Source organism: Balearica regulorum, chromosome 3, assembly GCF_011004875.1.
Source record: "Balearica regulorum gibbericeps isolate bBalReg1 chromosome 3, bBalReg1.pri, whole genome shotgun sequence".
Classification (NCBI taxonomy): domain Eukaryota; kingdom Metazoa; phylum Chordata; class Aves; order Gruiformes; family Gruidae; genus Balearica; species Balearica regulorum.
Window position 1 is genome coordinate 57,522,341 of NC_046186.1, and position 144,179 is coordinate 57,666,519.

The following is a 144,179-nucleotide window of genomic DNA, read 5'->3' on the forward strand; positions in this document are numbered from 1 at the left end:
CTACTGTTACTGATCCAATACTGCTTTATGTAGTTCTTCTAAGAAAACGGTTGCTGGCATGATCATTCAGTTATATTGCCAATTAAGTTCCAGCAGTAATGTTTAAAGGAAATATAGATAGGCATACTGTGAAAAAAGGGTAACTATGCAAAGATAATCCACTGACTTTGATAAAACTGAAATCAAACTGCAGCATTTAGTTAATACATTTCTTTGATTTTTTGCCATTCTGAGCGCTTCTTGTTTTAAAACAGAGACTCTCCACTTCAGAAACGGAGAGCTGACATTCTGCATCTGTATCCACTCAGTTCGATGTTCCTATCATGGTTACTTGCCTTCACTGCCATTTGCCACGAATGCTGATGTGGATATGTCAGCTGTCTACGCAGATATGTCATAGAGACAAAACAAGTGAAATTATGGTAGATGCAAATAAACAAACTGATGATAAATATTCACTTTTTAATGTGAGCATTGTGTTAAACTAGCTGATATTATTTCTGCTTACACATCATCAGTATCTGGATCTTGCATGGGAAGGAGTTGTAGTATGAAGTATGATGATGTTCCACAGGTTTGAAAGGTCAAGTTTAATTTTCCAAACATCTGTAAGTTTATTTTCAACACTTCAACAGCAAGTAAAATTCACTTGAACAAACCTGTCATATAAATAACTTGCAGTACTGAAAATGTGAATTCAGAGTAAAATTGGGGAAAACATAGTCCCTACTGGGTAAAAAGAGCTAACAGACCCTGGCAGTCAGAAGCAGTTGGTTGGAGTGGCCACAGAATTCTTAAATGGGAGCTTTTCTAAGTAACCGATAGCAAGCGCATATTTTCAGTGGGAATAATCCGATGTACCTAATGTTATTAAATATTTTAATATTTAATATTATGTAATATTTAGTAGTTTATGCCTTCTCAGGGAACTGCACAAAGGAGGAAAGAGTGCAGTGAGTCAGATTCCCTGCAAAAGTCTTGGCAGTGGCTCTCACGCAGTAGCTGGTCACTTTGGAAAGGAGAGATTTGGAATATTGGCTTTTGTGCACTCTGAATGCAAATGGCACAACCCACTCAGGCTGATGCTCTGGGACTCTGGAGACAGGACACTTGCTTGCGGCCGCTGTCTCCTGTTTCCTTTAGGTGAGTTCCTCGCAGCTGCTGACTTCAGTATAGTTATCACAGTCACGGTAATTGTCATAAGCTGGCAGTGCTCTTGCATGGTGCAGTGGGCTTGGTGTGGGATACGCTGCCAAGAAGGGAATGGGGCCAGTAGCCCAGCCAGCTGCCAGCAAAAGCCAGGTCTTCCCCCTTTTCCTAATCCAGCACTTACTGCCCTTTGCAGTTGATAGTTACGATACTTATTACAGTGACACACAGAGCAGAGAAACCAGAGTTAAATAACCTCAGAAAAACACTGCTGACCAAGCTTTTCAGAAGAATGGGCATTTTTTAAAAAATATCTTTTTTTCCCTAACTTAACTTACACAATAATATTGTCTCATGCATTAGCTTTTTCTTTCTTTTCCATTTTCCTTTTCTCATTCTTTTCATTTTCCTTCTTTTCCTGTGCCAGCTGCCAGTCTAACTGGCAAAAAAAAAAAAAAAAAAAAGGAGGGGGGTGGGGAGGAATGAATGGGGTGAGAGACAGAGACACAGAAAAGAAAGAAGTATGGAATAAAAATATGGAAAAAATAAAAGGAGATATTAAACAAGAAAGCAGCACATTTCAAAATCAACCCTCTTTGATAAACAGCACAGAAGAAACTATTACAAAGAAATAGAAAATTTGTCAATTTTAAAATCAGCAGAATGCAAATAACAAAAAAAATAACTGTTTCTTTTTCAAGTTCCTTGTCTCCATCTTTAGTACAAGCTTACTGGAGAATAGACACTGCTTTTTGACCAGGAATTTTGTTTAGATATCCAAAATTTAACAAAAGGATCTGCTCTTTTAGAACAAGAATGCTAGTGGATAGAATAAGATTTTTTTCCACTTGTGCTTTGTCTGGGAAATGAAGGAATAATTTTCAGCACTGTCCACCATTTATTATCTTAGACCTCCAGCTAATGCAGCTCATTTTTCCTTGTGTCAGTTTTCAACATGACATGTGCTGGATTGTCTTTAATCTGTATTTATTCCCAAACAGAATATACAGGGTTTTCTTACATTCAGTTTGAAATAGCCCCGTGAAATAGATGGGGCAAATATCTAACTTAAAGAAGAAATCTTTGCCTTGATTCTTGTCTCTTACTACTATAAATCAGGGATAATTCTAAGGTTAGTGGAATTACATGAATGTAAATCCAGATAACGGAAGGAGGTGCTTGCTCCTGTTAAGCATTTGTGACTTCTTCTAAGCAAGGCTTTGGTAATATAATCAGGAGCAGTGATAAATCCTTAACAGATACCTATTGTTCACAGTCAAATGGCCTTTTAGGTCAGCTGTCAAATTACCATGACTTACTAAGCAGTGGTATCTCTTCCATTCAGTGCCTGGTGTTGAGTGGTATGTTCCTGACAAGCAGAAGAAAATCCGATTATTTACTTTTCGTTCTTGTTTCTTCAGGAAATGTTTCAATTTTTAATATGGCATCTGGCCATACAATACAGAAGTTGGTAGGGTGTCTTTAAGAGAATTATATTTTTTAACTTTTTCATAACAGTTGTGAAAGACAGAACCAATTTGTTGCTGCAGCTATCTGAAGAAAACAGCATTAAATCTGTGCCTGGACAGACTCTGTAGGATAATGTTGTGAAAAAATCATAGAAAATATGCCATTGCATTTCTCGTTCCAGTCCTTTTGGACCAGCCAGCTCATCTTAGGAGGGTTGCTGTGAATTGAATGACACCAAATGGGAACTACCTGTCACAAAATAATTGTTTCTCTGAAGAGTAAACTATTACATGACTTTCACAATTCTTCTGAACTCAATTTTCAAAAATCCTTCAAAACCAGATAAATGGCCATAGAGTTTCAAGTTATGGGAGACATTCAGCTCCTGAGAGGACGGAGACTTGTGTGTCACCCTTTTCTCTACAGCAGTGTATTTCAGACTGGTTTTGAGGATAAACCAATGTTTTCGATAAAAACACACCCCAAAATCTCAAACCCATTTAGGTGGTGTCCACGTATTCTTTTTATTTTTTGCTTATATGTATGTAACAGCATTGGGATGTGCAAGAGTTTCTTAGCTTTATGTGTTGTTTTTGCCATTGCTTCACGGTAGAAACAAACTAGGCAGGTAGGAACTTGTTCAAAAACACACGTGTATCTCACCCAAACTTGGAAGCTTAAAAATACTTCTAAATCAGTCGTTTTTGATACAGTCTCAGTTTGCTTTTGTGGTTATTTCCAGGGTAAAGTGCAGGAGAATCTGGCTGGATTCTTGCTAATTTAACAGCCAGTGTAGTTTTTCTTTTTGTAGTTCTTTATAAATCATAATAAATGTAACTGGGAGGACTTTTGAGTCTTAACAACTAGATTTTCTGTGGCAGAATAAATAGTGCCCCGAGAATATATTTAATTGTCTTCAAATGCCATGGGAACTCTCTGACCTTTAAATATAAACTTTCAAATTTGTGGGAAGAGGTTTAGCCAAAAGTTTCTCATTAACATTTGTGGTAGTCAGAATCCTTTTCTGCTGAACTAAAATGTGCCTCCATGCCACAGACTATGAAGCCATATGATGAAAGTCAGAGGAACTGCTAACACTAAATGTGCTTTCAGAACTCATTTTGCAAAGTTCTCTTACAACAGGCTTGGGCATATCCTGGACTCAATTCATGTGTTCTTGATGGCTTAAAACCTGATGGTATTCTGACTTGAAATGATCAAAGATTTACTTAATGCTTCTATGGTGCTGGAATATCAAATACCTTTTGTCCAATAAGCAGAGTGCCTTTTTGCAAGATACAACGCTGTCCTGGTTTCAGCTGAGAGGATTGATTTTCTTCATAGTAGCTAGTGTGGGGCTATGTTTTGGATTTGTGCTGGAGACAGCATTGATAATATAGAGATGTTTTTGTTCTATGAACCTATTGTTGAGCAGTGTTTACACGGGGCCAAGGCCTTTTCTGCTTCTTGCGCTGCCCTGCCAGCGGGATGGCTGGGGGTGCACAAGAAGTTGGGAGGAGACACAGACAGGACAGGTGACCCAAACTGACCAAAGGGGTATTCCACACCATATGACGTCATGCTCAGTTTATAAGGAGCTTGGGGGAAGAGTGAGAGGGGGGGCGGTGGCATTCGGAGTGATGGCGTTTGTCTTCCCAAGTAACCATTATGCGTGCTGGAGCCCTGTTTTCCCGGAGATGGCTGAACACCTGCCTGCCCATGGGAAGTGGGGAATGAATTCCTTGCTTTGTTTTGTTTGTGCATGCGGCTTTTGCTTTACCTATTAAACTGTCTTTATCTCTACCCACGAGTTTTCTCACTTTAACTTTTCCAATTCTCTCCCCCATCCCGATGGGGAGGGAGTGAATGAGCGGCTGCGTGGTGCTCAGCTGCCGGCTGGGGTAAAACCACGACAAATGCTCATTCTTAAGCATTTCTCTTGAAAGGCAGAGAACCTGTGGAAGTATGCCTGGTGCTTCATTGGTAGCATTTTCTATACATTCAGCTGCATTTTCTATGAACTTCTGACAAAATTTTCAGACTTCGGGAACACATTCATTTAATCTGACGATTCAGGTTCTGCCTTTCTCTGGTTTTTACCAATTCATTGGCAGTAGGTTTCTTAGTCAGCACTGTGGTATATCATTAATTCTTTTTATTTCACTATTAACAGTGAGGCAGTTAACCTTTTCATGAACATTATGCTTTATAGATCCATATATTTTTAAGGCCAGAGGGACTGCTGTGTTAGTCTAAGCTGACCTCCTGTGCTGCAAGAGGTATTCTTCCTTACAGAAGTTTGAGAACTGAGTGAATTCCCTTACTTCTCAAGGGCATTATGAAAACTCCCCCTCACTTTGTGGATCCAGACTTCATGTCTGCATGACATTTTCCTTGAACTGATGTGTAAAAAACCAAGCAAATTGATTCCAGGTTTGGTGCTATCACCTCAGTAAGATAATTCACTGAAACAAGCTGAGAGGTAAAGATCAGAAGAGAACGTCTGTGTTCAGAGGAACTTACAGAGGTGGAAAATAGTTTTGGGGCACTTTTTGGCTATACAAGAGACTGGTCAAACACAGATCATATTTTATTTTTATTTACAAGACCTCCTGGGTGAGGATTCAGGTGCTTTCTAGGCTCTGTTGGTAAACTTGGAGACACTGAAAGAGAAGTTATCAAGGTGCCTCCCCAGTATGAGGACTCACCATGAAGCACCTGCATCCTCCACTATTGCCAGTGTAAAAAGGCTTGGTGAGAGCAAACCCTGCTCAGCCCTGGCCACACCAGGGTGCTGCCTCTTGATTCCATTTTTTTCCTACACTTCCAACTTGATGACAGGGAAATTAACTCACGATTTCTTCTCTTCAGCCCAGAATATGCTCAGTCCTCTGATATTCTCAGATGTTTGAAAGCACGTCTCTTCTGCCCAGTGGGCTCTGTGTCACCAAGAACAACCATAGCAGGTGCTGGGGTTTCTTCTTGAATTGGCTAGGTTCAACAAGCAGGGTTCCCTTTGTTGCTGCAAGCATTTCTGTGTGTCCCAACGCGTGCCTCACCTCTTCTCTTTTGCTCCCTTCTTCTGTGCAATGTCATTGCCGAGGAAGAACTGTGCAACATGCATGGTTTTTAGATACGCAACCTGTGATTCTTTAGTGGTTGGTTAGCATCTAGTGTGAATCAAACTGTGCCTGGAAAGATCTCAGGAAAGTTTATGAAAAGCGTTCAACAACTGTCTTAGTTTGCACTTTTCCTGCTTTGAATTTCTCAGTGATAAAGGGATCTAAGACTCAGTCAAAACTAAAAGCAGTTTCTTGCCTCTATAATTAACAGATCAAGTGTAGGTATCCTTTTACCTCCTCCTATATCATAGCTCCACAAACAGTGCAACAGCCAAAAGACAGCTAAATGTTTAACCTTGACTGAAAGTAGACATGTAATACTACACTGTTGCCATTTAATAGGGCTTAATTTGTTTTTCAGAAGGCGAGTGTCTGGCACTGCATGAGATTATACCAAGAGCACCTGCACAGGGTTGGCAGGTGGAACACAAGAGCTACAGGCGACCCATGCCTTCCAGAGCAGTAGCTGAAGACTGGGTATGATTACCGAAAGCATCTCAAAAGACTCTAAATGCTTGTGCTTTGGCAACTGAATTGAATCCTAAGTGACTGAGTGAAGTTTAAACTTATCATTTTTAAGGTGCTAAAATCAAATCACCTGCAGCAGTGGCAGAATTAACTTCATTTTCAAACCCAAATGTGTCTACATTTGTTATCGTTGAGGTGCTTCCATCATTGCTTTCAAAGAAAACTGAATTTCTGTTGCCTGCTACCATTACTGTCTGTAAAACACTGTGACAAGAAGTTCTCCATGTGTGTAAGTTTAGAAAATAAGGCTACCTTTCTGTCTGTTCTGGTTTAATGACTTTCAATGGCTCCATTTATTTTGAAACAAGTTACAGCATAAGGCAATTTTGCTACTCGATAGCTTTTGGGTGCAATCTGTTTTTGACTTAGTAAATAGATGAAGCTCTCCAACAGCCTGAATCCTTTAACTGAAAGGAAAAAAAAAATGGAAAAAAAAAGAAAAAAGAAAAAAAGGAAAAAAAAGGCTAGAGACAAACTTAACAGGCAGCAATCTTCTTCATGCTTCCTGATATTGTCCAAAAAGAAAATCACAAAATATACGGATGATGTGCCAAGTTTTCCAAAAATGGAGAAAACTGGAAAACACTAATGAAATTATATCACCAAACATAGCCCATGTTAGTTACATTATCTTGTCACATAAGTATTCCTGCTGTGATGGAGGAGAAGTACATTTTGCTGAACAAGCTGAAAATGCTGCCTTAGGAGCACAGGCTGACTTCAGCTTTATTCAATTGCTTTGCTTTCAGGCGATTTCTGATATTTCAAAGTGACTGACAGAATCAAGCCAAATTCACAAATGCAGTCATTCAAAATGATATAAATTATGACCTTTAAGATACGGATGGATATTTCTGAGAAAATTTCAGGAAAGTACTATATAGTTATGACGGATGAAAATAACCGACTTTTACAGAGAGCAGGTGGTTTTATGGCTGCCACGTATGGAAGGTGACATGAATGTTCATGAAGAGTTCTCCTGTAGGTTGTACCAAGTAATCTGCTGATCAGTGGCTGTAACCAAGTCAATGATGAAAGACTTGTTATTTTGTCTAGATGTGGGGATCAAACACTGTCAGAAACGATGTGGTGATGTTGTAGGATTAATATCAGACATTGCATCCAGCTTGTAACTGGCAGAGTTACATATATCATTATTGCTGTGGGCATGATTTGAATTATGCTTGCCCAGAGAACACTGAGAATAACATTGTACTAAAAACTACCTTTGGAACTGCTTATGAAACCACATATCATGGGAAAAGTATCCTAAAGGAGATGCAACGTTAAAGAGAAAAAAATTCCTATGTGTCTTATCAAGAAATATGATATGGTACAAAGTGCCACATGTAGAGATAAAATGCGTGATGCTGTGTGTGCCAGGCCAGCGAGTAAAAGAGACTTCCAGTGAAGAAGTATAGAGTTACCTGACCGTGAGGACAAAGTAGGAGTTTAAAAATATTGTAAAGAAATATCAGGAAATGAGAGCTTGAAGACAGGATATAATAGTTCAAATAGGAAATGTTTACTTGGTTGGTACAAAATGAGCTCTAAACATGATAAATAGTTAGAAAGGCACACAGACTGACAGAAAGATAAGTCAAGGAGAGTAATAAGCCACAGAAAACTTTGCAAAGGCTGGATTTTCAGCAACAGAAGACCATTCTTTATGAAACAAAGCACTGCAGTCTGTCTAGTCAGATGAAAGCTGCAGTTTATTCTAAAAGCAAATCCACCAAGAGATTTTAAAGCTGGAGATACTGATGTTCCCAAAATCACTATTAAAAAGATGAAAACGTGCCCAGATTTGGCAAAGGAGTTTCAGAAGAACCTTCACAGCAGGGAACCATTCTGCACCATCTCTCCCATAAGGATTTGAAGAAAATAGCTGATACTGCCTTGGACGGTGCCTAGGTTCCTGAGTTATAAACTGAATGAGGCTTACCAAATTCATAGGGACCTTTACTTTGTGCAGCCAAACCAAACACTACCTGGTTTCCAATGCCTGAATTTAGCAGTTATTATGGCATTGGTAATGCTGATACCATAAACCAGCTGAGATTCATCCTTCTACATTGCATCCAAATGCTGCTTTCAACCATCTGCTGCATGTGCTTGCAGGTGTTCAAGGAGAAAACTGATCACCTTCTACTTAGGTATGCAAGTTTGGATACTGACTTCAAGAAAACCAAGGCACAGATCATCACTGGGAGCTTTTCAGACTTACATGTCTTTCTTATACTTGCATTAAAAATGATTTAATGAATAATTTTGTTCCATGACTGCATTCATCCATTTTTAATAAAATGAGCATTTATTCCAAACTTAGCATTCTTCAGCATTCTGTATTAATTCTGTACTGAAATTTTGGAATGTTTAATGTCCTAACTCATCATTTAACTAAGCTTACTGAAACTATTGGCTCAGTTATGAATTCATTATCTTTTATTTCCTACATATCTCTTATATGCAAATTTTTATAGCAGTGAAATATGTCTGACTGCTTTGCTCCCAGTTAATGCAGTATTAATATAACAATGAACTTCATTACATTTCCAGATACCTTTTTACTTACAGTGAATTAATGTTTGAACTTGCTTGATAGAGCCCTGCAGTTGCCTAAGTTTGCTTTTGGGGTTGGCTTTACTTTTTTCCAAATTAGTACAGCTGTTAAGATATTTTTTAGTGGCACTAATACCGGGTCAAAGTTTTAATTTTGTGTATAATCTGTTTGTGAGATGCTGACTTTTCTTAATCACAGGTTAATTATTTGAACCTAGAATTTCACCTCTGGAAGACTTTCTATTCCAACAGTAAAAATGGCATGTAAAGACCTCCTGTAGATAGAAGAGGAAAGCCCACCAAAATACTGTCCCCACGATGCTAATGTCCAGCTCACACCCATCCCTTCATACAGTACATTTGAAGTGTTTTAAATGCCAGAGATTGAAAGAACAGAGGTTGTGCAGCCAAAAAAAGAAGAGAGATTTCACCTGAGACTTCATATCAGTCTCCAAATAAATAACTTATTCTGTCAGTCTACAGTAGATAAGATAAGATAAGATAAGATAAGATAAGATAAGATAAGATAAGATAAGATAAGATAAGATAAGATAAGATAAGATAAAAAACCCCAATGGGTTAAATTGCAGCAATTGATAGCTAGGCCAAACATTGGGAAAAACATACTGCATGGATACTGAAGCTCTGGGACAGACTGTCTAGAGTAGCTGTGGAGTATCTGCTGCTGGAGGTTTTTAAATATCACTCAGACAAACATCCATCAGCATGGGTGATAGAGAAACTACGCAAACTCTTAAAAATCCCTTCCAGTTTTATTTTTTATGATTCTGTGAGTAGGTTTGTCATACTGAAAAATTTCTCTGATTAGGGTTTGATGCTATCCCTTGTCTACTGTAAGGCTATTTATCCTTATGTTGTTACAGACCTATGATGATGAATAAAAGACAGATGTCTAGTTTGCCTTCAGAAGCCAATTTTTCAGCTGGTCAGCATCTGAAGTTGCAGACAGATTTCCAACAGACCTCAGTTCTAGAAGTTCCCTTGTTTCAGTTATAACAGGACTTTCTAGGTCAAGCATCCTGAGATTTTCTACAAACATGCTTAAGTAAACATCACCATCATGCTCAGACATATGACTGCATTCCCATAACTCACCTAGTTACAGAATGACATCTGAGGTGAATCCTCAACCTCGTGTGACTTCCACTGACGTTTAAACCGAGAAGTTTTACCAGCCACTTGCAGTGAGACAAGATCACGCATGAGATCAGTTGCTAAGTCCCAGCTGTTGTACGGGAACTTGTTAAGTCACAGCACTGGGGTCAATGAATGACTTCAAAGATCAACTCACGTTGAAGAAAATATTTCAGGAGACCAGGACCGTGACACTAAATGATACTGTACCTTAGGCATCCATGTTACGCCACTGCAGAGGCACACTATGAAGCTATAAAGATGCTTGTTCTGATGACCTACAGTTGTTCTTATGCTTTTACAATGTTTGAATGAAGTTTCTAAATTGATTGTGAAAATGAGGCCTAGACTTTGAATTTAGCTGCTTTTGATTTAGGTGTCATTTAGGTGATTTTGACAAAGTTATATTTAGCCCTTTTCAAAATCTTCAAGGACACGCTTAACTGCATGCACCTACATAAACACTGCTGAAGAGGAATGGATGAGAGCATATATTGCTCATTATATGTATTTTCAAATGTATTTCTCACGTCTTTAGCTATATCACAGCTAAATAAGACAAACTCTCTTGGAAATTTGATTCTATATGCACAGATGTCCTGAAGGAATTGCCTCTCTGGGAGAGCAGGATGCTGAGGACAATGTAACTGAAGTCGAAGACGAGAGCAAGAGCCATCTACAGTATTAAACCATTCCCCAGAAAGTGCGGTACCAACATTGGTCTTAATACAGTTATTTCCTTGTCCAGCGTCTAGTATTTATTTTGTTTAGTTTTATTCCTGTGTTGCATTTTTGTCCCTGAATGCCCTGATCCATTGCTGATTTTAAACAGTTTCATTCTGAATGTGAATTAGCATCTCTGATATCAAACATCTACAAACACCTTTGTGTCTTATTTGTGTTTTCTTTTTATTTGAAATCAGGTGCCTAACTGTAGTGCTTGTAGGATTGCAGGGCACTTGGATTTTAATTGTATGAAGTTCAGGCAAAAGTGACTATAAAAGGATCAAAGAAAAAATGATAGTTTGTAAGTCCAAGTGAAAAGATGCTGAGATTTACATAATGGATTTAGTCAGACACCCCTACTGTTTTACAGAGGGAAAAGTGCATGTGCACAATAAATAAATTACACTGTGCCATCAGTATGTTGCATCTAACTGCATTAGTGGCTCCATTTTTCCCCTCATGACTTAGGTAAGATGACATATCGGAAAACACATATTTCTTCATTATACTGTTTAAATGGTTTGATAAATCTGCTTATAGATGACAGAAACATTTTTTATTGCTCCTACCAAGTTATTTATATTTAAAACACGTATTTCATGTGTTTACATGCAAGAACTCAAAATATTGAAAAAATGGTATTCTCATAATAAGCCCCATCTGTGGCTCGGGTAGAACATGACCAAAATCTTGTTCTTTGACCTACTCTACCTTCAGGCTGCCTTGCCTTGTGGACTTTTCATAATGCCCACCTTCTAAATTTACGCAGTTCAGGAACAGAGTAAACCATCTCCTTCACGATGAGAGCATTTTGATCTATGTTTCTACAATTCATTGCAAAATGATTTTCTTGAATGCTATTAATATTCAGTGAATTTCATTTTAATGTGGCAAAGTACCAGTTAGAATTTGTTAAATTATTAAATCCATTTTTATGGACACTGAACCTTGCTTTGAAAAGGAAGTGTACAGAAATTGCATTGTTTTTGATAAAACTAATTCATATATTTGGTTTCCAGATTTTTTTAATCCTCTTCCTCCACATTTTTTCCCTGTGTTTTTCTGTGCTTTTTTATTTTAAAAAGAGTAAAAAAAAAGGAATGGATTAAATATGGTCAAAATGGGGAAAACAAAAAAAAAAGGAACAATACTGAAAGTTTTCAGATAAAAGTCCATGTATTTTTTTTTTTAATTAAGAATCTTTAGAATTAACCTTTTCTGTAGTTTCAAAATTGTCACTGTTCTAATTTTGGCCAGCCCGCTTCTTTTCTCTGTTCAGTGCATCTATGTGCTGAAATACACGAGAAGATCTAACATATGTCTGTGTTTCCATTTGCAAAAGAAAAATAAAGCAGATTAAGGAATGTGTTACTGGAGGTCACAGACAGGATATATTATGGACTTGATTTTGCAAGACACTGAATGCCTGCAGCTCGCCTTGCACTGAGTGAATTTAAGGCACTTGTCACATGACCTACTCTTTTATTAGCTTAGTTGCAGTGGAAAAGGCAGAGCAGTAGCATCAGAAATGGAAAACGATGGCAGGAAAAGTCTGGTGGTTGGTTCCTTAAGGGTGATGGAAACAGCTATTCTCCAAGGGGAGAGGAATATAGAAGTAATATAGAGGAACATAGCAAGAGCAAAGGAAAACAAAGATTTAAGAATAATAGAAAATAATCGTTAAAAAAAAAAGGCACAAACTATTTCTGGAGAAATAACTGCTCTAAGAAAAAGTTATTGACCCAGATGAATCACATCTACATAAGGGGGCTAATTTAGAGGCATTTTATCAAAGAGAAATAGGCATTTCTAGGGAGTGATTCAGTCCTTAAGTAGACTGCGTATCTTTCTCCCTTGTGAGGCATCTCAAAGCACATAGTGAAATTCAGACGGAATAAAGCTGGGCCACGACGACTGGGCACTAACGGACCGGTCCTTCCAACAGGTTCTGCCTTTAGCTAGGCCACTGGAGATCCAGCACCCAGCTCAGTAAGGACTGGTGTTTCTGCCTGCCCTTCCAGCCACCCTTACTGCAGGTATTTTGAGATCAGGCAGCTATGAAGAAATGGGTAAAACTTGACCGTTACTTAGCACAAAGAAGGGATCTGGTGAAGAACTGCAAAACCCTATAAAGCCCTAAAAAACCAAACCCTACCTTTAGCCCCCAGAATGACGATTTTGCCACCTAACTACCACTCGCTGCATAGACTCGTGCTCAGAACATGCTCATTGCTGAGGGCTCCCGCCTGCTGCTGAGCTCATCTGTTTCATCTGATGATGGTCTGCAGAAAATGCAGTGTATCATTTAAATGTTTTTATGGGTATCTTCATCTGCCTGAGAATGCATACTATACTTCCTGCTGGTGTATTCCCCCTATATCCTCTCTGTACGGATCAGTGATCTCAGTGCCTTTTCAATGATTCAGCTTGTGCGCTCTGGCTATGTCGCCTTAGGAAAGAAGCCCAATGCAAAGAAATGCTCTTCCTATAGGAAGGAGGAGGAGGCACATGCTATGGGTTTTCCCGTGTTTGCAATATCTTTCACGTAAACTTGATTTAAAGGCATATTTTCATCGGAAAGGTCAAGTCCCTCAGGCAAAGGTCAAATGTTCTTCAGTGGGAACTTTTCTTGAAAGCAGACTGCAGAATCAAACTTTCCTGCATGAAAAATGGCATCTTTCCTCACTGAAATATTCAACGTACAGAAGCAGGATATTTTTGCCCTTTGCAATATAATGCAACTTAAGACACGCTGCCTCCTACACGAGGCCAAAAATGAGGGTTGCTTTATTTTATTCCCAGGTTTTTAAGCTCGCAATGTTTCACGTTGAGAACTCCAGTTGAAAGAGAGGATGGCAAGTAAAGACAACGCTTGATGACCAGGTCTCGCCACTGACCTGACTCCGTGGGATGCTCTGCGGGGTCTTACGTGCGGCCCAGCTGATCGAGGGCCCCCGTAGCCCCCCGGCCACCGCCTCCCTCCGCTCCCCGCCCCCGCCTCCACAGGGCAACCACCATCTTGTTCCGCGCAGCCCCGGCGCAAGCGTCCGCGGCGCGGCTCTGCGCAGCGCCCCTCCACCGCGGAGATCCGCGGTGCGGCCGCAGTCCCCCCACCCCCGGGGCGGGCCGGGCCCGGCACTGCGCGGGGGGGGCGGGGAGCGGAGCACGGCCGCCTGTGCGCTGCCTCCGCGCCCGCCTCTCCCCGATCTTCCGCGGGGGCGGCTCCCGCGGGGCGTGTTCGGCGGCCGGTGCGCGGCGGCGGAGGGCAGGTGCTGCTGCGCGCGTGTGCGTGTGTGTGCGTGTGCGTGTGTGTGCGTGTGTGTGTGTGTGCGTGTGTGTGTGTGTGCAAGGCGGGGCGGCGCGGCAGGCAGCCCCGCGCCGGCTGGTGCCATCTGGGAGCCGGGGCGTGGAGCGGAGGAGGGCGCAGGAGGGGGACGAGCATCCTCAAGGCCGAGGCTCCGTTTGTCTTTCCGAGCTCCGCGCCGGCGAGCGGGAGGCTCTTCGGTACTGTTACCGGCCAAGTACCTGCGGATCGGCTTGCTTCCTCCTCGCTGGTTATATTTTTTTGTTTCGTGGTGTTGTGGTGGTTTTTTTTTTTTTTTTTAATTAACCCTCCCTCAAATCCAGGGAGACGCTTCTGAAGCGGGGCGAGCGCTGATCTTACGTAAATGGTGCTGCTCCAGGGAGGGCAGCCCCCCTGCCAGCCCCGGGCCGGGGGAGCGCCCCCGGGCGCCGCTCGCCCTGCCTAGCGGCCGGGTTCCTCGCTGCCGCTGCAGCCCGGCCTGAGATCCGCACCAGCACCGGCGGGGGCGAGCGGCAGCCGGGAGCCCCCAGCCCCGTCCTCGGCGGGTTTCGGCGCCTCCGCGGACCGGCTGCGGGGATGATGCGGCGCGTCGGACCCCGCGGCGGGGAGGGCGCTATGTCAGAGAGATAACGCGCCTCCGCCAGCAGCCCGGGGGCAGTCTCGGTGCCAGCCCCCCCGGGACCTGGCTGCCTGGGAGCCGCTCGCTTCTCGGCGGCCGGACTGGCAGCGGCGGCGGGGCCGGGGAGCGGCGGGGCGAGGCCCGGCGGGGCGGGGGAGCGGCGGCCGGCCGTGCCGGGGCACCCCGCCTCCGGGGGGCAAGAGCCCAGGAGGCTGAGGAGCGCAGGCAGCAGAGGCGGGGAGGAGGAGGAGGGCAGCGCCATGACTCATTTGCAAGCAGGTCTCTCCCCGGAGACTCTGGAGAAAGCCCGGCTGGAGCTGAACGAGAACCCCGACACCTTGCACCAGGACATCCAGGAGGTGCGGGACATGGTGATCACCCGGCCGGACATCGGCTTCCTCCGCACCGACGATGCCTTCATCCTGCGGTTCCTACGGGCCAGGAAGTTTCAGCACTTCGAGGCGTTTCGCCTCCTGGCCCAGTACTTTGAGTATCGCCAGCAGAACCTGGACATGTTCAAGAGCTTCAAGGCCACAGACCCGGGCATCAAGCAGGCGCTGAAGGATGGCTTCCCTGGCGGGCTGGCCAACCTGGACCACTACGGCAGGAAGATCCTCGTCCTTTTTGCTGCCAACTGGGACCAGAGCAGGTAAATGCAGAGACACCCACCCGCCTTAACCCCTTCTTTCCTCGGGCAATGCGTGGGAAAAGCTGTGACATATCAGGGCGAGGAGGGGTGGGCAGCAGGGACACACCCGGCTCTGCCCACGGGGGGCTGGGCAGCAGCCTGGGAAGCAGAGGGAGAAGAGAAAGAAGAAATGTATTTTGTAGCTTAGGGCCTTTTCAACCCTCTCATCCTTTAGGCTCTGAATTTTGGGACGGAAGTGGGAACTGCTCGGGTGCTCTTCTCACCTGGCTAGTATGAGGTTTACACCCTTCTGCCTCCCCTTAGCCAAAGTGAGCTGGCACAGTAGATCATGCACTTATCCCCCTGACAAAGGCTGGTTGCACTCTCTGTGCTGGTCTTTCTGCTTCAGCACACACAGAGCTGCTCAGGTGCCATAGGAGAAAGTGGGAGATGCTGTGTGTAGGACAGGAGTATCCATCATGGCTTTTGAGCTGAAAAGTTTGCCTGTGCAGGAAACTGAGACTCCAAATCCTTTCCCTCAGCTAACGAAAGTGCTTCCTGAGCCACCTGGAAATGCCAGGATGGAAGTTACAGTAACCACTTCTTTTCCCCACTCCTGCTGCTCCAAGTGTGAATAATAAGATGCAAGCACACAAAGCTTTGGTAGCAAATTGAAGGAGGCTAGTGCAGTCCCTAGAACAATTTCTGATCCCTTTTGGATCTGCTCTAGCCTGAAGATGACTTAGCACACTGACCCAAAAGCTGTCTCCCATCAAGGCCCTTTCTTTTAGCAATTGGCTTGATACTGTGTGACACTATTTGGTTATTCTAAGTATCTCATTGGGTGTCATGCCCAGTTTCTCCTGCAGTCTAAAATTACATCCACAAAAATTGCTTGCTTTTCAGTACATGCAAATGAATGAATCCATTAAGAATGAACTCTAAAGCCTACTCCTGTGAGCACTGCATGGCTTCCCTAGGCTCCCAACCTGAGGGCAGGGTTAGGATCTGAAGCACTTCTTAGTGAGAAAACTTAAAATCTTGCTAGTTGCCTTCACATGAACCCAAACCGTCTTTTGTGCAGTCAGCATGGGCCGGGCACAGGCAGTGCGGCGTGTTCAGTGCAGATATCCCAAGCTCAGCTATTTTGAAACATGAGGAGGGCACAAACAGGTAGCAGTGTGGATAGAAATGACAAAATTTGGGGGATTGTCATACTCAAGCCTGCCCTTTAAGTATGTGTAGCTGTTCTCTTGCAAGCTGTGTCAATAGCCATCGCAGGGAGTGATCCCACAGCTCCCTGCAGCAATCGGTGTTGCAGCTAGGGATGGGTCTCTGCCTGAAGGGCTGCTGGCCCATCGTGGCTTTCCTCCTCTCCAGACAGGGTGGCCACATCCACACTGCCTACGTGCTGAGTTTCCTGGCCCTTGCTAACCCATGAATCATGCCCAGGCACTGGGAGAAAGCTGTCTGGCACAAATCAAAACTGCCCACGACCAGGCTAACAACTAGAAAGGATGGATGAACATACGCAGAGCTGGGGCCAGCATCCTTTTCCTGCTTCAGTTTTCTGGCAGATGGAGCCAAAGAAGCCGAGTGAGGAAGCAGTGGTGATGAGGCTAAGGACTCTCTGAGTGGGCTTCATTTCCCACATAAGGACCAGGTCAACTTTTTATTTTAAAAACAGCTCCACAAAATCTTAAAAATCCCCAAATGATGAATTATCCAAGACATGGATATTTAGGCCATTTATTAAGTCATACGTCTGCCATGAAGAAGTTCCCTTGTTAAAGGTAGTGTGACCTACTCTGTACTCTTACTTCTCATTAACGAAAAAACCCCAAAGCTTTATGTGACGCTTTTCACATCATTACTTCCTAGTTAAAAGAATACCAAGAATTAGAATTCAGAGATAAAGCAGCTTTTAAAAAATAATTGCCATGTGAAAAAAAAGGTTTATTTTCTTCTTAATTTTGGATATGCTGATATTTAAATTACATGAGATCAGCTGACACAACAGTCAATTTATTATGATCTTTTTCATGAAGTCCTATTGGTAAAATTATTATTTATGATATAATATGGAAGTGACTGGGGTACACAGGGGTACCTAATGGCCATGTTTGTACTTGGATTCCTATTGCTCTTCAGCATTGCCCACCCACGGTATGCCTCTCCTCCAGAGCGAGGGATTTGTTTTCAGATAGACCACTCAGACAAAGGGGAGAGAGCTGAAGCCCAGCTGCGGGGAGTGGCTTGCTCCAAGGCACATGACAAGCCAGTGACAGATCTGGGAATGGAGCTAGGTCACTCTTTTCTAATTAATTTAGTGTCTACCATTATCCGATGTTCAGCAACTGAACCTGGGGAGCATTGTGTATGGAACGTATATTAGAGCTGCTACGCAATATGTCTCAAGCTTATGCCTTAACTGACTTGAGATCTTATAGTACGTAAACCTGTGCTCCTCTTACAGCAACACTGGGAGGATTACTTTGTGAAGTCTCTCTTGTTAGGGCCTCTTCGTATGCTTCATAAACTAAGTTAATAGAACACAGCAAGCCTCCAAATTTATCGTGTGTACGACTTATTATGGCCAGTATGTAACAATTAGGAATAAAAAGTTCCAATTTGTTATTTAAATGAATAGAAGACATACTATAGATGATTTATATAGCACCGGCAGCCTATGATTTACATAGTTCCAATTAGAAAGAAAAGCGTGGGAGGCAGAAATTTCCTATGGTAAAACAAGCCTGTGTACTAGATGTTAAATCATTAAATCAAAGCAGGGCCTGAAAACTGTACCAGATGTCCTACCATCTGAACAACTAAATCAGACAAGTATTTAAAACAAACAAACAAATAAAGGAAAGGTGAAGGATAATGCATCGAGTAGCCTGGTAGCTTTTCAATGGGACCCTGCCTAACTCTCCATCCTGTCTCTCCTGTGGGGAAAGTGAGGATGGGTGGCATTCCTGCCAGGGGGCTGGGTAGCACTCGGGAGGCATCAGCCTTCCCTATTAGCTTCCAGATTGTTGATTCTTAACTACATTTGGCTTGTAGGTGTGTACGTGCATCTGAAGACTCCCTTTTTCTTAATGTGTCCAGCTGGTGAAGTTTTTTTTTTTTCAGTTAATTGTACTATTAACTTTAACTCTCAGCAGCGAAGGATCTGTTGTCATGCATGTTCTTCTGTATGCTTCGTGGCACCTGTACACAAATTCCCTAGGAAAATCAGTCCATTTTGATGCTGTTTCTTTGAAATATTTCCCAATATTAATTATCTCAGATTTTTTTCCTAGAAAAAAGCACAGCAGAAGAGAGCAGTGATAGCTAGTTCCTATCTGTGTCACAGTGACCCAGTCAGCTCCCACCATCCTCAGTGAATATGGTAATCCACTGTGCTCATTACCATTAGCTCTGCTGTTGCATCAGATGATTTACAGCAGGGCAAAGACCAAGTCCACTGGTTTGCTTTCAAAACTATGCTTTCATGTACAGAAGTGCTATAAACTTTTTTTTTTCTGCCCATTAAATGAAAATTTAAATTCTGTAGCTATTAGGAGGCTGGTCTGCTCTTCATCTCACTATTAACCACAGGCGAGTTGGCAGGGTATTTTTCAAGCTCTGATGATGGAGACAATGCTAACAATGATAACATATTAACAATAACAAAATACCTGGTTAATAGAGTCAATTTTTGTTTGGAAGTAATATATTTCAAATAATAATTATTAACTACTGCAAACACTCATTTTTTCTACAGTTTCTCCTGCAGACTGATGCTGTCTTATTGTTTCCTAGCTTTTCCCCAGGTATCCGTATCTGCCTATTATCACTTGTATTTAGACTGTGAGTGTTTTGGCTAGGGATCTTTTTGATCAATGCTAATGTAAAATTTAGGTCAGCTGAATCTTCATCCCTGGCTGTGTCTGTTAGACACTGGGCTAACATAAGGAGTAATGAATGGTATTAAATCTGAATCTAAAAGCTAATCTGGTAAAATATTTGAAGCAGTTTCTATTTTTCTATGCATTTTTGTGATACTGGTGATGCTTTTTGTTTTTAGAATAAGGGCCCTGAGGGCATACTGCCACTATTGAAGCAGAATAGCTATAAGAGAAGTTTTGATCCTCCATCTTTTCAGCATTCAAATCTGTACCCAGATTGACAAACCAAGGAGATCTGAGACATCATTTCTAGGTACTCCTTTGTGCATCTTGAGGGCTCTTGTTTCGCTGAAATTCTAAAAATATTGAGCCAGAGCAGTAGGTTAGAAATGGGATGATGGCTCAGGGACTTGACCAGCTTTCTCTTGTAAACCACAACGGCACAAGAGCTCATTTGACAGAAACGTTTACTTGTCAAAATGGTGATGAGCTTAAAATACAGACTGTGCATTCCTTACATATTTGGGGCCTTCAGGAGACATGTGGCTTAAATTCAAGCAAAGAAGACTTACCATTTGTCTCTTCTAGTTAACAGTTTCTATCCTGAGAGGCAAACTCATGCCACTCAGTTTTAATTCTCAGAATAACTTGGAATTTCTTGATATTGGGGGGGGGGGGGGAAGATGACAAATAGCAATAGAGATAGTAGGGCAACTCTGCCAAATATGAATTGACTGGAACCAGAATCTGGTTAAACAGATGATAGGGTGGATGCCACCCATCGTCAAGAACATAAAATATTGAAAATGGCTGACACAGCTGGATTTGACATGAGGCACCTGTATCCTGCATTCTCCCTGTCTCTTCTCTTTCTGTTGGCCTGGTGGAAATCACAGTGGCCTCTGGGGGTGAAGAGAATGCTTAGACCACAAAACCAAGAGGTGAAGCTGAAAGATCATAGTGAAGTACTACCAAGAGTTGGTAGCAGTATCTGCCAGACTGTTTTTCCCAGAAATCCTTGGAAAGCCTTGGAATCTTTTCATGTCCCATAAAAAATTCTCAAAGAACTTTTCATTTCTTTAAAGGGGAAATTGCTGCCACTGTTAAATTATGAGACAGCGAGGTACCTACCTAGTTAATTGTTTGAGCTGTTCTGTTCTTGACAAATCGAGACCTCAGTGAGGCATTATCCTAGAAAGCTCTGTTGCTGTCGTGGTAGTAATGGTAGCCATCCCAAAGCATTTGAAAGAATCACTGTCAGTGTGGCTATTAACTTGTCAAGCCTTCCCAGGCTCATTGCTTTAAAGTCAACCTGAATGAAAAATTTGAAGAGGTAGCAGAGTGTGTCCCTGCTCATTTGAACTCAAGCTGGGACTCACATAGACAAGGAACAGTAAGAGTGCATTATATATGTTTTAACATATTTCCAGCATTTGTTATTCACATTAACAACTGGGCTAAAAATGTTGCCTAAGCTCTCCATTGAATTAAGCATGCCTCTATAAATAGAGGGCATTAAATACATTTAAATTAACCGTGAGTTCTTGATTATCGTAGCAATTAGTAATACCTTGCTAGTTACAATATGTCCCATAAGAGTCTATTTAAACAAGTGAATGCAACTGAATTTAGCCATAAGTAAATAAGAATTTATTTCTGCACAGCCTAACTCCAGGCTACAACAGAATGTGCACTGCAGCAAATCTGGCCCAGCACACCCTACGTACCTGACAGCACTGGAGCAGTCATTGTAAAACTGGGGCCAGGGCAAAATGAGGGGCTTGCTGTCCCCTAAATACACGCTGTTACTTAACACAGATGATTGGTAAGAATAAAACAATACCATCTTCCCCCTCAGACTGAACACCACGGTCTCTTAAAATTAAAGGCTAATATGTTGATTTTTTTTTTTTTAAAATTTTTTTTTCTCTTTAAAGTAGAAAGGCAGTCAAAGCCATCTTGGACCAAATTTATTTCACACTTACTAGCTTATCCCATTTTTGTCACTTTTGATTTGTTATATTTCTGTATCTCTATGAAAAGTAATTAATTCAGTGTGGAAGAAAACTTTCAGCAACACAATCTAGAGTAATTTTTCCCACCTTCTTTTTATGTAGTATTTTAATTTCCCATAAGTCCAGCCAAAGATGGAGTGTATTTTATGGCAGAGCCATAAAATCCTGGTGCTGACATGAGCAGTAGTAGCAGTGAGGTGTAATGTTGGACAACATGAGGCTAGAGTGGATTAAAGATGAGTCTTTATGCAAATAATTCTATGGTGTGTGAAAGCTTCAGTATAATTTATTTAATAATGTTTCATTTGCTTGTGCTGTTCAGCTGATACTTTCAATACTCAGCTTGCCATTTGCACCACCTAAGATTTCATCCATCACACTGGGTTTACATTTCTGGCTTGCCTCGGCATGTGTCGAGAGTAAAAGCTGCTTTAAATATCCAGTAATGGATTTGTCTTTCTTGTCTGGTTTTCTGTACTGTACTTAAGTAAGGTATCAAAACCAAGAGAAGAGGTCCATTACAGAATGAAGGATGGCTCCTATCTTCAACTAATTGCCCTGAAGGGGATTTGAGGTGGGAGGCTTAGTTGTGAGGGACGTGTCCCAGTATACTCCTGATGTGGCTTTTTAGACTTAAATAGCACTTTGGATACCTTCCTCTGGCAGAAGATACTCTTGCTTGCTTTTGGCTAGCCCTGTGTTCTTCAGGGCTTGTTTCCACGGAGAGAACAACCTTTTGTCTTTTTCAGTGGGTAAACATACAATATCATCACAGTCCAGCCCTGTGACCGTTGGTTACTTGCTGTGGTGGCTGAAATCCTGGTCTCATTGGTGCCTGACAGTTTTCCTGTTGACTTGACTGAATTCAGGACATGATCAGGTGTATTTGTGTTTACATGTATACATCTATATATTTATCACTTAGGAATATATAAAAGCATTTTATGGCCAGTCTTAGAGACCTGACTGGCCTCATAAACAAAGAATCTTTATGTCTAATGCACCAGGTTTCTAGCAGCCTGGTGCCACTAGGGAGCTGTTAGTCCGAGGCCTGTGACGTCTTTCGGAACTCCCTAGGGAGGATGTTAGAGACCTACATCGGGAACTTGGGACCCATCTTCTTGGGCTGGATATAGGGTGCTTGCAGCAGGCTTCTGCTTTGTGGAGCTCTTCTGGAGCATGAGATCCTCTGAATGAGGAAGCATAAATGTCAAGTGGGGTTGAGGCTAATTTTAGGATTTGAGTATTTCTAATGTTTGTTTCTTGTATGAGCTCTGATAGATGATCTTCCTCAGACTGAGGCATTAGCTATTCTCCCAATGTCTCACCTGATGTAATTTCCTTCCCAGTGCACTGTTTCCCCTGGGAAGACCTTTTACAGGGTGTATCTCCATCTAATTTCATGAAGCGATATGAAAAAATAGTATTTCAGAGACCTCTGCCACCTTGTGGAGGTAACCAGGGGTTTGAAGGCAGTTGGCCGCACTCTGATCCCAGCCCCAACCCTGAACACGACTTTGTAAGCCTTCTTCTCTCAGGCTAAGTGCATGTTTTAATCCTGATGCTGGCAGTTGTACAAAATGCATGTCGTACAGGGGATTTTTAGTTCCCATGTTGATTAGGTCCACTGTCGGTGCACCAGTGTTGTATTGGTTAGGTAGACTGGTGTGCAGATACACCAGGCAAACTCAGACCTTTTTAGTGCCAGTAAAACCGTCTGTAATCTTCATGCTGCCAAAAACTCCCTACAGATCCCATTTTACATGCACAACCTCATTTGGGAAAGAGCCGATGAACGATTTCATTTTTCCTCAGGTTGCTCTTTGCACTGCGGCGCTGGGGGTGTTTGTTTGTTTGTTTGCTTATTCAGAGGCCTCGGCTGCAGCGGTGGCATTTTCCCCGCGTGTCCAGCGGTTGGGCTTGGGGGAGCTGCTCTGCTTTGGGGGGAGGGGGAGCATCAGCTGCCCCACGCCCGAGGCGTTGGGTCTGCCACAGCAGCCCCTGTGCCCCCAGGCAGGTTTGCTTGGGGCAAGCAGGGTGCTCCGGGTTTGCTTCACTGTGCCTACTGCAAAAACGGGGACCTGGCCTAACAGTTCTTTAATGATCAAATCACGCTAGCAATTTCAAGGATCCAGGTTTTGAACGTTTTCCTTCAAAATAGGTTTTAAGGCATGTCCTTTTTTCCCCAATGGACAAAATTCCATTTACAGAAATGGTCTTTTTTTTTTTTTTTTTTTTCTCCATGCCAAAAAGAAATACAGAATTTTAGTGTTCTGAGGATTTCCATAGGGAAATTACAGAGAAGAATTTTTCTTGCGCCGTTTCCTCTCCCAGTTGAAGAAAACTGAACAAAAAAGACTGAGCATGCCAAACTTCCTGTAAACCTCAGATCTCAGAAAAGTAAAGCCTTAGAAAAAAGTTAAATCTCAGAAAAGTGACGAGGAGAGGAGTGAATATGAAAACTTTTACCTCAGTCAACAAAACCCAATTGAAAAGAAAATAAGGGTTTCCAAAATGAAGAGAAGAATAATGTAAAACAATGCTTCCCCTAATGTTTTCTGGGGAAAACACACTTTCTCTTGTTCACTTGTGTTAGGCTGACATTAAGATAGTCCTTTGCTAGTCCCTTTCCTAGGAATGCATAGTTGGGAAGTTCACTGAGGTTTAGCTGGCTAAAAAAAAAAAAAAAAAAAAGAAAGATGGGAGGAGTCAGCTAGAGCAGATTAATTTCATTTGTGTTATTTCCTTGTGCAGATACTTTCAAAATATAGTTATGTACTCAATGGAACAGTGTGTATTGTATTAAAGCAAGTAGAATTCAGTATAATTTAATGTAATTTCTAAATAGGCACACAAGCTCTTTGCTACATATGCAGTATGGTGAAGATTTCCCTGGGGACTCATAATTTTGAGAACTTCTATGTTTGATGCCATCAGGGACACTTTTATTCTGGAATATTCTGGTTTAGCTGTCTAATGCAGCATCTGATACTGTGGTGCAGACTGGCAAATTTACATCGTTTCAGTAACTATTTATCTTACCTTCAAAAAAAAAAAAGTTACGTATGAAACATAGTTAGCCTGGAAAAAATCAAAAGTTAAACTACTACTTTCATATCTCTTAAAAAAAGCCCAGATAATTCAGGTGTTTTGCCTTTTTTAAAAAAACCCAATAAGCTAAACTGCAAGTTGATTAATAACTCTTTTATATGGCAGTCTAAAGATGACATTGGTGTATATATTTAAGCTATTCAGCTGCTGTATTAGGTGCTTTAGCTTCAAAAAAGACAGATTATACTCAACAGGCTTTGGCAATATGGAATTATGTCTTCTTTTACAAGGTCATCGATCTAAGAAAAGATTATGTACATGTATGTAAACCACATAATTAGATATTGTAGGTGGCATCTTTGTAACCCCAAATTTAATGTAGAAAATTCTAGGACTGATGAATACCACGTTCCAGACTTACTCCTGAAACCACATGATTTGGTTATACAAAGTACTGAGTATTCAGAAGGCACTGAAGTAACTCTTAAAAGGTTGCTATTGCTCTTAACCAGGAACACCTCAAAGCCCTAGTGTGTGTTACTTTCTGCTTTCAAGATCCTTGAGTAATCAGCCTTCTGTAAAACCCTTTGTAGATTTAAGAGAAAACATTACCTGGAGAGAGGGACAAGGGAAACATGCGGAAACGCCTATTTTAGCTGGTAATTTAGCTGTTATTTCAATCCCTTGGAAAAATATAGGTGGAAAGTTTGGGTCTAGGCTTCAGGTGTTAGACTCAGGTTTTGTTTTCATTACAATTTTAGAAAAATGCAATTTGCATAGATACGTTAGTACAGACATTTAATAAAATGCATAGATATTAAAGCAGCTTGGGAGTCTACAGAAAAGTTCAAATTTGCTTTTGGTGTGTTATATTCTTGTAGTTTGTTTGGGCTGGCTGATGGTTTAGATGTACATAATCCTGCTTCAGAGGATTTTAACTAATTGAACTTTTGAGACTTTCCCAGATTTACATACCCACGACTCCTGAGGGTACGTTTGTACTCCTTTGATTTAAAGTTTTGACAAGCAGTACAAAGGAAGAATGCTCAGAGCTTCTCCACGTCCGCAGTCATTGCTCCTTTCCTAACCAAATCTCCCCTTAACGTTCACAGGTACACACTGGTGGATATTTTGCGCGCCATACTTCTTTCTTTAGAAGCCATGATAGAAGACCCTGAGCTTCAAGTGAATGGATTTGTTTTGATTATAGACTGGAGCAACTTCACTTTCAAGCAGGCCTCCAAGCTCACACCAAGCATGCTTAGATTAGCCATAGAGGGCCTTCAGGTAACCTTCTTTTCTTTCTTTTCCCAATTCTACATCATTTTGCAGTTAATTACAAATCCAGGTGGCTAAAAAAACCCAAACAAAACAAAAATCCAAGAACTTCTGAACAACAAGGCTATTAACGCCTTAAGGTAGGGGCACAAGCTAACGCATGAGCTCAGTCACTAACTGCAGTAACTCCCGGTGGGTAGGCTCCTTCTTTGCCATAAATAAGAGGTAACTTTTCTGTCTTTATTCCAAAGTGGCTGGCTTCCTGTAAATTCAGACCGTAGCTTCTGCAGCATCAAGTTAGAAGTAATCAGTTTATCTTGTCATTTTGCAGAGGGCTAATGAAATATGGGTTGCTGCTGCCACACCAGCAGCAGTTGGTTTTTTTCGTTGATTCCATTGGAGACAGGCTCTACATCATTTGTCCTGAAAAGTGTGGAGCACTGTGATTAAACAGTTAGCCGGGACTATTTACTGACTCAAAGTTCTGCATGTGCTTGGCTCTTTTGCTGGGTCAGGATTAATTTGAGCAGCAGCTTCTGGGACTGAGTATACAGTGATTTAAATTTCTTTCTGCTCATTGTAAATGCACTTTACATGGCACAGGCACATTGGTGGAAAGGATACTACATAACTCTTGGCTGTCTCCTATGATCTTTAATGCTTATTAAAATGAAAAACTAGAATCTGTAAAGTAGTTGTTTTCTGTGCAAACTTGAGTTGCTGTGTTAAAAATACCAGTAATTCACTCCTGTGGGGGTGTGCCTTGGTTTTACAAGGACATATATTCCTTTTCTGTGATGTTTTTGTCATTTATACATTTTTATTACTCATAAAACAAAATAACAGCCTTATCTTTGAACTTTCTTCCCTTTGATATTACTATTTTTGAAGAAATTTGGGTTGCAGGAGTATGGAGTTTTGATCTAAATCTTGAAATGCCTTAACCAGTATTCAGCCTGCTGTTGCACACAGAAGGGTAGTGACGGTCATGAGACAAAGATCTCAATTTTCATTTCATTGTGTGGTTCCATGGTCTTGAGAACTACATTAGAAGGCAGCGGTGAGATCTGTGCTCTAATAGCGCTGCATTTCCTTTTATTGCTTTCAAAGTTGTTTTATTTTTTGTGCTGTTTTTCAAAACTAGCCATTATTTTCTTGTTTAGAACATGAATAAATACTTTAGTAGTCTTTGTTTTTGAATGGTGATGTTTCTTCTTGGACATTAATCAGAGATGGTTATTTTGAGGAGAGCTGCAGTGGATAATTGCATCTGCAAATATGATGGATGACCTACCAAACTTCAGGTGGGCTCTGAGGCTCTGTCTTCTCCTGACATCAGTTGGTTCATTACTGAGTTGAGGTGAAGTCCGTTGGCTTAACTTACCCATGCGCCCAGCTTTGTATGTTCCAGTATCTCAAGTCTGATAGTGGCCGGCACCCAGGGCATCATTTTGTGCCCACTGTCTTCAGTCAACAGGGCATCCAGAGATGTAAAACTGGGCATGAAATGCTGCAGAAGAGGGAATGAGAAGGCACTGAAATGGCAAATGTGAGATAAAACTCTTCCAAAGCTTGAGGAATCTGTCCTAATCTTGACAGGTATTGTTATCTGTAAGCAGCAACATTTACAAGGCCTTTTACCTCAAGTCTTTTGAAGAAATAAATTAGTTGAGCTCTCATAATACGTTGTTTAATTTTCTGTGGAGAACCACTGAGGGAATGAGGGCTAATGTTCTTATACTAGCAAAATTGACTGACTCTGTAGTGATATTTTCCCAGTAGTTATACTACTTGGGGGTTTGTTTGTATTTGATTTCTTTTTTTGTCTTCTTTTTTTTATTTTACTTAGACATTTTTCTGTGTAAAGATATGTTAGAATCAATGGAAGGGACTAAAGACAACTGAGCACCTTGGAGGGACAACCTCACTTCAAAAACAATTGCGACCAGGAAGGAAATCAGAGGAAAGCATGGTGGGAAAGGTGTTACAGAGAGACCCTGGGCAAGGCACAGGTTTATTTGCACCTTCTTGCAAGATTTCATGCCTGAAATGTTACATTCCCTTACCCTCAACATGGACTGCATTTTCTTTTATTTTGGACAAAAAGGTGCATTCTGAATGATGTCAAAGTAAAAAGTGCTTAGTCAGGTAGTGTGAAAAAGAACAACTCACACACACTGTTTATTTATAATCTTTGTAAATACTCTCTGTTTAATCAGAAAAATGGAATTTACTTTGGCTTATAAGATTTAACAGGGCTCAAGATGTTGAACTTTACCATTTGGGGAATTTAAATATTTGTGTTACTTGGGTGGAAAGGGACAGGGAAAGTGGGATTAGTGACCGCTGAATTTGATGTTAACCAAATCCCTTTGCCTTCTGAATGAAATCTAGTAAATTTGCATTATATTTGCTTAGCTTCCATGGTGAGCAGAATATTCAATATGGTATGTACCAATGAGAGTTGATTACAAGCTATGGCATTTCTGGGCTCTTCACAACTGCTTGTTTATTAGGCAATTGCTTTTGAAATAAGTAAATATATACAGTTTTCTACATGAGGCCAGTTCTGCTATACAGTTTGTCTGCATATCTGTGTTAAATGGGAGTATGAAAAGAATCATACCCCTAACTGACTTGTATACATTAGAAAAACCTCCTAGCTATTTGTTTGCAGGAAAACAGCCTTTTGGCCATGGAATTTTTAATGTTAAAGAACAGTGATTATCTGTAAACATGATCTATCTGGATCAGGTGCCTCGGAGTACCTAAGAGCTCAGAGCTGTGAAACCTGAGCAGGAAAACATTAGTTGAGATGTGAGACCAAAACCCATGCCCTGACTTCAGCACCTTGTGTTGGTTCTCCCTAGCATATTCAATGTGCAGGTGTTTGTGAATCCCAGTCTTCAGGTGACCACTTTTCCCCATTCATTGATTTCTGTAGCCAAACACTGATTTTGGGCTTGTGAAGGAGCTCATGTTGCTCAGCAGCTGGGCTCCTGAAAGCAGGGAGTGTTACAACATTGTGCGTTGCAACACCCGAGTGCCTTGAATAAGTACATTTCAATTTTGAAAAACTTTACAAAATTTTGCCTCTTTTCACCAGCAAGAGGTTACAGTGTGTGTAGTTCAGCTAAGTTTCCCATAGAAAGGAGAACTCTTGAGAGCTCAGGAAAAAACCATCCCTAACTTTCCATAGACAGTGATGAACTCTAAGCACTTACCACACAAGAATGACACTGATAAATATCTCTATGAAAATATCATCTTAATACATAATGTTGGTCAAAAAAGCAGATCAAATGTTAGGAATTTTGGGGAAAGGAATGGACAGCAGGGAACACGGTGAAGCCGCCATGTTGTGGATGCTTCTGTTTTTCTGTCTCAGAAAGACTACTGTAGGACTGAAGGGCAAAAAAACCTGAAAGGTATGGGCTGGTTTCTGTATAAGGAACAACTAAGTTGTCTGGGATTCTTCTGAATGGAAGAAGAAAAACTACGGGGAGAAACTACAGATATCTGTAAAACCATAGGATCACAGGATAATTGAGGTTGGAAGAGACCTCAGGATATCAGCAAGTCCAACCTTCTTCTTAAAGTAGGGTCCCTTATGAAGTCAGACCAGGATACAAACAAGGTCATAGATGACTGGAGTGAGCGGACAAGCTGCAGATGTTATTTGTTACCTCCATTTTAAGAAATGTGCACGATCAGATGATACTAGCAAGAGGCCTGGCTCTTTAGATGACATGGTCACTCTTTGTATCGGGGTAATCCGTGGAACTCCTTGCCATGGGAAATTCTAGGTGCTAAAAGTTTAGTTGTGTTCAGGGAAAAAGGATAGGTTTGTGCAAGAGAAATGAACTGAGGATTAGTAAATAAGTAAAAAACACATTAAAGATCAGAATTCCTCAGGCTGCACATAGTTGAAGATGAGGTGAATATTGACTGGAAATATCACGTATGTTGTCCACACTGTATCTGCTCTAGGGTCTCATTTTTGGCTTCTGTTAAGGACAGGATATGGGGTTAGATGGACTTTTGGTGGGACAAAGTGTATATTCCATGCCCCTTTCCCCCCCTTTTAATAACCTTTCTTTCATTTTACTGCTCCTGGCGCTCCCATGGACCCTCATGCCTGAACACTGAGCTGGGAACACTTGGGCAGAAGGAGGGAGGAGGTTCTGGTTATGATTCTTTTCTTTGTGATAGTCCTTTTGTAGCTACCTGTATGGGCTTTTTATTAAGTATCAAGAGAGCATTGTTTTCACAAAGCAGGTAAAAACAGTGTCAAAGACCAAAAATTCAATTTGAAAATTATATTGAAAGTTGGGGCTTATTATTAACTCTGACAGACAGATTTGGGAGTAATTATAAGTGAGCTTTGCAAAATGGATTTGTGGGTATGCATAAGACACTTTAACTGATTAACTGATATTTAGGATTCTAAAACCTGGAACACTAAATCCTTCTTAAATACTTGATTTCTATTTAGCTCATAATAGTAGTTGCATACATGACAGATTTGTTTTGCATGTTGTCACTCAGGCAGGCTGTACCTCCAAATGCTTTGCAAAACTGTGTAGTTTTGGTGGCTGAATATTAATGCTTTTCCTATAGGTAAAAAGCTGGGGGAAAAGAGCTGATACACATTTAAACTGGGAGCTGAACATACGTGTACAGTCAGCATTGTTGCAGAAGACAGAAGACTCTTGCTTTTGGGTTGAGTATGCTTACAGGAGGAGAGAGCGGTACTGTTGTGGGGGACAAGGCAGGTCTTTCAACTGATGGTGACTTTTTTTTTTGTAACAAAGGAAGGCTTCATGAGCTAAAACAAACTCGTTACTGTGAACATGAAAGCAAAACAGAAAGAACATGAAGACAGCATGCTTGCAGCTACTATCGCTATTTAAAGCATCTTTCAAACAGCTGTTCTTGAGAGTTGTAAGGACAATATCACCAATCAGATTTGCTGCAGCAGTGTAAAGTGGAAATAAGAGAGACCAGAGCATGTACAGTCTGGTGATGAAAGGGACAGAACTTCCTACTCCTCTTTTTCTTTAAGCATGAGCTTCATCAGTACCTTACAGGGAATCTTATCTGAACATCATGGCTGGCTCACATTTCTATTTAGATATCCACAGATAGTGCTCAAATTTCGCCACCTAGTTCTGGACTACATCTATACAACTAGCAGGTTGCAGAGTCACGAATTCGTAAGTCGAGAACTTCCAGAACTAAGGATGCCTCTGAAAACAGTATTTTGACTTCATATAATTACATGGTCATATGCTCTGTGCAGTGCATAAGATTGCTAATAATGAGCTTAAGGAACAGTTACTCAGTACTAGCAATGAGTATCAGTGAGCAGCAAACCACAAAAAAAAGACCTTTAAATGTCTTTGCATCCAAACGTAAAACCATAAAAACCACTCTTGCAGTGCTGGAGTTTTCTGCCAGTTTTTGAGAATAGGGTCCTGACACTTCACATAGTGCTTGGGAGGATATTAAAAAGTAGCAGGCTCAGGCTTTTAATGGGAACATCTTCTGCTTTCAGGAAGGTTAGTAAAGCATGTAGCTGCTTTCATTCATTTTTAAATCAAAGAATTAAGCTGTTTGTAAATGCTACAGTCCCCTGAGCCCAGGACCAGCCCAGAGAATGGAGGAATGTGCTTGTAAACAGCACAATTTTGTACCAGTTCAACTCTTTCTCTAGCAGCAGCAGAATTGGATATTTTTCCTAAGAGCTTGCTGTTTTATGAGAGCTTGCATATATTTGATCTTCTCCACTTGTAAAAAGGCCATCAAAAAGGCTTGCCAGCAATTTACTGTGAAACAGGGTGGACTGGAAGTGATTGCTGTAGCTCCTCACCTGCTGTCTGGATGGTCTTAACCTGCCAGATGAGAAAGGACTTGATGGCTGGAGCTCGAGTTCAGTTGCTTACAGGCATTTCTGTGTAGACATAGCCATTATTCAGTGTGGTCCCAGCTGTTAACCTGTTATCTGCAGACAGAATAATTAATTTCCTTGCCAAATTCTTTTATGGTGCTCATCAGTAAAAAAATTGTTGAATGCCTTTCAAATGGTAATTTATTTATTCTCACAAACACACTTTTAAGATGAGGGGATACTATTATCTCTTCTTTTTTTTTGTTTTTCCAGACAAGAGCTATTCCACTGAAAGATTACTATTAAAAGTGTTTGCTAATTTGGGGTGCCCACTGTGGCAGGCCATGGTCTGATATTCACTCACCTTCTATATGTTTAGAGTTCCGCTGCCATTTTTTTTTTTTTTTTTTTTGATCAGGAGGATTCAAGAATTGTAAAGTCTTGAACCTGAACCCCCAAGCCAGGACCCTGAATTTAGAAATCCTCATTAGCTGCTCTTTGAAAGCATGTAAAGCTGTGTGGGCTGCCACCTCTTTGACCCCCAGAAACTGCCATGTGCCACCTTACTGAAAACCACAAGGCTGCTTAATGGAGTTAAATATCCAGCACCCAGACACTGCCACTGGAGCTGGCGGAGTAACTGCCTGCAGTAGGTTGTCATCCTCCATGTGAACCCGCACGAAAAAGGGAGCGGGCACTTTGCCAGCGTTTTGCAGATATTTGCTGTAAGCAAGGCCTGGCTTTCGTTCAGGCACTTTGATCTAACTGGCACAGACTCTTCTGCCCGTTCCTCCTGCCCGTTTCCCACTGAGCAGCCTTTGCCCCAGTCCTGTTGCTTCCCCAGTTCCTCATCCCACTCCTGTTAACATTGCTTTACTTTGTACTAGTCTTCACTGGTGTGTTTTTTTGGTCTCAGTGTCCTGATGTCATGCTTCAAAACCTCAATCACCATGGGTGACTGCATGGAATATTAAGTTCATCTTATACTCCTTAGGAGATCTCAGTCTTTTGTGGTCTCACTGTCCAAATGCTCTCCCCGTCTGGCATCTAATCAGCTTCAAATCTCCCAACTTCAAATCTCCTCTTAACCAGTGTTCCCACTGCTCTTCATCCTGCTCTGGAAAGCAGCAGTAGAGGGTGAGCCCTGATCTGTTCACATATTAAGTGAGTCCTCTAGCCACCAGGCTGTTGAGGAAACAGTCCTTGTGGTTCCTCAGACTGGAGCTGGACTCAGTGTTAATGAGGCTGGGCAGGAGATGTTGGGAGCTTCTGGGGATGTAGTGGAATGACATGGCATGATCTGGGAAAAGAAGACTTTTTGTATCTGAAGTTTTCTTCTACTTCAACAAAGTAGCCATGGTTAGTATAGAAGCCAATCAAAATGCTCATATGTAACATTTTTCCATCAGTTCTGTCAACAGAGAAAAACATCCAATTAAAATTATTGCACCTTGAGAGGAAGAAAATAGAAGATATTCTTCTTGTACATGCAGACTGCCTCTTTCATGAACTTCTACTAAATGCTAACCACTTTTCTGTATTTCTTTTTATCAGGAAACTGAATCTATCTGTATTAAATATAGTGACTAAATTGCTCTGATTAAGCTGAAAAACTGTTATGCTAAGGTGAGTGGCACCAGCATGAGAAAAGAAGGGCTTATACCACAAGCTCGTTGTAGGAAATTAACTCTTGGCACTGTGACTGACTTTCTGTTGTCTCTGGTAGGCCACAGTTCAACAACTAGATGGTTATGACCATTCCTCAGCTTCAAAATGTATAATTATTTCTGGAAGTGATTTTTCTCAGTCAAGGTCTAAATATTTCTCTTTGCTTCAGTATCTTAAGGCCATGAAGGGAATAAATAGTATTCTTCCTTGTAAGGTCATTGTTCTAAATGGTAACGTCAGAGACAGAAGACATGTTTTAAGATCATAGTTCACCTTCCTGCTAAGGCAAGATTATCTCGTGCATTATATTTTCTAGTACTTCACACAGTTTAATTTAAAGTCTCAAAGGCAGGTCTGGCACATTCTTTGGAAACCTTTCTATGACTGCTTGCTCTTCAGATTTCCTCTCAGCATCAATCCTAATTTTTCTATTTCAAAATGTCACCTCCTATACCCTTTGCTATTTCATCACATGCTGTTAGGTCCAAAGCAGGAGTTTGTGTGATACTCCCAGTAACCCAAAGAAAGGAATTGTTTGATGGAGTATCTATCTGCAACAGCAATGAGCTGGAATCAGGACCTGGAGACGTTTTTCCTGTCTTGTTTGCCGCTGGAGATGGCGAGATGTGAAAATCAGTGGGATCCTCTTTAGTTGGGGAGCTTAAATTTACCTTTTTTGATATTGTCCAAATTGCCTGTCCAAATTATCAATCCATTTTATATACACATCTTTCAGGATTACCTCATAAGGATATACTGGATCATTTTTGGAATTATTTTCTGAAATCAGTCTTACCTTTGTTTTCTGTGGTGCTCATAAACCCTCTGTGATCTTACTAGTGCACACAGTTGGCTTTATCTTATTCTCTTCAGTACATACTGCCTTTGCACAGACCCTGTGATACCAGCTAAGCCTTCGGTGCCCGTTCTGCAAAACAATACACTGTAATGTTTTGTGGTTTTTGTTTATGTTCCTTAGCAAGTGTTCAGCTCCTATGACAATTATTTTTATGAATCCGATTTGACTTTGGTTATGAGCAAAATTTTGACTTTGGTTATAAGTGATTGCCATGCAGGAAAAATACTGTTGTGATATTTCACTAATGTTGAAAAACAAACGTGGGAAATTTCTCTAGGGGGAAGTGCCATAAAAATGTGAAATTATATGGCTAGTGATGGTTTCTCTCATCTCATGTTTCATAAAAAAATTCAGACAATTCAATTCTCATATGTTTTAATAGGCATAACTATGTTTACATAAGTGCTACTCTGGTAATTTAAAGTAGTTCAGGAATTGAAAGTTTAGATTTATAACATATAAAGAAAATTATGTTTCTTAAGGAAAAATTAAATACAAACACTTTCTATAACATCATACTTCAACTTGGATAATACTTCCCCCCCCCCCCCCCCCCCCCGCAAAAAAACCCACCTCAAAACCCCAGGAAAAATGCATTTTTTTCCAGTCATTTCCTGCATATTTTGCAAAGATCAGAACAAGTTCTTAAAGAACATTTCTAACTTCTTATTATGTGGAAAATAGTGCTTATCATCTTTTCCAGTGTCTTCTGTAATAAAAAGGATCAAGCACTAATGTTTTATCTATATGTAATGAATATCCAAACATGGATATGGGCTGAAATATCCTATTGGTGGAAATTTGGGTGTACATTCAAACCAAAAAATTGAATATAACTCCAGCACCTGACTCTGAGAAAGTCTCATGTCAGCATCTTGCCCAGAACAGTTCTGGCTATGTCAGGGTGCTTGCTGGTTCTCATGGGTTACATTTTATGTTGTGCCTCACAGTATGGACTTGAGCTCTGACTCTAAAATGTGTGTTCAGCCCCCTTATTTTATGGGACTGACTCCAATACCACACAGTGGCACAGGAAAATGCAATCTTTAATCAGTGATTGAAGATTGTATTTTCAAGTATATTTGTTAATTTCTTGGTCTTTTATGTTGGTTCTTAGGCATCTGTTGTATCTGTTAGAATAATTTGGGGGAGGGCTGTCCATCTGAGAAGGACTGGATTTGAACCCTTTGCACATCCCCCATTGAAAACATTTTCTGGAAGGACAGAGTGGTTCTGCTGTGATTCAGGAGAGGGCCTCCCTAAAGGTATGTTTAAACTGCAGTTGCCATTAATTCTTACCTGATATTGCACTGAATGTGCCTTATTACCCACAAAATCTTCTGAGCTTGTTGGGAGGTGCCTTCATCCTGCACGAAGCTATTTGACTGAAAGTATCATTCAGAGCACTGCATCTTCTGGCTGAAAGCCACTATGCTAAGTATGGAGGATACAGGATAAATCATCAAGTACTGGTAGTTCTCCAGCGTTCTTGCAAATTCTTTGCAAGGTACAGCCAGTCCTCTGAAGTCTCCAATGAGTCCTTCAGACCTGCATACAAAAAACCCACAGGGTACTCTAGACACCAGTGAATGCATGTAGAAACAGTGGATGCATTCAGTAATTCAACTGCAGCAATTAAAAGTCCAGCCTTTGCAGGAGGGATTTTCAGCTTGCAGGGGAGTCTGTGGTGAAAATGTAGCTTTATTTTGAGAAGAAGATGGAGAAGATTTTGAAGGCTAGTTCTTAGCAGAGGAGAAAAGAGTACAGAAAGTTTGGTAGGAGAAGTTGGGATAGTTGTGAAGGGATAGGGCAGGGTGTAGCGCAGAGTGGATACCTAAAAGCTGCCTTTCAGATTAGATTTTGAAATGTTTCAAAGTAGAAAATTCCATTTCCTATTTTATGGCTGTTTCCAATCTCATTGAATAAAATATCATTTCTAAAACAAATTTTTAAAAGCTGTACTGCCATACTATTACAAAACAAAGATTAACGTTTTTGAAGTCATAGCTGATATGCACCTGGACTAATTAGCCTATGTCATACCACCAAATATTAGAAGTCTCCTCTAGCTTTAGTCAGTAAGCTTACCATCATTATGTGGTGACTTTGACAGTCCAAATGTGCCTTGCAACTGTGTTCCTCCTTGAATCCTTACTCTTCTTTCCAGAAGAATTATATGGGTTAACTGCATACCTCCAGCAACATATTTTCATTATGAGGGGATGCAGTTAAATAGTTACGATTGGTGAGGGTTTATGTATCAGTGTGGAACTGTCTGAGCCCCTTAACCACTTATTTTCCCATCCTTTATCATTGGGGGTTTTAGAGATGCAGAATTGCAAGCAAGGTTTGACATATGTTTTGGGCATTAGCTGAGCTCCATTGGATCATGCTTTTCAAAGCTCTTTGTTAGGAATATTGAGCAATTGATTTTCACTGGAAAACCTGAGGGCATCTTCATACTATTGCTATCAGTGTGATTGAATTCTGTTCTCCACAGAAATTCAGCAGGGGTGCAATTTAATGAGACCGCTGAAAGGAATCTGACCACTCTATTTATAGCACACTAATTGATCAGGGTAGCCATGATAGGAGGAAACTTCAGAGAAAATCAATGCAGTATCAAATGAAAGTACCACTCAAGCCTTTAAAGAGAGCTGCCTGGAAAGCCAATTAAGAATGAATCCATTTGACGATCCATGGGAACAGCTTGGACCATGTGTGTTCTTACTTTAAGTAGTAGGAATGAAATCAAACTGAGCAGCATCTGAACTGGCAAGGTGAGCTTTACTGTATATTTTCTTCTCCATCCTGTTGGTATTCTGTCCCATTAAATTTTCTTGATGAATTGTTTTACTTTAATTTACATGACTGTAAATGTCTTCTTTCAAAGGCTTCCCTTCGACAACCTTATGTTTTTTTGTAATGAGCGCTGATGTTCCTCCCTGAGGATGGCAGCCATGCTGTGTAGCAGAACTGCTCAGCCTCTTGGCTGTGCATTCAGGACTCAGGCACAGTCCTGCTTCCTCCTCTAATTGCATTTTTTCCTCATGATATCTGCTAAAGTCCTGAACAACCCCCCATGCTCCATCCCCGAGAATTTTGGTTTCGTGGCAGGTATTCTCCATTACTGTGTGTATCTCCATGCCATAGGGCTGACTGCCTTTCAGTACCCTGCTTTTGGGTTGCTGTGGGAGGATGGAGCAAAAACAAGCTCCCACAAAGGCATTTTAGCAGTAACTTGCCTCAGAAAGAGCCAAAAGAGGAGCACACATACACTTTGGTGACTTTAAATGTGCTTTTTGTTCTTGTGTTTGTACATACGCAAGACTTCTACCTCTTCTGAAAAAGATGGCAAACACAGCTAGTGGGAGAATCACTACTTGTGCCGTACATGCAAAGCTGTCCAAGCTAGTAATGTGTGTCTCCTTTCCTTCAATGCTTAAATGTGCTTAGAATTAAATGGATAAAAACCTTGCTTCATTTTATGGCATGTGGGATACAGTGCTTAGGTTCATTTTCTGAGGAAGAATGCACATTTTTTTTTTCAGTAGGATAATCAAAGGCATTGCATCATTAAGTAGCTGCATGAATAATTCTGTTTTCCTACTGCTGAATGGGAAAGGAGTAAATAATCTGTACTTTCCATGAAGAGTTAATTTCTGTATATAATTTATATAACACCAATAGTTAAGCTTATTAATGGTGCTACATTTTCTGTTCATTCAGTTTTGGGCGTATGTAGTGGCATGGAGTTGTGGCTTAATTAGCTAGATGAGTAATGTCAGAAATATTGTCAATTATCAATATGGTCTTCATCTTTCATTAAGCCCCAATTGGGAATCCAGTTCCCAATGACAACAGCAGTTGCCGTGGTGAACTTTCATAAGCTAGTCTTTAATCTTTCATTAAATCACAGGCTAGGAGAGCAGACATGAGGACTGAGATGAAAAAAACCCATACATTTGCAGCATCAATGTCTTCTCTGAAAAAAAATAAAAGAAAAAAGTCATGCTTCTGTGTTTTTGGAAAAAAAGAATTTCCTGTATTGGTGAGCACACTCTCTCAGCCACATACATCATCTAAGCAACACCATGAAAAAAGAATTTACAGGTTGTAAACAGAGGTGAGATGTGTGGGGCTTGAGTGAGGTCAAAATATAGCAGCCTTATAGCAGCTTACCAGTACCTGAAGGGGCCTACAGGAAAGCTGGAGAGGGACTGTTTAGCAGGGAGGGTAGTGATAGAACAAGGGGTAATGGGTTTAAGCTGAAGGAGGGTCGATTTAGATTAGATGTTAGAAAGAAATTCTTCCCTGTGAGAGTGGTGAGGCACTGGAACAGGTTGCCCAGAGAAGCTGTGGCTGCCCCCTCCCTGGAAGTGTTCAAGGCCAGGTTGGATGGGGCTTTGGGCAACATGGTCTAGTGGAGGGTGTCCCTGCCCATGGCAGGGGGGATGGAACTAGATGGGCTTTGAGGCCCCTTCCAACCCAAACCATTCTGTGATTCTATGAAAAACAAATATGAAACTAGGGCCTGAATATGATGAATGGCTCGGCTTTGTTATGCACAGTGTTTGAGAATGGAGGTAAGAGTGCCAAGTTTAGCAGCTCGTTTTCTAGCTACATTTGGCTTAAGTTTCTGTGACTATAAACCCTTTGGGCCTTTAGTGCACTGAACTGAGATTGGAAGAGTGGAAGTATCATCTGTGTCACTATTGAGGGCATAATGTGCCATCTAAAGCTTTCATCTTGGAACAATTCCCCAAAATAGCAGTTTGGGTCAATATGTAACTGTCTCATTCTGTGCTATTTGGTCTACTTAGAGAAAACTCTTTTTCCCCATGAACCTTAACATGCTTATGTCATTACAGCATTATGGCTCTAAGAATACCATCACTGTAGCTGTTACTGGCCCGGGTCTTCTCAACAGTTTGTTTCCGCCCAGGTCTTGGTCTACCAACCCAAAGCTTTGTTCCCTGTTTCCTTGTCCTCAATCAGTTCTGGCCCCTGGCTGGAACTAGGTGTTGAGCCAGTGCTTCTCTGTGTTTGCTCACTCTGTGGTGTGGCTACTTTTTGGGAAAAGAAGTACAATTCCTATTTCATATTTGTTTTCCTACACTAGAAATGGGAAAGCCATCATTTTACACTTTGGAAGTAGAAAAGATTTTAAAGAGGCAGTAAGGGAACAGAGCTACAACTGCTTTGTTTTATTTTGCAAAAATACATTAATTAAAAAAACCCCCAGAAGATAGAAAAGCAGAATCTGGAAGGGGTTTTTTTTGTGTGCGCTGTTCTGGGTTTGTTTTTGGTTGGGTTTTTTTTTTGGTTTTTTTTTTTTTTTTACAGATTTTAAAGTTGGGATTGATTTCCTTTAAAGTCGTGAAGACTTGCTCACAAAGCTTTTCTGCTTTCCCTGAGGCTTTTCCTTCCTGGAAAGATTTTTGACAATTTTAACTTAGTCAAAAATAGTACACTAAGCTGTAATTTATGTTGCCAAGCATTGTTTCCCAAGGCCCTGCCTTCTCATGCATAGGAGCACGCTGGTGAAACTGCAGAATAGAATTATCTGTGCCCAGGTCGCAAAACAAGAAGCTGTCTGTGAGAGCACTCTGTCGTGTTTTCCTACCAGCATCAAGTTCACGCTTGTGTCCTTGAAAAATACCATTTGCATGGATGACAGACTGTCACAGGGCTGGGACATAGGTTATTGCTGTGAGATGGGAGCCTTTTGGAGTTCTTCTGAGTCACTGGCACCATCTGTCCCTCTTCCTGAGGTAAGGCCGGATGGAGCGAGTGGAGCCCTGGCATGCCGTTCAGCTTTTTATTTGGCAGTCGCGGGCTGATGGGGATGTTGCTTTAGGAAAACTTGCTTTGTTCCATGTTCCGCAGCAAACCCCAGGCATAATCTTCTTTGATTCAGGTATTATATTGCAGGAGACATGTCTTGTGGCAAAGCAGACAGTTTCAAAATGATTGCTTTTGCTATTAGTGTATCACATTGGGCGAGGTGTTGCTTGCTTCTCACCCCTCCTTGTTCAGAAGTTTGGGGTTTTTTTGACCAACCAATAAAAACTAAAAAGTGGATTCAGTCAGATTCAGTCTGGATTCACATAGACTGCAATTCTGGTCACCCAAATAGTGTCAGCCTCGTTTCCTTCTCTGCTTTTACCGGTGGAAGACACATTCTTGTGCTTTCTCTGTTGGGTTTGATCCTTTCAACATGGAGTGAAATTCACAGCCCTGGCCTCATCAAAACCAAATTGATCAAAAAACCCCCAACCCTTAAACTGAACAATTTTTAGGCAACAAAAAGTGTGGCAGTAGACTAGTAAAGATAAAGGGGTCGGGTTCCCCATAGCACTATGTGTGGGAAGACATGGTAAGTGTTGATCTTGCAGTGGGAGCCATGGTGTTAGAGGAGAACAGGACTTTACAGGACTTTACATTCCCAAGGATGTGAGTTTACTAGCTGAGTGCTTTTTGGGCCTCGCTGTAACACTACAGAAAATAAAAACTGGGAGAATTTGAGCTCAGTGCTGTTAGTGAGCTTTCAGCCAAGTAATGTGATGAGTGAGGCTTGGCTGTGGCAGGCAGAACAAGTGGAGGGATGTGCGTTTCGGCATGGGGATGACAGTGAAATGCACGTAAGTGAAGGGAGCTCTCCAGGGATGATGTTCAGTGGGAAGAGAACAGGGGAAATAAGGGCTGAAGTCTTTGGGGTGGTGAAAGGTGACCTACAGCATTTGAGAGCTGGGGAAGACAGTTTGCATGGAACGGGGAGACGGGAGGAGGCAGAGAAAATGGGTAATTGTCCTGGTTTTGGCTGGGATAGAGTTAATTTTCTTTCTAGTAGCTTGTACAGTGATGTGTTTTGGATTTAGTGTATGTTTTGGATTTAGTAATGTTGATAACACACTGGTGTTTTTAGTTGTTGCTCGGTAGTTGTAGTGTCTGCACCAAGTCAGGGACTTTTCAGGTTTCCACGCCCTGCCAGGTGCACAAGGAGCTGGGAGAGCACAGCCAGGACAGCTGACCCAGCCTGGCCAAAGGGATATTCCCTGCCATAGAACGTCATGCTCCGGATAGAACTGGGGAGGCTGGCCGGGAGGTGGGATTACAGCTCAGAAACAGACTGGGCATCGGGTTTTTTTTTTCTTCCACATGTGGTGAGCAATTGCATTTGTGCATCACGATGATGATGATGATGATTATCTTCCTTTGTTAGCCTATTAAACTGTCTTTATCTCAACTCATGAGGGGTTTTTTTTCCATTCTCCTCCCCATCCCACTGTGGGGGGTGGAGGGGGGGAAGGGTGGGCAAGAGGCTGCATGGTGCTATTACTGCATGGCGTTAAACCATGACAGTAATGCAACAACTGAGAGCGTCCTATTTCTTGAGTATTAACAATAAAATAGAATGGGATGAACAGTGAGTTATTTCACAGTGAAAGATACTGTAATGTATTTATGTGCTAAAGAAAAGGAGAAGGAGGGGTGAAAATAGGAGCCATCACTGCCAGAAAATGTCATCGGGAGTACAATTAGGGGAGTTGGTACTGAAAAGTCAAATCTCTGGTTTGTTTCCCAGGTAATAGGTGATCGTATCGGGGATAGGTGAGGCCCAGGCTGTGGAGTGTGAGTCGGGGGTAGAGGGTCATGTCTGTGTGTGCCATTTGTTTTGCCCTCATTTTCAGAGCCCTAAAATAGATCTTGCTTCCCTTAGTATTACATAACAGCGAGTCAAACCCATCTTTTAAACATCTCTAATTAGTTTTAACAATCACATTTCTAGTTAACACATTTAATGTAATGAACGCCGTTGTCCATCCTTGTTGAAAAGGCTCAAAGGTTACCTGCAGTGAGTGTGCAGGTGCCTTTCACCAAAACTGATCCAAACATCTGCCACCCTTTTCATCCTCTTAAGCCAGACAAGACGCTCCAGTGCAGGGGGTCCGAACTTTCCCGTCTGTAATGCTGGTGTCTTTCTGTGTCTTTATGCTTTCTCTTCCCCTACGCCCATCTGCAGGCTCCTGCGAGCTCTGGTGCAACCTCCTGTGTCCCTGAAGCTCTGCAGCTTTGGAGAGCTGGCGGCAGTCGCCTGTCCATGGAGATCACCAGAGCTGGTGTCAATCTGATGCGGATTTAAACAAAGCTAGGCATGCCAGGTTGGACAGAGAGTTACTTGCTTGAATTTCAAAATTCTGGCTTTTGGTTTGATTCTTGCTTCGGGCATTATTTCAGATCCCACATCTGAAGAAAAAATATCTGCTCTACCTGGCTGGGAGCCATGTCCTGGGCAACGCAGTATGATCTTCACCGTGAATACTTTTCATCTGCAGCAATGGTAGATGATGCACTTGTCAGCGCGCTTTGATAGTAAATAGCATCTGTAATTTTTACTGCTTTATGTAGTACTGAAAACCACACCCCAGTATGATAGATACAGATCAGGGAAGAATCATATTTTATGTGGACTATATAAAACTGTATACAGCCTGCTAATCATGCCACATCACTTTTAGTTTATAAACATGGTGCTCTAGTGGAATGTACATTGCAAGCTTTTTGCATTGATGCTGGGCTATATTAATATTATTATATTGTTTAACAATAGCACTTTAGAAAAGATAATTTAATTTTTTGTGAGCGCATCTACATCTGTATTTACTTTTGTGTCAAAAACCACAATGAGGGAGAGCTTTATTCCAAAAAATAAAATACTTGTAAATTGATTTTCCTTCTGTGAAATACAAAACCATGAAAAGATCTTGATCACATTATTTATTTACTACGAGTTCAGCTTCTCTGTGAGCCTAGCTCCTATTCCCATTGGGCCATGCTGTTCACCCTGCTAATGATAGAGGATAAATTGGTTTTATTATTATGCTTATGAAGCCTCTTATACAGAAAAAGCATTCAGTAGATACTCAGTAGTGGAGAACTGTTTCCAGACAGGTACATTGCTTTGAAAAAGGAGAATCTTACAGCCCAGATGAATTACTCTTTAAGACTATCAGAAATAACTATTGGTGTCAACATTTACAACCCTACGTGTGGATTATTATTTACTTTGTATTTGTTAATTGGGTAATCAGACTGGGCCTGATTCTCATCTGATGCAGAGTCTAGCTCCTCGGAAGCAGTTAGTTATGTTGCTGTAGCTGAGTTCTCCAAAACCCCTGTGTGCTCTCACCAGATCTGCTGGGCAGTAAGCACTGGTGTCCCTCACTTGTGGCTGATGTTCAGAGCTGGGCTCTTTCTGCTCCCTCACTTGCCCCAGGTACCAATTTCCTTATTGATCTCAGTCTTTTAAGACTGAAACCTTTGAGTTACATACTGAGTTAATGGGAATATGGACAGAACTTACTTACTTAACGCTTCCCTTAAATATGCAGTACATCACTCCGTCCTGTAGAAAAGGAACTGGGATGTGAAGACCTGATGGATAAGGAGTAATAATTAGCAAGTATTTTGCTTAGAGAATTGTTTATATCTTGCAGCCATTTCTACTCTGTATTTCAGACTATACAGAATGTGGACAACAGAAGTTTAAACAACAGACAAAATTAGCAGAAGCATTTGTGTGATACAAATTTTCTTAAAAAAAAAGCTATTCGGTAGAGATCACTACAGTGGATGGAAACAGCTCCGAGGACTCCTTAATATGTATTTACATAACAGACTTCATAGGGCTTGAGTAGCCACTCTGTTTAATTAGTGGTATTTAAAAGGTTTAATCTGTGTAATCAATAGAATTTGAAAGGTCTGTAGCTCACATTTGAAAGTGAATACGTTTGCTTTGCATGAGACATAATAATTTAAAATTACTTCATATTTTCATGGGTTTCTTGCTGTTTTATAATGGGTACCTGCCAGTGGAGAATGTCTCTAAGAGAGAACAACTATGTCTGTACTAACAAACTAGACATGCCCAGGGCTGCTTCCTAGTGCTGGAGTGGCTACATCCTGGCTGTTAAAGTTTTGCTATTCTAACAGATAACTACATCCAAAGAGGATTTTTGGAAATGATGCCTGATTTGTGCTACCTTCCGAAATGTTTGGAAGAATGCTAGGTGGCTTTGACTTGCTCTAACAGTCTCACAGTATAGATAATTGAGTTTCTCCTCCATGAATGCTTCTGGGTACTGTTAAATGCCCAGTATAGATGCTGCGTGGGTTTTGTAAAACATTATTTTGTGTATCTTGGTATTTCCTGTGGTGCGTTTTAATAGGGCAAAGCCTGTCTCCATACACAGAGATTGTGAAGTACACCTGAAGCAGTCAAACTAGTGCAAGTCCCCAGTGAGCTCACGTGAGTGAGCCGTATACAAAGAACATTGCTTTAGAGATCTTTGCACTCACCTTTGCAGACTGGTGGGGCAGGACTGGAATGTCACAGAGTTGAGCTGAGCAGACCCGCTTGCTATTAACTTTTATGGATCTTTTCAGTGTTAAGTGTTTGTAGTGATGACACAACCACATCTTGCATCGAATAAATTGTCATGTCTGGTGTTTTTCAATGCTTGGTGACACTTTGAGGCAGCTGAATGCAGCAGTAAAAATACTGGAGTCAGTTGAAAGTGTAGAGAGAATTTAGATAGGCAGAATGAGATTACTTGAGTTGTTACTTGTCCAATACATTGGGGTTAATACTTCTACAATGGCACCATGGGATTTTATACAACCAGAAGTGGTCAAGACCTCAGTGGCTTTTTTTTCTGCTGAAAGCTGGCAGCTGCAGTGAGCACAGCAAGCCTGTTTAATTCTGCTGGAGCTTTGGGGCAGAGCTGAGTTCAAAGCAGGGGAACCAGTTACTGAGGTGCCAACCACCGTCGTGCGGCACTGCGGCTTCCACCTGAAGATGAGCCTGCATGGCTTGGCTTTGCAGGCAAGGTCTGTCACAGTCACTGAACGGGGTGAGGAAGTTTCCAGCAGTTTGACAGCTCAAAATAACAAAGCAATCTGTGTGAATACTGAGGATGTCTTGGGACACATGCATAGTGCTTGCCTGTAATTTATTTCATCACGTAACTCTCCACATCAGATCTGCATGAAATTCAATTTCCGATCCTGGCGCAAGCTTGCATTTTGTATGATCACAGCAAATAACAGAGTGGTATCTGTTAGTATAGCTCTAAGGTGCTGCATTCATAGGCACAAAACCAAGGGAATTGTAGTTCTTTTAAAAATTTAGGCAGAAACATTATAACTTTTGACACTGCAGCCTTTCTAAGAAGAGTCGCAAATTTTCCATTAAGACTAAATGAAATTGTCTCCCTTCTAGAGATTTTTTTTTCTCTGGAGACAAATGGGTCAAAACTGAAATGTTTCAGTTTGGGAAGGCTGCCAGTTTTGAGCAGAACATTCAGACACCTCACGTCCCCATTTACCTCTAGGCTATATCTGTTCCTGTGTCCAGGAGAGACTACTGTGCGTCGTAGGAAAAATATTTCAACCAAATAACATTGTCTTTGTGAGGAAATGGAACCTTAGAGCACTCAAACTACATCTCCTAGGGCAGTAGTAATAGCTAGCAAGCATTTTGAGATATTTTTTTTCCCACATCTACCTTCTTCCCCTCCATCCTGTATTTCAGTGAACTCAAATTCTAAGGTTGCCTTTGCTTTTTGTATACTGGCAGATTTAGCTGCTGCATTCTTACCACAAAACACTTAAATATTAATGCTGCTTTTAATTTTAGTTCTGAAAGGTGGGTATGATGATGCAGGAATTTGAGTTCAGAAAATGGAAGACTTTAATGCTTCGGCTATGTGTGAAGATTTATCAGCCGGGCTCCAAAATGAGCAAAGCTGATTGGAGTACTGCTTTAAATTATCTATTTCAGCAAATACACAGCCAGGATCTTTAAATGGCTAAGCATACAGCTGGTGTCTGATATCTAGAACGTAGCTCCAAATGTTGTTCATTCAGGATGAGAACAGGTATTATAGATCTATAGTACTACAATGTACACATATATACACATCAGCAGATTTCTTTGCCTGAATTGCCAAAAAGAAGGGTAATATTGCAACATATTAAAAATGATCTTTTGGTTATTCCAAGTGGGATTTATTACATTTAAAGGAATTTAAATGAATTATCTGTGCATTTCTTATTTCCCTACATGCTGGCAGTAGGCAGTCTGTCTCTTCATTGCCGGCATTTGGCTGATTAATTGGCCCCTTGCTTGATCTGTTTTCCTTTTTTTTTTTTTTTTTTTTTCTGTATAGCTTATTCTAGTGCTTTCCCTTTTTAATATGGTAACATCAAATTTGCTCAAGGTCTGTGAACTAATGTGGATTAAAAGTCAAGCAGCAGCAGCTCTACTACATAATTGATCTACCAGTAGGACACAAAGAACTGATTCTGGTTCCTAGATAGGAAATGCCTGCCTTTTTTTGTCCTACGCTGATAGTCTGAGCTCTTAAAACTATTTTAAATTAAAGCAAATAGGCTACTGGAAATGGACAAATTATCCATGGTAATAAATTATTTAAGAGATTAATTTGATGTTTGAGGCATAATGATTTTTGTACACAGACACAGACACACTCTATTTGACACATTCTTTTTCGATTTCGATGCCATTCTGTTCAATGGCAATTGAAAATACCTTATGTTTAGCAAATGTTGTACTCTTTGGGTCTGTATTTTTCTCTTGCTGCGGCCCCACACCTCTTAGTACCTAACAGAAGATTTTGCTTGCTCAAACTGCTTTTTGCAGAGGTGCAAGAGCTTTGTGACATGCTCTCCAGATACCCTCAACAACCACATCCCTTTGCGAATGGACAGATTGGAAAAGGGCATGTCTACTTACATTAACATTGGCTCTGATTTTGCTTCAGCTTGTCATACGTCACTTTTCTTAGTTGCTGAGGAATGACTCTTGACTGTTCAGTTAAGCAGAGGTAGAAGCTTGCTTAAGGTTTAATGTTTAATGATCATCTCAGTGAAGTGAGTGTTCTGTATTTTCAGGCTCCTTTTGAGGTACGCATGGTGGTCACAGCAGGGGCATTTGCAGCTGCAGCATGAATGACAAGTGGATGATGGTTGCACGGTTGTTTGATAGCATGTATGTGCCGGATGGCATGGCATGGTGCAGTGTGTGGTACTAATGGGTGGGAAGCAAGCGACAGCCAACAGGGTGTCTCTCCCTTCCATTAAGTCCATTCAGGCATACCATATGTCGTCGTCCCTGTACTGGGGATTTAATTCTCCTGTTAGCGTCAACCACCAACATTGGAGTGACAGTAATATAAGAAAGCAGAAAATATAAGCCATGCTGTAGAAGAGGGCTGCAAATCAGAAGGTGGCAAAGTCAGAGAAGTGGAAAATGAGAAGGAGGTAGGACCTTTTTGTGCACATTCTTAAGCTGTCTGTAAAAAACAGGTTATGCTGTTTTAGTATACTGCATTGAACTTCAGATGCTACAATTTGAATAATGTTTAACAGTAGAGCAATAAACATTTTAGGAACTATAGTTACAAACATTTGAAGATGTTACATTATTACAATTTAAAGGAAATATCTTTTGTTAAACAATGCTATATTTGGAAAAAAGATGTAGTTTCAGATGCAACCATCCTTTATTAGGTTGGTAGAGCTAAGAGCGTAGCAATAAACAGTCAGTCTCAAAATGGAAATTGAACTTCTTTCCTAGAGGTTTTGCTAACGAGTGGAGTTAATCTGAGTGTTGCAGGCTTTCCCTGGGCTATGAGCTGCCTGCGTTGCCCTCTGTGACATTTCCGAAAAGCTGGGCTTGCAGGTGGGTGTTGAGCCAGAACTGGGGCAGCATCTCCTTCCCAGCCTTGGGAAATGGAGCCTGTTCAGTTGTTGTGCAAACAGCTTGGCAACGGCTACGTTTTGTAAATCCTGGTTCAGGGAGCGTGATGCATGAAGCTTCAGCGTTTTCAAGTAAGGTAAGCCTTTGTTTAGGTGGAGTAAGTTGTGCACATTTTCAGCAGTCTCTTGTGATGAAAAGACGAGCGATCTCAAGCAAGCCAAGCAGCTTGAGTACATTACATAGGGTAAATATTAGCATCTACCTGCAAATCATTTTTTTATTTAGTTTGCGAAGTCTGTCATCACATTAGTTGCTTTGGATGATGATGAACTTCAAAAATAGCACAGCTTTGGGAAGTGAAGTGTTTTTGGAAAATATCAGCTAAAAAGACCTCATGTAACCTTAGTGATTTTGTATTTTTCATCAGTGTCTGACATTCAGAACTGCACTCTTACATGGTTTCCTTATGTTCAAAAGGACTCTCCTGTGTTTCGATTTGCACCCATTGCCTCTGGTCCTGTGACTGGGCACCACTGAAAAGAGCCTGGCTCCAGCTTCTTATACCCTCCCTTCAGGTATTTATATATATACATTGATAAGATCCCCCATGATCTCCCTGATCCATGGAGGAGTGAGGTTTTCTCTCCTCCATGCCGGACGGTCCCAGCTCTCTCAGCCTCTGCTCCTATGAGAGATGCTCCAGTCCCTTAGTCATCTTCATGGCCCTTTGCTGAACTTGCTCCAGTGTGTCTCTGTCCACTTTGTACTGGGGAGCCCAGCACTGGACCTGGCGCTTCAGATGGTTTTGGAATTCAGTTCTTTTTCTCTGTGGGTATCCATGTAACGTGGACTGAGGCTACTGTTATTTTCTCTTGCTGAGTAGAGATTCACGTGGGTTCCACTTTTATCTTAGCAAGAAGAGATCTGCATTTCTGATTTTGATCTTCCAACTTCTTGGATATGAATTTTCAAGAGTTCCAAAAGTGTGATTTTAGAATAGACTCTACCATCACATTTCTTCATTACTGGCACATACTGATAGCACAATAAACATATTAGCTTTATCCTAGATATGTTTGATAAAACAAATAATTATTTATTTGCCCAGTTGTTGTGAAGCTCTGTTTTTTATGGGCAGGGTTTCCTCTGTAGCAGCTAACACAGAAAGCCATGCTTATATGGCTTTGAAAAGACAGGGGATTGATGTCTGAAGTTAGAATTCAACAACAGTGATTTACGACCCTCTGTAGTAATAACCGTAATGACAGTTCTCCCTCAAACAATATTGAAAATCCTTGGGCTCCCAGGAGCATTTTACGTGTGTGTACCACCAGCAGTTGTTCAGGAGTGCAGAAGAAAAGAGAAGCTGAGGTGGAGTTACCTCGTAGGAAACCATATGGTTTCAAGCACCTTTGTAAAGATAAAGTGTAGCTGAGCAGTTCAGGCTGAAGCTTTCTTGAAGCTGAAAGGCTGAAATAAATCTCCATTCTGTACTATGACAAAGACATTTGAACACTTTTTCGAACTGGAAATAGTTTTGTACTACTGGGAACTGACCTCTTGAAAATTTGTATGCTGCATAGTTCATGATACCTCTACTTTTAATAAAATATAATACTTATTAACGGATCTCAAGTCAGTTATTCAATTTCTCCACTAATTTAAAGCTTAATTATGCTGCATTCTAGATCTCAGTGTCTGTCCTCAGCTGATTTTTCTTAAATCACTATTCCTCCAATTTTATAGTTCCGTTCAATTCTCAGGACTCTCATTTGCATAGAGTGACAGATTAAAATTGGATGGCTAAAATGATTACTGCTCTTAGTGCCTACTGCAGTGATGGAGATTGATTTCTCATAGTATGAGGAAACATCTGGCTCATGAAATAACTCTTGAATCACTACAGTTGTCAGTCTATTGTATTATTGTAAATTGAAACTGATAAAATGGTTATCCAATTTTAATGCACCCTGTCTGAAACCGAGAGGTGCATTTTTGTAGGAGCTTTACATAATAAAATTGTGGGCAACAGTTTAGAAGTTCTCCACTTCCAGGGAAAAAAAGTGAATATTCTGGTTGGAGAATTGATATCTTTTAACTCAGTAACTTGTTGGCACTGCAAAACTATACAATGGTATTTGGAAACTGGAACAACAAGGAAACTTGCATTTTTGCCTCTGTGCACTATCTCTGTTCACCCTATCCAACTGCAGACCTGTGCACCCCATTGCCTATATAGGTATACTGATGTACTATTAAAGACAGTCAATTTGATGTAGCTTCTTGCAAATTTTGGCTGAAGCCAATCCAGAATTAAAAATCCATAGGTTGGCTCTGGTTCTTCTGGGAAATTATCAGTTGGGATGATATGCAGAAATTATATGGAAGGCATAAGATTTGGTATTTACTTGCCCTATTTTAGTTTAGGTCTGCAAAATCAGTCCTGATACGTGACTGTAAAACATGGGTCCTCCACGCAAGAATAATTTACATTTCTCTTTCCCTGCCTTTCTGTGCAAGTTTTGAAGAGGGACTAGAAAAGGAATGATGAATATGTTTTTCTCTTGTGCATCATAGGAATTTTGCTACATTCATCCCTGAATTATTTTTAATTATTTAATCACTCCTGTTTTCCTCTGCTCTTCACTTTTATCTTATATCTATGGTTTCTGCCTTGTCATTGTTTCTTTCAGTCCCTGTTTAACATTATCCTAAGGTTTCCCTTCCTTCCTTCTGCTATGAGGCAAATGTGAGCTAGCACAAGAGATAACATTTTGGTTGAATAAAACAGAACAAAGGAGTGTAGCTCCCCTAAGGCAATTCTGGGTAAGGTGCTGTTTAGTCTACTCACATTTGGAAGTGGTTGTGGGGGAAGGTGGGGAGGGGCAAAATGATAACTACTGATGCTCTTCTTTGAAATGGCCTCAGGGCTATGGGAGGCTTTCTGCATGATGAAAAGCATCATGACAGTAATCTGTGGTCAGTGGTCTCGGCAGAGACCAAGGGCTGTTTGGACATCAGGATAACCTCACTGACTAAAAGAGGGTGACTTCAGGACGAGGGCGACTTCAGGGTGAGGGTGGTACAAGCTGAGATGCTGGTGTGGCATTTCATCTCCTCCTATACAGTCCTCGGCCAAAGACTTCTGCCTTCAGGAATTTGAGTATGGCATTTTTATGAATAGTAATTTCCCGCATTATTTTTATTCCATCAGCATTATGAAAGTATTGTTACTATATTTATGCACAACAGTTTGCAGTATAGTGTTTTTTTTCCATTTGTCTGTAATCTTAATCTAATAAGACATTCACAAACTGCCTGGAAAATGGATTTTTTTTTTTCCCCTATGGGAATTTCCATAGAAGAAATCACCATCTGATAATTGTCTATTGTAAAGAATGATTTTCATCACAGGAAAAGAAAACACTATAGAAGAACCTAATTCTACCATCTTTCTTACTGTTTTTCTGGCTTTGTCAATTTGGAAAACAGTATCATGCTGTGAAAAAGTTTTGGGTTCCCCCCATCCTTTTTAATATGTCACATTCCAAATGAAGCATTACTTAGAATTAAAAAAGAGACAGTGTTGGTAGTGGAAGACAGAATTGTCCTTGGAAAACAGCATTTTTCCTTTCCTCTTTAAAATTAAAGCCTTCATTTTTCCAGCTTCAAACTAAACGAATGAGCCAAGGGAAAGAATTACCCCACACCCCAAGCCTCTGTCAAAACAAGCAAAAATTGTTAAAAGAATTTCACACAATTTCTAATTAAAACTTTAAAAAAAGTTATGCCAAAACCTTTTGAAGATAATTTGCAAAAATAAAGTAATTTCAAATGAACATGAGAGATTTTATACAAAATATTTCCTTTATCAAGCCCATCTAATTAAAAATATGAGAGAGATCTGAGCCCTTTATCCAAATAGTGGAAGCATAAAATCTATGTAGATTTTTTATTTTATTATATTTATATATAAACATGCAGACACATGCGGTCAGATGGCTTTTAAATCCCTATCCACCTAATTAATTTAACCAATATATAATTTTTATGAGTAGCATATTGAAATGAAAGAAGATTATTTGAAATTAAAACAGATACTTCAATAAAAAGAGCAATATTCTCACTGGATGGATACCATCTCTCCCTCTTCTCATCTCATTCAATTTAACGTATTTCTATATGAGCTGTAAGATAAAATGACTAATAGAAATGAAAAGGAGGATTGCCAAAAGTCAAATTGCTTCACTGGAAGCTTCTTAGCAAAATGACAACATCCAGTTCTAGATAATTAGATCTTATTTTGTAGGAATGTCACTGAATGATGTTAATTTGCCTTTAGGTAGTGCTCTTTTGGTTGAACACAGTAACAAAAATTTATTTGGGCACTTTTTGTTTGTATTAGAAATGATTCAGCATTGTTTAATAAAAATGAAGAAATTCTTTACTGTGAGACACTGGTGGTAGACACTGGAACAGGTTGCCCAGAGAAGCTGTGGCTGCCCCATCCCTGGAAGTGTTCAAGGCCAGGTTGGATGGGGCTTTGGGCAACGTGGTCTAGTGGAGGGTGTCCCTGCCCATGGCAGGGGGGTTGGAACTAGGTGGTCTTTGAGGTCCCTTCCAACCCAAACCACTCTCTGATTCTATGATTCTATGAAAAGCTCAAGCTAGGAGAGGACAATGTCATAGTCTTACAGAGGGAAATCATTAACACAGCTATTTCAGGGACCAAGCAAAATTTCACCACCATTGAAACATGAAAATGTTTTTGCATCTGAACCTTAAAGAGCTTTAACACAGAGGTGAAGTCTCCTGTTGTTACAGGCAACCTGAAGCTTAGCTTCATCTTGTTTCAAAAACGAGTTAGGTGGCTTATTCCTCCCCAGAGTTGTTGGATGTTTGATGATTCAAAACTGTCTACCACTTTCCAGTCTAGCTGTGTTCATGGTGAGTTTTTTCTTATTTGGGTGTCAGCATTGTCCTTTGTTTTGAAAGGGTCTTTCCTTACCTGTTGTTTATTCTCCCTAGTGTGTTTGTAGATAACATCTGCCTTCCAGTATTTTTTTTCATAAACAAAACAATCCAAATTCTTTTAGCCTCCACAGATTCACTTTTCAGTCTCTATCATCTGACCATACCACTGGATAGGGTCCCAGTCTAAGATCATGCCTTGAGTACAGATCTTGACACACAAATTACTTTGTTTTGAGACATTGCAATTACCCTTGTCATGGATGGATGCCTGCAGGAAGTTTGGTATTAGGAAAGCCTTTTTCTTCCATACATTCAGTGAAAGTTACAGTTTGGGAGCAAGACTTGGGTTTTCTTTCCTGATGTGGATGGCAGAGGCTTTTGGTTCTTCTGGTAATTCAACTCTAGAAGTACGAAAGAAGTGAAATATTCCCTCTAATCAGAGCCTTTTCTTTCTGTGATTTTCCATAGTTTCCTCTTTAACATGCTAAAAATTGAGTTTAGTCATGCTGTGTCTTGCATCAGACAGAATGTTTCAGTGTCTTTCTAGTGGAGTCTTCCATTATGAAGATACTATTTTGGTTCTTCATAATGATTTCTTTTTTTTTTTTTTTCTTTTTTTTCTTTTTTTTTCTTTTTTTTTTTTTCCCTGAAGTGACTTTTGGAATAGCTGGAGGAGACCTGAATTTATTATCTTTAGGAATAACTCTTAAGTGACATTTAAGATATTAATAATTTAACATGCTATCTTTGAACTTGTAATTTTTGTTACGAAGACACAGCTTTCACGGTTTTGACTCTGTAGCCTCTTGTCGCCTGGAGATGCTACGGCCTGAATTCACCACAGCACTCGAGCACAGCCTTAAGTAACGCGTGTGAGTGCGTTCATGATATTTGTGCAGACAGTCCTTTGAGGGATGCCACTAGACTATCTGCAAAAACGGTTTCACTGCCCGTGAGAACAGCAAACCCTCAAACATGACCCTAGAGCATATGTGCCCAAGCACTCTCACAGCGTTAGTATGTGGCAAGGTGTGTCCAGACGGGCGATTTGCAGGTGATGTGCAGCACGGTTGTGAGACCCTGATGTGGCTGGGCTGACAGTGCGTCTGGGGGCACACAGCCCTCCCTGCAGTTTCTACGACTGCAATTCTAAGAGCTGTGCAAACAGATTTGACTCCAGTACTGATTTCTGCTGGGAGGGGGGGGGGGAGGGCGCTAGTTCTTTAAAAGTAGACTTCAGAGGTTTAAACGTAGACACAATACCCAAGGAGTGAAGAATGCTGTGGGCTTTAAGAAGAATTTTAGTTTTTCACATTTGGTAACAATGAAAAGGGTGGGTCACTTATTATTATCTCTATATAAGAATTCTGACAGCACTAAGAAAACTCACACTGATTTCCAGTAGGAATTTGGCACTTTTCTCTCTTAGGTACTGTTGAAAATGTCATATACTGGTTTTGCTGTTATTAGAGGTGCTGTAAAAGTTTCTGCTGGCCACAGTGGAGAGCAGGACCCTGAGAGCTGGCTCAGGTGATAACTGAGCCTGGCACAGGGTGGGATGTGGTGCCCAGCAAGTTGAAACCTGGCTTTTTAGCATCTGCTAAAAAGTGCAGTAGCAGGCAACACCAGCTGGGTCCTTGGAGAGGAAGCTTGTGGAGACAGGTCATATAAATTATGTGTGTCAGAGAGGTAAAACTGCTGTGCTGTGAGTGAGCAGAACCACATAATCAGAGATGGAAACCTGGTGAATCGGTTTGCTTGGGTTCATTCTCCAACGCTGACTTATAGATGTTAGAGGAGAGGTCAGTTAACTGCCAGGCACTGGTAGTCATCCTGTCCTGCAAACAGTAGTGTAGGGGTCTGCCTCTTCCTTGGCAGCCCACTATTAATTGCCACTTGTGAGCCTTATATCACAAGGACTGTGGTCCCTAATAGTAACTACCTGCTTGCCTGTGTCTGTGGTGTGGATATGTCCCAAACTGTGTTCATCAGAGGCATACTTAGGTTGCGTTCTGGTGCATAAAGAGAGGTTATTGTCAATGCTAAAAAAATACACACACTGTGTATATATAATTAGTTCTTTTTAGTGGTTTGGTAATACTCCACCAGATTTATTACTTTTCCAGTCAAATGCACAGCTCACCTCATGGCCGATGTCCACTTCTTACTGTTTTCTGGCATGGGATTCCTTTTACTTAGAATTCATGTGATTCATGGGTTACAGGCTTTTCTGTTGAAGTGCAATATGTCTGCAGAGGCAGTTGTGACTGCCACCACGCTTGTGACTTAATCTACATAAAAAACCACAAGAATCAATGACTTGGAAGAAATTCCTACCTGCTGTTTGTGTAGGATGGCCATCTGTCTGGCAAATCCCTATGCGGAAGACAGATACGTCTGAGAAGAGCCAGACAACCTTCTGACACCTGTTTCTCCAGCAGCTGTAGTTGCTTATTCCACTTTTTTATTTTCTCACCAGGTGTTGTTGAGATTGGGTTTTGGATCTGCATTTGGCAGCTTTTGAATTCTAGTCTCAGCATTGTGTACAATGCAGGATCATTCTGACCAAATCACCCTTTCTGTTTCCAGGCCCAAATTTTGAGGGTTCTTAATTACACCTTAGGAAGTGCTCCTGCATTTGGGCACCTCAGTTCATTCACAGAAATTGTTAGGTACTCAACTTCTTTAGTCAGTTCTGGAAAATGCCTCTAGACTTGTTGAAAAATACTGAGACAAACTGGCTTTTAATATCAAGTGGTGTCTTCTATTTGAGGATCATTCCACATATATTCATGACCTTCCATGTAAATGGATTCCAAGATGCAGAAAAAGATAGTGGAAGTGTCAAAGTGGTACTTTCTAAAGATACTCCTTTTATCTGCTGGAAATTTAGTATCTTTATAAATAACCAAGTATTGACAAGTCATCCATTCTGAGCCTATGGCAGAATACAAATACCTTTGGCTCTCTGCTCTGAATCTGTGTGTGCGCATGGCTGTTTGTCTGTTGAGATCTTCTCATTCGCAAATTATCCTCAGTTTCTGTGGGAGACATTTTTGGAGCAATAAAGAGCAAACATTTCGTAACTTGGTGTGTGTAAGTTTCAGAGCATTTGTATTATTTTAAAAGCTTATAAAATATAGAAGCATGCAAGAAGGCATGCAGCCAGGAATGGCCGGTTTGCTTTGCTGTCTTCTGTAGTGCCTACATTAGAAAAAGTGTTTGACCCTTGCGAGGCTTAACACAGTTACCATTCCAGAGTTAACTGTGAAGATATCTTCAAAGACATCTAGATGAAACTAGCAAAAGAGGTCTTCTGCAGCTCCAGCGTATGCTCTTTTGTGCATGGTACACAGCATGCTGCACAGGTCTTCTTTGCTGGACTGGCAGCCCGTGATAAACCAAATAAACACAACCTTCTGTAGATGAATGGTTTCTCCTGCAACTAAAGGTTAAGATGTCATCCAATGATTTATCCTTCCTAATGGATTCATTGGATTGCTGTGATAGGGACATAATTTACTACCTTCTGTACATCAGAGGTTGTGTTCTCAAAATGGTGTTTGGGGATTTACGATATTGAACAGGGTGAATTACATGTCAAATTATCAACCATCCTGTCTGACATTTAGTCAGCGCTGACGGGAACTGGGCATTTAGCAAGGTGAGGCTTCTGTAGCATAGTCTTTCAATAAGATTGTTTTATTTCAAGCCTATTGTTAATCAAATGTTTCTGGAGAAAATCTGTCAAATAGACTGTTAATTGCATTGACTGTTGTGCTGTGGCCAGCCAGATGTTAGTGGTGTGTGTTGTAGCTGTCATCCTCCCTGTAGATTATTGTTAATGCATTGCCTCCTTGATGGGAAATATTTCATCTGGTAATCTACAGAGATGTTGCAATTTGAAGGCAGGTGGCACCCTGATGTAAAGACCCCCTGGGTTAGGAGTGCCTGCCAGTATTTGAATGGTATTTTTGAGAGGAACAAGTGACTTCTTCTGGCTTCATTATTCTCACAGCTCTGTATCCATTCACAGAGCTGAGGAGGATACTTGTCACATGCACTTCTTCAAAGTATATTCCTACCTGGAAACATTTCATTAAAGATTTCCTTCCTATAGTTCCTGCCTTCCTTATTTGACAGTTCTTGATTGGTTGATAGAGCTGATGATTTTTTTTCTTGGCCATTGTTTTACTGTATGCTGTATGACCTCAAATCAGTATGCTTCAAATGGTGCCTTATGGATTATACCTAGACTGTGGATGCTTCTATATGGACTGCTGTCTTGTCTCCAGAAAGGACAAAATATGTCCATTTGCAGAGTGCCCCATCTAATAATTTGATTGCTTTCCTTTGAGCCTCTGATCCCTCTGACACACACCTGAAGCTGCCTTTACTGCATCCACACAGGAGGAGGAGGTGTAGCATGTACTTGTTTGTATTGTCAAGCCAGAGATTGGAATTGCTGCTGCTGTGAGGAATCTGGTTTTGATCTAAATGACTACCACGGCTGGCTAGAGTGGACCACCTGTTGAATAAGGTTCAAATGAAAGCCATTCATTTAATAAGTCTGTATACCTAAACAGTGAGAAGGTTCTGACATAATCCATGAAAACAAAAGGGGGCACACGTCAGTTTACATGCCTGTTTACACCTCTTGCTTCCTTGCTCAGTACTGCAACTCTAGGCAACATAGAGATGACAGTAGCTTATTGCATTGTCTGAGCGTATGATCAACTAGGCAAAGACAAAACAAGGACACCTGATGAATTTGGTAATAGTATTCCAGGACAGCGTGGCTGCGCTCTTCAAACTGCCAAATCCTCTGGCGTATTCTCTCGACTTAGAAATTGAAAATGCAGATCAGAATCTTTCCTAGTGAGTTGTCTGCTCCTGGTGTTTTTCAGTAAGAAAAAAGAAAAGTAATTGCTTCAATACAGATATGCTATCCTTACATTTAAGCTCCCAGAAGGCCTCTGACTATGTGACAAGAATTACTGTCATGGATATTGCATAACAGTTTATGCATAATGTTTAATGCATTCTTAGTTTTATGAAATATGAATAATATTGGAGACATTTCGAATAGTAGTTTAGATTTACACTTTCTTTTTGAGGTGGAAACAAGAGGGACATTTCTAGTGCTCTTCAATGACACTGGAACAGTTGAGATGGTTACTATTAAAAATGAATGAAATTTATAGACATGGAAAAAAGAAAAATATATTGCATAGATGGATTATAGGCAAATCATAAATATTAAAAGTATTTCTGAAGGTTAGAAATGCCATGCCTTTATTTGAATACCATAGCTGTCTCAGTGTGCTGCTTCATCGCTCTGTCCAGGGTGCTGCTTGGTGTGGAAGGTTGGAACTCAACTGAGAGGACACAGTTTTAAAGAACATTTCTTCTTGTTTAAGGTTTATTATTAAATTGAAAGCATTCAGCATAAAAATAATGATTTGATGCATGTGCAACTTCTGTTGAGTCAACTCATATTGTATGTATTTGTTTTGTCACATACAGGACAGTTTTCCAGCTCGGTTTGGAGGAATACATTTTGTCAATCAGCCGTGGTATATCCATGCCCTCTACACGGTTATACGGCCCTTTTTAAAGGAGAAGACACGAAAAAGGGTATTCTTCTGTTAATTGTACATTACCTGGCAGTTGTAGTCAGCAGATGTGTCATACGCTAATAAAATAGATATACACAGTATATCAGCTTGCTATTTGTGGAAAGTATTTAAATACATCTGCATTGTAAAGATTATCTTTGACTGGTTTAGAAACATACAGTGTTATCCTTTAAGGACACAGTCAAGCAGTGCATTTAAGTGTATTTTAATATATAATCATATGCTTTCTCCTATGTTATATTAAAAATATTGCCAATATTACAGTTTCTATTAAGATTCTATTCAATTCAATTCTATTCAATTTCTGTTAAAATTATTTGTGTCTTGCTTTTAAGAACAAAGGTATTGAGTACAAAGTCCTTTGCTAGTGTGATTTCCTTGACATTAGCATGAACTACAGTATGCAGCTGGTATATAGTAGTTTGCAAATACTGATTTCAATGAAAGCCAATGAAAGGAAATTTGTGTGCGTGCATCTGTGCATAAGTACGAGCAGTCTCTGAGATGTTGCTGAATTTGTAGCATTTGCATCCGTGCAATTAAATTAGAGCTTGGTGGTGATAGCACATAGAACGATATTATTTCTGTAACAGGAAATTTGTCATCCAGGAAAACACAATCAGCATCATGTACAATGCCACTACAAAGAATGTGATTATCTTTTTTTTTTTTTTTTTTTTTTTTTTGTTGTGGGATGAGGTCTCTAAGCAACTCTGTATTTTCTCTCCTCAAACACAGTCTACAAGGCCACAATGATCCTTGGTGTTTAGCTGATTTTTACTGACAGATTATGCTTGAGAGGTCTCTGGTATTCACAGATTTTGAACTATAGATCACAAAGCCTTTTAGGTAATATCTGTTATAAATATGCAAATGAAAACCCATTTTGCAGGATTCAGTTGCACTCCATTAACTACAGCTTCAACAAAGAGTATTATAGTGCCAGATATGTTTGAGGCCTTTTTAAGTCAAGTGCTGTGTATGCATAACCAGGGAGTAAAGTATAGCTCATGGGTGTGTTACAGCATTAAAAATAAGTGACAAGGCAGTTGAACATGGATGCTTATCAGTTAACATCTACATATTTATTTAGACACCTGAATCAGTGGCATATATTTTCAGAAACACTGACTTTTTACAAGTGCTTTTGTCAATACTGAATACCTATAAGAAGTAGTCAGGTCGTTAAATATCAACGTAGAGTCCAAAACTTAGTGCCCTGCCAGAAAGTGCCTGTACAATTAAACAGTAGGAATGGCAGTGCTCGATCCTTTTTATCTGCTTCTGTGCTAGTCACTTAAAAAGGATCGAGCACTGCCATTCCTACTGTTTAATTGTACAGGCACTTTCTGGCAGGGCACTGACCAGTGCCAGCTGGTGCTTTCTTAGACGTTGCCCAGTAGCAATTTGGGAATGGCATGGACCAGTGAGCAGTATGGATGAGGTGAGCTTGTTCTGGAGATGAAAGGAGTTTAACCATATGAATGTGAACTATGCCATGGCAGTTGCTCCTAGTCCCAAAGAGTGAATCCTGGCCCATCTTACTTGCTTGTCTAGAAATAGCTGCTGTGAGCTGTCTGTGTAGGCATACCCAAGAGCAGGCATTTCCTCACAGTGGAAGGTCTGCAGGTCCCTGGGATCTGTGTGAGAAGGATGTCCAAATCCACAGGTGCTCTGCTTCTAGTGCTCACCAGTCACACATTCCAGATCTCTGAGGAGAAACAATAAGGTTAAACATAAATATAAATACAAGTATTCATATACATATGTCATATTAATATACATATATATAAATGTAAAGCTTATATGAAAATCAGTCTACCAAAACATTGATGGAAAATATCAAACAGTCCATCAACTAGTCCTTCATTGTTGTCACAGAAATTATTTTACTGTTATTACTTACTTCATATATTGTCAAGTGTGGATGGTAGTTATTAGTACCACTGTATTAAGGAAGAAAATCTTTCCAGCAGAGTTTTCATTACACTGCACTATTTATCTTATTTATAGGACTCATGGCTGGATGATGAAAGTCAATATATATTCCTTAATGTGTATGGTGAATATTAGTTTTATTTATTATATTCTTAATCTATTCACTTATAGTAATTCACAGGATAAGGAAGAGAACAACAAGAGATAGGCAGTCTGTCTGTGTAATCTTCGGTCCATCTAGTTACCAGACATCAGTTCTTACCCTCCTTAGGCCCCTTGTCCTGCAAACTTTTCAAGTCATTTATGCTTTAATTACTTTGTAGGTTTATGAACATAGCATGACCATGCTTAAGGCAGGGACGATGTGTGCCTTAGTGGCCATCTCTGTTAGCCCAACATGGCCAGAATATTGAAACTGTATAATATCTTCTAATAATGATGATGTGGTTTGGGCTTTGACGATTTTTGTGGTACTGCTTTGTTTTTACCTGCATGTGTACATACAGATATTCCTGCATGGTAATAACCTCAACAGCCTGCATCAGCTAATACACCCTGAGATCCTGCCTTCAGAGTTTGGAGGAATGTTGCCGCCCTACGACATGGGGACATGGGCAAGAACACTGCTTGACCATGAATATGATGATGACAGCGAATGCAATGCGGACTCCTACAACGCTCCTGCAAAGGATATAGAAAAGGACCTCTCTCCCAAATCCATGAAAAGGTGGGTTAAATGAACTGTGGCCTTCTAGTATTGCCATAAGGTTAAAATTTACCTTTTTTCTCTTTTATGAAGCTGCAGGTGGTTCCCTCAATTTATTACATATATGAGGACCATTTTTTTTCTAAGATCACTGTTGTTTATAGACCATAATGTTGATTATTACCTATGTGAGTTGCGAGCTCAGCGCAGCTAATTGTTTCTGCGGTGCCATAGAGCTGGCGTGTACAGTACTGTGTTTGGAATAAGCTGATAACCCACCCCAGCCTACAAGTATGTATTAGTGAGACAGCGCTAGCTGGAGTGAGCCTCAGTGCAGAGGGTAAATTGGGGCCAATTTTCCAGCTGGATGGTGACGATAACTCTTACCTTCCTCCATCTCATAGCCTGGTGCCTGGTATCCACCAGCCTGTAGGTGCCAGGACATTTGCAGCATCTGAACTGTCAGTCACAGTGACTGCACGTGACATGAGAAAATGTAATAATGAGAACCAGGACAAAAATCAGCACCAATCATTATACTCGAGTCTGGTAAACGTCCTGGCTTTCTGATATTCTTCTCTTTGAGAAGATGCAGTGTAATTGCTTGCTGCATTTTACCATTTAAAAGACAGTTAAGCATAGGGAGAGGTTAGTTACCTCTCCAGTAACAATGGAAGCAGTGGGGTAATTCACTTGGGAGAGGTAAACCTGGTCCAACCTTGCCAGGGCAGTAGAAGAGAAAGGGGAAAGGTTAGAGCAGGATGATAGAAAAGGTTGAGCAGGACAGCAAAAGTCAGAGCGCAGCTCATAAGGGCTAGGCCTAGCAGTGAATCAGAGGAGAACAAACAGGACAGAAAACAATATATAAAGTAATTAAAATTAAGTCAGGATATGCTAAGCTGAGAATTCAGTTTCAGGAGATGATAGCATTTGATGCAAAAAGGAGAGAGACTCTGGAAGCAGATCAAACAGGATAAAATATTTTCAGACTCCTTAGCCAGGAGGATGATTTTGGTTGGAAAATGTTGCATGGACTGGGGAGGAGGACAGTGTGGTTTGAAAGGGAGATATTTTTGGCGAAATAGAGAGGAGACAACAGGAGATTGCCATAGGAATAAAAAAGAAAAAAAGCAGTGAAGTTTAAGGATTTCATGTTGAAAAAAACCTACAGTGCATTGAAAGTGGGAAATAGCAAGAGAGTGGATGGGAATGAACTAGGATAAGGAGAAGTTAAAAAAGGTCCTGAAGCCATATGACAAATATGCAATTAACACAAGTAGTGGAGAAAATGGGACAGCAAAGAGCCAGGGGAAGGAGAAAAATGAGCAACACATTTATGTATGATTTGCACATAATATAAGAATTATGAGACAATAGAGACGCTATCTTGGAGAGAAGGGTAGAATTTAGGAGCTGAAATGTGTATCTCTTACTGTTGCAAAATTAAACCACGAGAGTAAATAGCTTCATCCAAGGATGCCATGAAAAACCATGAGAAAGCCTATGACAAGACCCTCTGGAGCAGACTTTTCCAGACTATCATGAGCAAGTACATCATTATTAAATGGGAAAGCAGTGGATTGACCAGATTCTTTCTCGAAGAATGCTTTCTCACGCTTACCTATTTTCTTTTCATTTAACTTGTGCTTGAAAAATCCTTCATGCAGAATTAAACTTCAGTGTAAACTTCAAATTGACATTCTTTCAGTCTGGGTTAGCTGACACAGTAGGAGACATACCACAGGAAATAAGCGTGTTGAAAATTGTAGCTACATAATATTGAGCTGAAACGTCCTCCCCTTCTTCGCATCCTTTTTCAGTTAGCATGTCTGCAGCACCTGCTGGAATCCTCCTTCCCTGCTGTTGGATATAAAAAGTACTAAGTGGACTTACTGTGCTAGTACCAAGTAGAAGGGAATGGTAGTAAGATGGACAGAAAGTCCCAGGACTTTGATGTACTAAGTGCACAGACTGTGTTAAAACAGAAATAGAAAAGTTAGGGTAAAACAAATAAACTCTATTTCATTAAAAATTAGATTTAACTTGACTTTGGCACCTGGTGGATTTTTTTCTCTCAGTTTAAAGCCATACTCAGTGTGGTATGTTAGTCCAGAAGAAGGTTTTTAACATATAAAAAACCACGATAGCAGGTCAACAAAAAGTGCTTAACTTCTTAGAACAAATTTCACAAGCATCGAGCAGATCTGCAACAATTATCTTGTTTAATTTCGCATGCCATTTTAAAATTAGTTTATTGCTCTGAAAGAATATCCTTCCTAAACCAAAATTCTGCCCAGAATTCACTTCTTTGTTACTCATTTTTGCCCCTATGTGAACCAGTGGTGTTCCTTCAGATCTTCTTGAACTTTTGATGCGTCCATCCGTGGCTGCCAGGGCTGAGGCACCCAGCTGGAGCTGCAGGGATGTGCATCCTGTTTTCAGCTAATCCCCCAGGGCAGATGTCGGTGTTGATCAGCTTTGCAAAGTATCTGTGTGTGGCTTTGGTTCCTCACCTCTGCGATGGGGCTTTGCAGCACAGCTCTGTCCTACTGTGTGTCATGAGAATTTGTTCAGTAACGTCCATAAAGTTATTTGGGAGATGTAGATAGAAGGTGCTATAGACTTACAGAAATATTTTTCCTTTTGCATACCTTCATTCATGCATTGCTGCTGAAGGGAATGAAGCATGACAGTAAATGTTGATTTAAAATGGAATGAAAACGATTTCTCCTTCTTTAAGGCAATTAGGCTCCTGAGCTTACAAGCTATAGATCAGGGTTTGTGCAGTTTCATTTTCACATCTGCCTTGGTGCTGGCAGTTTGGGGGGCCCTGGGAATTTGCAACCAAAACTGCCTCACTGGGACTTTGAGACCAGGTTTGCAGGCTTTCCAGCTCCCCTTCAGTTCCCCAGGTGAGAACTGGAAACCTTGGCTGCTCAGACATTGGCAGCCTAGGAAAATGCTCAGTCTCCTATTAGTACTTACATTCAGTTGGGAATCTTTTGAAATTAGTATGCTTCCACAGCACTTTTTATCTTGATGAACTTGATTTTCCAGGAGTACAGCTTCCCACCAGCAAATTTTCAACCAGCTTTGCACTGGCACAGTACCTTGTGAATATTTTAAAAAAGCATTTTTAATTCAGTGGTTTAGTTTTCTGCCTGAGGAACTGACCGGTGTTCTAGATGAGGGTTATTGTACAGTTTTAATTAAAATTTTTTAATTATGTTCATCACAAGAGAGATCGTCAGATTTTTAAAGCTAATTTTCTTGATTTTAGCATTCGTAAGAGAATGTGGTATTATTAGATAATATCCTTGTATTTAAAATTTTCTCCTAGGCTTTAATTCAGATGTTTTTTGTTGTGTTTTTGAAGGTTTTCTTTAGATTTTTTTGAGAAAGACCAAATTGTGTCCTGCCAGCAGCCTCATTCATTGATTTCAGTGGATGATGCCGGTTTATAAGAGTGGGGGGTTGACTCTGTAGGAGAGGTCAGAATTTATAAAGGTTTTTCTCTGTGCTGTAGCCCTCCAAATGGGCAAATCTGTAGCAATGCTGCAGTCACAGTGTGCTTCCGCTGATCAAAAATAGATACCTACATTGTAGATGTACATATGCTCAAATCTTTAGATTTGAGAAAGGAAGAGAAATAGGCATTTCTAGCATGAGATTCAGCTCACTAAAGGGAACATCAAACAAGGGTTGCTTTTACTGTATCCCTACAGTAAGGTCTGCTTTTAGGCAAGCTGAGACATAGGTGATGTAAGACCGCATCTTAACACTTCGGACTTTGTTTTTAATGGAGCATTTTGATTTTACTGGAGGTTGGGGTTTCCTCTTTTTCCCTCACACATGGCTGTTGCAGGGTCCCAGTACCAGTGTTACACTTCTGTGCTGAACCAGAGAATCTGGAGAAATTTTACGATCATCATTGAATTTGCCCTTACCATCCTTCTCTGCTCCGTTTAGTTGAGCTGATAAGTGAGTTTGACAGATGTGTCCACTGCTCCAGAAATCCTGCTGGTCATGGCAGGATGCCCTAGGGTTGGCTTAGGAGCTCATGCTGTTGCATTTAAGTGCTGTTCAGAAAAGGAGCAACTTGCGCTTCCAGCTAACACATGCCACTAATTACAGTGTGCCATTAGCCAGTTGGGTGGCCGAATTGTACCTCCTTTACCAGCCTGGTGCTGTGTAACCTTCTGATAGAGAGGATCAGTGCTTGAGTCAGTACAAAAGACAGCTTAGTTTGCCCTCTGTTGTGTGCTGAGGATGCACCACTTTATTCCACCTTTTGCTCCTGTATCCACAAGCCAGCCCATTAAAGCCGTGTAATCACTCCGTGAGGGTATTTTCTGACCATTTGCAATGATCAGATGCTTGGTTAATGCTGTACCATTATTTTTAAGCCCTAGCAGAAATGAAAACAAACAAAAGACCGCTGAGGTTTACCCTCATTTGTCTTGATCTAGAAATGTCAAATAAACATGTTATCCCTCTGCAGGTCTCAGTCAGTTGTGGATCCTGGGGTACTGAAACGCATGGATAAGAATGAGGAAGAAAACATGCAGCCTTTGCTTTCACTTGACTAACAGTTCCTGAGAATTGGACATGAACTGAGGTGGAAGGCACTGCCTCTAAGCAACAAGCAAACCATTGGGAAAGAGTGTACCAGCTGGAATCCTATTTACTCATGTTAATGTAGCATAATGGCAGCAGGCAGCAGGTTTTACTATTCTGCCTGAATTCTGGATGCCCTGGGGTGAAAAAGAAGAGGAGAAAAAAGGAAAATAAAATGAAATAAAAAATAAAGAGGAATCAATAATTTATTCTGTAAGTGCCAACTTGTTTGTAAATACAATATAATCCTCCAATTTGACTTTGTAAGTTATGATAAACAAATGCTATGGAAATGAGTGACTATTAAATATGTCAGTGAAGTGCACCATAGAAAAGAGAAGAAAACGTGCGCGCTCACACATGCACACACATACACACAGAGAAACACATACTGGACAAGGAAAAATATCAAAGCCAATGACATGTTGTCCTTACCATAGGAAGCCATATTGCAGCTAGTGTATTGACTGCTGTTTTGTTTTCTCTCTGCGATGCTCATGTAGAGTGCAAAGATAAAGAGGGAATATAAGAACTTGGAGATGCTGTAATCAGTCAAATATTTCCTAACTGTAGGAACTGATTTCCCAAATAACGTTGTGGCTTAGGATTGTGATTTAGCATAAACCATGTAGCATTGTGAAAACGATAACAGATGAGCTGGAACCAACTCTTTGACAGCTTTGTTGTTTGGCTGTATGGATCTGTGAGGTTTCTTCCTTAACTTTTCATTTACAGTTCGCAAGTAACCTGGCTTGTTACCCTAGTCTGGGTGTTGTAATGTGGGACACATTGAGTTACTTCTCTTGCATTTTGGGTGCACGTCAAGAATTTTTCCGGAACTCTGTTCTCCCTTGGAATGAGAAAATAGTCCTCTAAATACAGCGTAACAACCGGTATTTGAAAATAGAGGCTGGCAGCAGCGATTAAAAGTTAATCACTGGATCCTGTGCACTGGGAGACTGGATACATATATATATTTTTACCAATCTCTGACAAGCATACAAGGTGACATTGTTAGACAGGTATATTTAATTGAAGGTTTATACAAGAAATCATACCTATTCGATGTACTTAGATATATTATAGATTGTATATTGAGACAATGTCATTATTAATATAGTAAAACTTTCCATAGAACAACAGCATCCCACTCCAAGCAAGGATTAATATGAATAAGTTGTAGTCAAACATCTCAGCCTATGTGTTTAGGACACTTTTGGTTTGGTTGTAGTGTAACTGTATATATTGAACATGTGCCATAATAGATAAATACATTTTACCTCAAAGGGGCAACAGGTTTCGCTAGGGATTGGGTTAATCAGCTGAAATGCAGGGGCTGTGTCTTTTTTGTTGTGTGCTGGCTGATGTGTGTGCAGCATGTTGTACGCTGAGGAAACAATGTCATTTCTTATTAGGACTTAACTCTGCAATCAGAGAAGACACAGGGTGCCCACCAAGACATCTGAATAGTTAGAGGTATTGCAAGAGCATGTCCAGGCAAGGCAGGGATTAGTTAAAAATATGCTGACCACAGAGGAAGAGATAGCTCACAGCAACCCTGCCTCGCAGGCACCAGAGTCTATAGAATTTCTTCCGTCACTCCAGTGGTCACTGAAGTTTCAAAGTCACCGGTTGCAGGTCACCTCTCTTCGCCCAGGATGATTGCAGCTGTAAGACTTAGTAGGCTGGGATGAGTTGAGAGAGAGCAGAGAGTGCAATCTTGGAAGCGTGTCGTCTGAGTTTAGCTGTAACTCCTGTGGTGGCAGCTTTGGCGTTTCTCAGGACTGAGACAAGCCTGTCTCTTCTAGCATCACCCTTGATTAGCCCAGGCAGCAGACAGATAAAGCTTTCCCACTTCGCAGTTCATTAGCAGTGCTGATAAATACTGTATGCCCCAGCATGCCATTGCATTGCAGAAACTTGTCTGAACAAGTCATCAACTTTCTGCTCTCCTAATTCTATTTTCATGATACATGTTATGAAATACAAAGAGAAAAGATATGGTGCCTGAACATCTTTTCAGTCTGTCCTACAAGTTTTTAGTAGTAGAAACTGTTGTAATACTACTTCTATGGTTTGAGAGATTTGCAAGATTGATGAATTTTTATATACTATTTTATTCAGTCTTATTTTTCACGTACCTTGTAACATCATGCTGGATAGGTGAGATGTGTCTCTTGGGTTTGTATAAGTGCCACATTTGAATGTATGTTATATATGCCCACACTTATGGTTAATGGAATAGTATATTACCATCGATCTGATTTTAAAATCCTTATTAGATAAAACTAAACATCAGTAGAAATTTTCTCCTTGTAAGGGCTTCAGATTTAGTCAGTATTCCATATGTATGCAATCTGTGACACAGTGGTGATCAAAATCTTCATGGATGCTTCTGGATGCATGGGCCAAACCTTGGTGTAAACCAGCACAACGCTGATTTTAGAGTACACCAGCTGTCTGGTCAGAAAACGCAAATGCCTCTTACATCCCCACAGAACGTCTTTGTAGGAAAGTGTATCTGCTTAACTGTATGAAGCTTAAAATTTGTTTTGAAGCTTATGAATTTGTTTAGTTTGCAAATCCTTTATTTATGCACTTAGCTGTAATTTATGTGATGTTTTCTGATGCCTGATTTCAGCTTCAAGTTAATGAGTATTAATATATTCTTTCCAGAAAGTGAAAGTAGGATATATTATAATTTTGTGTAACTGGGACCTCATCTTTCACCAAGAACAAAACTACTTTTTCAATAAGATCCTCACTGTTAAAGAGTTGGGCTACAGGTCTTCTTGGCTGCAGCTTTTATTTTGCTCAAGCAAAGTCTGGCAGTGGTAACTGCAGTTGTGACATTGGTTGGATAAGAATGTGAAAATGGGTGAGAAAAATAATTACCCTTTACATGCTCTCAGTATTCTTTGAAGGCATTTCTCTTTTACACATCAGGGTACATAAAGGGTTTCCACCTTTCCCTTGCTTCTTGTAGAAAATCTTTATAGGTAGGTCAATTTTTAATAGATTAAATTTGGACTGAAAATTTTTTCCAATCTTTATTATCATAGGAATCGATGTCTAATTTTTATAGCAGAATTGAAGTGCTAAAAATAGAATTCAAATATTTGGGAGGAATTCCTCTAATTTCTTACCTTTGTGTATATTGGGTAGAATAAACCTTGTTGTAATTATGCATGCCAATATGCATATAAATAAAAAATAATCCTGCAATATGAGGAACTTAGTGGAAAAACTGGATACACCTGTCCAAGCAACTAGGTGGAAAAAGAGGGGGAGGAAAAAAAAGTAAAAAAATGATGGTTTCAGACCTTTGGCAAGATCTAAAAATGTCCTTTTACATGATGTGTCTGCCATGAAACGAATGTTTAAAAATCTATTGAAAAGTCATGGAAACTTTCATGCCCAAAGCCTTCCTCCTGTAATCAGAGATGTCAGCAGTCTCTTGGCTTTCTAAAGACAGGTAATCAGTCCCACTAAGCTCCAACGAATACACAGGCTCCCAATAGTTATTAGTTGTAAAATAGCTTTAAGATGTCTTTACAGAAATGTAAATTTACTGTATAGCATATTTAAAAATTTGTTTTGCACTCTACAAACATGCTATGCCTAGTCACAAAAGATTTGTAGAGACATACATAAACTAAACATGGAATGAAAGAAAATAGATCTCAAGAGGTCGTTGTTATGTGAAGGAGAAGATTTGCTTTAATGTCTCTCTTAAAGAATTGGTTTAGCTCAGTACCTTGCATGGAATGCTCTTTGTGTTATTTATTCACACTCACAGCGAAGCCTAAGCACATTACCTGACAAAATTGTAACCCGACAGTATTTTGTTCATGTCTTTTATTATTTACCTGTTCTGTGTGGGAAATTAAAAAGTTTGCCAAGCATCATAAGAACTACTTTTTAGAATTACCTGGGAAACACTTTGCAATAAGCCTTGGTCATGTTCGTGTTATTACATTGTTTCTGTTATTATCAGTGTATGTATTCATCAAGATTTTTGAAAATGTCATGTTTGGAAGAGCATGGAAGAGAGAAAAATTCAAAATCAGGCTTCAGGATTTTTTTTAGAATATTAAAATAGGATTTGAGGAGGGGCACTTGGTTTGGTTTTGATAATCTTTATTTGCCTATGAGGAATGTCCTGCTGAGCTATCGACAGCGTTGGTTACCAGGACAAATTTGGAAGATAAATATCAATGTGAAAGGCTGGAGCAAAGGTCTCAAAGGATTGTACTGAAACATCACTTAATCACATGGCTAGCTGTATCATGTCCTTCTAAGAAAAGCATTTTGCAAGTATTTGTGATGCTGAGAATAGTACTTTTGTCCACAAAGGTCAAAGCATACTATGAAATCAAGAAAATAATAGTTATCCCATTTCTCAGGTAGCAAGCCAGAAACACAGCCAGTTAGAGACATGAAAATCTCAATGGAAGACATTCACGTTGTGTTTATATATGGCAAAGATGACACTTTGATCACTCAGTCTGATTTGAACTGCAGGAGAGAAAACGTGTCCTGATTTTGTGTGAGAAGAATGTCTGGTTGTTCATTTAGTCATGCCTAGGTTCTTTAGAAACCTACATAAATGTTTTACCATGAGACTTTTACAAACCAGGGGTGATCTGCTTTCCTGTGGAGTTAAATCTGAATGTGCATTTTACCATTTCTGCTGAGGAAATGGTAACAAGGGAGTATGTCCCCCAAATGAAATGCCTTTCTTCCCTGTATAATTGATGGAAAGAGGCAATATACTCTGAAGACCCCCAAAAGGAAATCCTGGCTGCCCAGTAAAGAATTCTGAACTTGGTTAGGAAGGATGTCCTTTTGAGGTCCTTGAAAGATACTTGTTTCCCATTAACTGTATGAGGAACATTGGCATTTTATTTAGATGCATGCTTAAATGATCACAAATGAAAGTGCAAGCTGGATAGATAGGACCCCACAACCTGTAATGCCTTGTAACCTTGAATGATCCTGTCTCAAGGGTCTGTATTTAGCACATTGACTTTGACATACCCTTCAGTCTGTATTTCAGCTTTCATTTGTGTGGGAATTTTTTCCTATCGGCTTTTGGGATCTTTATTTGTTCCCTTCATAAGGGTCTGTTGCCACAAAATGGCATTGACCCCTGTTGGATTGCACAATTTGCAAAGTGATTTTGTTAAAAAATAGCAACTTGTGGTATGCTGGGCAGTGGTGAAGTTGAAACATAGGTCACAAGCTCACACTACTTTGTCACTCATTCTCTGCAGGGTTTAGTGTGTGTAAACTGCTTTGATAACAGATGGGTCAGACTCACAGTTGAGTTTAAAAAGAGAGACAAAAGAGAGGTTTCCACAGTGAGCTCAAAATCTGAGTTGACGGTATCGCTGCAGAATCCAAATGGAGGGGAAGCACTGCACAAAGGCAAAATAGAGAGACCTCCAAGGGAAGATGCTGATGCTTCCTTACGGCGCACATTTTTGTTAAAACATGGCCAAAGTATTTTGTCTAGGGGGACCGTAGTCAGCCAGCTCTGTTGTTTCTGAATCAGTCACTTACGGCAAGTCCTCTCTAATAAAGGTGTGACAAAGCTTCCTTTTGCTGTTAGCAGAGAATTCACTTCCAGAGAGTTGGCATATCTGTCAATTTGCAGCAGCCAAATGGCAGGGGTTAATTAGGATTTGTATTTGATATGGAAATGCTGCTGTGCTTCCCGAAAGAGGCTGTCGCATCATCAGCAACACACAGCAGTGCCTAAAGGCAGGCATCTCAAATCAGATCCCTTGGTTAATAAAAATTTAAGGGGAGAAAAAAGTAAGGGAAAATATAATAGAAGATGGTAAAACACAATAATTAAAAAACAGAAGCAAGCCTGCAGTGGAAGGCCATATGAATGGCAAATATGATGTGAGTGAACTTGGATAAACATTCCAAGAAGTGAATCAGTAGCCTATCTTGTGTCCCTCATCTACTTTAAGAGCAGAGTTTCCATTTTTCACGTGGTCTGCCTTGTATGGCCATGGTGGAGTTTCCTAGATCTGTAGAAAACACTTGAGTTACCATGCAAAATTGTAGGCGCAGTAGCTAAGCTTGTGAACATGGTTTAATGGATCAGTGCATGCCACCAGATCCTCACCTGGAGATGGGTCCTGGGCTGGCTCAGGCCTGGTACATGAAGGAATATGTGATATGCCATGTCCTGCCTGGCTGAAGAAATCATGCAGGGAGAGAAGGAAAGGAGCTGCACACACATAAGGAAAGGCGGGAGGCCTATGGAGAAAACAACGGGGAATTGGAGTGAACTGGTCAATCATTTTAATGTAATGGTGAGGGAGGCTTTCACTTGCTCTGTAATATAACAAACCCCACCACGCATCTGTCACCAGAACGGCGAGAGAACATCTTTCTCTCTTTCCAACACAAACTTCGTTTCGATATATTTAATCCTGATGTATATGTCAGGCCTGAACTGCCTCTGGTGCTGCTGTTTCTGCGGCGGCCCCTGGGCTGCGGGTGTCGTGTAGCATGCAGGAGCTGGAAAGCTAATGTTCACCAACCTGTCCGTGGGAAGAGAAAGAAGGGATGTATTCTGCAAGTCCCTGCTGCAGAGAGAATTTCGTGGGAGAATTCAGCGCTTAAAGCCTGTCTTGCCCTGACATCAGTATCAGCACCTCCTCTGCGTAGGAGGCTGAGTGTAAGAGGTGCGGGAACATCCCCTACGTGCCTCGGTGTCTTGTGCTAATTATCCAGCCTTCGAGCTGTAGCTGGTGATCTGTGTCCTGTGTCTTTAAGCAGTTCTGCTGGTGATGTTAAGTGTAACCATTAGTCACTCAGAGTGGAGATGATTTAAAGGAAACCGACAACTTTAAGCATTACGCTTAATGTCTAAAAATATTAAATTGGTGATTGTTACAAGTAATGCCTAAGATTATGGTAACTTAAAGAGTTTCAGGATTTCGTTGCATTGTATCCTTGATGGGACTTAGTGTATAATCACTTTCCTTTAAATATGGTTTTCCCTAAGGTTCGTGTGCATCTTTCACACATCAGGAGGATGGAATTAAATAGTAGAACGTGATTCTAAAACTATGACTATATTCAGAAGGGCACATATAAAATAACTGACATTATTAAAAAAAAAATCAAAATGTTTTGCAGTTAACTAGCTTTCAACTTGACAATAACGTCTCTTTTAAATCATTTGGTTCTCTAGCTCTTTCACCCTATGGACTGTTGTGTGCAATGTATCCTCCAAAACCTTCCCAGCTCTGCATCCTTTCTTCTACCCTCCTTGCATTCAACATCCTGTCTTCTGCACGTACTTTATTCTATGAATAACTGGAGAAAACTATTAAAAAACCCAACACCCTGCAGACTAGAGCTTGAGGACCATTATTTTAAATATTTCCCTTACAGAAATTTCTGGTAAGAGGGTGAAATAGAAAATGAGAGCAACAGCTGACCCCATCATAGAGGAATACAAAAGACTCTTGCTAGGAGTCCGCACAGGTGTAGATAGACACTCATCTGAGACAGCTTTTGTGATTTAAGATGTTACCTTCCCCTGACTGTTAATTATCACTCTTCAGATAGGGACTCCTGCCCCAACATTAGCAACAGCACATTATGGAAGTAGTCCTGTCCCAGTGAAAGTTGTGCACAATTCACACTAACTCTGTTGATTCTGCACTCATGCAAATGTAAAAGCACTCATATAATCTATTAATACAACTCTGGTATGAGAATAATGATTAACAGCTAGTCGTGGCGACATCCAAATTGCTAGATTGGCTATCTGTGCCTTAAGGCTCTCATGATCTGTATTACTTGCATAGCAGTAACCACTGAATAATTTTTTTTTTCGCACGCAACAATCTACTTTGGAGCCTTATGGAAAATACTATAGCACCATATCAAAAATTCAAAAATGAAATTACAGGAGTAATTTGCTTGTACCCTCAGGATAAAATTTGTTTGTTTGTTTCTCAGTTTAGTACTGTTAGGACTCAGGGGGTCTGAGATTTGTAAAGCCAGGACAAGTCTATCAATCATGTTCTCTCTATGTATATTTTCAATAACTACTCTCTTTTCACAACTTGTTGTCAGTTTGAATTTTATTCTTGGACCTAGTAAGATGGTTACTTTTGGTCTGTTGTGTTCCAACCTAAAATCTGAAGATTAAGCAACTTTGTGAAACATGTCACTCTTTATATTGTATATTTAAATATCATCAGTTCTCTGTGATCCATGGGCTGCTTTGGAGAGTACTACTACTTTAAATCATTGTTGGTGACCGAGGAAGAATGACATTCTGTTAAATAAAATATGACCAAATGAAAATTAAAATACATATATATTTTTGTGTTTGTATATGGGAGTGTTTGTCTGACTTGCTTGTGGTAGAATACGTATGGAGGACATATTTTAATTGGATGAAATGTACTTGATTTTTATCAAGGTTTTGAAAGAAAAAATGAGATATAACTCGAGTGGTATATCAGCATGTAAGTTTTTTTTCTGGTAACACTGAACATCTCTTTCTGCCCAACAGTAAGTTTTAGAGAGGTAACATATTCCATGTTTACAATACTTGTGAGCTGTCACTTTTTGGAAGTCTGCAGGTCGTGAATGTCCTTACAGATGAAGATCATGCAGAGATGGAGCACGAGGAAAGCTCATTTTCCCCTGAAAGATATTTCCTACTATCCTGTCTCTTAACTTCTGTACTGTGCTCCCTGGCATCATCTCCTGTTCATTGACTTTTCTTTTCATGCCACGTCAGGGAGAAGTGATATTAGCTCCTCACAGAGATGTCCTTTTCTTCAGGGAAATTTTGCTGTTCTCAGGAGAGAGTAACCAGGGTAGGGCAGAGCAGGCTGTGTGGTGTTGAAGCGGTGCCTGTAGAATGACCATATTTCATTCTAGGTTTTATTTTTCTTAGGAGGGAGAGACCCAGTAAATGATAGTCATATGTTTATGTGCTTCTCCAATGTCCTTTCTGTAGTATTCCTTACTTTAGGCACAAGGACACTTATTCACATTTTCTGTACATTTTCCATATCTTTAGTTTACACAGATTAAAAAAACCCAACAGACTGCAGCATCTTTCTGTTTCACACATAATCTCAGTGGTATATTCAGATGCATTCCTTATGCCAATTCTGCAAGACATAACTTCCCAAGAAGTACGGATTTCCCAATTACCATGTTGAAGAAATGTTGATGGTTTCTCATCTACATGGGAATGCAGTCCTTCAGCTCCCAGGCACTGCATTGTTGTATACAGTACATAAGCCATTGCTGCACAAAGGTGCATTTCATCATTACAACTGTAACAAGAAAGATGTCAATACAGCTCTTTGCCCCCTTCGAAATCCCTGGCTCACATCCCTCTTACTGAGCAGAATTAAAGCCCCTGTAAGCGAGTGTGATTTGCTGCAATACCTCACTACAGTGCTTTGAGTTACAACCACTATCCGTTTGTATGTTGCTGGGCTGCTTTTCCCTGAAAACAATGTGATCCCAGCGTGCACGCGTGCGTGTATGCATGCGTGTCTGCTTGTGTCCCCCCACTTCCCCAATTTTGGAGCTCTTTCACCAATGTCAGTTATCTTTGGGAAAAAGACAGAGGCCTCAAAGCTCACATCTGTGTTGACATGTGGCAGCATGGTGTGACATGCCCAGGTTGCCCAGCCCTGATGTGGGAGCTGACTGGAGCATCCTGCAGCTCACGTGTGACTCCAGCACCTTCAGCTCCTACCAGAGGAGACCAGGCTGCAGGCTGGAGGATGGGAGAAGGAGCACCAGACTTGCCTTTGGTCTGAGGGAACCAGGGTGCAATGGGGACCTAAGATAGGGCTACACAAACAGTTTAGATGTGTAGTACCGTGAAAATAGTTACACGGGCAGAGGAGAGCGATGCTTTTCACTCCCCAATGGCAAGCAGAGCAAGCCCTTTCTGTCAGGCATGGGTGTTTCTGTACAGGTAGGAGGTCATACACGACTTCCAGCCAAAAGGACAGTGTCAATGTAACTCCCACCAGTGTGGAGGCATGGTCTGGAGGACATGCAGGAATATGGGAGACTCATTTGGGGAATTAATTACTTATCATGCTACCACAACATTGACACAGCCTACAATAGCACTGCAATGGTGTAGGATAAGGAGTGGATAGTGAAATTGGGAGTGGTGCTATTCATTTCAATAGCATTGGTGGTGTTTACACAACTCTGTAAGTGTCTATTGAGCATAATATAAACATAGTAAGTGTTCACAAGCTGAAACTTCTCTGTGGCAGTAGAAAATAAAGTATTTTGTCTCATTGCCTGCATGCATCTTGACATTGGCCTTCTACATGCATACAGATGGTTGGCTGGTCAAAAGCCCTTGCAGTACCTGAACCATGACTGACAGTGTCCCTTCCCCTCTGGACAGATTACCAGCCTGTCAAGCAATCTTTTTTGCCCTTCATCTGTCAACTTAACTGTGGAAAACTCTGGAGATTAGCAGCTGAGAAAGTGCATATGTAGCAAAAATATGCCACACTGTTCAAAATGGAGATAATAGACTTTTTTACACTACCGTTCTCTTCTATTCAGAGCTAAAACTTTTTAAATTTTGTCTTCTGTGAAAAATTTAACACCTTGCCTCTTCCCAAATTTACAGACAAAAATTATTAATGAAAAAAACATTAATGAAATATCATTGCTTAAATTTTATTTCCAGCAGTGGCAATGCTAGAGGAAACAGCTAATCGTATGGCTAGATAGCAACATTTTTCATTTCAAATTCTGGAAATAAATAGATTTTTTTATCAGACATGCAATTTCTTCCCCATGAAGACTAGTGAGAATCTGAGTGATATTACTGTATCCAGTTCCTAGAATCGCTGCATAAAGGCTAACCCTGATGAAGAAGCTGTCAAAATGCTGATCCTAATGAGGAAAAAAAAAAGAACCCAATTTTTCTTTTAGTTCAATGTCTGAACTGAAAATTTAAAAAATTGAACATGAAATATGAAGCTTTTAATTACTTTCTAAATTAACACAACAGTGAAAAATGACAACATATTAAAAAGCTTTACAATTCTTTCTCTTTTTTTAATGCATATAAAATGTTACAGTTCAGATCAAGCTACCAAAACCCAAGAAAATACCCTGAAATCTTGAAGTGCTCAGAATAAAGTTTGAGGTATAACTGTACATCATACTATCAGTTGGAATTTTTTTTGCTATTAAGGCTTTACATTATTATCATTAGATCCTCTTAATGCTCATATAGCAAAGACCCTAAGGAGAAATAAAGCATGCTGTTTGCAGAAATAAAAAACCAAAACCACCCTACCAAAAAACGAAACAGAAAAGAAACATGGAACTGGCATACCACATACCACAGCTTAAACTGATCTTTCTTGATTTAATTTCTCATACGTGTGACTTTCTTTTCTTCTTTAAAAACACTGTAGCCATGGTTGTCAGCCCATGTGGTGCATCTGAGTGATGCACCCCTGTAAAAGCATGTTAAACCATAATAGCTTCTTACTCATTATAATGTCATTAAAAACATTTGACATACAATGTAGTTTGAAAAAAATTATAGACTAAACTCAGTCATGAAATAAATCATAGAATCATAGAATCATAGAATATCCTGAGTTGGAAGGGACCCATGAGGATCATTCAGTCCAACTCCTGGCTCCACACAGGACCAACCAAATCAGAGCATATGACTGAGGGCGTTATCCAGATGCTTTTTGAACTCAGTCAAGCTCGGTGCTGTGACCACTTCCCTGGGTAACCTGTTCCAGTGCCTGACCACCCTCTCAGTGAAGAACCTTTTCCTGACATCCAACCTAAACCTCCCCTGTCGCAGCTTCATGCCGTTCCCTTGGGTTTTATCACTGGTCACCAGGGGGAGGAGATCAGCACCTGCCCCTTCGCTCCCCCTCGTGAGGAAGCTGTAGGCCACGATGAGGTCTCCCCTCAGTCTCCTCTTTTCTAGGCTGAACAAACCAAGGGACCTCAGCCTCTCCTCATGTGTCTTCGACTCTAGACCCATCACCATCTTTGTTACCCTCCTTTGGACACTCTCCAATAGTTTTATGTCCTTTTTGTACTGTGGTGCCCAAAACTGCACGAAGTACTTGAGGTGAGGCCGCACCAGCAGTGTAGAATGGGACAATCACTTCCCTAGACTGGCTAACAATGCCATGCTTGATGCACCCCAGGATACGGTTGGCCTTCCTGGCAGCCTGGGCACACTGTTGACTCATGTTCAACTTGCTGTTGACCCCAAAGTCCCTTTCAGCATGGCTGGTCTCCAGTGTCTCATCGCCCAATCTATATGTATAGCCTGGGTTGCCCCTTCCCAGGTGCAGAATCCGGCACTTGCCCTTGTTAAACCTCATGCGGCTGGTGATTGCCCAGTTCTCCAATCTGTCCAGATGTCTCTGCAAGGCCTCTCCACCCTCGACAGAATCAACAGCACTGAAGAGAGTGTTTGGAAAAACCCTTGCAAAGACACCTGTCAGATACATAGTCTCTTCAAGAGGTATGGCTTGCAGTCACTTTAGGGTATGATTGTCTTCGAACTCCAGAATTAAAGAAAGGGGAAAGTGAATATATCTGCTTGTAATGCATGTAAATCAGCTGAATTAATATGAGACCATGCTATAGAAAAGTGGATTTAGCCTACTGTTAATTCCTCACTATGAGAAAACTGCCTTGTTATAAGGCTTTAGTAAAATGCAGACGCAACTGCAGTGCAGTGTGGATTAATTACAATTCAGGTATTAACTGAGATTGACCTCAAGTCATAATTCCTGTGAGTAACATCCTCTGCCACTTGTTTTTGTGGAGGATCTTCTGGAGGTTTTCAGGGAAAGTGGGAATGTGACCTACTACTATTGCTTCTTCCCTTCTTTAAGTTCTCTAAAGCTCATTGCCTTTAAAATTCCCTGCTAATGTCCCTGCATTATGAAAGGAAGCAGATGGATCTACTATATAAGAATTTCTTTAGTCTTCATTTATTGCCAGTTCCCTGTCTTCTAATTTTATTGATGCTGAGGTGGTTTTTGTGTTAGGGGTTTTTTGGGAAGGTGGGGAGATGAATCCTTTTTTCCATTTCACGGTAATTCATCAAATGATGTTTTCATAACCCGGCAGCTGCAGACATTTATTTTTGACTGTTTAATCCCCCCCCCAGTTTCTTATTCAAAGATCGGTTGTTTGTAATGATTAAAAATAAGCATCTCAGAAATGCATAATGATGCCAATTTTCTGCCTAGTTTCCCTTTCCTAGAAGCACCTTATCAGTGCAATATAAAGCCCAAGATGACAGCAATTTACACCTCTGCAGAGACAATAAAATGCAAATAGCGTGGTTTAGCTTGAATATTTTCCCCTGGAAATAATTAGTTTTACCTTCTCATTATCTTTCCCTTGTGCAAAAAAAATATGCACTAATAAGATGACTGCTGTTTTGGTTTGATTTCATTTATTTATTTATTTTTTAAGCCCAGATAAGAATTTATCTCTTACAAATGCCTATCAGGGAAAGCTGTGTGTTTGTTGGATGCCACATAATGAAGAGGTGCCTACCTGCTGCCTTTTACTGCTGCTTGTTTGCAGTGACATTTGTGGGTTTCAGATTGCAGAAGTCAGTTTGTGTTACGGGCTGAAGTCACTAAATAATGAGGGGCCATAGAGGCCAGATACAGCACAGCTCCTTGGTTTGGATTTGAGATACACAAATCTCTTCTTCATACGTGGTACTCGATATGCATTTTAGTTTCTGTGGGATTTTTGCCACATAGCCTCAGTGAACAAAACTACTGCACCCTAGGGAGAAAAGTATTGATGCCATCAGAGAACTAATTTTAGGAAGGCAGAGAATAAAGCTGTCAGCTTTTCCAAGCTGAAAGAGTTTCCCAAAGGAACTTTTTATTTTGTGAGGAAAACTACCAGAGGCTTGTAGCATTACTGGTATTGAATTTAATGTTACAGTTTGCAGTCTTTATTTGCAAGAACATTTTGATTAAAATGACTCATTTTTGATTTTGCTTCTCAAAGTGGGTTTGATTTTAATATTGATTTTATGACAGTTTATAACATGTAACTAAAACGGTTAATTTCTTTTTTTAAAAATCAAAACTACTATTCTGTTATTAATGTTAAAGTGATTATGAGTCTGAATTATTAACATTACATTTTTTGAAGGAAGTCTCATGTTGCGTTTTGCTCTCAGGTCATATTTGGTTCTGTGTCAGAATAAACTCAAATGCCAAACTACCACAATTCTTCATGGAAGAGAAACTCTTAGATTGAAGCTGCTCTGTTGCTTGACTTCTGTCAAAATAAGTCATAGACAGAACATATATATTGGTTCCTTTCGCTGATTCCCTCAAATAAGATTAAAGAGAATAAGAGGACACTATAAGTCACTTACTTACCTGCTGATTTACCGAACTAAAAAAATAATCAGATCATTAACTCCCATCTTAAAATGTAAGACTAGTCTTCTGAAAAATTTAGTTAATGCTTACACCTGCTATATAAATTTAAGCAACTCATCCCTCAGCTTTATTACCTCCATGACAGCTAGCGAGGTCCATAATTTCAGACCACAGATGATTAATGTTACCCTGTTTTGATTCCTTACTGTACATCAGCATCAGACATCATCACTGCATCCACGTGATGGGGCAGGCAGGGTGGGAGGGGAGTCCAGTGGAGGGTCACGAGGATGATGAGGGGACTGGAGCATCTCTCATGTGAGGAAAGGCTGAGAGAGCTGGGTCTGTTTAGTCTGGAGAAGACTGAGAGGGGATCTGATCAAAGCTTATAAATATCTAAAGGGTGGATGTCAAGAGGATGGGGAGAGACTCTTTTCAGTGGTGCCAAGTGACAGGACAAGGGGCAATAGGCACAAACTGGAACACAGGAAGTTCCATCTGAATATGAGGAAAAACTTCTTTGCTTTGAGTGTGACCGAGCACTGGAACAGGCTGCCCAGAGAGGTTGTGGAGTCTCCTTCTCTGGACATATTCAGAGACAGGGTTTTTCATAAGATCTATGCTCCAAATGTTATGTTTTGCATTGTTAATCTGAAGGGAACTACTTGCTGTCATGGTGTGACCTTTTGATGCAAAGGTACAGCTACTGGATACTTAACGTGAAAGAGAACGTACAATAAAACCAGCTGACAGTTATTATTTGAGTAAAAATGGGTGGGATTCATTTGACCAAACTTCAGCTATATGTGACCTAGCTCCATACACCCCAGTGAATAAAGGCAAATCATCCTCATCACATCCCAAAGCAGAAATCTTAGCTTTGGGAAACTGTTGGTATGACTGGCAAGGGAGGTACAATGGGAAACTGAAACAGCATACATGCTGCACAGAGGCAGTACAGAGGAGAAGATAATGTTTCCTTTACAAATTATTAAACAACAGGAGAAGGCCCTTTGTCACCTTTTATTTGTGATGAAAAAGTAGGTCTCCAAAGGAAAATGATAGCTTAATCAAATATATTTAATCAGGGCCTTCATCTTCAGAGAGGCACGGTTGCACACACGTCTGGCCCTCTCCTTCACGGAAGACATGTTGACTCATGCTATAAGTACTGAAATGTGCTCAGGCTACTCTTTCCAGAGGCAAGGCAAAAGGAATGTACAGTGTTACGGCATAAAGTCTTTCCAAATTAATCTTTATTACGGTGAATATTGAAGTCCTCAGAAGTGTGAGGAATGTAAGCTCAGGCTTCCAGAACAACTGATCTGCATGGTGATGGATCAATAAAAGACGTTGCAGTGGGTCTTAACGAAAAGTGCCTCTTATTGCATTCAGCATGCACTGAACATTAAACTAGTTTTTGGGATGGGTGCATACCATAGTTTGAAGTCTTTCTTCTTTCCTTAAAAATAATAAAAAACCCCAAACCTAACCAAAACCATAGGGATTACTCTTTATTTTTCATAAAGTGCAAGAAATCTTCAGAATGGGCAGTACTGTAATTTGGTTGGATGGTATCAATAACTCAAACCTTTGCTCTGAGCAATGTGATTTTGAGCACTGGCTGAACATTGACTCACGCGTGGACAGGGAATGGAGATGTTGCTCTGATTCTTGGCCCACCATTCTGCACAGGAAGGATTATTATTTCCCCCTTGCATTGGTCAGCAGAAAATCATTTTGGTACTCATTTGTTCTCTAATTTAAAAGGACAACTATCCTTGTATGTGCCTCTTGCAGGATGCAAAAGAGCAAAAGGGAAGTGAGAAAAGAAATGACAGAAAAGCATTGAAAGAATTAGGATACTTATCTCGGTGTGTGAGATGGAGCTTTACCTAATGCTGGAAGCTCTTCTCATTTAACACGTCTGTAAGCACATACCCACCCTTTGCCGTGGGGTATTGAAAGCAACCAGAGCCACTGCTAGCTGTGCAGTCAGACACAGGAATCTGGAGACGGATCAAGATGTGTATGACTCTCCTTCAAAAAGAGACAGGCTGCATCTCCAAAGCCTGTGTATCGCTGATGTATTTGGATTTGGCTATTTTTCAGAATAACTGAGAGTAACATCAGAAGATTTGGGATCCTGGCCAGACAGTATCTATTGCATTAGGAATCAGGACTTTCTGAGGTCTGAGTTTATGCCAGAATGGCAGCTTGCTACTCTTAGCAATTTGAAAAACCCTTCTCTCTGCCATTTCATGAACTGCCTGAGCTTGTAATAGATCAAATAGCTCTTACCCTCATGTACATCGGTATACTACATTCTTCTGGCTCCAGCCATGCAATTGTCTATACTTCTGAGAACATGTTGTACCATTATCTCCTGTCACATTTCCATGGAGGGGTGGATGGTAACAATGATTACTACACAGGTTTGAACAATATTTTCTTGGTTTGTTATGAGAATACTGTGGTAGGGCCACCTAAGGCTAATGAACAAAAAATAAATGGTGTCAGTAGTGGTTAAAAGGTAATTTAAAGAATTCACAGCAGGAAAAGATAATGCTGTACACAAACTAGTTTATAAATTTCAGACCTTCTTCTTAAACAGAAGGAGGTGGTAGCTTCCCTATTGTGAATCCAAGGCTTTTTCATTGGAAATCAATCATTTGTTCCATGGGAATCCATTAGAAACCATTAATCATAGCAATCTATTGCACCTCACTGATAAGTTTTGCAGCAGTCTGATCTCCTGGACTTGTACTTACCAATGATTTAGGATGGCTGGCATCTTTAAAAGACATTAATTAGCTGTATTCCCACTGTGTTTAAATTCTTGCATAGAGACATTGTAGATTAATCATAGTTTTCCTCTGGGATTACAGGGAACAAACTCGGTATGTTTAGGAGCTAGCTAGGTTTCATGCTAGAGTACTGAGCACATTATTCATAAATAAAAATTCAACTGTGAATATAAGAGGAGGAAGAAATTTATAATAACAGCGCAGCTTCAGATGATCTTGTGGATTCAGACCCTCCTTTAAGAGGGTCTGTATTATCTTCCCCATCCCCCATGACATTCAAGTCATTCTTTTCAGACCATGGCCTCTTGTATTGTCTCTCCAAAAAAGGATTTGGGAGAAGAGCAGGCTATAGCTCGAGTCTCCAGTTTGGATGGCATGGAGCTCCTTGAAGAATTGGGCGGCTATAGAGGACAACTCCAAACGTTTGTTTTAAAGAACAATAGACATTTTATGTCCTGACATCTCTTTAGATTTACTGTGATCATAGCCTGCGTGCACTCTTTCTCCTTGCAGGTGAATACAGGGCCCCCTCCAGCTGGGCGGAGAAGGTTCTTCTCTTCTCCTGCCTGCTTTAGGAGGAGGACAAGAGTGTGTGCTTAGCGCAAAGGCATGTGTCTGTCTGCTCTCACACCTGGGCTGGTCAGGAGTCAGATTTTTTTCTGATATAGGGATGACCTGAAGTAACCTTCCTGTCAGATCCAAGCATATAAGGGAGGATATTAGTACTGACCACATTAATATATTTGTCAAAATTTGATACTTTAATATTTTTGAAGATATTTACTAAGACTCTTTTAAACACTATGTATGCAAGCAGAAAGGAGATATACTTTTGGGCAAGTACCTAAAAGTTTTCAAAACAGTATTTGGACCTTGGGCATAAGTATGTATTTTAATTTAGTGGGTGAAAGGGTTCCTATTAGTAGAGTAACAAGATTAACTTATCTTGTGATGTATTTATGCATGAGCCTGAAATGTTAGTCTAAGCAGTCTAAACTAGTTAATTGGGAAGTTCTAACATCAAAAACCTTATTAGACATTTCTATATTTCCTAAGGAACTTGCAAGGTTAATTTTCAGCAGTACTGTGACTCCAAGGACATTAAACAGTAGATATATATTTAATAACTTGTTATATTCTTAATCAACAATAATAGGTTATATATACTTATTTCAGCTATGTAATCTGAGGAAAATAACATGTTGAGGAAAAGGAACTTTTCTTTATAGCATAAATCTGTAATGTGTCATTTATTTTGTTTATAGTAAACAAAGAGAAACCTTGTGGATCTAACTTTCTTATTGTTAGAAAGCTTATTTGAAGATTTATAATAAACTTTTAACTTATTGTTTTACTATGTAAACATAAATATTTATTTTAAAGATGTCAATAATGTGGTGGGTTTGAAAAAAATTATCTTACTGAAAAAATGTATGCTTAATTGATTTATGCCTGTCCAAAAGTCCAGAAACACGCAGCCATATATCAGGCCCCGTTGGTAAGGTAAATGCTTGCATGTATTTTGATTAGAATAAAGAATGCTTTTGCAGTTGTCATGTAATAGGCACACCAAGTTCTGTTGACTAAATGCTGTGTATTTTTGGCCTCACGGTACAGCCATGAAATGGTTAGGAGACTGAGCACATCCTCTATCTGCTGATGGGAATGATCCTCACCCTTTCTTTCAAAAAACCAAGTAGGTCTTGGCCCTTGTAAACACAACTGGTTTTCCTGCCCACTCTTTGCATAACAGAGTATCTCCTAACAATGAGGAGACTAAGCTTTGACGTGAGGGCTGACACATTTCCCACCTCTGTTTTGTACACTAGATCAGGCTGTGCGGAAGCGTGGATATGGGGTGTGAGTCAGATGGGCACTCGCTGCTGCTCTCACCTGGGCACGGGGCACTGAGCATCGCTGATACCAAACACGAAGGAGCAGGGGCAGAGGGAAAGGGGCTGCAAGCATGGGAGTACTGTCCTGCCCAATGGTACGGCACTCTCCTGCTCCTGAAACAACTTATATGATTTATCAATGGATGTTACACAAAGGCAGAATAGGCGGTGATGAGCAACAAGCAGTGAACAAGGTTGCTGCTTGTGTGTGAAGACAGTGACAATTCTTGGAAATATCTCCACTAGCATTTGGGTGCTGACCTCATCAGTGTCACATACAGAAGTAAGCTCTAGTCCCAATGTCTACTCCTTTATTTACATACTTACAGTGACTTCATTACCCCCCTTTCAACTTATCATCACTCTGGAAGCTCATGCTCAGTTGCTCATCCTGTGTGGTTCTCACTGAGTCCCTGTTCCATATGCAGTATTTAATTTCACAGGCATAGTCCAGATGCTTTGGTCTAGAGATACTTGGCATTTAAAATATCATTTGTTTGAATGGGCCCAGACTGACAAGTTGGATGTCTTCATCATTATCATCTGCTATTCTGGCAATCTATGTGTCATGCACACATTTTACCAGCAGTGATACTGTGTGTTATTTGAGAGCATTAAAAAAACATTATTGAATTAATCCCTGCAAAGAGATCATCCTGTTAGAATATTCCTCACTTCCATATGACTCCATTGACAGCTGCATTTGGGCATCTGCCAATGAGAGTTCTTAATCCATTTAATGTGTTCTCTTCTGGTTTATAAGATACTAATTTTATAATTACACGTGGTACTATATGGGGTACTACATGTGGTACTACATGTGGTACTAAATCAAACACCTTATAAAAGCCAAAAGTTACCAATTACTTTTGTCAAACAAGTTAGATATCTCATCAAAGAAAACTGTAGATACAGTCATCTTGGGGGCTAAGTTAAAGAATCTGAATCAAAACATCTTCTAAAGAGAAAAGTACTTAAATATTTCCTAAGGGCTAATTTCACTGAGGGAATTTCAGACTGGGAGTTTGAACTGTAACCCAGGTGCAGCCTACTTTCAAGTAAGTTCATGAAAAGTGAATTAGTATCAGGTGCAGCATCTTCAGTGGAAAGGAATGGAGATACCTCTTCTTGCTCCTTTCTTGCTGGCAGTTTCCTCTGTGAATATCTTATTTGGTAAGCAGTACCGAGCTTGGGTAGCAGTGCGACCCCTCTGCTCCAGACCTACTTTTTAAAAAAGCACTGGCTCTTCCTTATCTTCTGAAAGAGAGATGGCAGCTTCAGGAGGAGACAATTAAGTTTCTTAATGGAAAGTGGTGCAGCACAGAATAAAGTGTCCAAATTCTTCCCTCCACTCCTTCCATCTCTGTTTTGGAATGATTAGTTTAGATGTCTCCCAACTCAGCTTTTGTGCAACCCATTTTTAGGTACCTGAGAGGATATCTGCACAGACTGTTGCCTACTGATATGCACGCGCTCTGCCTCAATCCAAGCCTGGTAAATGTAGGTCTCCACTGGACAAGCTGCCATTTTAGGATGGCACTCTGCTAATATACTTTCAATATACTTTTCCTCTTCAGAGGGAGCAACAGTATATTGCACTTAGCAGCCCTTTCCCTTCCCAGGCCTACTGCCAGAAGTGAAAAATAAACTCCGGGGTCTTCAGCCGAAGGCCAGGCTTTCAGTACATCAGTGCTTTTGTGGCTCTAAATATTAGCATTTGGTAATAGAAGGAAAATCTACCTTGAAAGCATAATATGAGATCATTCAAACTAATATCACATTAAACATTTTTTTTCTTTTTTAATTTGTCTTACTTCAACAGGTGCCTATAAGCTGAGAACAGTAGCTCTACCAATCTTGTAAATATTAATGGGTCAGAAACAACTCTTAGGATGTTCCATACTAATAGTGATATTATGCAAAATAACAGCATGCAAGGAAAATCATGTAGACTTTTGGGGACTATAATATTCTGTCTTTCCAGATCTATCCAGACATATATATCACAATTTTAAAATACCATAATTTGCTTGTATGTGGCATCAGTCAGTTTTATGAGCTTTAGGGTAATTTAACTGTGCAGGTGTTGAAAGATTTAGAGTTACTGTCATCAGCCATTCCTTCAGGTAATCATTGTTACTAGAGAGGATGGGAGGAAATGGATTTAAATATAATGATCTTGACTAATTGGAGAAATGGTCTGAAAAAATTACGTTGCAGTTCAATAAGAATGAGAACAAAGACTAAGATGAAAATGAGACCAGCACACAAGACAGGAAAAAGGCAATTAGGAAGAAGTTCCCAAGGAAAGGATCAATAGATGTATTATAAATATAGCCATATGGGGTAAAGTCAAAGGTGCACCTAGACTAGTGTCTGTTTCTGACAGTGAACAACATTTCATGCTTAGGAAAAGACTACGATAAACAGAAAGGGCAGAGTGCCACCTCTCCTGATGTATTTTTGCCCTTCTGGCCCTCTGGCTTAGGAGTTTACTGGAGCAGAGTCACATCTCCAACATCTTATTTTAGAATACCTTAGTGAATCTTTCATTATTTATTAAAAAAATCTCTGGACCTATTAATATTTGTGCTATTCAAATCATCTTGTGGCAAAAGGCTCCACAATCTGTGTACTGCATAAAACTTTGCTTCCTTTTGTTTGTGTTAAACCTGCTGCCTAAACTTTCATTGTATGCCCTTTATATATTATGAAAAATAATATATCATTGTTCCCTATTTATGTTTTCAATCACCTTTTTTTTTTATTTTAAAAAAAATTATAAATATTGATTATGTCTTTCTAAATTTTAGGAGTCTACTCTATGTAATTTGTCCTCAGAGGCCATCACATGTTTCTGACAATCCTTGATAGTCCTTGTCACATTTCTAAGTGCTTCTTCTGATTCTACTTTGCCAGTTTCTGATATCTGCTATATGATTTCTGATACCTGGTGGCCAGAATTGCACAAAGCATTTGAGACATAAATGCACAAAGGTTTTATTCAGTGACTTTATGTAGTTTTCTTCCCTTTCCTAATAGTTCTGCATATTCTAATTGTTTTTGTGACTGCTGTTGAGTATTGGGCTAACATTTGCAGAGAATTCTTCACAGTATATCCAAAGTCTCATTTCTGAGTCATAAAATCTTATTGAAAGTTTGCTGCTGTACCTAGAGAATTGCAGTTACTTCTCTTCATGGGCTTTATTTTGCATTTATTGACTCCAAATTTCTTCTGAAATCTTTTCACATTTTATCATGATATCCTTCTTCAGCTATTTTCAGCCAGTGTAGCTGTGACTAACCTGAAAGTGGGAGCTAGTACTGCACCCCAAGTATTAGCCCATCTCTGACTTAGAAGTGGATCTGTATACTTACATCAGTTTTTTGCCTATGTGCACAGCCACTCAGAATATGAGTATGTATGTGTGCAGATACCTGATATGTGATTACCCAGCTGACATTTATGCACGTAAATCAGGCATCCACAAACATCTGTGTTTGCCTGCCACTGAAAATCTGGTCCCCAGTGAATTAAATGCCATCCTACTTAAAAACATAGCTTCATGCTGCACAAGCACTATGTGTATATAATACAATCTATGAGTCCCAGGACTAAAAGAAAAGTCAATCATAAACTCTGCATCTTGGTGCTATTGGTGTTTGTCGTGGTTTAACTCCAGCCAGCAACTAAGCCCCACGCACCCACTTGCTCACTCTCCCCAGTGGGATGGGGGAGGGAATTGGAAGAGTAAAAGTGAGAAAACTCATGGGCTGAGACAAAGACAGTTCAACAGGTAAAGCAAAAGCCGCACACACAAGCAAAGCAAAGCAAGGAATTCATTCACCACTTCCCATGGGCAGGCAGGTGTTCAGCCATCTCCAGGAGAGCAGGGCTCCATCACGCTTAACCGTTACTTGGGAAGGCAAACGCCATCTCTCCAAAGGTCCCGCTCTTCCTTCCTCTTCCCCCAGCCCCTTATATTCTGAGCCTGACGTCATATGGTGTGGGATATCCCTTTGGTGAGGTGGGGTCAGCTGTCCCAGCTGTGTCCCCTCCCAACTCCTTGTGCACCCCCAGCCCCCTCGCTGGTGGGGTGGTATGAGGAGCAGCAAAGGCCTTGGCTCTGTGTGAGCACTGCTCAGCAGTAACAAAAACATCCCCGTGTTATCAGCACTGTTTTCAGCACAAATCCAAAATATAGCCCCATGCTAGCTACTATGAAGAAAATTAACTCTATCCCAGCCAAAACCAGCACTTCGCTGGTTTTGTATAATAGATTGTATAATAGATTGCTGTGGAATGGAGTCTGTAAACTGATTAATGATGACACTGACATTGTGGCTTGATGGGACCTTCTATAGTTTTCAGACAAGACTGAACTAAAAAAAAAAAAAAAAAAGCAAAATCTTATAGGCAGTGCTGCTGTGCATGTTCTTTGCCGACAAATGCAATTTCCCTTTGTTCCATTTTATAACTATGAAAGAAGTGTTGCAGAACCTTCACCCAAATTCTTAAAGATAAGCAGAAAACTAGGAAAAAAATTTTCAAAATGAGGTTTGCCCAATTATGTGTGAGTTAGCTGAATGCCTGATTGCACACCCAATTGGCACATTAAATTTGTCATGGTTTCTTATTCAGTTTGGGTAATTGTGCATGCAAATGAACAGGTAGTCATGTAACCTGTGATTTCCATAAGTAATTGACATATTTGCATGTGTAATTACTTTCTTCGTAACTGAAACTCAAATTTGGACTACTTTAAGGTTCATCAAGAGCATGAGCTTTGGTCCTTTCATCAGGAAATGAAGTTCAATGATCCACTGACAAAATGGCGTTCACCTCACAAAAATGGGGAATTAGCTTGCTGGCCTAGATTATCCTAAAATGTTCTCTTGCTGTCCTAGGAAGGAGGAGTACCAGCCTGGATCAGCAGTGATAGCTGACAAGATCCTAGCTAAATATAAGAAACAAAGATCTAGATACAAAAAGATTATTCTTAGTAGCCACTAAGTCACTAAGATTTTTTTTTTTTTAGAAGGAATAAAAATGGGAATAGCTGGTCAGCCCATCAAAGGTTCCTATACTATAACCATAGATACTATATAGGCATCTATATATTAACACAAGAATGTAATGTCATTGTTGTTGTCAACTAACTGGCCTAACAGAGATGGGATAACTCATATGACTAGAAGATGAACATAAATCTGTCTAGTATGTTCAAGAAGGACAAACAAAGGAGAAGGGAAAAAGTATTACCTTGTATATGCAAGATAACCCACTTCCTTGGTGGTTGAAAGAGTAAAGTGTATGCCAAAAGTCTCTGGTTAATAATTAAATAGAATAGGGAAGAAAGACTGCAGATATGTTGACAGATATTGACAATTTGGTCTGAAAAAACAAGATGAAGCTTAATGGTGACAGAGATAGGAATAAATGGCAAAACAGAAATAGGATGAAACATCAGGTCCTTGAGACAGAATGTGGGATATACGGAGGACTATAAGCTGAACAGAAGTTAGTAAGGTTGTACAGCTGTGAACATTGTGCCTAGGATGTATACTCAGAAATGCATCCCACAGCTGTGGAGCCCACACTCCTCTCAAACCTGTATTGGCAAGCTAGGTTACTGTGGTCGTTATGCTTTGAGAAAGACGCGAAGCAACCAGAGAGAGTCCAGGAGAATCTCTAGAAAAGATGGCCTTTGGGGAAATATTGAAAAAAATGGACCTTGGTAAGACACAGAATGGGAAATGGTTGGGACAAGGTAACAGACTTTAGGTGTACAGAAGTCTGCTACAAAGAATCAGAGAATAAACTATTTTTCAAGTCTTTGGTAGATAAAGAAACAATAATAGGCTATCTTTTCAGCAAGAAAAGATCAAGTTAGATATTAGGAAACACTTCCTACCTGTAACAGAAAGTGATGGTGTTAGTCAAAAATATGGCTTTTGCATTGTATGAGCAGACAGAGGTTGTAAAATCTCAGTTGCTGGACATATTAAAAACAATTTAGCCACATGTCTTTTCTGAATGACACAGTGATAACTGATCCTGCCAGAGTTGGGCTAACTGGTATTCTCAGGGTTGCTCTCAACTTTTCTTTGTATAATTCTGTTATTATATGGTTGTGTTTAAAATTATGCATTTTTAGTAATTGCTTAGGCTTTTTGCAAAAACAAGATTGAAAAATTGTAATAACTCAGCAGCGTGTAGTTTCACAGCTACCTACAGTTCCTGTTCTTCCTTTGGCCTCTTTATTCAGTGGCTGTTTCCAGGAAAACAGTGGCTTTAGTGGCTTAATGTGCTTGTCCCTTTGGAGGAGAGGACCCTGAGGAGAGGCTGGAGGTAATTTCAGTGCCCGAGAGAAACAATCATGAACTTTATTCCTCTGAAAGTTGGCTAATCTAAGCAGTCAGAGCTGTCAGGGTTGGGAAATTTGCAAGGTCTCTCAAGAGCAAAATGACTTTCAGTCTATTTTTCATCATTTCTTATCCTGACTTCATGCTCTGAGTATTTCTGGGAGGCAACTGCTGACATGGTACAAAACCCCCAGACTCATACACTGTGCTTTGGATGGGAGCTCCTTTTGGCACTTTGATCCAGAAATCTGAAAGCTGAAAACAGGTACTGGGAAGGGCACACAAGTGGCTGCCCATACAGACATAGTCTTCCATCTTTCCTGAAATTTATATCCATAAAAGCCATGTGCAGTTTCAAGCAAAAAGCTGGCAGAACACCAAAAGCCAAAGTTCTAATAAAATAGATATGAGTTATACTTTTAATGACTATTACTTGGTTTTAATAATTCCAATTATTTTAATGAAGATTTCATAAAAACAATAATGAAGATTCATGGTCAAATCTTATAGACCTGAAAACACCTAGCAATGCACACGAGCTAGCGTACCTTTACAGTGGGAATCAAGAGACCTTTATCACCTGCCTCAGTCTTTCCCCACCCTTCCCACAGCAGCAGTGGCTGGGCCAGGTGAGCGCTGCTGTCGCACTGGATCTCTGCTGTGTCTGCACCTGGCTCGTGTAGATGGGGATGGCACAGCGGGGAACATCTAAACCACAGTAGTAGTACCAAATGTGAGCCATTGGCATGACCCTGAATTGAAGCTAGAAGCCAAACTTGGTGTATCTGGAGAAAAGAGAGAAATCCTCCACAACTTGGTGGGGGTTACTTGACTGTGTCAATATTTCATGAAAAAGGAACATCAGCTTCTCAGGTCAACATACACAGGGGCCTTGTATGAAACACCCAGGAAAAGGCAGGAAGCCCCTTACTGTTGAGAATAACAATATATATCACCTGTGTTTGCAATGCTGTAGGTATAATTCTGAATTTATTACCTTCAACTCTGATAAATAAGGCTTTGCTTCATCTTACAGCAAAGCCTGCATGGTATTGGGGAGTGAAATGAATCTGGGTGAAAGCAGCAAACAGAGGGGGTCTGCTCCAACAGCGACAGTCAGCAACCATGGGTTGGTGTGTCCTGTCAGCTCAGAGGTGTCCACCTCCTGGGGAATTGCTCAGGGGGGCTGGCATCCAGGCACCAGAGTGCCAGACATGGCAGGGAGTGGTGAGGAAGGTTATGTTAGCAAATTCAGACTCAAAGTCATAACCATATTATTCTAGCTGCATTTTAAAACTCTGAGGACTTCTGCAGTATTAAATGATCAGGCATACATTCACACAAGCACTCTCTTCAAAATATAAACCAAAATATACTGATACTGAAAACTCAGTTGCAGAATTTCCATTAGAGAGATCATTTTATTTGGTATGTGAATGATGCCATAAGACCTGTTTACAGCTATCAGGATTTTTCCTTATAAGTGCATATATTCCCTGGGCTAAAGTAGAATCATCATAGAATCTTAGAACCATAGAGTGGTTTGGGTTGGAAGGGACCTCAAAGATCATCTAGTTCCAACCCCCCTGCTGCGGGCAGGGACACCCTCCACTAGCCCAGGTTGCCCAAAGCCCCATCCAACCTGGCCTTGAACACTTCCAGGGATGGGGCCTCCACAACCTCTCTGGGCAACCTGTTCCAGTGCCTCACCAAGTAACTACGTGTAAATGATGGTTTTGCTTTCAGAGTACTGCAGAAGGACAAATATTGGAACCTCAGAGATTCACAGTGAAATGGTGTCTTAGTAGATGCATTTCAGTTCCACTTGCAGCAATCTTGATTGTTTAAGGAAGATCTACAGAACAAAATTGTTCTATGTCTTATGAAAATACATGCAGATGCTGCTTTCCTTCTAATATTTTAACAAGGAATTTCTTCAGATGTTATTGCTATGAATTAAATTTTCGCTCTTGTGTCTCAATCTCTCATATGTATATATATGCCCATGGCCAAATCCTGAGTTATATTTCTTGATAGTCAAAGAAGACATGGCATAGCATGAGACATCTAAAAATTCTTAATAGTACGCAGTGAAAAGAAGTAGGCTGGGAAGCTGTAGGTAGGTGGCATCTTGAAGGTGTCTCTGAATGAGCCTTTACATAGTTTTCTACAGAAGGGTGTCCAGTAGCATCTGTCCAGAATAGATAGAAAATATGATGGACTTAAATTTTAAAGCTTTTTCAATGAGTATTCTTCCAAGATTAAAGTGAAGCAAAGCAGATCTTCTCCTTAAAAAATATTTTACTTAACAGTAGCTGATAAGAATTTTTGTACATCACATTTGTATTACTTGTGTAGCTGTAGAGTGATGGTAAGAACTTGAAACAAGGCTGTTTCTTTTCTGCATTAATGTTGCTGCAGTCATGTTTCTGTAAAAATGTTTCATTGATAGGATGGCTTTGTGAGGTCCTTTCCTCCCAGTGTAATCAAAAGTTAGGGTAAATGGAAAAGATCATTGTCCTCTGTATTATGGCTAAGGAACATAGCTCCTCTCTTTCTCTAAATTGTTAGAATATTTTGGTTGGAAGGGACCTACAGTGATCATCTAGTCCTTGTTGATGAGAAGTTTCCTGCCATTCTCAAGTGGTGCATTAGCAATGACAGTGCTGCAGGAAGCGTTGGTAAGGTTGATGTAAAGATAGTGAAGCACTGGAACAGGGCACCCAGGAAAGTTTTTGGGTTTCTAGTATTGGAGAATTTTAAAAAATAAGACAGGTGAAAATCTGTTGGCAATAGTTTAGGCACAGCTTATCTTGCCTACTCAAGGTCCCTCCCAGTGCAGTTTTCTATTATTTATTGATTTTTATCACATATTTCAAGCTGTGTGTTTTTGTTTTGTTTTATTTTTGATGGTTTGTGGTTGGCTTTTTTTTGGGGGGGTGGGGTGGGGTGGGGAGGGTGGGTGTCTAAGGTCTGTCTTCCAGTACTGTGACAACCTAACCTGTCAATGAAAAAAAATAAAGTAAGTTCCTACCTGCAGAGAAACGCTGAAATAACTGACTCAAAGGTAGCCTGAGGACACAACACAAGAAGGATTTAACAATAAACCCCATTCTTAAAACAAGTCATTCTGTGAACAGCGGAACCAGGGAAGCCTAGTAGCCTGTGGATTCTTGCACAGCATTTCTTGCCTCTCCACCATCATAATCCCAATTACCTGCAACTACTCTATGCCTCCTGCCATGATACTTCCCATTCTCCTACAAACCCTCTTCAATCGGTCAGAACAGGAACTTCATTTTTCTCACACAGCAAAAGATTACCAATCTTCCCCAAGAACCTCATTCGCTTTACCTGTCTTTTTGTAATGCTGCTCGTGCAAGCGTCAGTTGATTCACAACTGTGGAGATGGTGACTTGATGGCTGCTGCTGCTGTTGGGCAAGATACAGAAGCACCCACAGGTCCCTACCTTTCCACCACCAGCTGCACCACTGGTGCTCCACCTGACTGGTGGTTTTCGTTGCGCTTGCGGGAACTTTGTGGGGGCTCAGTACCTCTGTAAAAATTGGGTTAATATTTGTTAGTGCCCAGAAGTGACTCTGACAGACTGGTGGACAGACAGTATGGTTACTGAAGTCTCGATTAAATTAGATAAAATAAATCTTACAATTTTAAAGATAATGAAGTTTTTTGAAAACTGGCTCATGGTTTTTGAACTGCTGGAATTGGCTGGTCTGTGCAAAAAGTGCTTTATAATAAATAACTCTGCAATCTCATATCTTGTAAGCACTGTCACTGGCTGCTTTAAATAAGCCTCTTTCTTTGCCAGGAATGTAACTCCACTCTTCCATTTTAACCCCAGTGATGTAGAATTGTTCTGGTAAAGTAATATATCTTTCTCTGGAATTGAGAAAACTATGACTGGTTCCAAGTCACATGAAATAAATTATTTCAAAGCTGATAAAAGATGTCCTGCAGATCTGATTAAGAATTTAATCACCGGAGAGCTGCATGTTCTGATATCAGGAGATGTTTCAGAAACATGCCTGTATGCGTTTACACCACCTGCTCTCAGAAAGGACAAAACAAACTGCTACTGCTACTGGTTCTTGTTAGAATTACTTTGTTTTGTCAGTGGCTATGGAATTTTTAAAAAAATTATGTTTAGATTCTTTTTTCATTGGACATAGTGATTATAAAACCAAAGATTGTCTTTGGAATAATAACTTGTCAGTAGTTTATTAAAAGCAATAACTTTTAAACTGTTTTGTGTGTAGAATTTTGGTTTTGATAACTAAACAGACAAAATACTGTATTAACCTGACGCATATACATGAAACATTCATTTGCAGAATGAACTAAAAAAATATTGTGAAATAACTTTAAAGGCTCAGAAATAATACTCATAAAATTACTCAAAGGTAATATTGCTGAAGGACATTCATTCAAATGTCTTTTAAATTTCCCTGCTATGATTTAATATGACAGGAAAAAAACCTCAAAGAATCTACAGCAGGAGGGATTTGTGACTTTGCTATGATCATCTAACCTAATCTGGTTAGAAGGCCAGGTCTGGAAATCATAGATCTAAGACTTAAAATGGGAGGATTTTTATACATTTACTGGTGATCTATTGTTTTCTCGTTGCAGGTATAAAGTAGAAAATAGGCATGAAACAAACCTATCATCAAAGGCCAGCCTGCAAATCACCTTTGAAGACTGAGTGTACGGAAAATAATATTTTGTCAATGCTATGCTTTTTCTATAGTTAAAACAGCAGAAAATTATAGTGGCTTTGACGTCTGCACATTTATCCCTAATCTCATGTTGACATTTTATTGTCAGTAGGATTTGGTTGCCCTCAGGCCAGAAAAAAGCTTACATTCTTATTCACAGTGAAGTTGGGACTTACTGTCATCACATCCTCTGTCATCTCCTTTTGGACTGGAGAACTAGAGTGAGTCCCTACATGATGTATATGATAATGAAGCTTGGGATTTCATAGAATATCGTATGGGAAGTTGAAGTGTGATATGACATTGCTTCATGCATCTCAAAACCAGCAATGAGAAAGAAATGTTTCTTTGCCCTGAAGGCGATGACTATCTGTTGTCCTTATTTTTTATATTTGAACATTACTTTTAGATTAAAAATTTCTCTTCTACAGAAGTGTGTGGATATATATTGTATAACCTGCTTATATTCAAACATGCATTCTCCTTAATGATTTTTACCTTTTCTTCACAGTTAGTTATTCCCGCTACAGTTACATGTTGTGGTGGAGTAACACTGTTGTACAGGTACTGCAGCAGATCTAGGAAATTTGATGATGTGGAAAGACAAGGTCAGGTCTTTCTTTGCATTGTCTTCTTTCACTTCTACAGCAATTGAAAACATATTTTTCTCTGTGGTGCCAACGGGACCAAGGGGCAGGCTGCCCGGGGAGGCTGTGCCGGCTCCGTCCTGGGGGGTCCCCAGCCCCGAGGGGGCACAGCCCTGAGCAGCCCGGTCCGACCTCAGCGCTGAGCCTGCTGCGGCAGGGCCGGACCAGGGACCTCCCCAGCTCCCTCCAGCCTGAGCTGTCTGTGACCCTAATAATAACCTGGCAGAGCGTGTTAGTACTCTTTACCTTCACTAAGTGTAGTATTCCCACATTTTTACTGATTTCAGACCACACCCCTTAAGATTCACAAGATGAATTTAGGGACAAGACCGCGTTTGTTGATGCCAGAATTATCTATATTAGGAAGGAAAAATCAATCTGAAACATGTAAAGCCAACAAATCCAATAGTTCTGTGATTGAAACTTCCTTTATAGTCCTCTCCATGTGAACAGTAAATATCTGTCCCTTCTGGAATGGTCAAATGAAGGTTTTGTTATCGAAGGAAGGATGGGATCTGTTTCTCTGCATCAAAAGAGGTCGTCACTCGTGTAAGGAAAGATTCACTCAGGCTTTTTAATTTGAGATCGGAGAAATTAAGAAACTCCAAATATTTATGTGGTAATAAAATGACCATTGAGTATTTCACTCAGGTGGATACACCTTTACGAGGATATCTGTGTAGACAGCAGCACATAGACATTTTCAGTGCACTGTAAAGAAGTTGATTCTGAAAAGGTTGTGGAGGTCTTTACTTTGTGTATTGGGATGCTTTTTTGCCTCTAAATGTTAGAGGACTTCCATGACTTCTTTTCACTATGGGCTACTACTCATGCAACCACCTGATAAGTCTTTCCCAGAAATGTCTTTGCCTTACATTTCAAGAAAGTTGGCCCTTCTCATACAAACAAACAAACAAACAAACAAACAAGAAGTTCAGTTGCACCACTGGTAACAATAACGGGCAATATTGCAAAAAAAAACCCCAAAAAACCAAGCATTAGCTGGTGATCACTTAACTCTACCTCATCTAGATTTGAGCAACTATATATGAGCTATAGGAACTATACCACTAGCATCAGTTTTCTCAGCCATTGAACAGCAGTGTAAAGATTTAGAACACTAAAAAAAAAAAAAAAAAAAAAAAAAATTAATAAAGAAAAAATTCAATTACAGTATTTACCAGAATTACTTTTGGACTAGCACTATCAGTAGTGGAAGTGGTGTCACAGAGGAAGAGGGAAGGGATATGTGCCTGGACTAGTTAATGCAGACTTGCTCAACAGACAATGGAGAAAACTACAATTCATCTATCCTCTTTCAGATGCTTGCTTTATAAATTGTCCCTGTCCTCTTTGACAATGCAGACAAGATCTGTATTGATGAGAAAGGTATCCTTTGCAGCAAAGATATCCACTTAGTCAGGTGAATTTCCTCTTCCACCCTCCTACTCTAGGAGGTTTGTGGGTGGCTCTACAAACTCAAATTCGCCTGTACAGACCACAAGTTATCTTTAAACCCTGACTGTTACTGCAGGTCATGGAGGTGTTCTTTGAAACACATTAGCATGCCCTGCCAGCAATGATTTTCTCCACTGCAGAGAAGTCTGTGCAGATTAAGGAATTTTCTCTCACAAAGAACTTGCAGAAAGATTTCTGGCATTTTATTCATCCCTTTTGTAAGTAAATGGATCAAATAAAACTCATATATTTGAAAGACAATCAGGTTTTTAGGGACAGCTTGCACATATTGCTAATTGTACATTCGGTACTTTACATTTGAACTGACATAGGGAGAAGTGAAATTACAGACATGGCTAACCTGGTCTAATGCAAAATTGTTAATGGCAAGGCTGCTCTTGTCTCCTATCTTCTTTCCCTCTGCAGCTATAAAATGATAAGCACTCCTTAATAATTTTTGACGTGGGCCTTGAGATTTTTCTTCAACACATCAACATATCGTATTGGAACTGTACAAGTGTGTCAATGTTTTGAGGAACATATTTTATTTCATTTCAGAAAGACGATCCTTACATGTGCATGTTTTGTTTATTTTTTTCACCACAGTAACATAGGATTGCTGTATCAGATCAAACCACTGGCTCATCATATCTTATAGTCTGCCTCTTGCCCTAGCTAATATCTTACGGTTTAAAAAAAACAAGGAAAAATCCGATAATGCACCTAGACTATTAAGCAGCACTCTGGATCCAAGTTCGGTATAGACAAGATTTCTTTCTGATCTCCTTCACAAGATATGTTTCTATAGCAAAGATTTTCTTATCTGTTACTTCAGATGCATCATTTCTCCAGTAATACATTTCACCCTTTTAAAAAATAAGTCCATAATATTTGATGCAATATAAGGGGCTTAAAAAAAAATATTTACAAGTCAATGTGAATCTGCAAGAGGGTTTTAATTAAGCATTAATGAGGCAGACAATGAATCATTATGTTTTTGCATATAAAGAAAGAAATAGAAAATACTTTAATTATTATTATATTGCTCCTTTCATTCAAAAACCCATCATTTTTATCTCTAGTTCTTTGTTACTTGGTAAGGGTCTTTTGTCTACAGTTAAGATCATAGTGATTTGCTGAATCAAAATAACAGATATCTGCTGAAGGGGATATGAATGCATTATTGTTACTCTGCTGACCTTTAGTCAAGAACATAAATACATACTCAAAGAGAAGGAAGGATTGGGCATAGCATCAGGGTTTCTTTTGTAAAGTTTTCCGTTTACTGAAGATTTAAGTTTTAAATTACTATTGGTCCATGTAAAAACAATTGGTGTGCAGATGGAAGGCATCACTTCAACAGGCCTGTTTCTGTAGAAGCTGCAGCTACCATACTGCAAACAGATAGCTGATTAATCAGTGAGCTGGCTGGAAACCTGTGCTTAGTTCATTTTCCAGATCTCCTATAGACTTGCACGTCCTTGGGTAAATCACCCTTGCTAAATCCTTGAAGAAACATCTGTCATTTTATGCATTTCACAACTGCTGTGCAATGAATAGGAAGCTATATAGCCCAGCTTTGGATGACCTTCTTGCTGATTAACTATGGTAGGAACTGACCCTGCATTACTTAATGCTACACAGAGCAGGGAACCAGAGCTGGGATTTAGGCTGGGGGAATCACAGGGCAGTTCTGGTTGGAAGGAAGCTCTGCAGGTGATCTGGTCCTACCTCCTGCACAGAGCTGAACTGTTGTCAAACCTATATCATTTTGCTCTGGAACTGACTGGGCTAGGGAAATTTTTAAAATCTCTGAGGATGGAGCTTCCACAGCCTCTCTGGGTGCCTGTTCTGATACTTACCACTCTGATGGTGAATTTTTTTTCTCTTGCTGGAACTTGTGACCGTTGCAGCTCTGAGAAGAACCTGGTTTTGCCTTTTCTGCAACCTCACTTAAGGCTGTGGAAGATGCCAGTTAGTTTTCACTCTTAGCTTTCCCCTCTCCAGGCTGAAAAACCCCTGTTCCCTCAGCCTCCCCCCATGTTCTGTGAGCCCCTAACCATGCTACTGGCCCTCCTCTGGCCTGTCTGCAGATCACGTGGCAAAACTGGAGCCAGAGCACCACGTACCTCCTCACCAATGCCAAGCAGAGCGGGATAATAATTTTCCCCAGCCTGGTTATTGTACTCCTGTTAATGCAGCACAGCCTGCTATTAGCCTTCATCACTGCAAGGATGCACTGCTGCCTCATGTTTAACTCTTTTCCTACCATAATACCCATGTTATTTTTGCAGAAGCATTATCTAGCCAGACAGTCACTAGCCTGTACTGTTGCATGGGTTTTTTCTGCCCTGAGGGACTAAAATTTATCTTTGTTGAAATTTGAATTGTTGACCACACCTTTGAGCTAGTTTTTGGTACAGCAAGTGATTCATTCACCCACATTGTAGTTTAGTCATCCAGTTCATGTCCCCAAATCTTACAGAGACTTTTTTTTTTGTAATTAGTCTTCTGAATTCCTAGTCCCATTGTTATAACTTAAAATTTTGCGCGCTGAGTGAATGACAGTAAAAACACATGGGGAAATTTAGCAAATTAGCAATAAAGAGTATTAATTTTAGTGTATGAATATGGTATCAAGCAGAAGCTGTCCTGGACAATGTCTATAGCTCAAAGATTGCAATTTTCTTGCAGGGAGAGAAGAATACTTGGTCAGGCTGACTGGGGAATAAATAGTGCCCACCTCGGTTAGTGCCAAGGGGCACTACCAAGGATGGACTATGACGGCTCTGGCTGAGAGGATGACGGAGGAGTGCTGAGCATCTGCACAGGAGGTCTTGTTTTGGGGACTCTAGGTACGAACATTTTGGCATGTCCTAAATGCAGCAGAATAATTATTGCACAAACTACAAGTGGATGCCAAAGATTAATTGTCCCGGCCATCTCATTCCCTGTTCAGTTGCTGCCCTCCCTCCTTGTAGGTCAGTTATCATCTTGTGCAGCTTACTGGTTGTGCATTAAACTCCCAGAGGGATGATGCTAGCAGGAGTTAGCACATTCAATTTCCCTGAAGCAGGAATGTTGAAAACATATACATGCAGTTCATTAAATTTTATTCTCATTAGAGTTCTATTAAACATATTTATTTGACTCCTACTGCTATTTATTCTGTTTTCTCTGGAGTCATATATTTACTGAAGTCAAACATTAATGTTATAGATCAAATCAATTAATGTTATAGATCAAATTTTCAGTGCTATTCCTACTATGTATTTAATTCAGTAAGAGTTCTACTTCAAGAATAAAAGTCAAACAGATTTAAGAGCAATGGCCTATTCTCTCTAAATGAAAATTAAATATTGTAATTTTCTCATTGTAAATGAGTAATTTCAACAGTACATGTACAATTTTTTGAGCATATTTCTATTCCTCCATAATGGAGAAAGATTTTGTTTAGAGAGCACAATGAAGTATTTTTTCATTTGTGAAGGAAAAAACTCTAAAGAGGGAAGCAGAACATGTAAAAGCACGGCTGCCTGAAGGAAGAGGCAAAAGGAGACAACCATTAAGTAATTGGATTAACCTCTCTTCGGCCTTTTTCAGCTGAGTGAGATTTATTTTGATAACATGCTGTTTGTTTTCTTCCAGGTTTGCACACAATGTAGGAGCCTTTCTCAAAGACTGAAAAAGAAATTGAAGCATGCATCTCAGTAAAAGTCCCTGACTGGGTAATAAAATAATACATTTTTCAGTAACTTGGAATCTGGAACAAGGTTGTCCCAGTAGCCATAACCTGAATAATACACGAATGGAGTCTTATACACAACTACTTTCTGAATTGCAGCTGCAAGGACAATCTGCGGAGGAAATGAGGAAGAAAGTTTCTCTCAATTTACTTGAAAATGGATTTACTGAAGGGAAAAAAAATTCTATTTTAAATTAGAACAAAGCATCAAAATCTAAGGCTTTGCAAAATGGAAGTCCAAAATGTCTTTATGTCAAATAAAATATATTTTCCATTTTTTTAATTTTTCACCGAGATTTACAAAAATTAGTTGTGCTTAAATTGTCTATGTTTAGCCTAATTGAAAACCAAAATTATTTCAAAGCAGAAAAATGTAAGGTTTTTGTTAGAAAAGATCAAGACAGTTTTGACAATTTTGAAAGCTAAACCCCAGATATTTTCTTCTAATATATTAGCCTATTGTACAGCTATGTAATTGAAAAAATCTCTAACAAACATATAAATTTTGTAACAGCTGTAGGAAGTGCTTGTTTTTCTCAGAGCCTCCATCTTAATTTAACTAGTCTCTGCATATTTTGCTTGAGGAGAACTTCAGCAAGGACATGGTGCATCTTCCATTTCTGTGGATGAGGTGTATCAGGATCTCCTTTGTCTGCTCTGAACATGGGTCTGGCATGAGAGTGGTCCAGCCCATGACCTTCAGCTGTATCCATCCAAAACACAGCAACTGCATCTATTATTGATATGAGGGTGGCTTTGGGGCCAAGGGCTGGCTGGCTGATGTTTGATTTAAAAGGAACCAAAGCACTGGCTATGGGAAACAGCAGGAACAGATGGCAAAGATAATACTGCTACTTTTGACTCAGAAGTGGCAAGTAGGAATTAGGTTAGTTCACTGCTGGTATTAAAAAATCAGAGAGATATTATAGAGCAAGGGTTCTAGTTTCCTTCCTTGTCCTTCACTCTCATTTAGTTATGTAGTTGGGCTCATTTCTTTAAGTCATGGATTTTGTAGCTATTATTTTCAGTTCAGACTTTGCAATGAATTTTACTAAGGGCTATACTTTACAACCATCTGGAGATTGAAAGTGTAACAGAATTTGAGTCTCTGCTCATTAAGAGCATATCTTTCTGGAGTTCACACACTAATGTTTCTGTATTTGTACCATCTACACAGTAGGAGCTAAATAGGATTTTGTTTAATTTGTTGGCCCAGGACCAGCTTTGCTAAAGCATCTTCTCTCTCCTCAGGGCAATCTGTTATTGCTGTGGTTGGAAGGAGACACATTCCACCCCTTGCCTCTGAACAACCCAATTGCCCACAGAGGACAGGGCAGTCAGCAGCCAGCTTGGCAGGGTCCTGCCTTCCAGAGGCCAGTGGGGTGATGGACAGGTTAAATGAAGCACAAACTCTCTCCTGTGCTGAATTGCTACCCAATGCACTTTCACACATCTCTCCAAACTCCTGGAGGATAGTTACAGCCCCAGAAGCTTTGAAATAGTGTCAGGACAAATGAAGAGGTTGCACAAGCATTTGGCGTGTCAGAATTCATATGAAACTGGGACAGAAAGTATCATTGTAATTACTGAGTTCAGTGTCCTGGCATCATGGGGATAACTACAGCATAAAATCCTTTTCATAAACATATCAAACTCCATCTTAAAAGTAGTTAGGATTTTTTTCCCCTCTCACCATATGACCTTTGGAAGGCCTATTTCAGATCCTTATTCAGTTAAGGTTACTGATGTCGCCTTCTTTCAATTTCAGTTACCTATGGACAGTTGCTAAGCAGTTGTCCTCCTCATGATTTCATTGTCTTCAGAAGTCTGAGTGTTTAACACTGAAATAAGTTTTGTGCATGGTTGCTTCTTTGTGTCTTTTACAGTTCAATCCTCTTCATTGAGAAAACACTCATTTCACCACAGAAAATGGTTTGAATCAAACTGATGTATTTTGCTTAGCTAAAAGATTCCTGCTTGAGTTGTCTGGGATGGAATTTCCATGAGAAGTTATAATTTAAGATCCAAAAGATTATAAAATATCTAGAGGTTCATGCCTCCTTTGTGATCTCACAGATTTAGATATAACACTGAGCAAAGTTAAGGAAATTTGCTAATATTTTTCCACACTGCAGCTTTCCTGATGACACTTTATCCTCAGAAAATGTCTAGTTTTATGCTGAAGATCCAGTGCTGGACTAACCACACGGTCTTCACAGAACAACGAATGTAAACAGCTCCTAGAGAAAAAAAATCGTTAGGAGCCAAGTTTCAGATTTACAACTCCTTTCTCTCAAATTTTGTGCAGAAGTTCAGCAGCTCAGAAGTAACAAGAGGGTAACGATGTAATTAAAATGTCAGAACAGTTACAAATAGTGTTTCAGACAATACAGTTTCCTACTGGCAAATCACTGGTAAGCCTTAAGGAAATTGTATGGACTTGTGTGCTCTCTTCCTTTTGTTAGCAATGTGGAGCAGGATCTGAGCTTAAATTGTAAAAAATACTTCTTTATTCCTGTGATTAGTTATGAAACAAAATCAGATGTAACCACCAATGCAGATAAAGACATAGATTAAACAACCTTTCCTCTACTGTCCTTATGCTCGGCATGCAAGTGCTTTGGTGGAGGGATAACAACAGCGAGATCTCTCTGTCTCCCTTGGTTTCTTGCCCTGGGCCTGATGCATTAGGGAGTGAAAATGTGAAGTTTTAGATAGATGTGAGCGAGCAGGATTTTACCAGACCCTTTGCCCAAAAGGACCTTAGTAATATGCTCTTCATACAATTTTCACTCACTAGACCCAAGAACTGGATGTTCTCGTTTAGAGCCTTGTGCGTCTCATACAGCCCATATGCCAATGCTCACATTCCACTCTCCATCTTCTTTCATGCTTTGGGCTGGAGAAGGAATCACTGATGCAGAAAGCGTGAACTGGTCGCTTGGCAGGAACCAAACATCATTCTCTTTTGCAATCTTGCCTACCCTGTGACTTCATTTTTCTTCCAGAATACTGCTACTGACATACACCTATGCTTCTCTCGAGCTAAAGGTATCTCATTCCCCACCTAAATACTAAGTAGCTAGAAGGTACAGAATAATCTGCTATCCTGAGCCTTGACACTAGAGACAATGGGTCGTTTCACCTGCTTTTGCTATTGCTATGAATAAGGTTGCATAAAAAGACTCCACAAGAAGCTGAGGAGCTGGAGGTTAAGAGTTGATAGTTTGATGCCAGGAAGCAGCACTGAATCGTTTGAATGTTGAATGATTTATAGAGAATTTATGAGTTTACATGAGGCAAGCGGAAAGAGGGGTTTTTTCAGGTAATGTCATATGTCTAACACATTCTGGGAGAGAATAAAACAGAGGAAGTTCCTTACTAAAATCCTGAAAAGGTCTCGCTGGATTAAATGTGCTTGTTTTTTTTTTTTTTCTCTCATCAGAAAAGAAAAAAGTCTGTTCACCGCTGATGTGTCCCTGTTTCTCCACTCTTTGAATGGATGGTTTTTACAATGTAGCCAGGACATTACTCATTGAATTATTTATTTTTCAACAGAGGACGTGAGGACACAATGACCCCAGTTTTCACTTGTGAAAGGCTCTTCACAAATAACTACTTTGAAAGCCAGTGCAGCACATAGGTGAGATGCCCTAGGTATGTTTAATTATTTAAGTTAACTTTCATTCTCTTTTCTCAGCAGGCTTAGCAATTTTAATGGGCACTTTTAAGGGAGACTGTGACAAATGTAGTGTATCTTTTTCCTCTGAATAAGGTGCTGTTTTCCCTCATTTTGAAAATATTTTCTCTAGTTTCAGGGAGTGGAAAAGGACAGGTTCATATCTTAGAGAACTGAGATTGGATTTGGACGTCATTATACCTAATAACTGAATTATTAGGAAAGATGTTCTGAAAATCTGCTAAGGAGAAATTGACTTGAAAGGTGTGACTGGGGTGACAGAAATACTTTTCTAGCAATTTATTTCAATGACCAAATTGCCCTGCCCCCAGGAGCTGAAATCTTAATCACACAAACAAATTTGGGTGACTTTCCAGCAAACAATAGTTAGGTTTTAATAGAGTAGGCAATGTATTCTGGGACATATGTTATTTACTATCATAATTTTAAATCTGAAACAAAGATGTATTCCAGTTAGGTCACTTGGTATTTCAGATAAACAACAGATGTTGATGTTAGGAGAAACAATGGTGACAAAATATGAATCCAGAAGTTGAACCCTTTCCTTTCCTACAAGGGGTAGAGTGTTACCAAAAAAGTATAATATTTGCTTTATAACTTGCTCTTTCATCTGCAGGGAGCTGCATCAGTATTTTTGCCTAGATAGTTTTTGTGTGTATATTCTCATAGCTGCATCATACAGATCATCAGTCCTTCAAACATTAATCCTCACTCTCATGCTCTTTCATTTCAAAATGATTAACTGTTAGGTCATAGTCCCTCTGTGAACAACCTTCTACTCTGTAGCCCTCAGTTTCATCCCTCCCTGTTATCTCAGTCTTGAAGATCATCTAGTTCTTTCCTATCCTCCCTGAATTGATAATATTATTCTTTATTAGGTCTTATAAAAATTTCATTATTACAGTTCTAGTTATTTTGTCCTTGATGATGTTCTTTGGCAATTAAATTAATTTTGCTGAAAAACTTTCTCCTGTACCTTCTTGAAATGTACTCCCCATCCTGGCACACTGATTTCCAATGGGTTACAAAAAAAAATCATTTTCCCACATGAAAGACAATTACAGTTTCTTTTTAGGTTCCATCAAGGTCCTTTCTGCTAGTGCAGGAAAATTTGTAATAAAAAGTCTCCTTAACACTGAAGAAATCAGACATAAAATCAAGTAAGTATCTTTCCTGTTTGGATAAGCTGACTACTGATTTAAATACACCACGTTAAAACAATTGCATGCTCCTAGGAAAAAAGCTATCATTCAGTCACTCGTATCTGGAACTTGAAATTGAAATTCACAGTGTGATTTATTCTAATGTTTCATAAGCAGAGATATCAGTTAAGAAACCAATCTGGTACAGTCACAGGCAGCACAGTATTTGAGAAAACTTAGAAGGCAGCATGCCGCATAAACATTTCTTTATTATATATGAAATATTATATACTATACAGGACCTTTCCAAAAAGTAGCAATGATATGGCACAGCTGGGAGTCTTTTCATGGCATAAAAATTTAAGAAAAGTAGCCTTATGAGAGAACAGATTTTGTGCTTTAGCCCTGCTTTTTGAGATTTATCCTGGGGACAATTACACAATGCTATTGAATCCCTTTTGGATTGCAAAAATTTTGTTTGGTTTTAGGAATTATACTTGAAGAAGCCCTTCTTGTTGTCCTTGACATCCATTGCCAGATTTAATTCCAAGTGGGCCTTAGCCTTCCTCATTGCATTCCTGCATATTCTGACAATATTCCTATATTCCTCCCAAGTGGCCAGTCCCTTTTTCCACATTCTGTAAATTTCCTTCTTCCCTTTGAGTTTTTCCAGAAGCTTCTTGCTCATCCCTGCAGGTCTTCTGCCTCCTTTGCTTGATTTCTCACTCATAGGGATGCATGGATCTTGAGCTTGGAGGAAGTGGTGCTTGAATATTGACCAGCTCTCTTCAACCTCCCTACTTTCTAGAACCCTAACCCATGGGATTCTTCCAAGCAGGTCTTTGAAGAGGCCAAAGTTAGATCTCCTGAATTCCAGGGTTGCAATCCTACCTATTGCCCTGCTTCTTCCATGCAAGATCCCAAACTCCACCATTCCATGGTGACTGCAGCTAAGGTTGCCCCCAACCTTCACATCCTCAACCAGTCCTCCTTTGTTTGTTAGTACAAGGCCCAGCAGCACCCCTCTCCTTGTTGGCTTCTCCACCACCTGTGTCAAAAAGTTATCATCAATGCTCTGCAGGAACATCCTGGACTGTGCATGTCTGGCTGTGTTACCTTTCCAGCAAATATCAGGGTGGTTTAAGTCCCCCATGACTACCAGGACCTGTGATCATGAGGCTACTTCCAGCTGTCTGTAGAAGGCTTCATTGACTTCCTCTTGCTGATCAGTTGGCCTATAGTAAACACTCACAACAGTGTCACCCATATTAGCCTGCCCCTTAATTCTGACCCATAAGCTCTCGACTTGTTCTTCATCCACCCCTAGGCAGAGCTTGATACGTTCCAGTTGTTCTCTCACATAAAGAGCAACTCCACCACCTCACCTTACTGGCCTGTGTTTCCTAAAAAGTATGTAGCCGTCCGTGACAACATTCCAGTCATGCAAGCTATCCCACCATGTCTCTGTAACTGCAAGGAGATCATGGTCCTGCAACTGCACACAGATCTCTAGTTCTTCCTGTTTATTCCCTGTGCTGCACGCATTAGTGTACAGGCATTTCAGAGAGGTAGTCAAGCATACAGGTTTCCCTGGGGGGTGCAAGAGGGTCCATCATAGCCATACACATCCTTGAGGTGGTTGGCTTTCTGGTTCTCACCTTGGGAAGCAGCTAAGGAACATTTGTCACTGCTCTGGTTGGCCTGGCTTATTCCCCAGATGGATGTGATGGCATGAGCATTGCCATTTTGGACCCCACCCCCCAAGTCCTTCAGTTTACAGCCTGTCTCAGCAAGTACAAGATTAGAAGAATCTATCTAGAGAAATTATCTATTATTTTAAAGTTACAATAGTTATCCTTTAAATGAATTATTTTGTTCCTATATTTCATGAGAATCATTGAATTTGACAAAGCTCTTGACGAGAAAAGGAGGTTTTTTAATCCAAGGAGGCTATCTTGTTATTTCCAGAGACTAGAAAAAGGGAAGGGAGAAAGAGGGAGAGGGAAAACCTAGAAAGAAGAGGAATCAAAGAGAACTATTACCCTCCCAAATGCTGACATTTTCAATCTGATTAAAATCATTGTGGGATACATCTGTTTGGTGAGCATGTTCAAATGCTTTCATTCCAAATGGAATGAAAATAATCTTCTAAACATCAGATGATGGCTGACCAGCCAGCTTTGCTGATTTTCACCAATTACCTACCACAAAGTATAACATCAAAATAATTCTGATATCAATTTCTTCATTCTTAAGAAGAGAACAAGCTTCTGTTCTAGTGATACAAAATTGTACCTTGCAAATACTACCACTTCTGTTGGCATTGTTTATCTGACATTCTATAGATAGAAAAGAGTTGGTTGTTTGGGCAAATACTATGCTTCTGATGCTGATTACACAGTGCCAATACCTTTCAGCATTTGTAGATGTTGGATATGATTTCACCTTTATATGGGGTGGCAAAAGTAATTAGTAACTTGACTAAAGTCAGTGGAGTTTTTCTAAAATGACTAAAAATGGTTTTAGTTTGAAAACATTGGTCCTTGAATTATGAGAGATAGAAACTTTGTTTCTCCAGTTATTTCAGCGGGGTTATGCCACCTCCATGCTATCAAAACTCCATTGAACTAGCCTGCAGGAGTCATATCTAAAATTTGTCTTTATTAGAATAATAGATGTTTTTGGTATGGACTTTTAAATCTAGTATTCACGTGTTCCTATAAGAAGGAAAACATCTATTTTGTTAACAATCAAATAGTACTACTTTTATGTACTGTCTACTCATTGATCTTTACTATGATATCTGAACTCAGAATGATAATGTTACATATTTCCCTGGGTCCAGAGCTTCCTGTGCTGTAATCTGAAGTTATTTCAGAATCCTTTCCTTAAAGAACTTAATATCTCCTTGTATGTTTTCAGTTTATCTTTTTCATTTTATTCACAGACTCCATAAATAATTTTTGAACTGGATTTAAATTTGACATTGGAGTAGTTTCAAAACCAAAGTTTATTGAAGAAAAAGTGACACAAAGAGTCTTCACCATAGAAGCAGTTCTTTCCAGCACTCAGAACATTAAGTTAAATTAGGAAAGACCATCACAGTTGTTACTTAGGAAGCCTGGGACACGTCTGCCATTAGGATTGTAATGAAGAAGGAACTGCTGTGTTTATCAGTGAAGCACATATACCCAATTTTGGACCAGCAGTGTCTCTATAGATACATTATGTCTTTCGCCATCACTGGCTCTGTTTGTCCCAGTCTTAGACTGGCAGAGTTTTCAAAATCTAATAGTTCATTAAAAAAAAATTCCCTGCTAGGCTCCATGCTCTATTTGAGAAGACATACTATATGGGACATTAAAACTGTCTCATGTCCAAACAGGATGAGAGCTTGTTATTCAGCTCTTTCAGCATGATTCATGGAGCTTCTGAAAATGAAGGTAACCTCTTGATCTGCTTTTTCAGGTCAGATCAACAGCTGTAGCAATATAGTAAATGGCTGCATGTTTCTACAAACTGTCAGTTTGCCATTCTGCTAAATAAGGTGCAGGAAAATCATGGGAGAAACGAAGGGAAATAAAATATTTTTAAAAACACCCATCAACAGGAATTGTCTCAAGAAAATTTCTGAAGTGAAAGGCTCCTTTGATAAATAGCAGAGTTGGCTTTGTTATCCTAAATTAGAGCGTTGGAATCTATTTGTTATTAATTGACTAAAGGAAGAGAATGTAAAGGTGATATGAATTAATGAAATTGGAAATTGGAAACTTACCAAATGTCCAAAATAAATGGCATCAAGTCAAAGGATAAGGCATTTCCACTTCAAGAATGTACAGGAAAGTAGAGGTCACCCTCCTTAAGGAATTAAAAATTTAAACCATTCTGATGGGAAACATGTGCCGTGTCATAGCTCAAGCCAAGTTATATCTGAACTTAACCTAGTATTACGTTAGTTTTTGACAAAATATTCTAATCCAAAGAGAGCTATGCACAGAAGACAGACAATGTGAAAGCAATGAGGTAACAGTGACAGTAATATATTATGTCAGCAAAACTGTCCAGTTTGGTGCAGAATCATTACTGAACCACAGGTCTGCAATTTTCATAGACAGAACTTAGCTACTAGAAAGCCTTCCACGAAACAGAGTTGTATGAACACTTTATTGAGACCAGTTTCTTAAGGAAATGAGCTGATCAGACTTTATGTCTGTTCATGTCCGTTTTCTTTTTACATTTGTGAATTGTTAGGTAAATTTCAACCAAGTTTGGCAGAGGAGTTAGTTTTAAATTTACTTTCTTCTAGCAAATGTCACATGAAGTGGTGCCTAGGTAGAGGAAAAGTGCCCATGTTGGTGCTTCTCTTGCAAGAAATCATGTGGAAATGGGAACAGTGGTAAGCCATCCAAGTGGTGGTGCACATCATTACATCTTCAACAGGCAACATCTTGACCTGCCTTTTTGCTGAAAAAATGAAGAGTGTGCCATGTGGCAGGTGGAATGGGGAGAGCTCATGACACTATGGGACTCCATAAGGGTTTGTCCAGACATTCTGGGATAAGGAAAGTTACAAGAGTGTGGAAGGGAACTACTATCATGGAGGGACATGGGGGATTAATTAATTCAACTGCTGCAGAACAACACTCATTTTTGTGTCTATTTATTTGTTCATTATGACATTAATAATGCTGCTCTCCTTTATGATCTCAAACAAATATCTTCACCTTCCCCTTCCTTAGTTTCTCGTATGTGCAATGATGCTAACTTTCTTTCTGTATCTTGGAAATGCACAAACCATTTAAAAAAATGCTTTTGTTATTAATCTTCTGGGAAACATCACTCCAGGTAAGTCTAATTAAAATAATAGGACAGTGTGCAAGGTTGATTTTGGCAAGGATGCGTTATTAAAATTGTATATGGGGAGAACTAATTCAGTTAATGTGTTGCTGGACGAGTGAAAAAGAAAGTCTGATGACAAAAGTGTAAAAGTGTTCTGGAAAGAATCTTGGCAATGGTGGAGAACAGTAAAGCTTTCATGCTTGGAAGAAATAATGTGCAGTCTGATAGGCTTAAGAATGCAGAAGAGTACAATCAGTACTAGAGTGAGTGAATAAATTCTGTGGGGTATATCAGACATCAAATGCCAATGTGGAACTTAGAAAGTTCCAGAACGCACGCAAATAATCACACTGATGAACCATTAGTGTTACTCCAACTAAGTGTTTGCCTAACACTTTTTGACTGTGATCTTTCCTTCATCTATTTCCGTCTTGTAAATCAAAACACGGGTGAAAAGGAATCGTGTTTCAGCCATTTATTTGCAGAGTTTATGTTGATTGTTCTTTGGGGACAAGTCAGGAATCTAATGTAGGTAGCTAAGTTAGCTAAAGTAGTCTGCCTAGGCTACCTCTCTAGTTCATGGAGAGTGATAAACACTTTCAGAAGGTGATTCAGAGCAATCAGAATCAGCTTCTATCTTAATTATCTATAACATTAAATGTTTATACATGAATGGAAGAGATACCCCAGTCTGGATATACTGAATGGGAGGCAATCGTTGTAGTGTTGACACATCCTTCCTGGTGCACTAGAAGATATCAAGGGAAAAAGTGGCACAGCTGTCACACCACTTCTTATTACATCTGATTCCTCATGGAGAGAAGGTGAGCCTGTTGTATTGTGGTTCAAAAGGGATGAAAGTGTTCCTTTGCCAGAGCTGTATGAGAAGAAACGAGCACTCACAATCTCATTTCTTCTTCAGATTTTGTCAGGGCTTCTCTGCTAGCATCTCATGAACAAGGTTTGTTGAAATCTGTAGATTTTGTTGAGTGTTATTAGTTCATTTCTTCCACTATGCAAAACTCATTACGGGAACATTACCTATACATTTATAGGTGAACAGTCTTTTTCTGCTTCATGTGAATATGTAGTTCTATGATACATTTACCTTTAGGTAGCTTTCCCTGAGACTAACATTAAATTTGTACCAGATTCTAAGGGAGAGTCAACAAAAGTACTTGAGGTGAATAAGCACAGCTGCGTGCTGTTGTTAAACATTTGGGAGCTTTGAACCAAGATTTCCCAACAGAAGGGCGAAATGCAGACAGGCTTAGCACTGCTCCAAGGGGCTAAACCTAAAGACACTTCGTTCCATCCAAAAATATCAAGATGAAGCAGAAGCCAAAATTATTTTACCTTGGAGCCTGCTAAAGAGAGGCTTTCCTCATACAAATGAACATGCTTTCCTGGTAGCATGACAATGTTACCTGTCTTACAGAGGATGCTGGATTTTAGTTTTAGTTTCTTGCTGACATATTTTAGTACCAGGAAGAAAAAATATTATTGATAGCATTGTTTTGGTATTTGTATAGTCACTGGATGTGTCACTTCTGTTGCAAGTACCTAATGAAGATGAATAAATGGTGCCAAAGATGGCCACATTTGCTCTATTTCATGATTGCTTGTGGTGTAATGGAAGACGTACAACAAAACCTCAGCAAAGGTCAGCAAACAGAATGGGAAACGGGGAAAACATCTATAATTGTCCCAGTGTCCCCTCTAGCTGGAAATACTGTGCTGATAAATAACCCAGGAGAAATGAAGATACAGACAGATGACTCAGAAATTGCCCTTGCCAAGCTCTAAGACCTAGTCAATTTTAAACATTAGGGAAAGGTGAACCTGTATGCAGAGCCAGCATGCACAGAAGAACCTTATCTTAATAGTGTACCCTCTCTTAGTAGTATAAATTAATCACCTAATATTAACAGATCAATCACAATCCAGATATGTAGTTTTCAATTTAAATCAACCTCTAACCTGGCAGTACACTTTTCAGTGCCAAACAGGGCAATTTAACATAGTCCCTGCCCCATAAACCATGGTACATACTGAACTGTAAAACCAACGTGTTCAACAGTGGAGCAGGTAAAATTACTTCTAGGATTTCTACTAGAAGCTAGGAATTTGGCTATGCATAAAAGATTTGTTAATGATATCAGTACGTGTGAAAGTCTTACTAGTGATAATCAGCATAGTTATAGCATGGTTATATGGGTTTCCTTGTGGCAGTGTAACCGGTTGGGTTTGGTTTAGACTTAGTCTCTTTCTGAGAAACATGAGTTTATACCTGATAAGACAGACTACTGTTGTGGTTTAGCCCCAGCCAGCAACTAAGCCGCTCACCTGGCAGGATGGGGTAGAGAATTGAAAGACTGAAAGTGAGAAAACTCGTGCGTGGAGATAAAGACAGTCTAACAGGTAAAGCAAAAGCTATGTGTGAAAGCAAAATAAGGAATTGATCTACTACTTCCCATGGGCAGGCAGGTGTTCAGCCATCTCCAGGAAATCAGGGCTCCATCATGTGTAATGGTTACTTGGGAAGGCACACGCCATCACTTCAAAGGTCCCCCCCGCTTCCTTCTTCTTCCCCCAAATTTATATGCTGAACACGATGTCATATGGTGTGGGATATCCCTTTGGTCAGGTGGGGTGAGGTGTCCCAACTGTGTCCCCTCCCAACTCCTTGTGCACCCCCAGCCCCCTCGCTGGTGGGGTGGGGTGAGGAGCAACAAAGGCCTTGGCTCTGTGTGAGCACTGCTCAGCAGTAACGAAAACATCCCCGTGTTATCAACACTGTTTTCAGCACAAATCCAAAACAGCCCCGTACTAGCTACTATGAAGAAAATTAACTCTCTCTCAGCTAAAATCAGCACACATGACTGTATGTTATTACAAAAATAAGCATACTAGTATCTATGCATTGAAAGTTTGCACAATAAAATCTTTCATTTATCATATGCTAAATGAAGTACGCAGCGTTCAGAAATTATATGTCACTTTTCTGATTTTTATTAATCAATTGGTGTTTCATTGGAACTGTTCCTATCTACAGCACAAAAATGCCAAATAAAAATATCTTTTGATTTATTAAAGAAGTCTTATTAACTTGATTTCAATTATAATTTTTCATTTAAGCTAACATTTCATTAATTTTGTCAACAAGATCAAGCCTAAAAAGAATTAGTAATAGAAATATAGTATTATACTATATATTTATTATACCTTAATCACTTGGAAAATATATCTGCTAGGTAAACATTAAAACCACAAATGCATTTATCATGAATAACTGGAATTACATTATTTTTTCTCTATATTTTCATTATGATTTTTTTTCTATGACAAAAAATGCCAATACATGGGGTCGTAGTATAAATCCAAGTGTATCTACAAAATATGAAGGAAAAAAAAACCTGTTGAAAAAGAAGAGGTAAAAACAGCAAATGAAGATAAAGATAAAACTTTTCAATTTTATTTTCCTATTTTCTGTTTATCAATGTGTTTTCAATCTTTTTATTTCACAGCTTTTACTTCTGAAATGCTTAAAAGGCTGTAATTAATTCCAAAAATATTTCCGACATCAAAATCTTTTAGAATGAAAAGGTCATTTAATCAGATAAAATCATATATTTGAATAAATTGTAAATAAAGAATTCAGTAACATATTCAGTAACATATTTAGTATTCACAGGCAAAATTCTATAGATATGGTCTCCATGAATTCATACTAACATGGTGCAATATTTTGGGGAGCGATGTTTATTCAATTCCATAGACCCATTTAGAGTACACATACGCATATTATGTGACCTTGCATCGAGATCAGTTTCTTTGAGGTAGCCGATTCCTTCAGACCTCCTTTAAACGTGCTTAAGAAACATTGACAACAATGTCAACAGTAGACAGCAACTGAGAAGTATAATGGCTTATTGAGTACAATAATATAAAAATATAATTTTTTTTTTGTGTGATTTATTATATGTTAAGCACGTTCTGAGTATGTATACTGGGTTGAGTCCTGCAAGGACCTCCAGTGCTGCTCTGTCTCCTGAAGCTTGATTTGGCCATGGTGAGCATGAGCTATCCCACTCAGGTTTTGACAATTTTATGCTCTGTGAGAAATGGACTTGAATGTATGTGAAGATATCAGATCAAACAGGAAGGTATCTAATGAGTACTTCATTTGCGGACCTAAATTTTTCTTAAATGCCTTTTTATGTATCTAGGTCCTTCTTTCTGGTTCGACAGCCAGAATAATTATCTTCACAGCATGTTGTATAGAGAAATAAATTATTCCTCCGTTCTGTACACATTCAGTCTCAACTGAAATACTTCTGTTTCATCAGGATATTGAAGGACAGTCAAACAGCTGTCTCTCTTTATAATAAAAAAGTATATGGGGTCCAGACTCGAGGCTTCCCTTCCTCTTACAACTTGCCCACGCTCTTGATGCCTCTCTGTGTACCTCAGACTGACCTATCTATGAAAGCAGATGAAGTTCAAGAGAAGAATTGGGGATCTCTTCTCTAGTGGGCATGAAGCAGGTGAAAAAAAAGGAATTAGAAAAAAAAAATATTAAAAATACAGTGTTGGCACTAACAGTGATAAAGACCAGAGTGGCTGATATTTTTAAATCACTCTAGATGTTATGATATGCTAAGGTAGGAGTAAAATATGTTCACTTTCATTAGAGATGTAGGAAGCATGACAGAATCATGCACTCAGAGCTCTAAATTTGTCACGTTTGGTACATAGCTGAAAGAGCAGAAATATCTTGCGCTCTGGACAATTGATGAACAAGTATAGCCCAGCATGGGCTTGCTCTACCCAGTGCTGTCACTGAGGAGCTCACCACTGAGGGAGAAGAGGTTCAGGAGCAAATATTCCATATCCACACGGTGAGAAACACATTGACTTTTGTATTGCACCTGACTAGCAGCTGTACTTTAAGGACCTGACCTTCCAGGGGTTTGAAGAGTGGAAAAGTTCCAGCTGAGTTTAGCAGTGCAAGTTCAGACTTTCAAGCTGAAAGGAAAGCTTTTGCCAAAGTTTTATGCCTGAACAGGAATATTATTGGCTGCCATGGTTTCATCAGTGTCTCGGCAGAGGAATGAATCACTGATTGGGAAATGAGTGTTTTACACCTCTGTAAATTTGAAGGAATTGTACTAAGTCGAAGGAAAAGAAAAACCCTGCAGAAGCAGTATCAGTAAAAAAGAGACATTTCCCTAGGTTTTTATAATGTCCCGAACAATTCAAACAATTCTTACATTCTAGAGAGTTCCATGGGGGTTAGGGCAGTCAAGGAATACTGTAAAAACATTGTTCAGAGTTTGATCTGATTTACACTCACATTTGAAACCCACCCAGCTGCTGGTTATGTTTTTTCGTTTAGATTGTTTCCTATCTTACGTCCTTTGATTCTTGAAGAGAAAACAGGAAGGAAATGGAAAGCAGCCTATTGTTTATAGGATCAGGGACTTAGCAGCCAGCATTTGTACTTCAGGATGGTTTTTCCTTGTTTGGGTCTGCAGTAACTCTGTTATGAACGTACATATTTTCAACATCTGTAAGCCCTTGTATTTTAACTCCCCTACCTCATTTACCACAAAAGGTTAAATTCTACAAATCCAAGTTATGCGTGTTCCACGTACTTTCACTAGATACAGTTATGTAAATAGTGGTGGCCTCTGCGAAACGTCATCTCTTCACTTGGTGAGAAAAACATCCAATTAGAAAGTCTAGTGGAAACTTACTCCTGTGACATGTAGGTAACATGGAATTAAAACAGGAAAGGGAGGGATAAGAGAGAAATGACACTAACGTACCAAATCTAATATGAATACTTTTACTTTCGGCAAATAAAAGCTGACAGAAATACAGAAAATGCTGTATTGCACTTTTTCCATACATCAAGATTATGGTCATATACTGAAAGCATGTCCATTTCTAGCTTTAGTACTAGACACGTAGCATCATAGTATCACAGATGAATCTCATACACCTTCAGCCTTACAAAAGCTAGAGAGATCTGCTCTTAGCTAGTTAAGAATATGGCAAATGAAGAAAAACGTGTTCCTCTTGTGGGTAATTCATCCCACTCTCAGATATTTATTGCAAAATAGGTGAATTGTCACCAGTCTCTCTTCATTGAATACGTACTTAACTTTGAGCAACTTCTTAGACTGGACACCTGACAAACCAGAGATAAAGTTAAGTGAGACAAGTCACATTTAAAGTGTCCTTTGAGTGATATAGTTCTGTATTCACTCTGAGCTTTAGCTGTTCTTCTGTATAGCAGCTCATCTTCACTGTGACCTATTGGGAAATCAGAAATATAGCCTCAGAGCTTGTTCACAGTTTGTTTTATAGATTTATTCTCATAAAGCCTAAAGTAATAAAAATATATAATACAGCTGGATTTTTTTTCTCATTCCTCTTTGGGTATACAAATTAGGACAGCTGCAGATGCTGAAGTTAGGACAGTTGCAGGAATCTTGAATAACAGGATTTAGTTTCTAGATGCTGGTGTTACTCAACGTTCCTGGAAGAGTAGTTGTGTTACTGGGATTCACAAAGGTTTTACTACTGAAGTGAGGTCTGAATTACCAGAAATAAGTTTAATGTGGTCCACCGTTTTCAAAGATATTTGAAAATATACCATAGTATTGAATGTCAGAGTGCAACCATTTTGATGAAAGCTGTTCAATTTGCTGTTTTGGAAGCTGATTAACTTTGGAGGGGTATATATTTTCTTGGTATTTCATATTTTATTGCCACACCAAAAAATTGTTAAGGATATACACTAACAACTCAACTATAGCTGACTGCACCAGAATGGACATTTCAAGGTGGTCATCCTTGCTCCTAGGCAGGATCAGCTAGAATGGTGTCACTCCCAACCATGTTTATCTATCTAAACTGTCTTCTGAAAGTTCTGAAAATTCTGTGGAGTCTACCAATTTTCCACTGATTAACTATCTTTACAACCAGAAAGTGGTTTGTAATGTTTAACCAAAACCCTTAAGTATTTCTTTTTTTTTCTGATACTTAGAGTGTAGGCAGAGAATTTAATCCCATCTTTATTTCTGCAGTGAGAGGAGTATGTGCATTTTCTTCTTTTTATTCTTGCATTGGAATTTTAGTCAGCAACCAGAATCACATTTGTTGAAGCACTGCACCATATAGACCAGAAGAGATGGTCCCTGCTCTGGAGGAAAAAACATTTATTATATATGAATGTTTGTTTCACATAGAGAATTCCTAGTGTTGTTATATGAGGTTATACTTTTGTGCAGCACAAAGGCAGAAGTATTAAGCCCAGGGCTGTGGTTTGCAGGAAAATGTAATGGTTAAAAAGGCTGAGCTGTTTTCTAGTCTGTCATGAGTGACTGGCAGAAGCAGGCAATGGAACAAATGTTGTTTCATGGAATCTTGAGGAAGGCTGAGGCAGGAGCTGTGGGAAGGGAAAAAGTTTTACTAGTGTGATATCAATCTCTGCACATCTCTTCCCAAAGCTTAGATAGAAGCAACTTTATTGTCTCATGGGATATTAGTGATTTTTTTTTTCTTTAAGAAAAAGAACAGAATTATTATCAAATATTTGTTCCAATGGGAAAAAAAATTCAACATCTGAAAATGCCTTTGGACTTATTAAAGGACCAGAAAAGAGCAAAATTAATTAACTTTGGTATGAGCAGTTGGTTTTCTGTCAGGCACAGTGATGAGATCTGGGGCCTTCTGTTTTCCTTTCTTGTACCCGTGAGGGTAAAATAGAAATTATTGTCCATTGAAATTGGACAAGGGGATAGAACTCATTAAACTTTTGGTGTAAACCCACATATTTTTAAGTTTTTAAATTAGACAATCTTAGCAGTGACTATTTTGCTTTTGTTCATTTTCAGGTTAAGACAAGTATTAACACATTGGACTCCTAATAGTTAAAGATCAGATGAGTTTTAATCTGAATTTCCATTATCATAGAATATAACTATTAATATATATTATTATGATGTTAATGTTCATGTTAAGATGTGTGCCAAGCCCTGTGGAAATATATAGCAAATGATGGTTACTAATAATGACAATTAACAGAGCATCCAGCCTAGAGGAGTTCAGGAGCGCTCTGCCTGGGTACCTTGTTTGGCACGAGCTGGGGGTAACTACCCTGGTTCTGACAAACTCATGAAGGAAATGACTCTCAGTCTTCACACACGTGATGAGCCCCATCTCCATAAATACTTTTGAGACCATATCTGGTGGGTGAGGTAATTACTTGCCTGTCAGGTGACAGCATTTTAGTCCCCAGGAAGAGTCAAGGTTTCCAACACATCACAGAAGCAAACCTTCATTGTCTAGCAATTATCATCAGTTTTCCAAAGAGCACTGGGATCACACTGTAGTGAGGAATTTTTTATTTCCCCAGAGGAACTAACAGTCAAAATGGTTTGGGGTAATGTTTGTCCATCAGCAGAGGATGGCACAGACACCTCTGTGTATTTGGGTGCTTGCCAGACACAGAGAGGGAAGGAAGAGAGAATGCTAATTTTTTAGAGGGTCAGGAGCTTCAGCTGCATAGCTGCAGATTTAGGATGGCTAGGCCAACTGATTTGATCAGGGACTGATATCCATCAAAGCTATTATCAAAAAATAATTAAACAAAAGCAGACACAGCCTGCTTGTGGTTTGCAAGGGAAATGAATTGAATTCCCTGTTCATAAAACTGAACATTAGCACCGTACTTCCAAAGATAGCTCCTCAGAAATACTTGCAAAATTGAATGCTACTGTCCCAAAAAGAATAGATAATGCTCGAGAGTGCCAAAATTTAACTTTGTAGCAGTCATTTTATGGTTTCTTGAGTTCCATAACCTCCAAATAGTCCAGGTCCACATGTCTCTCAAGCCTTGACTTTGGTCTCATCTGCTTTCACTGTCCTCCTGCTTCTCATTTCTTCCTGGGGTGGCCAACTCCTTGCAGGTCTGGTCTCTCCTCTCAGCTGGAGAGGGAAGGAATTGAAGGAGGTCTTCCTCAGTAAGAACAGATCCCATTAGCTCAGTTGCACTCGTGTATGCCCTCAATCTCTCACTCTCACGTGTGTGATTTTCCACTCAATAGTTTGCCCCCCAGGCCTCTTTCTCACAAGCCTAAATTGGCTTCATAAAGCAGCCATTAGTTTGGATACTTTGGAAGGCTTTCCATTAAAAGAAAGTCTGTTTCTAAACTTTAAATTCATTTAAGCCAGTTAATTTTAATGTGCAAACATTAAATTTTAATGTACAAACATGCACAATTAATATAATCTAAGCTATAGTACTAGGTAAACATCTTAGTGCTCCAAAATGAAAGTCTTTACAGTTTTCCCACTATTTCCTCTCATAGAAAACACCAGTGATGGAGTTTGTTCGAATCTGTGTCTCATGGAGGTCTTCATGGTAGGAAAAACCTGATTTTCAGGGTCAAATACAACAATAATTAGCATAGCTTCATCAACGAAACACACTGAAGTGATTTGTTCAGGTCTCTCCCTCATGTGGGTCTTCACAGTGGGCAAAATCCAGTTTTGAGAGTCACATATAACAATAAATTGACATAGCTTCACCAATGTCAATGGGAGAACACTAATGTAAACCATTACTAAAATGACGGTAGTTGTGTTTGTGAACAGATGAGACAGGGTAGCGCTGGAGACTGAGACTTCTTATAAATATAGGCAGAGTGGGGAAAAGAAAGTGCTTAAACTACAAATCTTTTGTTGGTTTGTCCAAAATGGGCTTTAAACAGTTGTGCTTTATTCTAGGTTGAGTTATTGGACTTGTTATAAAAGGTCACAGGATGAAATATAGGAGCCTATTTCCGCTTTAAATCCCATGAATTTACAAATTAGGGGAGAGAGCTTACCTCTCTGCATGGGCATGTCCGTAGGAGCACTAGGCTACATGTTAAAATTTAGTCTTTGCATATTAGCCAATAATTTTATTTTTACAGCATATTAATATTAGAGAAAAAATGTTAGAGAATGCTTATAACACTCTAAAAATATACATATATCTAAAGAAAAGCAGAGAATGGTACATTCTTGGAAGCAAAAGACTGACAATGGGTGCACGCAACAGGCGCTTTGTGGTAGGAGTCTCAACGTGAAGAGTGAAAGCTGTCAAACAGAGTCATACTCAAACCTTGGTAACCGCTCTACTGCTGCAATTTTTTTCAGAGAATTTATGATGTCAACTAAATCGCAGAAACCCTTTTTATTGCAGTGTGCAAATCACTACCATCCATGATACAGCTGCCCACAAACAGATGAATCTGTAAAATATCCCTATAAAAAAATTGAATCGGTCTCCCATACCCACATTAATTTTAGAATAATTCTGCCTTTGGTTACCTGGACTTATCATTCTTATGAATTGTAACCCGCTGAATCTATAGGGCATCAACAGCACTGCTATAAACTGAAAATGCTAGACTATTTTTTCCTTAAATCATTAAATTTCAGGCAAATTAGAGGCATGCTGTTGGTTTTATTTCCTGGAAGCTGAAGCACCCAGATGTTTCATTTTCATGACATTTAACATTTAATAACCTCACTGTCATCGGTACTAATTTTCCAAGTGCCTTTTCTGCTTTTGATTTCAAAACAAATATGTGAAAAAGTGCTTTGGTACTTCAATTTTCTCTTCTACTTTTTGGGGAAGCTTCCAAAATGATTAGCTAAATGATCAATCAGTTAAAGGAAGTGAATTCAGCGTTGGATCCAAATGTCCTTAAAGTCTATAGAATTCTATTGACTTATATTACTTGTGCCCAGAGATGATAAATAAGTTGGCAAGGCATTCATGGGTAAAACACTCTTGACAATTAACTGAAAAGGAAGATATGCCTGACTTAAACAGTTAGGGTCTTAGAATCTTAGAAAAGCAGATATTTTAATTAGTTTTTCTCTTCTACTTTTTTTTTTCATTTTTTTGTGAATTTGAAAAGAACAGTTAATGTTATTAGACTCACCACCCTGGCTTCCTTGTTCTAGTTTTCTAATCTGATCTATCAGAGAACATGTTGTCATTCCTATTGAAATGCCAGTGGTAGGTATGCAAGTATAGTAAATGTATGTATACGCTCAAATGTGTATATATATATATATTTGACAGCAGAACACTGTATTGACTTACACACATTGTTTAATTACCTAGCAGTAGTGATTTATTCAGCTTTTCTCAAGCCAGACTTAGACCCACTCACACCAAGGTCAAGGAGAGAACAAAGAGACTCAGTTGTTTTGAGAAAGGGTGGCCTATCACTTTGACAGGAAGATAGGATATTTAGCGAGGCATATGGAAGGTTCTCATCAAGTTGTCTTCATGTCACCTTTTCTTCATTGAAATGCTACAGCTAAGCTCTAATTTAACAGCATGGTACTCAAGAATCCTCCTTTGCATTGTTCACCTTCTGAAAGAAAAAAAGCACAGAAAGTGGGTTGCACAATAATTGTGCATTTGTATCTTTGCCATTCAGCTGGAAAGTGTGTTGGAGTATTAATGTCAGCAGCTTTATTTTCCCATTTCTTTGACAGGTCCAAAACCGAGAAGACCTTCATGTTGTAATGTCTCTCTGCAGAATAAGAAAGCAGCTTATTAAAGTGTTTCTGTTTACCCTTTGCCATAATTACAATTTTTCAGTTTGGTGATTTGGTTTCAAAGAATGTTTGCTTTTTCTGCTAGCTGGAGCTTAGCATGGGGTAGATGGGAGAATAAATGTATTTCTGAGCAAAAGTTTGCACAAAAAATGAGAAAACTTTAGAATTATAAAAGCAAATATCACACTCATCAGGAAGAAGCTGCTTATTATCTTTGCTACTAAGCATGTTCAATGATTTTCTGGTTCAGACACCAGACAATATTACCTAGTATGATTTCCTATTGGTGACTGAGACAAAACCCAAAGATTTAGGATATGAGCATGCTTATTACCATTAGATATTCTGAGAGAAAATTAAGAAAAGGTTTCAGGTAAAAAAAAAATCTGGAAAGAAGTTTGCCTGTGGGCAGAGTATCCTTTCATCTATAGAAAATAAGACCACTGAGGTTTTTCTTAATGCAGAACAAGAACCAAAGCAAAGGGGACACACGAGTCACATCGTCATTTGAACAAGAAGATATTTTTCCCTTTGAGAATAAGCAACTTATGCAAAGAAACAGGCTTAAAGTTGTAAACAAATTTTATCTAGCAATTATTGGTAAAACAGAAACTCCTTTTCCCCCGTACATAATAAAAGTGATATCTGGAAAGTGTATTTTTTGCAATACCTTTCCAAAAAGAAGCATCACTGAGTAGATTAAATTGCTGGGCTTTTGGATGAGGCAAAATAAAATTGTGTTCTAAAAATTGTGTTCATTTCTATCATAATAAAAGACAAGACTGGAAATAGAAGAAAACTCCTGAGAAGTATTTACAGCAATAACGAACGCTGTTCTTGAGGAGTGAGTACTGCAGAAGAGAGTGTTGTGTTGAGGATGTATATCACAAGCAATGGGCATACACAGAAATCCATAAAACAAAAGAAAAAACACAAAAGGTCATGTTATTTCATTGTTTAATTGAAAGGCTTAAGACTTCTACATTGAGAGGTACACTCTGTATAAAGAGGTTTTACCCACAGGTGAATAATATGACTCCTTAGCTATTTGGCTAATTGGGAATTTCTGGAGAACTTTGCTCAGGATAAATGGATGGTATGAAAGCTAGATATCTAGTGACCTTTTCAGGTCTATAAATAATACATCTTTTATATTTTCATTTGCCTTTGTGTTTCTTACTTTTGGAGAACTAAAAGGTGGCAGAAATATCACCTTCTTAAAGCTGAATCTTTAGCAAATTATTATTCTTTCATGCATAGTTCCTGCCTGGGAACTCTCATAAGGCATTTGATATCTCCTCTTATTTCGTCAGTTACCAGGCCCTCACACCTTCACTTTCTCCTTCTCCCAGTACTACTCATGTTATCCTTTTACTTTTTTTTCTTGGCTTCCAAAATCTTGAATCCTTGGAAAGAAGTGCAACTGATGGTATGTAGCTGTGGGCAGTCAGCAGCTGACTGTCTTAAGTCCAAAGCAGCTTAAACAACCCGTGTTCTCCCAAAGGGAGTAAGCCTTTCACGAATTTCTCACTATACTGAGTGGATTATACATGGGATGCTGACGTGGAAATAAGCATTAAGTAAGATAGGAAAGGGGGGGAGTCTTTCAGCTGCTCTCCTGAGTGCCTATGACCTGGCAGGTAAAGACACCCCTCTGCAACTCTGCTTATTGCGCTTCTCATGTTATGTTGGATTAAAGCAGTGTCATAGAGTTTTTCTGCAGGGAATTTGGCATCTAAACTATACTAAGTAGTAAATGGCTGTGTATAAAAAAAGATAGCAGTGTAGTTCTCAAGTTGGGGATCAACGGAATAAACCTTCACAGCAATGTAGAAATTATGTATGTTCTGTCTTGTGCCGAGACCCTAAATGTGGGACAAATAGTAATTTGTTGCCATTTAGTAGGAGGTATATATGATTTGTGTACCAACCAGCTGTGGTGGGTTAGCCTTGGCTAACTGCCGAGCTCCCACTTGGCTGCTCGCTCCCTTCTCCCCTCAGGGGGAGAAAATAGGAAGAATAGGAACAAGAAAGCTCGTGGGTCGAGATAAAGACAGGCAGGTTGATTACTAATTACTGTCATGGACAAAGCAGACACGGGAAAAATTAACTCATAAAAATGTAATTACTAATTTTGATAGTTGGAAACAGAAAGACAAACATTAATACCACACCATTCCTCCCCCCTTTCCCTATTTAAACCCTTGTCCTCCACCTTTGGATTCACAGGAAAACATATCACAGCCACTGGAACAAAGTTTATATTCTTTATTTTCCAAAACAGATAACAATCAGCATATGATTTTGCAATATTTTAGGCTAGTTGAGTAAACCCATGCAATTTGAGTAATTTTTAATGTTTCCAAGTGAATTTAAAGAGAAAAATGCTTGCTCCTTTGAGAATTGACCTGTTTCTCCTGTTCTTCGAGGCAGTGACTGAGATTAAGAAACAACAATAAATGACTGATTTTGTAGCACTTATTAAATGATATTAATTGTTTATATTTCCAAAGCTTTCAGATACCTAATTGAAACATTAGGGAAATGAGATTTGGAACACATTCTTGTCATCTCCCAACTCAAATGGGAAGAAAGGATTAAGGCTAACTATAATGAATAACATTTATTTTGACAAAAGAAGCTGAAAAAAATAACAGCTTATAGTATATTAAATTTTTGTCCTGATTATTTGAATTAAATAAAATCTTGAATTAAATTAACTGATTTTCAGAAAGTTGTAATCTCATTTTAAGACAGCTTTCACAGTAAAAACCTGGGGCAATAACATCCATAATAATATAGACAAAATCACAAATTGGGAAGGAAAAAAAAAGTCACTGGAAATATAAAAAAGGCCCAATGAAAGAAACTTAAAGACTGGCATTTTACCATGAAATATTCTCTGTTGGCAGAGCAGAGCAGATTTCACAGGTGACAGTGGAGGCATTCACCATGAAGACTTTTATCTGCATTATGCTCCTATGTGGGAAGAGCTATTCCTAGGGCAGGACCTGTTCCTACCTCTTTCCAGAAACCACTGTCTAGACAGTTTGTCACAATGAGAGTTTTTTGCAGCACGGGACCTGTGCAATTTGAGAGCGCATTGAGACCAAGAACACAGTTTGCATCAGGCCATGACTGGGAATCAGAGTACCAACCTGACCCACCAGTGTAACAGCAAAGCTTTCTGAACTGCAGTCTTCTGTCAAAGACTCAGTTGTCTAAAACTCGCGTGAGTCAATTATTTGATTAAGGTAAGAATGGGTTGGCAGGGACATGGGATGGGGGAAAGGGCTGATGTTATCTTGAACTATGCTAAAAATAAAAAAGCAGTATATAGTTACCGGTGTGATCAGACGCTACAAATAGCTAGGTTGTACAAAGAGCATCATGCTGCTTCACCAGATAACTATATAACTAAGATTACTGCTGTACATTTCACAGATTAAATGTGAAAATATAGTAAGGAAATACAAACAAATAGCAGCTTGCAAAAACGCATGATTATTTACATTGCCAGAAGTACAGACAACTGAGATGCCAATTTTCAGTCATGCGCCTTCACATGGACCAAATGCCATCCCATCTCTTTCTTAAGGCAACAAATCCATTATTTCTACAGAAACACACAAAAGAAGGTTGAGGATTGGCATACGTACTTCCAGTTCTCCTCTGTAAGTTATCAACAGTAGTATGCTGTGAGGAAGTCTTTTAGTCCTTGCATTTCATCTAGTAAAATCAGCTACCCAGATTATTTCAGATGCTCCTGTTTGGTTTTTTGTTTGTTTGTTTTTTGTTCACTGATCTGAGATTGCATCAAACCGGCATGCTTACCTATTGGAAACTTAGGTTGCTTTAGCTTCATGAGTGGCATCTCACATCATAGCTTTTCATCTGACTTATGCTAATAGCAAATGGTTGGCTGGTATATTCTCCATTTACATTGTCTTTGCTGCCAGTCAATCTGATTTACCCACAGAAGAAAAGTAGTAGTACTAAAACGATTTCATTTGTTTCTCGTGACCTTCATGTTGGTAAAGCACTGGTTTTCCTCAACTTTGCAATGTTGTTTCACTTTCTCTGCTCTCTTTGGGCTTTAGAAAGTGAAAAGTTTGTACTTTACCAACAGGCAGGGCAAACAGACCATGCTTTTACTGCTTCAGGTTAAATAGAAATATTCATCATTAACGTGACTTGCAGAGTCAACGTACTGATGTTGAGGTGCTCAGAGCACGTGTGAGCTTCAGGCTACACTGGTCAATGAGACATAAAAATAGCACCAGTCACAGAGCACATTTTCATGACTTAGTGAAGCTTTTCCCTGTCAGCAATTTGATTGAATGTTAAGAAGAAATGATTTAGGATTGCAGGTAGTCTTGCAATCTTGCTGATATAAGAGCTACATTCAACCCTTCACTCCCTAGATAAGATTAAATGTAAAACAGACTCACTTCAATGCTGAGCAGGTAGGTAAAGAAAAACAAGAACAGCAAAAGAGGCAGGAAAGCACACACACACACGCTCACACGCACAATCAGGTCAATGCTTTGTTAGCATTGCAGCCTTTCCACGAGAAACAGGGCACTTTTGCATTTCTACCTTTGTCAAACACAGTTCATTACTGCTTGTTTTGCCTCTGCCCCATGGAAACTTTTTCCAGGTACATGTGTCCAAGTGGATCACATTCTTGCAATGACAAGTACCACCGTAACTACTGTGGACCTCAGCAGAAAAGATAAAGTGCAAAATGTGAATGATCACAGGACTCAGTCTCTCTACTGCCCTGGTTTCCTTGTTTTTCTCTTGGAAGTCTTTGAATGAGTCTTTTCTTCCTTGTTTGAAGCAGGATTAGTGGGAAATTGCAGTCCAAATCCATTAGGTCCGTTTAGGAAAACACATTGAAAGTAGCGGACAGGAGCTAGGAAAAGAAGGAAGAGATGGTTAATGTTTATGGCTTCCAAACTGGGGCCGTGAGTCTATTCCATGTTCTTTCAGAAAAACATCTATATAATTTCATTCCCATTAAGTGAGTCAGTCTCCATGGTAGGAGACCAACACTAATCTAGCAAAGTGCCTGGGCCAGGTTATTCTCGAGGTCACTGGAAGAAAAAATAGGTGAACTACAACTTGACCAAAGAGCTTGAGGAGAATATGTCAAGAGATTGTGGCCAAGCAGCTGGAAAGTGATAGGAGAACCTCACGATAAGAAGGGTGACAAGGGCTGGAGATTATGACAGATAGGAAAAACAAAGAGCAAGGGTTACTTTGTGGACAATTTGAGAGTGGGAAAGCCCAAAGAGTGGAAGTAAGATAGGATAAACACTACAGGAATAAGAACAAGGGGACTGGAAAAGGCAGGATAGGTACAAGAATTTTTAAGATAAGGAGGAAAAAACAATCAATCACACCTTTTTTAGGAGAAGCGTGTAAGGGGTATGAGGGTCAAACACCTCTGACTATTGCAGCACACTGTCTTCCAAAACCAGTGTTTTGGACAATTGCTCTGCTGTCAGCCAGCAGTCAAAACCGCTGGTAAAACACTTTATCCCTCTTCAGTGCTCCCACATTTCAAGCATGACAACCAAAGCAAGTGGGTTTTTTTGCTTTTTTCATCAATATTAAATAGACTACAGCAGAGGATTTAAAATATTAAAATGTAAAAAGTGATATTATATATAAAAAGTGATATCTGAAACAAAAATTTGGGAACTCTACCTTTTGTTTTTAAAAACTTTTAAATGACACTTTTCTTAAATTCTTTCAAAAATCTAAAAATATGTCTCAAAAAACTTTTAATTTTGAATTAGAGTGTCATTAGAATGAACTTGAAATGTTTCACTCTGAAATGAAAAGCCCACATTTTCTTCAAAATTTATTTTGGTGGTTGGACAAACTAAGGCACAATGTTTCATGGATTTATCCTTATATTAAGACAGTGTTTATACATGAGTAAATGAAACAGATTCTCTTGCTAAAAGATGGAACTATTTTGGTGCATTATATTGTACGTGAGTTCTAGTAGATACTGTTATCAGAGTTCAAGATTTGGTAAGCAAGGTCCTATGCTTCCAAATATAGGTATAGGAAGAAGGCATCTTCAGGTTTTGTATGATATTCAAACTAGTAAAAAAGGCCTTTTTTTCATACTGTCTTTGTAGATTGCTTCTTATTAATTGTCCCAGTACAAACCTAGTCATTTATGAAAGAAAATTTCATCAGCATGCCTTGCTGGGATGGATCTTTTATATTTTACCTAATCAAGCAATGAGAGCTTTGTAGATATATTGCCAATGTCTGTTGTATTTTGTATTTATTTATATATTTTCTGGTAAGTTTCTCATATATTGTCTGTCTTCTTTATTACTGATGAGATTTACACTTTCTGTAAACTGGTCTGTCTTTAGCATATTCTGACCTGTTAAGCAAAACAAAGTCAGCTGCCAGCATAGAAGGTCTGTAGAGAAGGAAATGGTTTCAGAATGATGCTTTTTGCTATGTGCTCTTTCAGGATTTCCCTTTCATGTTGTCCTTAGGCTGCTTTATCATGCAAACCTGAGCTGCAAAATATACAGATGAAAACTTCATTCAAACAAATAACATCTTTGGAACTGTGTCTATATCTGAATCCGCAGCAGTGTTATGATACAAGCCAGAGCCAGAACAATTTGAATTTTGGCATGCAAATAAGCATGCCATTCTGCCTTCATAATTCCCACATTAAATGTGAATACAGAATGTGTCTTTTTTAAACTGAAAAGGGTTCTCACTTTCCATGTATTGTCTCATATCTTCAGGGCAAATGTTACCAAAAAAAGATGAACACTAGGAGCAAAACATGTGGTTTAACACTAGAAGTCTTTTGTCAGCTTAGCTGAGACAAAAAAAAAAGTCTTATATCTGGCCTTATGCTTTTGTTTAGGAGGTATTTTATGAGAATGCATATAATTACTTAAATTTCCTTATGAGCATTACTGAGGAAACAAAAAAAAAAAAAAAAGTGAATGCTGGAAAAGCATAGAAATGTGGGGTTTTTTTTTTAACAAATGGTAATTAATGCTGTTATATAAGGACATCTGATACTTAAGACTAAAGGCTGGAGGAGGGGGTATTTGCTTTGGTTTTCACTTTGTGAAAGGAAAGGGCATGTTTTTTCCTCACAAAAAGAGAGAAATATTTTAAATTATTTTTTGATCTTTTAAAATGATTTTTTGCCTGGATGGAAATGCATTTGGAGTGAGAACATCCAAAATGAGTTGCAGAAAACAGAGAAACAAACAAACGCCCCTGGATTCAGGGTTTGTGTGAAGCTCTTCACATCTGGTCAAGAGGAAATGCTAAGTACATTCCATAGATATCCAATAAATAATACAAATATTCCATGAAGCTTGTGCGTGCTCCTGATATCTAAGTGACATGCATCTCACACAGAGGGCTGGTGTCAAGAAATGTGAGGAATATTGCAGGAACACTCTCTTGGTGCTTTGAATTTTTCAGCAGAAAGGAGGACACCAGCCTATTGAGGTCCCTTTGGATGGCAACACAAGTCATATCAGCCATTCCTCCCAGTATCTGTCGTCTGCAAACTTGCTGGGGGTACACTCTACTGCATCATCCTGGTCATTAATGAAGATGTTTAATGGGATCAGACCCAATGTTGGCCCCTGGGTTACCCTGCTAGTTACTGGGCTCCAATTAGACTTCCTGCCACTGATCACCACCCTCTGGGCCTTGTACTTTAGCCAGTTTTCAATCCACCTCACTGTCTGCTCATCAGCTTCCCTATGAGAATCCTATGGGGACAGTGCCAAAACCTTACTGATGTCAAAATAGACAATATCCACTGCTCTCCTCTGGTCTACCAAGCCAGTCATTTCATCATAGAAGGTTGTCAGGTTGGTCAAGCATGACTTCGCTGTTGTGAATCCATGTTGACTATTCCTGATCAACTTCTTGTCCTTGATGTGCCTGGCAATGGTTTCCAGGATTAGCTGATCCATCACCTTCCCAGGGACTGAGGTGAGGCTGACCAGCTTGTAGTTCCCCTTGTAGTCCTCCTTGCACATTCTGAAGGCAGGAGCAACCTTTCCTTTCTGCCAGTCCTCAGGCACCTCTCCCAATTGCCGTGATTGTTAAAAGACTATTAGTTTTGCTTCGAGGATCCAGTTTTACATTTAAAGAGCTAGAATGCAAATTACAGACTATTTGTTGTTAATTGCTCTCTTTAAGCCTATTGAATGGAAAAGGTAACAGGTAAGACAACTAGCTGACACAAGTCCCAGTAAGGGACTAGACACTAGGGGACAAAGACAATCCGTAAGACCATTGGAATAATTAAACAGTGATTTTCGATAGAGTTCCATTTCCACAAACTCTCCTAAGACAAGTATACCAGCAGAATTCACTTGGCTGAGAACCAGCAGATAGGCTCACAGAAGTCCAATTACATCCCAGAATCAGATCAAACTTTCAAGGCATGCACATCTATCATATCCCCTATGGATTCTATTACAGTGTCATCCACAAGTCCTTTACCATCCCAAATAGATTGATTATTCTGTGTCTCATCCCTGACAAAGGCAGTGAAGAGTTAAATCCATCTGTATCTGGCATAAATCATCAATTTATGTGAATCTGTGTAGAATATTAGAATCAATGTATGAGAAAGCTTTACTCTCAGGTTTGAATATTGCTTAACAGGTGGTTACAGCTTTTTGCCTTATGGTCGCTTATATTGGTTAACAGTCTTTATTTACTGTCTGGGCAGAAAGATTCACACTCAGCCATTTACACTTCCAAAGCATGAGAAAGCAGACACTGATGAAGTGACAATAAGAACCAAAATCTCTTTGCACTGAGAGAAATATCAAGAAATTGCTGGGAAAGAGAGGAGTTCTAAATCTGAATAGATCACCTTATGAGCCTTCCATACAAGGAGAATAAAGGAGTCCTCAACCAGGGGTCTCCTTCTGTGACAAATCTGCATGGAGAAAGATTTTCAAGAGAAGCCCAGTGTGTTGGGTTTGCGTGGCAAGGTTTTGGTAGCAGGGGCGCTACAGGGGTGGCTTCTGTGAGAAGCTGCTAGAAGCTTCCCCTGTGTCTGATAGAGCCAATGCCAGCCGGCTCCAAGACGGACCCACCGCTGGCCAAGGCCAAGCCAATCAGCGCCTCTGTGATAACATATTTAAGAAGGGAAAAAAACAAGTTAGAGAGAGCTTTTGCAGCCGGAGAGAGGAGTGAGAAGATGTAAGAAACTCTGCAGACACCAAGGCCAGTGCAGAAGGAGGGGCAGGAGATGCTCCAGGCGCCGGAGCAGAGATCCCCCGGCAGCCCCTGGAGAAGACCATGGTGAGGCAGGCTGTCCCCCTGCAGCCCATGGAGGAAGGATGAGGGGGTGTAGAGATTCCACCTGCAGCCCGTGGAGGACCCCATGCCGGAGCAGGTGGAGCCCGTGGGAAGCCCACGCTGGAGCAAGCTCCTGGCAAGACCTGTGGCCCTGTGGAGAGAGGAGCCCACGCCAGAGCAGGTTTGCTGGCAGGACTTGTGACCCCGTGGGGGACCCATGCTGGAGCAGTTTGTGAAGGACTGTCTCCCGTGAGAGGGATCCCACGCTGGAGCAGGGGAACGATGAGAGGAGTCCTCCCCCTGAGGATGAAGAAGCGGCAGAAAGAACATGTGATGAACTGACCGTAACCCCCATTCCCCGTCCCCCTGTGCCGCCTGGGGGGGGGAGGAGGTTGAAGCCGGGAGTGAAGTTGACCCTGGGAAGATGGGAGGGGTGGTGGGAGGTGTTTTAGGATTTGATTTTATTTCTCATTCCTCTACTCTGTTTTGCTTGGTAATAAATTAGATGAATTCCCTCTCTCAGTTCAGTCTGTTTTGCTCGTGATGATAATTAGTGAGTGATCTCTCCCTGTCCTTATCTTGACCCACAAGCCTTTTGTTGTACTTTTTCTCCCTGTCTAGAGAAGGAGGGGAGTGATAGAGCGGCTCTGGTGGGTACCTGGCCCCCAGCCAGGGTCAACCCACCACACCCAGTCACCAGGACAAAGACTATTGAGCATCTGTCAGCTAACTAAAAAAACCCCTGTAGTGGAAGAGACACTATAAAAGCTCAGTGCCAGGTAAGCACTGACTTGTTCAATCACATCCTGCATATTTATGCCTTTATAGACCCTTATATTCTAAGCAGTCTATTTTGGAATTATTTCTGTGCTCATTTAGCTGAAGTAGTTCTTTAAGAAAACTGATGAATATGGCGGCATTCAATCCTTAGAGATGTAATGGATCTTAAAAGTCAAAGTGGTGGGACACTGGAAAAGAGTTTGGCTTCCAATGCATTGATCCAGATTTCCAAAGGATGATAGTCTCTATCTCCACTTAAGCAGCATGTCTCATTTGGGAATTGGTAATGCAGGGACTAAAGAGGAAAAACAATTCTCATTTCCTCCTTTAGCTGTGTGCAGTCTAGTTGGGAACATATTTAAACTCCAAGGATGTCCAAGGACCTTGTGATAGTTTTCATGAAGGTTTTCCTGAGTTAATATAATTTATTATCATTTTAAAGAAGACTACTTAGGCGTAGCTTTCTACCATTCAAAGTACCAAACTCCAATTTAAGTGCCTACTCAAGCAATTAATGGGAGTTTTGTGTAAGGAATTATGGAGATCCAAAGAAACACATAAATGATTTTTTTCATGATAGTATTTTTTAAAATTAATCTTACAAGGAAAGGGGGTAGAAAATTCAGTAATAAAATTTACTAATCCTAAAGAATGTAAAGGTGTTTCTGTTTATGTGTTACAAGAGTTAAAGCCCCATTTTTACAAGGCTCAGATGATAGCTGTTTTTAAGGCAAGTCACCAAATAAAATATTCATTAAAAAGCAATAGCTTTTAGCAATAGCAGTTTGGTTATTAGGGAAAAATTACAGAGAATGTGTGAGGAAACAATTTTTATTATTGGTGTTTTCTAGTTTGAATCAAATTTCTTCACTTAGAGCCTTTCCTAATAGAATTAAACAATTCAATAAAGCACAAAAATTCAGGCAACCATAGCATTAGAAACATCTATTTAGTAAGCATTTCTAAGTAAGATAAAGTAGTAACAATTGTACTCCTTTCTGATTGCTTCTCAGAAATGTGCATGCTGTGTTTTGGTTCAGCAATCAAAACTGAACCACACAAGAACAGAGGAAACCCGTTCCGATGACCATGGAGCTGAACATTTTTTCACTTACTAAAGGGCAAGGAAGAGAAGCGGGTATTTTCCCCCCTGCTCTGCTTCTATCAAATAATATGGACTCTTCCCCTTAACATTTCAGTAAAATTACAGTATGACAAACTGACCAGAGAAAGCACAGGGGTAGATGGGGAAGGGAAGTGGTGTGGAATCCTTGCTAAATATCACCAATTTTTGCCTTCAGACCGTCTAAAACAAGTATAGAAGTCTTTGTGCTTAGTGGCACTGCGTAACTGGCATTTAATTAAATCCAATTGCTCTGAATAGCAAAACTGAATGCTGAGGGCCTATGCAGGAGACCAAATACTGTTTTCTTAAATTCACAACATGGTCCATGCTTAGATACTGGCTACTCAAACAACATGGTTTGCTTCAAAAAATTAGACTTATCTTTTTTTGATAAATCGTTTTCAACTCATTTCTTATTATTGAGCATGCTGTACCACCACACTACCACCATTCTCAGAAAGTACAATGCTCAGTGCGAAGGAGGATGGGGAAATGAAGAGGAGAAAACTTTTATATGTCCATTAAACATAAGCAAGAAATATCACTACCACTTTAAATCCATTCTATAGATCTAAAAACATCCCCTTAAAATGACATTTTTCTAGCATTGTATAGACAATGTGTAGACAGTAAAGGGAAAAAAGAAATTGTCCCATGAGGATACCTCTTTTGCATCTTATTTTGTGTCTTGAATAAGGAAAGAAAATGAAGAATGGTCAGAAAGTGGCTCTCAAAGCTACATTCAAAATGTTTGTGATACAATGCAATTAATTGCTCATCTTTGTAAACACCATCCAAGTTTTCGTATCCATTGTAGCAGGGTGTTTGTCAGATAATAAGTTAGTTAATAAAAAAGTTCTGAAGGTGTTTAAGTAGCAGAGTTGAGTACTAGAAACAACATTGTTATTACAGCCACGAGAACCCAGATTGCATGTTCTCCTTCACGGCTCTTTTTTAAGCATTGTGGGACTGCACGGTCTGGAGAAGTTAAAATAGTTATACTTTAAAATAATAAATATACCTTTTCTCAAAAATAGTGCTCAACAGTGAGCAAAACACACCCAGAAGATTGTTCCATTTCTTATGAGTGTCTGTGGTCCCAACTCCCTCAGGAAAATTGCTGAATACACAAAAGAAACCAGCCTTTATCTATGTTTCAACCAGCAGAACAAAAATAGTATCAGTACAGAGTCAGTAGCACATGTCTTTAATAACACTTTCTTGGTATAAAACATGTAAATGTATCAAATTAATAGTGTTAGAAGGTCATTCTGGTCATATTTAATGTCATTAGAGGGGAAAAAAAGTCACCACAGTAAAAGCATATATAAGATCCCAGGATGAGAACTGGTTAAACCCAGTTATGATTTGTTACTTGTCAAAGTCAGTGCTCTTTTTGAAACATAACAACAAAGCTCAATGAATGAGATCTTCATTCTAACAAAGCCAATTTCTGCAGTAAAAGGTGAAACCTATTATTTCTATCTTTTTAGCTTGAATGTGATAGATGACACCTAACAAGCATTTAAGGGAGCAGAAAATTCCGCATGTTAGTAACTAGCTCTTGCATTGCCTAGTAAGAAGACTTAGTGGATAAATAAGCTGTATGTTTAGAGAAAAGTGTTATATTCCATGTCATGGTCACTGCACACAATCCATATAACTCTCACATGAATGTGCGAATATCTCCGAAGTGTGACATTCCCCCAAAATTCATTAAAAAATTCTTGTTGTTAGACGGTAAAACCATGCAAGATCTAACAGTGCTACCTATGTGGTAGTAGAGAGACTTCCAACAAAGCATAGCAATGATCAGAGTACACAGTCTTAACGTTCTTGCCAGCGCTGAGCTTTCAAAGGAGTCTGACACTGGCATTGTGTGTTTTACTAGCCCAAAAGAATGAATCATTCAAGGAATGATATTCAAGAGGGACCAAGAATTAATGCAGGCCTGATCCAAAGTCTATTAAAATCTGTTGGATTTTTTCACAGCCTGCAGTGGTAATTACACCAGACTACAGTGGAATTTGGTGGGCAGCAATACAGAACTGGATTTTAGTGCTATTGCTCAATAAACAGTGATGGAGTATTGATAGGATGCACTGTGTGCTGATCATGTACCTTAGGCATGCTGACGTGACTTGGTCTCTGTCGACTCATTCTTATGACCAGCATGTTCAGCTAATGTAATTACAACATACTGCATTAAAATAATTGTTTCTAAAGAGCCATCAGTCACTAAAAGGTTGGTTTAAACTTTACATACAAGCACTTTTATGCACACAAAAAACATATAAACCAAAGAAGAAGGTAAAAACAATCAGGGATCTTATTATGTTAACAAGAATGGATACCAAATAACTGGAAGTTAATACCAGATATTCATTCAGCTGTGAAGGCATGGGATGGGGAGAGGAGGGGAAGAGAGGAGAGAGGAGAGGAACAATGAATGATAAGTCAATTAAACAACTAATGAAAGTGAAGCTGGTATTTGAATGATACAAGTGCTTTCTTTGTTTCAGTTATTCTGAAATATTTATTAAATAAAAGTTTTTTTGGGATGTGCGTAGTATTATTTGTGCATGTTTATCTTCCTCAGTGAGAACTTTTCTACGAGGAGCAACAGCAGTTGTTTATGACAATAAAAACTCAGGAAAGACACAGTGCTTGAACGATGCTCCTGACAAACCCCGATAGTTCCAAATTCACCCTGCTTAACATCAGACAGTAGAGGCACAACCTTCTGGATTTAGCTCTAGCCACATGATGTAATGCTGTGAAGCAATTCAGATTTCAAAGGGATGAGTAACACATCGGAGAAGTTCCTCTCTCATTCACCATGGACCTTCTGCAAATATGCCCTTATTTAAGGACTTATGATTAGGAGGATCAAATCTGTGCCTGTGTGGTATGAAATGAAATGAAATGAAATGAAATGAAATGAAATGAAATGAAATGAAAAATGAAGCTAAATTAGAATATCTTTCTCACCCTGAAGTTGCACAGTTCTAGGAACAAGGTAAAACAGAAAGAAACTGTAGGAGCTCAATAGGCTGGCTGCTTTAAAATATTTCACAGCATCTGCTGTCAGTTCGGGTCTCACTAATTAAGAATTGCATAATTATGATTTGTCCACTGGATTTGACTATACTACTGATGGTAATCTGGAAACACGAACTGACTCCAACATCAGGATACCTGTTTTTCAGCTGATAAATGTTTATAAACAAAATCTATTTTGATAAAAAAGCAAGTTTCTCTGTCCTCTAAGTGAAGTCCCCATCAGAAGAGAAGGAATATGACATGGGAGGAAATACTTTCCTAAAGTTCAAGAAGGATTTGAAACAATGGCCATTTCTCTGGAACAAAGATAAATAATCTCTGACTCAGCAAACTGTTGAAGAATTACATTTTATATAGAGCTTTGCTTCCATGAGATATGTCATGGAAATACATAATATGTACTTCTCTTTTCTTGCAGTGTGATTTAAGAAGATATACCAGTCAAACTAAAGGGCAAAACCAACTTAGCAATGACAAGCATTAAGATACTAGTTATTGATATTTCAGTTGTGGCAAAATAATTCAGAGACTTATACTGAGCTATATTTCTTCTTTTTATTTATTTATTTTTTATTTGACTTGGCACAAATTTAGTACATATTTATAAATGCTTGGAGCCACTTAGTTTAATTTTAGCAAAATGTTTTGACCCAGTTAAGAGGAATGGAATGAAATCATTGTCCAACAGGCATAAATAATATTACTAATTGGGTTCATTTTACAAAGTTAGGCAAATCGGATTCTCATTACTGGATGTAAACCAGCACACAAAAAAATAATACTGGTTTTTTTCATGGTCTTTTCATAGTCTAAAATAATGTTTTGGGTCTGACCTTACATCTTTAATAATGGTTTTCACTGTTGATTGGCAAGGACTTTCTCTGCTTGTTAATCTTCAGGATTTCTCTCTCATGGATTTTAGATTAGAGTCTGTCAATGTGGTCTGTAAAGTACAGTCATGGTTGTGGCACATGTTAAAGCTTGCATAACAATAAGAAAAGATTCTCTGTAATTTGAAGACTGAGCTAGTAAAGTTCAAGTGCTGTTAACATGTAGCTGATATTTAGGCGCTACATAGAAATTGAACTGAATCAACCCTGCTTCTGTCACTGTGCTGTTCACCGTGAAAACTTATGATTGTTTTCTGGAGAGGTGGACTTTAACTGAGTCCAAGTAACTCGTCATAATGCAAAGTTGATTGAGAATCTCTCTCAGTAATTCCTAATTATAACCAAATCTTGACACCAAATAAACTCAAGGTAAGGTAATGTAATTACCAAATACAGCCAAAGATAAAAAAAGGAAATTAGTTTAGAGCTAGGGATAGATGTCTTTCTGTAGAAGACACGGCAGGAACCTAAAGATTCTCCCCATGAAGTTTTTTGTTTCAAAAGATAGAACTTACCCTTTGGGCATTTAAAGAGAATGTCTGTAATTCATAATTTAGATTATGTCGTCACTATGCGGATAGGCTATCTATAAGCTCATAATTAACATAAAACTTGATGTATTGTTCTCATTTGTGGTATTTACAGATTCTGAGTTTCAAAACTTACTGCAATAAAGCCAATAAGTTTTCCAGTGACATGTAATCAGGTTCATACCAGACCATAAAGCTTTTAATTTACCTAGCTACCACAATATGTCTGATATTTCCTGCTTATATGGCTTTTCTATGTAGAAACAATCAGGAAGATTAATTCAAGTTAACTTTAAAAATGGATTAATTAGGCCATATAAAAGTGTTGTGTGGGCACTCATTCAAAATTAAAGCAACCGCAGTGAAATTTTCATCAATTCAATTTCAAAATAGGTTAAACTAAATTAAATCAAGGTCACCTGAGTTCTTAGTAAGTGACCACTCAACCATTTAGCACTGTTTAAGTGAGCTCTTTAAATATACACCTCTTGCTAATGCACAGTATGCCTCTGGTTAGACAAGCCTGCCAAGATTCAGTCTCCAAGTATTTCTTTAAAAGTCAAATTCAGAACAGTGGAATGACTAATACCAAGTTGTTGGAAAGCCTGCATTGGCAGCCTTCTAACAAACAAATTCTAACAAACACGAAATGTTGACACATTCCTGTATATCCACAGAATGGAGGTTGTGCTACACGGATTCTCTTGCAAGCAGCCTTAGTGCACAGCTCATCCTGCTCTCACCCTGAGCGCTTGTGCTGCAGAGTGATGAGCACCCTGGAAAATCTTACTGAATGACAATATCCTGCGTAGACACAGGTTTTGTAAATTAATGAGCATAAATCTTACAGAAAAAATTCTGAAGGAACTCAGAGTGCCAGTTCCTTCTATTATTTTCCAGCCATTGTTACACTTTCTTATGTCTAGAAAATGCAACATTAATATTAGTGATTTATTGCTGAATTCTGGTGAGAAAAAAAATTTATGAATATCCAATCTAAACTATTTTAAGGATGCTATTACTGTTTTCGTTATTACTTGCAGAGATGTCTGTTACAGGTAATGGTCCCTTCCTTGATCTATATTTCTGTTTTGAGAAATGGCATCATATCTTTTCTCCTCAACATTTTTGTTCAGCTTCTTTGATCTAGTTGCATTCAAATAGTCAGCTTCAGTAGCAGGAGTTTATGCAGCTGAAGTTCTGGAAGAAACTGCTGACAATCCCAGAACCATCATACATCTGAGATATACAGACTGGGTGGCAAGAAGAGGAGAAAATACAGCATCTGCAGTTCATCGCCTATCCATAGATGAGAGCTACCTGTCCTGCAGCGATGAAGTTTTTGCCTTCTCTTTTGAATGTTGTGCATTATTTTTAAAGTAGTTCGATGCTTCTGTTTTACAGAACAGGACCAATATGTTTGTGCTTAATGAAATTGACACAAACTGCAACTTCACAATAATGAAAAAGATATTTTCCTCCAAAGTCTTCAAATGCCTCGGAACCGAGGAAAAATAAAGGAAAGTGGTCTCATTCTCTTTCAAAATAATGATCAATGGAAAAAAATCTTACACATTGCACTGCTGACAAGTTTATGTTCCCACAGCATTGAGAAAACACCTTTGATGTTCTCTCAAATGGCTTTCGTATCAAATCTCACTTTAAATATAACTTTCTGCTCTTCCAGATTTGGAAATCATCTTTGCATTGGAAAATATATTACAGGAAGACAGAAAGTGCAAAGCAATAAAATGACCTTACGGTAATAAACCAATCATCATGTGCTAATACAGACATTTGATGAATTTATCCAGTGGAGCTGCTCAGGTTTTCATGTGGTGGTCGCTATGTGCCATTGAATATCTTTGCTGATAATATGATGAAATGATTCCTTCTCATGCTAGAAAACATCTCAGAAACCGTGTTGCTCTCTATCACTACAGAAGCAGAGTATAAATCTAGCTGAGAAATGCTTTTTTCATAAAAAGGCTAGCATAGTATGTTCATATAAATGGTTTTCCAGCTCTGCTTAATGTTAATTTTAGTTTTCCCAGAGGTACAACTACTTTGATGAGACAATACGTATAGTTCTCATGCCCAAGAAACTTTTAAATCTCTAATAATGTATGAAAGTAGATTCATGAATTAAGTAAGTCTATTTATGAAACATGTATTTACATGGAAATTAGCATGACTATTTTAATTTCTATTGACTGCAAAAATAATCCACACATTTTTCTAATTTAACAAATAAATTTATGTGGGATTAGTATCAGTTTCATAATTTCTCACTTTTCATGCTCTTCTATCACAGCCTTTCTATTTCTGCCACATCGGCACATCTGTGGGCTTAGATAACAGCACACTAAAAACATCAACCTCTTCAACTAACTGTATGACAAAGGCAACAGACATTGTTTCCTGAGTTTTCAGTCATGAGGACAATTACAAGATGATTGCAATAAACATAATCAACTTTTGATTAATTTTGATTTTCATACTCAAAGTTGAAAAATCTGCTTCTCTCTGCTTGTGAATACAGTTGTTATACGATAGAAGAAAAAACCAGGAAGTTTCAAGAATTGCCCCTTTTTTGTGTGTGTGTGTCTGTGGGTAAGTTTCAGTCTTTGTACAAGTGTCAGTTTTGACATTTAGGACAGGAGGAAGAAGGGGAAAGAATTTTATGTAATAGGTTGCAGTTCTACAGGGGAATGAAATTTAGTGTCTACTGCACTTATTACCATTGCTTATGAAAGGTACACTACTACTAAAAATTCTGTTTAAATGTGGAGCATTCTAAAATTGAATATATTCAGAGCTTTTTATATAGCTTATTTTTCTTTATCTGATTGCTTTTTAATACCAGGGAAAGGTTGAAGGTCTCTGATCAAAATCTAAGAACACACGAATCTACTCTATTCAGCTTTTGAAAGCTGAAAGAAGATTTACTATTCAAATTTTTAGATTAGCTAAGAAAGTGTAAATCATTTTCTACTTCCATTTATCAGCAAAAAATATTAGTATTCAGGGCACTGGGGAAAATGCTCTGGCTTCATCTGCAAGCGGAACAGGCAAAAGCTATCAAGTTCCAACTCACGTGTGCATAACCTAGTATTTGGTGTCAACTTTTAAATTCTCAATGTGAGCAAATACCAAAGAACGACATTCATAAAGAGAAATCACTTTGATGTTCTTCTGGAAAGCTTTCATCCATTGTCTGAAAACTGACTTATTCTTTTTAGTGGACAAAGAATAGTTTGAAAATACTCACATAGTAAGTTTTGTTTGCAAAGCCAGCTATGAAGACCTGTTTGCACAGAACTGCTTGTGATATTAGGACATCCAGTCAAGAATAATTGCACAATGATAATGTACAATTAAACCAGCCAATCATAGCAATTACTGTAAATGAAAGCCACAGTTATACAGTCTTTCAATGATGTGAATTTTGCAGGAGCATGGTGTGCAGGAGAAAGTCCACTGGCAGACAAGTTTTAGTACATTCCTTGTTTACACTGAATTTGGAATTTTGCTCCATAAGATAATCCTTTTCTCTCCTGGAAGAAACTTTGGTTTAACTTACTGGTTATTTATGATGATTAGTATTACCTGATCTATATGAATTCTATATTAACAAAATAGTCATAACTTTTTGCTAGCATAGATTCTACATTCTGTATCTATCAGTTAACAACAGCATCATTAAGAGGAATTAAAGTCTATATTTGACTGTATAACTCTGTATTCCTGATTAAAAAAAAAGATGAAAAAAAGCGCTAAGCCATTCTTACAGGTAAATGTAGTTGCCCTTATACAACAAAGTCCTGTGAGCCATGTGTGCAAACATTTTCATACAAATACACATGATAACATTTGGATGCTTGATCTAAGCATTTAATTTGCATTTTCTCTTTCTTGACAGATTGCCCTGTACTTGCTTTGTACTTAGCTACCTTTTTGTCATTATTAGGGATAAATAGTTATTTCTAAATACATATATATAAAATTACACATATATTACACATTTTACATCATGTATATAGAACTCAAGCATTCTACTAATAGTAAAAAAAGGTGAAAAAATAATATACAACAAAACAGTCTGGATGATTAAAGTTCAAATTCTTTCCTCGGTTGTTTAAGACAAGTTGCACTGGGAGGATCCATATTAATATTTAGTTCATATTTTCTGTGTAAACCAGTTATACCTCAAAGGTGAGGTTAAAGACTTTGATCGTTGTCTGTCATGAATCAGTACAGCTCCAATGAAGTCATAGGGATTAATTTATACTAGTCAAGAATCTGGAACATATTTTTATTTTTACCATAAATAAAAAAAAAAAAAGACCTAACGAATAAAACAATGCAGAGGGATTTCCTCCTAACGTGCCCTACCTTTATTCACCTTTTTTTTGCAGGGGCTTTGGGATGGAGGGCACACTGGGATGGGAGGCAACATATATTAATGTGAGAGAAAATGAATTGAGTATGCTGCTTCTTATGTACTTTTCTTATGGAACAGCTTTTCTATGAGGTGCATGGGAGTTTTTTGGTTTTTCTTTTCTTTTTTCTTCTTTTTTTTTTAACCCATGCACTGCCAAATTAATTACAGGCCACTTGGTTTATGAAGTAATTAGCTGAATATATGTTTAAAAGTTTAGGAAGGTGGTAAAGCATTTGGGCAAATCATTCTCCACAGGAACAATATTTATGGGTTTGATTTGCCTGGCTTGCCTTACATCTTGTTCCCTAGACTGGAATGAGAGATGTGAAAAGATTGCAAGTGTGATCTCCTTTATGAAAAAACAAATCAAAACACAACCACAACCTGAAAATTAAAAAGGAAAATTTTAGAAAGGAAACGAAAGTTCTTTTACAATAAAGGAAAATCATGTACCTGATGTCAGGTTGTGATGTCGTGGAGCTTCTTTTACTGGTGGGACTCCTAAAGAACAAAACGTAGATGACAAATTAATCTTCAGATGTAGGCCAAAATATTTAATTAAATTTCAATAAGAAACATGCTTGTTTCTTGGAATCAACTCACAGATAGGAATCGCTATAAACCTTTTTTTTTTTTTAAAGTGTGACTTTCCTAGTAAATTATTTAAAAATAGAAATTTTATGTCTAGTAAAACCATAGAAGTGAACTGCTTCTAGATACTAGTTTAGCAAGCTTGCACCAGTACAACTAACTAACTGTTATCCTTCGAGTTTCCAGGACTTCAATATACAGTGTTTATATGCAAGTCACTGCCTTTAGCCAATGTAGAGAAGACATTTATTCTTTAGACCACTAACTTAATCAATTAGTACAACATATTTCTATTAATTATCTCCAGAGGTAGAGAAGGAACCATTTCTCTGTCTGATACTACTGTAGGGAAACAATCAAGGCAGTGTTGTGTCCAACAGGTTAGTCAGACTATAGGTGACCAT

The 144,179-nt window shown here is 39.5% G+C and overlaps 2 protein-coding genes across 2 annotated transcripts in view; one reads left to right on the forward strand and one right to left on the reverse strand.

Moving 5' to 3' along the window:
• Nucleotides 1–13,814: 13,814 nt before the first annotated feature.
• On the forward strand, nucleotides 13,815–69,695 carry CLVS2 (clavesin 2). Its single transcript, XM_010311007.2, has 5 exons — nucleotides 13,815–15,284; nucleotides 25,335–25,509; nucleotides 58,204–58,314; nucleotides 60,761–60,981; nucleotides 65,462–69,695. Exons 1-5 carry the CDS (start codon nucleotides 14,896–14,898, stop codon nucleotides 65,547–65,549), a joined length of 984 nt encoding a protein of 327 aa, XP_010309309.1. The 5' UTR covers nucleotides 13,815–14,895; the 3' UTR covers nucleotides 65,550–69,695.
• Nucleotides 69,696–125,260: 55,565 nt separating this feature from the next.
• The window catches only part of TRDN (triadin), a 236,761-nt gene continuing 217,842 nt past the window's right edge, over nucleotides 125,261–144,179 (reverse strand). Inside the window, exons 38-39 of the mRNA XM_075749995.1 lie at nucleotides 143,638–143,685; nucleotides 125,261–127,927 (exon numbers count right to left, since the gene is read on the reverse strand). Coding sequence (XP_075606110.1) covers nucleotides 127,785–127,927; nucleotides 143,638–143,685 — 191 coding nt within the window. The 3' untranslated portion in view covers nucleotides 125,261–127,784. The remainder of the gene's footprint in view (nucleotides 127,928–143,637; nucleotides 143,686–144,179) is intronic.

Bases quoted from the DNA above. Each gene is read 5' to 3' on its own strand.
- CLVS2 (XM_010311007.2), top strand. From the start codon at position 14,896: ATGACTCATTTGCAAGCAGGTCTCTCCCCGGAGACTCTGGAGAAAGCC. The intron at 25,510-58,203 runs GTAACCTTCTTT...TGTCACATACAG, and splicing joins TAGCCATAGAGGGCCTTCAG to GACAGTTTTCCAGCTCGGTT. The intron at 58,315-60,760 runs GTATTCTTCTGT...GTGTACATACAG, and splicing joins AGGAGAAGACACGAAAAAGG to ATATTCCTGCATGGTAATAA.